This window comes from Marmota monax, unplaced genomic scaffold (genome assembly GCF_021218885.2).
Source record: "Marmota monax isolate L192 unplaced genomic scaffold, Marmota_monax_Labrador192_F-V1.1 WCK01_AAM20220418_F8-fsc00108, whole genome shotgun sequence".
In the NCBI taxonomy this organism is placed as follows: Eukaryota; Metazoa; Chordata; class Mammalia; order Rodentia; family Sciuridae; genus Marmota; species Marmota monax.
Window position 1 is genome coordinate 1322385 of NW_026694593.1, and position 115858 is coordinate 1438242.

The 115858-nt window shown below is 40.3% G+C and overlaps 3 protein-coding genes and 1 pseudogene across 20 annotated transcripts; 2 read left to right on the forward strand and 2 right to left on the reverse strand.

The window, feature by feature from the left end:
- Nucleotides 1–4557: 4557 nt before the first annotated feature.
- Syt11 (synaptotagmin 11) lies at nucleotides 4558–27809 on the reverse strand. Its single transcript, XM_046422027.2, has 4 exons — nucleotides 27521–27809; nucleotides 20270–21096; nucleotides 10156–10279; nucleotides 4558–8199 (listed from the first exon to the last, which is right to left on the reverse strand). Exons 1-4 carry the CDS (start codon nucleotides 27552–27554, stop codon nucleotides 7889–7891), a joined length of 1296 nt encoding a protein of 431 aa, XP_046277983.1. The 5' UTR covers nucleotides 27555–27809; the 3' UTR covers nucleotides 4558–7888.
- Gon4l (gon-4 like) lies at nucleotides 26732–111558 on the forward strand. Of its 10 annotated transcripts, none has more exons than XM_046422009.2 (33): nucleotides 30464–30543; nucleotides 32119–32161; nucleotides 32366–32896; nucleotides 41489–41680; nucleotides 49255–49448; nucleotides 50141–50215; nucleotides 50581–50631; nucleotides 53026–53076; nucleotides 53946–54041; nucleotides 55784–55903; nucleotides 56410–56580; nucleotides 58006–58198; nucleotides 68409–68510; nucleotides 74683–74723; nucleotides 85143–85246; nucleotides 87346–87544; nucleotides 88068–88154; nucleotides 89246–89417; nucleotides 91694–91838; nucleotides 95143–95293; nucleotides 99258–99374; nucleotides 99726–101432; nucleotides 101956–102211; nucleotides 103026–103210; nucleotides 104633–104830; nucleotides 106251–106394; nucleotides 106837–106980; nucleotides 107098–107217; nucleotides 107832–107945; nucleotides 108628–108838; nucleotides 109317–109947; nucleotides 110036–110138; nucleotides 110551–111558. In XM_046422009.2, the coding sequence occupies exons 3-33, from the start codon at nucleotides 32392–32394 to the stop codon at nucleotides 110698–110700; spliced, it is 6729 nt and encodes a 2242-aa protein (XP_046277965.1). In that variant the 5' UTR covers nucleotides 30464–30543; nucleotides 32119–32161; nucleotides 32366–32391; the 3' UTR covers nucleotides 110701–111558. The 10 variants fall into 10 exon arrangements, with proteins under 10 accessions (XP_046277969.1, XP_046277967.1, XP_046277965.1 ...); XM_046422014.2 differs by having other exon boundaries at nucleotides 109320–109947; XM_046422015.2 differs by having other exon boundaries at nucleotides 49258–49448.
- Nucleotides 74730–85132, forward strand: LOC131423296 (acidic leucine-rich nuclear phosphoprotein 32 family member E-like; annotated as a pseudogene).
- On the reverse strand, nucleotides 110946–115394 carry Msto1 (misato mitochondrial distribution and morphology regulator 1). Of its 9 annotated transcripts, none has more exons than XM_046422022.2 (15): nucleotides 115270–115394; nucleotides 115022–115157; nucleotides 114425–114550; nucleotides 114267–114336; nucleotides 114087–114162; nucleotides 113777–113831; nucleotides 113550–113679; nucleotides 113279–113396; nucleotides 113062–113196; nucleotides 112807–112959; nucleotides 112419–112550; nucleotides 112160–112344; nucleotides 111839–111943; nucleotides 111675–111751; nucleotides 110946–111348 (listed from the first exon to the last, which is right to left on the reverse strand). In XM_046422022.2, the coding sequence occupies exons 1-15, from the start codon at nucleotides 115351–115353 to the stop codon at nucleotides 111137–111139; spliced, it is 1794 nt and encodes a 597-aa protein (XP_046277978.1). In that variant the 5' UTR covers nucleotides 115354–115394; the 3' UTR covers nucleotides 110946–111136. The 9 variants fall into 9 exon arrangements, with proteins under 9 accessions (XP_046277978.1, XP_046277977.1, XP_046277976.1 ...); XM_046422021.2 differs by having other exon boundaries at nucleotides 110946–111351; XM_046422020.2 differs by having other exon boundaries at nucleotides 111642–111751.
- Nucleotides 115395–115858: the final 464 nt, after the last annotated feature.

The window sequence follows — 115858 nt, forward strand, 5'->3', positions numbered from 1 at the left end:
AAATAATAACAACAAACATGGGGGCTGGGGATATAGCTCAGTGCTTGCCTCATATACACAAGCCCTGGGTTCAATTCCCAGCACCACCAAAAAATAATAACAGCAGCAAACATTAGTGAAGATGTTGGAGGGGGGTACTGCTCATACATTGTTGGTGGGACTGCAAATTAGTGCAAAACCATTCTGCTTTTTTTTTTTTTTTTTTGTACCAGGGATTGGACCCGGGGTGCTTAACCATTGAGCCACATCCTCAGCCTTAAAAAAACAAAACAAACAAACAAAAAAAAAACTTTATTTGTTTATTTATTTTTATGTGGTTCTGAGGATCAAACCCAGTGCCTCACACATGCGAGGCAAGCGCTCTGCCACTGAGCCACAGCCCCAGTCCTCCCCAGCCCTTTTAATAATTTTTATTTAGGAACAGGGTCTCGTTAAGTTGCTCAGGCTGTTTTTGAATTCAAGACCCTCCTGCTCCAGCCTCCCTAGCTGCTGGGATTACAGGCATGAACCACCACACACAGCTAGTGCAAACACTCTGAAAAGCAGTATAGAGATTCCTCAACATACTAGGAAATGAACCACCATTTGACCTAGCTATTCTCCCCAGTATATATCCAAAAGGTTTAAAATTAACATACTACTGTGATGCAGGCACATCAATATTTATAGCAGCACAATTCACAATAGCCAAGCTATGGAAGAAACCTAAGAGTCCTTCAACAGAAGAATGAATAAAGAAAATGTGGTATATATACACACAATGGGGTGTTACTCAGCCATAAAGAAGAATGACATTAGGGCATTTGCCAATAAATGGGTGAAACCGGAGACTATCATGCTAAGTAAAATAAGCCAGTCTCAAAAAGTCAATGGTCAAATGTTTTCTCTGACATGCAGAAATTAATCTAAAATAAGGGTGGGGAGATAAAAATCAATAAAATACCAGGCTGGGATTGTGGCTCAGAGGTAGAGTGATCACCTAGCACGAGCGAGGCCCTGGGTTCGATCCTAAGCACCACATAAAAATAAATGAATAGAGGTATTGTGTCCAACTACAACTAAAAATAAATAAATAAAATAAAAAGGCAATAAACTAGATCAGTGGAGTTGACAAAGGAGATCAAAGGGGAGGGAAGGAGGGAGGAGGGATGGCCTAAGGAAAGGACAGTGGAATGAGTCTGACCTAAGTTTCCTATGTACATATATGGCTCTCACAGTGATCTCACCATCATGTATATCCAAAGATACTAATTTAAAATAAAACGATAAATAAATAGAAGAAAGGTCAGTAGAGTACAGGAGAGGGAATGGGGGGGGGGGGAAGAAGGGAAGGAAAGGGGAAGTGCCGGGGAAAGAATTAGAACAAATTATATTCCATACTTTTATGATTACTTCAAAATGAATTCCAATGTTGTGTATAATTAAAAAGAAACAATAAAAATAAAATACAAAACTTGATTTAAAAACAAGACTATGAGCCTGCTTGCAGGTAATACACGCCCACCACCACCAAAGACCCCAAATCAAAACTCAACTCTAAACCAGGCCCTGTGGAGCGTGCCTGTAATCCCAGCAATTTAGTGAAATCAATTTAGTGTCTCAAAAATAAAAAAAAAATTTAAAAAAAATTTTTAAAAAAGACTAAGGATGAAGATCAGTGGTAAAACATGCCTGGGTTTAATCCTCAATACCAAAACACTAGGCTGGGGCTATAGCTCAGGTGGTAGAGTGCCTGCCTCGAATGCACAGGGCCCTGGGTTCAATCTCCAGCACCATTAAAAAAAAGAAGAAGAAGAAAAGAAAGAAAGAAGAAATACAAAAAAAAAAAAAAAACCACCCCAAATTCAACCCTAAACTAGGTGCAATGCTGCACAATTGTAATCCCAGATACTTGGGGAGCCTGAGACAGAAGGATCACAAATTCAAGACCAGCCTAGGCAACTTAATGAGACCCTGTCTCAAAATAAAAAATAAAAAGGGCTGGAAATGTGACTCAGTGGTAGAGCGCCCCCTAGGTTCAATCCCTAATAATGCTAAAAAAAAAAAATTCAACTCTAGACCAAAACTTCTTTTTTGAAGAGAGGGGTAGTGTTTATGCTAGGCAATTGCTCTACCACTGAACTGCAGCCCCAGCCCTAGACCAACCTTCTTTTGAAACTCCAACTCATAAGTAAAGAGAAGAGGAAAAATCTTTTCATGTTTTCTTAAATTCCGCTTCCCAGACAAGGCCTTGTTCCCTGCCTTCCTGCCTTTATTGAGCCCCTGCTGCATGCCAGGCATTGTGATGACACTGGAAATTCAAGTGAATAGAAATAAGCACACAGTTCTTGGAGTTCTGTTCTATGGGCACCTCTAATTATAAAGTGCAAAAATCTGATGAGAGATTTGGATCTTACAATGGGAAAGGCAGAGGAATAAGGGACAAGCAGCAACTTCAACTGCTCTGTAAACACTAATCCAATATTAACTTGCAAAAATGTCCAACAAGAGGTCAATTTGATGTGAGTGAACATTGATTATAAAAATTTTCAGCTTCATACTATTGCAGTTGATCCTCTAAAACATTCTTGAGGTCATTGGCATCAAATCATGAGCACAATCTAATTTGCATTAGTTCCCATCAGGCTCTGAGTTTTTGATTAGCTTGATTTAGCCATTCTGCAATGTGCACATATTATGAGTCTTTGAAATCTCCACCAGTAGCAATGGTGGAAATATACAGAAATTGGAGTCTGACTGCCTCAGACTCCATTGTTTATGGACTATGTGAACTTGGAGCAATTTATTTAACCTCTTGGAATTCATTATTCTCATCTGTTAAATGGGAATAATAATAGTATATTTCCAACAGGATTATAAGATATAAATGAGTTTTATATGATTAAAATATATCCAAATTGGTAAATATTCAATCCATAGCTGAGGGCAGTGGCACATGCCTGTAATATCTCAGAGACTTGGGAAACTGAGGCAGGAGGATCACAAGTTCCAGGCTGGTCAGGGAAACTTAGTGAGACCTATCTTGAAGAAAAAATAAAAAATACTGGGGCTGTAGCTGTAGCTAAGTGGTAGAGCGGCTGCCTTGCAAGTGTGAGGCCCTGGGTTCGATCCTTAACACCACATAAAAGCAAATAAACAAATAAAGATATTGTGTCCATCTACAACTAAACAAATATTAAAAAAAAAAAGTACTGGGGATGTAGCTCAGTGATAGAAGACCCCTGGATTCAATTCCCAGTATTGAAAAAAAATTCAATCCTAGCTTTTTTTGCTATTATTATTAAAAAGAAAACAATGAGGGATATATATTGGGAAGATGTTGATTAAAGTATATAAAATCACAGGAAGAATAAGTTCAAGAGATCTAATGTACAACATGATTATAGTTAAATAACCATGTACTGTACACTTGAAAATTGCTGACAGTAGAATTTATGTGTTCTCATCACCAATAAATGATAACTAGTGCATAAGTAATGCAAGGTGTTATATATATGCTATTTGGTTTGATTTAGCCATTCCACAATGTGCACATATTATGAAACACTGTGCTGCACATCATAAATATGTATAATTTTAAGTGTTAATTATAAAATAAAATATGAACTAGGACTGAGCATGATGGCACACACTTAAAATCCCAGCAATTTGAGAGACTGAAACAAGAGGATCTCTAAGTTCGGGGACAGACTGGGCAATTTAGCAAGGCCTCAGCAACTTAGTGAGACTCTGTCTAAAAAATAAAAAGGGTGGAGGGGCTGGGGATATAGCTCAGTTGGTAGAGTGCTTGCCTTGCACGCACAAGGTCCTGGGTTCAGTCCCCAGCACCACACACACACACACACACAAAGTAGAGATGTAGTTCAATGGTTAAGTGCCCTTGGGTTCAGTCCTTAGTATAAAAATAAAAAATTAAAAAATTATAAAAAAAGAAGGGAAGAAAAAAAGGAAATATGAAATGTGGATGCAGTTGGGTTCAATCCCCAGCACAGGGCACAAGAGACAGAAAAGCACCCACCAGTGGTACATGCCTATAATCTCAGTTATCCTGGAAGCTGAAGCAGGAGATTCACCATATATTAAGTACTGTCCTAGAAATTGAACCCAGGGCACTCTACCACTGAATTATATCTCAGCCCTTTTATTTTTTATTTAAAAACATTTTTATAAAAACATGTTATACATGGACACAATATTTTTATTTTGTTTATTTATTTTTATGGGGTGCTGAGGATTGAACCCAGTGCCTCACATGTGCAAAGCAAGTGCTCTATCGCTAAGCCACAACCCCAGCCCCTCTTTTGTTTTTATTTTTTTGAGATAGGGTCTTGCTAAATTGTCCAGACTGACTTCAGACTTTCAATTCTCCTGACTCAGCCTCCTGAGTCATTGGAATTATAGGCATACACCACCACACCTGGCTCGAATCTGCACTTTTAAACAAATGCCCCAGATGATTCGGAATCAGGTGGTCTTGGGAAAACATGCCCTAGGACATCCTGGGGGGTCTGAGTGTTAACTTCATTCATGGTCAACCAGTTTCCAAGAGAATCATGCTGACATTACTGTGCCTATTTAATGTGAATCAGTCTTTATTTTGCACTGGTGTGGTGCATTAACAAATTCAACATACAAGATAGCATTACATATTGTAGGTTAGCGTTACAGCATTATGCAATTTCACACAATTCATGTTAGCTTTTCATTTGTTTTTTTGTTTTTTTTGTTTTTTTAATTTGACACATTTTATTTTTGTTTCATTTTTACAAGAGAAGACACAAGGTAAAGAAAGACGACCACTTTGGAGAGGGATCATGGTGAGGGCAATGTCACTGTCATGGCCATAGTAAAAGCCTTCCAAAAGGGACTTGCATTTTCCCTCTCCTGAGCAAGCCACCCCTGTCCCACAAACCAGCTCTGTTCTCATACCTAGAGCACGGTCCATCAACATGTACATCTTGGCTGTGCTCCTCTGAGAACTGAAATAAGGAATAACTCATACAGGGATTTCTGTTATTATGAAAAACTCTTGTCTCAAGGGAATCAAGATATACAGACAGAAGGACTGGCTCTTGGAAAATCAGAAGTGACCATTCCCTAACCTATTCCTGACCACGAGTGCTTTGTGCAAAAGGTAGGATGTGACTCTCTTGTCTTTCAACTGACTCCACCCTTCCCAGTTAGCTCTGGAAAGAACAAATTCGAAAACCAAAGTTAGCTAAGAAACTTTGGGACAGCAAAATGCAGGGCACGATGGATCAGGCCTGAGGTAGGAGGGGGGAACCCTGTACTGTCCACCTCTTCGCCTTTTTCTGGCAAAAGACACGGAGGCAGCTCCTAGCCTACCACTGGTTCCTCCCCTGGCACCTCACCATCCACTGCTCCGTAGACCCAAAGAATGAAAGGTATAAAGCTACAAGGAGGTGGGGGAGAGAGGAGTGGGGTGAGGTTGTCTTCCCAGACTGACGTCAGGAGGAGCTACAGAGGCACACACAGCAGGGCAAAGACCAGACTACCTCCACCTGTTGCTTTGCATTGTTTCTGGGAAGGAAACAAAAGCGGGTTGCTTAGCGATTTCTGATCTTTAGACATTAAGGCGATGAAGAGGAACCATTTAAAAGTTTTCCTAATGGGGCTTCAGAGTGCTCCTGCCAAATTTACATTAAACTATCTTGAAATGCATTTTTAGAAAACAAAAATTATTTTCTTCTACGTATGATACAGTATTTACACTCTATAGATTAAAGGACAGAGACTAGTAGTGCGTGACCCCAAATGATGATGAATGAGATAGTGAGTTGGATTATGGGGACCGGAGGGGGAATGTCAGGAATACAAACAGAGAGTGGGCTTTGTGCCTGCACAGAACTGCTCTGCATTGTCAAGAAATATGGGTTCAAAGAAAAACCAAACAAAAGAACTGGAGTGTGTGGGAGATACAGATGGGATTTAAATCCACTAGAGCTAAGGGAACAACAAAGGCAATGTTACCATACCACCCTGTCCATGCAGACTCAACGCTTGTATTCCCTTCTCAGAAGCAAGTTGGAAAGGAAGGATCTTGTGGATTGAAGTGGACAATCCAATCTCGGTTACTCTTTCAGGCCCTTAATCAAGCTGTTGTTTATTTGATTGCGTTCCTCTTCAGACTGAAAAAAAATCTGTACTGCCTGTCCAAGCTCACCTGTGGGTAATGAGGCCTCTGCCATATGAAAAGTCTCAACTGTGGAGACAAAGCTACACTAGGAGTGAGGAGTCCTGAATTCGAATTCCAGCACAACACTGAATCTCTCAACCTGTTCTGCCCAGTGTTTCCCTCATCCCTTTACCATGTCATGAGACTCAGAAGTTCCAAGAATGATGTACTTTGTTTTGAGGGAAAAGAGGTTCTGAAAACATTCAGGTTACTTTTCTTTTTATCTTGCGGTCCTAAGAATGGAACCCAGGGACTCTACCGCTGAGCTACATCCTACCCCTTTTTATTTTTTTCATATATATATATATATATATATATATATATATATATATATTTTTTTTTTTTTTTGTGGTGCTGGGGATTGAACCCAGGGCCTTATGCATGTGAGGCAAGCACTCTACCAACTGAGCCATATCCCCAGCCCTTTTATTTTTTATTTTGAGACAGGGTTTTGCTAAGTTGCCCAGGTTGGTCTCTAACTTGCAATCCTCCTGCCTCTGCCTCCAGAGTTGATGGGCACCACTATGCCCACCCCAAGTTACCATTACTACTCAGCCACACTGTTATTTTTTAAGAGCTATTATTGAAAATTTCAAGGAGAAATAATCATTTCTGAGGGCCTTTCATGAAGCAAAACTTACTTCATTGTAACATCTGAGTCACCTGAGAAGATTCTTATTCTCCATGGTCAGCCTTCCTGGAAAAACAAAGGCCGATGTAATCCTTCCAACCTCTGAGGACTTCCAACCCATCAGCTAAGGAATGGCTGTCACTACCGGATATAACTACCAAAGGGGATGGAGGTCCTCTCATTTCTCTCCTCCTTGTCCTCATACCTGCAAATAACATTTGGAATCATCTGGGTGAGTTCACTGGTATTCTCCTAGAGCTGAATTTGAAGCCTCCAAAGCTCATTTTAAAGAAATTGTCTAGTTTTGTAAATCCAACTTCTTCCTGGTAAGTCTGATGAGTTTTATGTGCTTTGCTGGGGCTACCAGTGAGTCATAGACTACCAACTACCCCTTCAGAGCAGGAAGATTAACAGCAAAAATACCCCCCTGCTCAATTACTCCTTCTCTTGCAAACCCTGCCTTTTCACTCAACCTTTGTTTCTTGGCTTACTATAGACCTCTGGACCTTGGTCTCAGCCAAAGAGCAGAGACGTGAGAGGTAACAGGGAGAAAAGATGGAGATAGTGAAAACATGAGGCTTTACAAGAGCAAAAATTTGTTTTCTGCCAAGGTGGGGAGAAGGACTAACTCTCCAGAGAAGCCCAGTAAAAAGAGGCCAATTTCAGGTAATCAGCAAATACGATTCGGCACAAAACACAATTTTCATGGATTAAAATCTGCAACTTGATATTGGCAATTAGGCTAATTTCTTCAGTTTGTATTAGACATGCAAGTATAAGGTTACAGTGTTATATATAGACTTGTAGGGGTCTTTCCCTCTCTTTCCCCGCCCCATTTAAAAAACAAAAGAATTTCTAGTGCCTTGCAAAGGAGAAAAAAAATCGTCTTTGCTAAGAACTGATCTGCGGCTGTGGTGATGTGGGATGTTCCTTGTCGGGTTTGTTTTGTAAGAAATTTTCTTCTACAACTAAAATGAGGTTTTGAGTCCGCTTCTCTGACATCTCTCCCCACCATGTCCCTCCCCAGCCTGGCCCCAGGGTTAGAGGCGAGAAGAACAGGATTAGTACTCGCTCAGACTGTGCCACTTGGCTACAGGCTTGCGGGGACTCTCGCAAACCTCTCTCCAGTGCTCGGCACCACTGCTTGTGACACTGTGTGCCCCCAGGATCAGCCTCCCCACCACCTCGTTCTTGGTGGTGCGATCGAAGTCGATGACGAGGAACTCGATGCTGATGTCAGGCAGGAGGTCGGTTGGGATGTCATAGATGAAAGACTCATTGAAGATGGGGTTCAAAGTGCACTTCTTTACATGGGTTTTCTTCTTGGCAATGCGCTTTCTGCCGTAGTAGACGTTCACCTTGACATAAGGATCTGGGGCCCCCAAGGAGACAAGAAAAAGAGAGACAAGCCTATGACACGGTCCTCTCTTATATAACGATCATTTCATGTTGGGACTCTGCTACTCAGAGCTTTGGTGACCACCCCAACAAAGTCTCCAGGGACTGCTTCCTAAATGTACACACACTACAGGTGAGTCTGTCCGCTTGATAGAGGGCCAAGAAAACCAACAGGAGCAGAACAGATCAACTTCCTTCATCAGGACTGAAGCAAGCATTTTCTTTCTCTTTTTGTTCACACTAGGGATTTTACCTAGGAGTGGTCTTTCACTGAGCTACATCGCTGGCAAAACTTTTATTTATTTTTATTTTTTATTTTTGGTACTGGGGATGGAACCCAGGAGCACTTTACCACTGACTACATCTCCAGTCTTTTTATTCTTTATTTTGAGAAGGATCTTCTTAAGTTGCTGAGGGCCTCACCAACTTACAGAGGTTGGCCTTAATTTACAATCTTTCTGCATCACCCCCCTTATTTTTATTTATTTATGTTTTATTTTGCTAAATTGCAGAGGCTGGCCTTGAACCTACAATTCTCCTATCTCAGCTTCCAAAGTCACTGGGATTATAAGCATATGCCACCAAGCCCAGTTAACAAAGAAGCAGTTTTTTAAAAATATATTTTTAGTTGTAAATGGACACAATACCTTTGTTTAATTATTTTTATGTGGCTCACATGTGCTAGGCAAGTGCTCCAACACTGAGCTACAAACCCAGCCCTTTTTTTCCCCCCTGAAGTTAAACATTTTGTTTTTAATTTTGTTGCAAAGCTGTTGCTTCAGTGTATAAAGATAACACCACATGAAGGCATTTATAAAGTTGTTCTTCTGATACTGTACAATAAACACTTTCCTCCACTCCCAGTTATTACCAATGGAAAAGTCATTAAGTATGTTGACCTAAATCAATGGGTCAATGGTTGTAAGGAACTTACAATATTATCAATATTATATAAGACTTACAACAACAAGTTTATCCTTAAATTGCATAATTTTTTTGGGGGGGTACCAGGGATTGAACTCAGGGGCACTTAACCACTTGAGCCACATCCCTAGCCCTTTTTCTTTCTTTCTTTCTTTTTTAATGTTTGATGATTGTCCTTTATTTTATTTATTTATTTATTTATTTATTTATTTATATGTGGTGCCGAGACTTGCCTCACGCATGCCAGGCAAGTGCGCTACCGCTGAGCCATAACCCCAGCCCTGTTGTTTTTGCTTTTGAGACAGGATCTCACTAAGTTGCTTAGGGTCTCACTACATTGTTGAGGCTGGCTTCAAACTTGCAATTCTCCTGCCTCAGCCTCCCGAGCCACTAGGATTACAGTTATGCACCACCATACCCAGTGAATTACATGATTTTTTTTTTAAGATTTTTTTTTTAGTTGTTGACAGACCTTTATTTTTATTTATTTTTATGCGGTGCTGAGAATCGAACCCAGTGCTTCACACATGCCAGGCAAGTACTGTACCACTGAGCCCCAGCCCCAGCCCTTACATGATTTTTATAAGTATAATTTAATGAATTTACCACAGATAATTTAATGAATTCTGAATACCACAGCCTAAAGTCCACTCTAATAATCATAAGGTATTGTAAAAAAGATATAAATTGTGTTTATGCAATCATTGGGAAGTTAAGGGGTATTTTCTTCCTGTATCAGGAAGTTTTCGAGAGCATGGGGACTAACAATGACTGTAGTCCTTTTGAGAAGTTATGACTTCTGGAGCAATGCTCAGCTCCTGGCCTGCAGACCTTTTAGGATGCCTAGTGAAATGTAAATACCTCCTTTGTTCACCCAAAGCACTTCCCCACCTATTGGACATAAAGACAGAGGCAAGGGCTCCTGAAATGTGGGGTATGTCTGGGCCACAGGCAAGGAGTGTGGGGTGGTTCAGATGGTCACACATAGGTTGAAGTAAATAGCTGCTACCTGAGAGACCGGTGATATCCATCTTCGGCAAGTGTCTGGCTTTGAGGACCACCACTGTCATTCTCTGTGCCACCGGCTGATATGACAGAGACACCTGGAGCTCCCCTCTACTAATGCACTTCTGTAAGAGAGAAAGAGCAAGTGAGAATCCAGAAGGAGGGAGCAGGGCATGGCACAGAAATTGTGCAGAGGAGTGGAAAGAGAAGCAGGGGTGAACAGGAAAGATGTTCATTCTCTGAGAGGAAGTTATGATCCTATTTAACACAGGGGAAAGGAAGCAGAATCTCTTCTGAAATTAAGTACGATCCTTGGCATGGAAGAGCAGCATAGCCTCACAGTTAGGAGCATGGACTCCGAGGCCAGAGTGGCCTGGTTTCTTTCTTTCTTTTTAAATTTTTTTCACATCAGGGAAGTTGAGGCAAGTGCTATTTCATATCAACAACCTTGGATAAGTTACTCAACGTCTTTGTACTTTAGTTTTCTAATAATAACAATACCTACCTCATAGGATTATTAGGATCAAATGGGTTCAAATTTGGAAATTACAACACTGCCCAGCACTTAGTATTCTCTCATTTGATTCTAGGGATAAAATTAAGTTTTGCCATGTGCAGTGGTGCTGTCACCCCAGCAACCCGGGAGGATGAGGTAGGAGGATTGCAAGTTCAAAGCTAGACTCAGCAACTTAGTGAGACCCTGTCTCAAAATAAAACACAAAAAAGGCCTCAGTGGTAGAGCACTTGCCTAGCATACACAAGGTCCTGGGTTCAATCCCCACACTGAAAAGGAAAAACAAAACTTTTTTTTAATTGGAGCTGGGTATGTATCTCAGTGGTAGGGTGCAAGCTTAGTGTGCACAAGGCCTAGGTTCAGTCCTCATCACAGAAGGAAGAAAGAGAAAACAAAAAGTTTTGAAGACCTTGGTGAGGAGGTAGGAGATGTGGGTTTGAGTCTTTGCCACTTACCACGAGGCCATGGGCAAGGCCTTGAACTTTCTGAAGCTTATTCCTCCATTTTTCAAGGTGAATATCCATACCTGTTCTACCTGCCTCAGTGCATGCACTTCAGTACCTTTTCCAAGATGCCCTTTTATCTGCCTCTTCATCTTTGTTGTTATGTCTTTTCATTTATTCTAGGCTGTATTCTGAATTCTGGGGAAAACTCTATGCTTTGAAGAACTTTTTTTAAATTTATTTACCTTTTATTTTTGCAGTACTGGGGGTTGAACCCAGGAGTTCCTGAAGGCTAGGCAAACATTTTCTTACTTATATTCCATCCCAGCCCTCCTTCCTCCGTCTCTATTTATCTATCAATCTATGCTAGGGATTGAACCCAAGCGTGCTTTACAACTGATCTACATCCCCAGTCCTTTTTATTCTTTATTTATTTTATTTTATTTTTTATTTATTTATTTTTTAAAATTTTAATATTTATTTCTTAGTTCTCGGCAGACACAACATCTCTGTTTTGTATGTGGTGCTGAGGATCGAACCCGGGCCGCACGCATGCCAGGCAATAGCGCTACCGCTTGAGCCACATCCCCAGCCCTTTATTCTTTATTTTTGAGACAGGGTCTTGCTAAGTTCCTCAGAGCCTCACTAAATTCCTGAGGCTGGTCTTGAACATGCAATCCTCTTGCATCAGCCTCCAGAGTGACTGGATTAAAGGCATGCACCATCATGACCAACTGGCCTTTAACATTTGAACCACATTTGGATATTTACTACATGCTACATACTAGGAATTCAAAGCTGACAGGACTCAGTTCTTGCTCCCCACGAGTTTAGCATGCAAGACATAGAGATGCAAATATACGTGTACTTGTCAGAATAATAAGAAGTCTGTTCTAAGTGCTCTGGGTACTCAAGAAGAATGAGGCTGACATGGCTTGCAGAAGCAGAGTTGACTTTTCTAGCTGATATCTGGGCTGAGTTGATAGAGAATAAAAAATAAAATATGAGGTAGCTTGGTGCAGTGGCACAAACCTGTGATTCCAGCGACTTAAGAGGCTGAGGCTGAAGGATCACAAGTTTGAGGCCAGCCTCAGCAATTTAGTGACACACTGGCTTAAAAAGTTTTCCAAAGGGCTGAGGGGTATAGTTCATACCCTGGATTCAACTCCCAGTACTAGGGAAAAAAATAAGTCTGAGGCAATGAACAGATGAGCAGAAAGATCGTGTACAGCCCAGCAACAGGGACCTAAAAGTGTATGCAATGTTCAGAGAATGGTGAGAGGTGAGGGTGTGTGAAGTTGGGGAGTTTGTCAGAAACCTGGGAGGGTGAGTGGGCTACGCTAGGGCGATGAACTGTAGGGACAAAATGGCAGTTTGCCACTCACAGGCAAGAGGAGGTCTGTAAGAATACAAGTAACAATGCTGTTATTTTATTAAAATGACCATGACTTTAGAGACAGTTGGAGAATGAAGTAAAGTAGGGAAAGGTCAAAGTCAGAGGCACCTGTAATGGACAAGGAAACAGAAATGAGGCTGAGACAAGAAAAAAAGTAAAAAGGAGGAATTTAGGACAGAAGTTAAATGTGGGACAATATTATCTCCCTGTTATCAAACTGCATTCTTTGTATTCTTTCAGACCCCAAAGAACTGTCACCTACTCCAGGATTGCTTTGATTGAGTAAAATAGACTGGCTGCGTTCGGCGCCACACACCTATAATCACAGTGACCCTGGAGGCTGAGGCAGGAGGATTGGAAGTTAAAGGCCTGTCTGGGCAAGTTGGCCAAACCCTGCCTCAAAATAAAAAAAGACTTGGGATATAGCTCAGAGGTAGAGTGCTCCTGGGCTCAATTTCTAGTACCAAAAAATAAAGAGAGAGAGAGAGAGAGAGAGAGAGAGAGAGAGAGAGAGAGAGAGAGAGAGAGAGAGAGAAATAGCAACTTCCCAAGGGAGAAGAGCAGATAGATCAAAATCACTTCTAAAATTTCACTTATTGGTCAGCATCCAGATGCTGTGTCCAGTTTGCCTCAAACAAGCTGGACCACAGTACTAGACCCTTCATTACATCAGGAACCTGGGGAGTAATTAATTAATTCTCCAAAATGATGTGATCTTCCTCCACTGAACTTATTTCTCACTACTGAGAAACTCAAAAAACTAGTTCGGGTGGATATGGTTGTGGTTGTGCACACTGCTACTCCCAGTGAGTTGGAAGGATGAGGCAGGAGGAGTGCAAGTTCAAACCCAGCCTCAGCAACTTAGTGAGTACCTGTCTCAAAAGAAAAAATAAAAAGGGTTGGGGATGTAGCTCAATGGCTAAGCACCCCTGGGATCTATCACCAGTACCAAAACAAAATAAAATAAAAACATAGTTGAGTAATTTTCTCTCAGATCCCTTTTCCCACCCCAAATGTAGGGGTATAAATAGTCTCATGTACCGGTCTTTTTATAAGTATTTTATACATCTGATTTAATGAATTACTTCACCCTTCCAGTCCCAACCGTTTGCCATATAGGCCTCTCCCTCTCCCTTCCTCCTTTCCCCGTTTGCATCAGAAGGAGAATGAGAGCCTTTTCTCCCCCTCTTCCCAGGGGGCCAACATTGGCTTGGGTTAGCTGAGGAATATAGGAAGTGTCTCTATCCCATCCCACTAGCTCATGGGTCCTTTCTTTAATGCTGTAGTTACACACTGGGCTTTCTCCAGAATTGCTTGCCTTCACTTTACAGCTTACTCCTTCCTCCTAGGTGACAATGGGTAGATTACTCAACCCCTCTCAGCCTCTATTTTATTGTTATTATTGTTGTGTGTGTGTGTGTGTGGGGTACTGGATGCTGAACCCAGGAATGCTTTACCACTGAGCTACATCCCCAGTACTTTTATTTATTTATTTAAACTTTGAGATAGTGTCTCACTAATTTGCTGAGACTGACCTAGAACTTGTGACTCTCCTGCCTCAACCTCCCAAGTTGCTGAAATTATCGGAGTGTGCCATTGTGTCTGGATACATTTTTTGGGGGGGGGGGTCAGGAATTGAACGCAGGGGCACTTAACCACTGACCTGCATTTCCATTTCCAGCCCTTTTTGATATTTTATTTAGAGATAGGGTCTCACTGAGTTGCTTAAGGCCTTGCTCAATTGCTGAGGCTGGCTTTGGACTCATGATCCTCCTGCCTCAGACTCCTGAGCCATTGGGATGACAGGCATGTGCAATTACACCTGGCTGTCTAGCTGAAATTTTATAGAGAGAGTTTTACTCTTTTTTCAGGGTAAACGTAAGTGGCTAATAGTGACGACTTTGAAATCAGACCGATTCTAAATCCAAATTCCACCAGCTAAACAACCTTGGGCAAGCTGTTTAATTTCTCTAAGCCTTAGTTTCTTATAGGAATAAAGTAAAATGGGTGACTTTACATGCCACCTAGCACCTAGTAAGACTTCAGTAAATTGTGACTATTACTATTATATCTATTATTAACCAAGTTTGATACCTGGGAGCTATGTGTGGTTTGTAGATATTAATATTTGGTTTTGACAAAGCAAATAAAGATAAGGAAGCCTGAATCAGTGGAGAAGGAGATTTAGAAAGGCCACTGAAAAACAACTGCACATCTTCTAGAAAGAGCCTTGCCTATAGATGCTGCACGTCTCTCTTGGTGTCTTTTCCACCTGCAAGCCCACTCCAGACTCTGAGGAGAATCAGAGGGCTCGGAAATGGACAGAAGAATCTCCTAGACCAGCAGGGGTGGGGATGCAGTCAGTGTCCAGGAACGCTCGTCCACTGAAGACTCACACTGCACCAGGGGTATGGGTGGGGGAGCAGGAACGCACCCTCTGGGTGTGTGTTCTTGCCTCTTTGCTGTGTAGTAGGCACCTGTCCCACTGCAGTCAAGTGGCCATGCCCAGAGAAACTGCTTCTGCCACCTGGCACACTCAGATCCAATCCCCAGGGGCCAGGGAAGTCCAAGAATTTGGAAGAAAGTTGGAGGCATTCAGTCAGAGCATAAAGGGGGTGCTGGTTCAATTCCAGGTTACAATGAGACATCCTAGAGCCAAACACTGCGAGATCTTTGCATCCTCTGAGGTTGGAGTCAGAAGAATAGAGATGGAGAAAGTGACTCGTTTCATCCCCTTCTCTGCCTTCTTCTGACAACCCATCTCTTTTCCTTGGGCCTCTGTCACCCCTAGTCCCTTTTTGATACCCCTTTCAGCAGCTCTGCTGCTCCACTCCCTGTTTCATCTATCTTTCTCTCCTTGCAGGAGGATCCTTTCAACAGTGTAACCACGAACCTGGGAAAGCCACTGACCAGCCGGACTCCTCCGCACAGCTCATGCACTTGGCAGTCCAAGACTGCGAATGGAAGAGGATGGCTTCATGCCAGGCTGCCGCTGGGAAGAGACTGGCAAAGGAAGGGACTGATTTGGGCTGGGAACAAAACAGTCTCAAATCCAGGGCACTGGACAGAGAGGACAGACAATGGCAATTGCTAAACTGCCAGGGGCTCTTGGCAACAGCCAAGTTTGTTTCCACTTTATTAATTCCTTTCATGAGGGCTAAGCCAGGGCTGGGATCCTGAGCAACATATCTCCTAGGAGAAGCTCCAGACAAGACATCTGGGCCTGTGCAGCCCCACAGCCGCACTCCCATGTGTCCCTACCAATGCTTATGGACAGGACTATTTCATCTGACCCATGCTGGTATTCCCTGGTCATGAATCCTTGTGATTCCTAGGGGTGCAGTTCCAAATGTCTACCCCAGACCCTTCTGACTATAGCCAAGAGTGAGTCTGCCTTTTCTGGTGAACATCAGCTAGACCTGCTCTGAACTATACACATGCAGGGAAGTCTTCTCCTGGTCTGTGTAGGGCATCCCCCCACAGCGTGGGACCGAATTCTCTTCCTCCAAAGATACCTGGGTAGATAATGGTAAGAATAACATTTTTATAGACAACCCCCTACCCCAAGCAAAAAATTAATTTCTTGTCCTCCTCATTATTACAACTTTTTTTTTTTCCTGTACTGGAGATTGAACATAGGGGCACTCTACCCCCAAGCTAACCCTCAGATTTATTAATTTATTTAGGTACCAGGGATTGAACTCAGTAGCACTCAACCACTGAGCCGCATCCCCAGCCCTGTTTTGTATTTTATTTAGAGACAGGGTCTCCCTGAGCTGCTTAGTGCCTTGCTGTTGCCGAGGCTGGCTTTGAGCTTCGCCATGCCTCCTGTCTCGGCCTCCAGAGCGGCGGGGATTACAGGTGTGCGCCACCATGCCTGGTCAGTGTCCATTTGAAGAAGCTCAGGACTGGTCATCATTTCTGACTGTCCATTTCACTGCCCGACTCTGAGCGAATAAATATTCTTTCAGGGCCTTAGTCTCCTTCTAGGCTGGATGATGAAAGCCAATGGGATCACTTTAGGAGCACAATTTTCTCCCTCATAAATATACAGAAAGATATAAGAAGCTTCAGAAATTAACCGGAACTCAGCCACATGGTGTGTAGTCCCAGCTACTCCTCTGAGATTCTGAGGAGGGAGAATTACTTGAGCAGGAGTTTGAAACTAGCTTGGGCAACATAATGAGACACCTCCCTCTACTTTGCTGTCTAAAAGGGAATTAATTCTTGATGTAAGGAGGTAACAGTATTAGCTATAATGCCCAATATATTTGAGCTAGCTTCTGGAACTAATTTTTAAAATTTTATTTATTTATTTTTTTTAATACCTGGTACTCCACTTAGAGCCTCATGCATGCTATACAAGCACTGTACCGTTGAGCTACATCCATAGCCTGAAACTATTTTTTTTTTAAGTGACAACTTTGTTTTCTTGCATTTTATCCCATAATAAACCCCCCATAAAGAGAAGGGAGGTGGTGCAGGCCAGGGATAAGGAGGGCACAGTGGGAAAGAAATGATTGACAAAGTAGATAATAGAGAGTTGTTAGAGTGCTCTGAATTTCTTCAGGTCATGTTGATGACCTGGGACAATGGTCATGGGAATAAGAGGGCTCTTAAAATCTCAAGACTTACAAAGGACCTTAGAGGCCATCCAGTCTAGCTATTGAGATTGAAAAGAGAGAAAGTAAAAGGAACAGTCAGTTTTCCTGGAACATAAAGAGAGTTGTCACATATGTGTATTAAGGGGAGGGAAAAGGGGGATGTGGTGGAATTTTAAGGTTTTGTTTCTTTTGTTTCTTCATGGTTGTGATTTAGGGCGGAGGTGGCTCTCAGGACTTCAGGCCCCAAGAAAGGTTTATTGAAGGTGCATGGGTTTGCTTGGGCAGACTCTGTGGCCAGAATATCACTCTGAAAGAGGCCGCTCTGCTAATTATAGGGAAACAGACTTACCCTCACCTAGTCTTTCTTTCATCTGAATGCATTCCTCTGGTCCCTGCTCCTGGTCCTCTGTCTTACCAATGAGGAAGGAGCCCACCCTCTGAGAGCAGAAACTGTCAGGCATGGTTAAAATCCTTTCTCCCCCTTGTCTTTCTGCTTGCCTGCCCCACCCCCACAAGACCCTCTTTGCCTCACTAGGCCCAGGGGCTGGGAAACAGCCTCTCTCCCAGCCCTCAATGGCTCTTTTCACAGGAAAGAGCCATTGACAGTGCTGCTTGGAATGGGAATTGGGTGGAAAGAGAAAAGGAGGGAGAGAGAACTACATTAAGGTCTGGCCTCCACTGCAGAATGGAAGGGCATTCAGGTGGTGGCTGCAGACTTGGGCATCACAAAGGGGCAGCTGAGTGGGGATGGGCATTCTGCCCAAGTAAAATGGCCCAAAGTGAAGGAGGCAATCAGAGGAAGAAGTTCCTGAGAAGTGATTTTAGGGGAAAAAACAATCAAAAGGATAAATAGAAGTTGTCTACTTTTCCAAAGAACAAAAGAAAGGACAGTCATTTTGATTATGAAGATTTTGCTACAGGAGATGATTTTGAAAAACAGTTTAAACAAGTAATCAGGGAACCTAAACTATAATTTTTTTTTTTTTTTTTTGGTACCGGGGATTGGACTCAGGGGCATTTGACCATTAAGCCACATTTATTGTTTTATTTAGAGACAGGGTCTCACTGAGTTGCTTAGCATCTCACCGTTGCTGAGGTTGGCTTTGAACTCACAATCCTCCTGCCTCAGCCTCCCGAGCTGCTAAGGCTAAGCTATAATCTTATAATCAATATTATTCTTATAAATAAAACTATTCTTATAAATAAAACATGAAGCTGTGGGTTCAACCCTCAGAATCATTCACACACGCAGAAAAGAAACTTCTTTGTTTTTTAAACCAACTTTCCTTTTCCCCCTAATCTATTCTTTTTCTACATGTAAAGTTAAAATTATATTCAAAGACTTTATATGAAGTATTTAGATACTCAGTATTCAAGCATGGCCCCAGAAATAGACATTAAACCTAGTTAACATTTTATTTTCCATGCAAACAGAGGAGCAATAGCCAAATTAATCCAAAATTCTTTCCAGAGATGAGCACATGCCTGTAATCCCAGTAACTCAGGAGGCTGAGGCAGGAGGATCATAAGTAAACAACTTAGGGAGACCCTGTCTCAAAAAAAAAAAAAATAAATAAATAAAATAACAAGGATTGGAGATCCTTTGCTGTGGAGATCCACAGCAAAGCTCCTCTACGTTCAATCCTCAATACCAAAATTCTTTCTAGATCAGTGCTGTCCAATGTTCTATATTTGGACTGGCCAATATGGTAGTTACTACACACATGTGCCTATCGAGCAATTGAAATATGGCAAGTGTGATAGAGAAACTGAATTTTTTTGCGTGTGAGTGTTGGGGATCGAACCCAGGGCCTTGTGCTTGCAAGGCAAGCACTCTACCAACTGAGCTATATCCCCAGCCTGAGAAACTAAAATTTTAATGGAATTTAAGTTAAAACTTAAATAAACATGTAGCTAATGGCTACCATATTGGATGGCTGAGGTTTTCTTTTTCTTCTTTTCTTTCTGTTGTGCTAGGGATTGAACCCAGGGCCTCACCCAGGCTAGGCAAGCACTTTACCAGTAAGCCACATCCCTAGCTCAAAACAGCTTGGTTCTGGATGTTTTAGCAGACATTTCATTTGCTTTTTCACAAGGGATTGCTTTCCATTTGGTTTTGGCCCATAGTGAGTTTATGTTCTCTGATCACATTCTGACAAGTTGCAAAATGAAACAGCCCAGAAGCATTCTGGTTGGCAAGGGCAACCAGCCTGTGATTTTAAACTGGCCGTGGGGACTTCCCATGGATACAATCAGGAACTGACAATATGTATGTTATGAGTAAGGACAAAATGAGGGCTTTAATCTAGCAGAGAAAAACGATGAAAATCTTTTTAAAAGTGTACTTCCTCTTGAACTTCAATTTCAAAACCTAAAGGGTGGGACTGCGGGTGTAGCTCAATGACAAAGTGTTTGCCTGGCATGCTCAAGGCCCTGGGTTAGATTCCCAGTACCATTAAAAAACAAAATCAAAGTAAAATAATAAAAAGAGAGAGGACAGAGAGACAGAAAAAACACTGATGGCTAAGTTTACTTAACTCATGCCCTATGAGAGGCATTTCCATATGCTCCTTATATGAAATATTTTTTTAAAATTTTAAAGAAATATTTTTACAATTTTATTTATTTTTGGATACTAGCAATTGTATCCATGGGTGCTTTACCACTAAGCTATATCCTCAGTCTTGTTTATTTTTTGAGACAGGGTCTTTATAAGTTGCTGAGGGTGGCCTTGAATTTGCACTCCTCCTGCCTCAACCTCCCAATTGCTAAAATCACAGTCATTTTTCCACTGCACCTGACCTCGTTGCTACTGTCTAAGCTAGAAAGTAGAGTGCCACTGTGCTTTACTTTTAAAAGTTGTTTCTTGGAAAAATTAAATCTTTTTTTTTTTTCCTCTTCACTTTTGAGTATCAGGAATTGAACCCAGGGCTTCATGCTTGCTAGGCAAATGCTTTACCACTGAACTACATCCCCAGCCCTTGGAGGAAGTAATCCGCCAAGACCTCTGTTTTATTTTGACCACTGCTTATCCTTGATAACCAAGAACTTGCATTAACCTCTCTATAGCCCTTTTTGCTATCCTTCCCAATCCCCCTTCCCTATCCCCTTGTTTCCCCCAACCCACCTTCCCTCCCCAACATGCTCCTCCTCCTCACCTGGATGTTCCTCTTGATGATGTCCCTGGTCAGTTGTACCTTGCCTGTACTGGGATCCACCCCAGCCAATGGCACCATCACCTCCCCAATGACGTCATCCCGAGAGAAGCGATCAAAGCTGAGGACGAGGAAATGTAGCACCAGGTCCTGCAATTGGCTGTAAGGAATTCCGTAGAAGGTGAAGGTCTCATCAAACACGGGGTCCAGGGTCTTCCGCAGCACTCTGGTCTTCACCCGATGCCGCTTGTCAGGAAGGATGGTCATTTTGATGTAGGGGTCAGAGCCCTGGGTCTGGTCATCCATCACTGGCAGCCCATGGGCCTCCTGGATTGTCACCACCAGGGCTTTTTTCGGGAAGTTATAGTCCACTGAGAAGGTGAGGGATCCTAGCATGACATCCTCCTCTGGAGATGATGGAGAGGTGGTTTTGCTCTCCCCAGGGGTCAGGCTTGTAATGGGGCTCCTCAGTTCTTCCCCATAGTCCATTTTGATGGGCAATTGGTCTATACAAGATCCAGAGGTGGGCCCCCTGGGATCCTTGTCTCGGCTCAGCAGGCCAGCCTCTGCTGCATCCACCAACAGGTTCCCGCGGCCACCTTCCCTCCCAGGGCCATCTTTGTCTCTCCGCACTTTGATGATTTTCTTCTTGTTGCTGAGGGTCTCTGGGTATATGCTGATGCCTTTGAGCATGTGAATAAACTTGTACGGTGGGGTCTTGTGCTTCTTCTCTGCCTGCTGATGGCAGCATGTCCAGACAAAGACAGTCACTGAAACACACACCACCAGTACAGAGGCCCCGATGAGGCCAGCCACCACTGGTGACACATCTGAAGGCAGAGACCAGAGATGCGTCAAGGCAGGTGGATTTCAACCCCTGTCCAGAGCCTCCCGCTCAGTGCCTCTGCTGGAGCCAAGCTAACCTGCAACCTATCCTTTGAAGGAGAAGATACTCATTTGGTCTTTGGAGCTTTTCCCTTCTCTTAGAGATGCCTTCACCCACCCTCTCCATCCAATTCATGCCTTTTCCTTTCTGCCAAACCTGGATGAGAAGTTTAGCTGTCTTTGAAGTGCCCCACCTGTCTCTCTGTTCTTTTCTTGATCTTCTCTCAGTAGTTACAGACTTGGTTTGATCATATTGATTTATGCTTCCCATAAAGCTGCTCTGTCTATGTTCTAAGGTCACCTTTCTCCCTGGGGACCTGTTCACCTCAACTCTTATACAAGGGCATAAGCTGCAACTTTGGTTTTAGGAGGACATTCCATAGCACCCAGTATAGGGTTTGAAAACAGTGATCCGGTGTAGACTGCCAGGTTGTGGGGGAAGTTGTGGAATTAAATTTAGATGGTCTTGGTGGGGTGACCAAGGGCAATATAAGACTATGGATAGTTAAAAGAACTCTGGATCTGCATACTTTCAAAATATATTTCAAAATTTCAGCTCCAAGATATTTAAAGTATTTTAAATAGGAAGAAATAGGGACTATGGAAAATGTCACATCTTAATGTCTCCTTCTCAGCAAGACTTTTCCTGACTACCCTACTGATTTATTTATCATGGTGCTAGTGATGTATCCCAGGGCCTCTTGCATGCTGGGCAAGCACTCTACCACTGAGAGGCACCCCCAGTGTTGATTACCCTATTTAAAAAGTGCAACCTTCTCCACCTTCAACACCCGCACTTCCCGTCCTGTTTAATGTTTTCATATGCCTCGTCATTATCTCTCACATATTTGTACATGCATGCAAGAAAAATACACACATCTGTAAGAAAAATAAATATATACACCACCCATAATTTTACTATTTATTGTTTTATCTTCTCTAGAATGTGAGCCTCAAGAGGGTAGGACTTTCTGTCTGCTCTGTTCATTGCTGTATCCCCAGTGCTTAAAATACAGTGGGTATGTATGTGTTTGATGAACAAATAACTAATGAGAAACAGATCTTTTTAATCTTCACTTTTCCTCATTTTGTCTCTTTCCACAACTACTGGACCCTGCTTTAGATAATCAGGTTTGGGCTCTTCCCCTTATCTCAAGTTCACTGAAGGAAATTGGTTTTTGGCTTTTATAGCTCTAGAAAGGGCTAGTAGCTTTCACCTTACTTTTTAAAAAATATTTTTAGTTGTAGACAGACATAGTACCTTTATTTTGTTTGTTTGTTTATTTATTAATTTAATGTGGTGCTGAGGATTGGACCCAGGGCCTCATGCATGCTAGGCTCTACCACTGAGCTACAGCCCCAGCCCTCACCTTACTTTTTAAGGAAAGACTCAGGAGACAGGGAGAGCTAAGGAAATAAATGTGATTTCAGCATATTCCATATTTTTCCTGGAACATCCTTCTCCCAGGCGTCTGCATGGCTTATTGCTTCACTTACTGCAGGGCTCTGCTCAAACCCTACCTTATCAGAGAAGCATTTCCTGTCTGCCTCAAGTGAGAAAATATACCTATTACCCTCCTTAATTTTCGTCATAGTGTTTATTACCCTGACTTATGTTTGTCTGGCTTCCCTCACCAGATAAGTTTAATAACAGTGACATTGCCTGTTTTGTTCACTGCTCAGGTTCTAGAACCATGTGGAATATACTAATTGCTCAATGAACAACTGAGTTAGTTAATTTAAACTAACCTCCACAGATTAGAAAACGAGGATGAGGTCAGTATGATTACATATCAGGGATAAATATAAATTTCTACTTGGACTTAAAAACCTACCTATTGGCAATAACCTCACTTGATAAAGTTGGACAAAAATGACTTAGTAGTTTCGGTGAGCAGAGGCTTGGATTAAATTTAGGTTAAATCAACTTGTACCATAAGCATGAAATCCAGATCTCACAAGGGGTAGATATAATTTCATCTGCACTGGTCACAGCACATATAGAACATTCTGTATAGCAATGATAATAATAAAACTGCTGTTTTTTTTTTTTTTTGGTGTGTGTGTGTGTGTGTGTGCACGCATTTATCATGTCCCTGCCAGGGATATGTCTGAATCAAAGAACTCATTGAATAGGATTATTAATATCTCTCCTTTTTAATTAAGAAATCTGGGAATTCAGAAATCTGTCTAAGGCTACATACTAAAAAATGGTACTAGATTTAAATTCTAGTCTGCCTGATACCATAGTCCATTCTCTACATCATGAATAATCACTATAGTAAAAAATTAGAAACTATATCAAATGAAAAATTGAAGCAACTAGAGCTGGGGTATCTAAGAATAATAATCATCTTTAATTAAAATTACGTTAGATATTTTGATGGAAGGATGCTGGATTTGATCCATTCAAGTACAGGGCCAGTACCAATGTGCACAGGTTATAGGAAGACACATTAAAAAAAATTTTTTTTTGTAGTAGTAGATGGACAGCATGCCTTTATTTTGTTTCATCTTTATGTGGTATTAAGGATCAAACCCAGTGCCTCACACATGCTAGGCAAGCACTCTGCCTCTGAGCTGCAGCCCCAGCCCCAAAGACAGATTTTTGACTCAATGAAAAGAGTCAAATTATTATTAGAACTGCCTCACAACCAGGTGTGGTGACGCATGTCTGTAATCTCAGTGACTTGGGAGCCAGAGGCAGGAGGATAACGAGCTCAAGGCTAGCCTCAACAACTTAGGGAGACCCTGTCTCAAAATTAAAAAAGGGATGGAGATGTAACTTGGTGGTAAAGTATCCCTGTGCCCAATCCCAAGTACCAAAAACCAAATCAAGACAAAAACAAAGAACTGCCTCACAGTAACCTGGATGGCTTGATGAGAGCTATTCTCCAATAGAAAAATTTCAAACAAAGAAGTTGGATAATGATAATTCGGGCATGTTTGAAAAGGAATTTCTTTAACAGGAATTGGAATAGATGGCTCAGAAATTCTACCTCAACATTCCATGGCTCTACAAAAGTTGGGAACCAATAAGAAAAGAAGGGGTTACATTTTAAAATAATATATCTGAGGAGTAAAACAATTATTATTTTTCTTTGAGGTGTCTTACACATATTAAGCAAATGCTCTACCACTGAGCTACACCTCCAACCCCCAAAACCATCATTACCAAAATAAATTAATGTAACTATGTCTATGTCCATGGACACAGTTCCGTCTCAAATATGAAATGAAATATGCAGGTTTTAGGGGTTTTTCAAAAACTAGAGGCATCCTTAGTGGTAAGCTCCTTGAGGGCAAGCAGGAATAACACTTTGTTTGTCTCTGAATCCCTCAGAGTGTCTTATACATCTAATGGGAGATTAGTAAATATTTGAACAACTGATTAGATTCTCATTGTCAATCAGATCAGCCACAATCTGGAGTGGCTTTTCACTCCTCAATCAGGGGCTTTCCTACAAATTGCTTTCTACTGCTTAGTGAAACTCAACACTAATTGCCTGTAAAAAGAGAAAAGCTGACAACTACAAAGAAAGGTATATTTTTGAGAATGATTTGAAAGGGAAGACTAAAGGCCCAGATTGGAAAACATCTGTGCAATTCTTCTGGCACTAGCATAGATTTACTCTGGGATTGTGAAGGAACTAACTGCTGCTTAAATACATCCACTTTTTCAAGAAAATGGAGACAAGATGACAAAGAGAGATGAAAGAGTCTCATAATTTAGGACAGAGAAGGAAAGAAGAGAAACAGGTGAACCCATCTACAGATTACCCAGGTGCTCTCCCTCATCCTGTTTCCTACCTTTGCCCTACTTTCTCTATTTCAGAATTTGTTAACTCCTGCCTCTGTCCTCAACACCCAAGGCAGTGAACGAGAAAAATCTGATATGTTGAAACTCAAAGCCTTCTGTCTTGCTTTACTCAAAAGCCTGGTGGGAAAGGAAGTTGGAATTAATGACTGAAGTGAGTGATTTAAAGTGGCTGTACATTGCAATGACCTGTGTTGCTTGCTCCTTTTGTCCTCCAAGGTCATGGATAATTTACTGTTGGCTTGGTGTGTTCACCTAATGCTCTGAGTATTTTAAATGAAGTACTCAATGAGTTGTGAAGAAGCCAGAAGTCAGAAGCAGCAGTTCTCTATGGAGGAGACTCTCTGTAAGTGTCTAGAGAATTGCAAGACACATCTGGGCCAAATCCAACTACTCTAGCTACTTCATCTTTGAGAAGGCCTGATTTTTTTGGCAGTGGGGGGTGGTTTACTGGGGATTGAACTCAAAGCTGCTTTGTCACTAAAATACATTCTCAGCTCTTATTATTTATTTTTTAAATTTTAGGACAGAGTTCTGCTAAGTTGCTTAGGACCCCACTAAATTGATGAGATTGTCCTCAAATTTGGATCTGCCTGCTTCAGCTTCCTAGGTTGCTGGGATTACAGGCTAATGCCACACAACCAGCTCACACCAGCTTATTTACACTTCTTTTCCTAAACATAGCCCTTCACTGTCTAGTTGGCCATAATATAGTAAAATGAGAATGAATTTGGGCATCAGACATTGATTCAATTCTAGCACTACCCTCACTAGTTCCTTTGACTTTAGCCAAGTTCCTTGAGCTTGTATGCTTATCTGTTATGTAATTATACCTACAACAGAAGGTACTTTTTAGGACGAAATAGAATGTTGTATGCAAATGGCTGAAATGTATTTTCCCCTTTTCTACTATTATTCCCTATAAAGGAAATAACTGTATTGTATTCTGCATCATCTACTTTTCAAGGACTCTGGAACTGCACTTAGAGAAAGGTATCTTTTGGAAAGAGGACATAAGGAGAAAAAGAGCAGGAAGAAATCATGGGTTGCTCATGTGATCACAAAAAGGGACTTCAGTTTTAGAAACTTAGGACTCAGGATAGAGATGCAGGAGGTGAAGGGGAAGAAAGAAATACCATCAAGATTCAGCCATGTGGAATAGATGGGAACAAGCAGTTAATGGGTGTGAAGATCTGTTCTTTGGCTATTTCCCCTAGTCTGATTGTTCTTCCTTATTTCCAGGGGCTGGAGCACATTAAGAGTCTGCTTATTTCCATATAGTTCTTACTGGGGAGTGAGAAAAGCCATTTTCTATCTGGCTCATGTGCCTACCCTAAATACTGAAATCTGATGCCTCAAACCTTCTGTCTGAGGGATAGAAACCCTAAGGGACAGCAAGGTTCTTAGTCTGGCAGCAACTCTAATTCGCTTCCCCCAATCTAAACTGTAGTAGAAGAGAGGAAGGAGCAGGGCAATTTAATTTATTTATTTGACCAGGAAGCACAGCATAAGAAGTTTGCTCTCCTAGTACGTTTTGGAGGAATTCCCAAAGAGGAAAAAACTTGCTTCTTAACCTTGTCTTTCTCTCACATTTTCTCTATTTTCCACTCACTTTTTTGCCCCAGGAGTGTAAAACTGATCTTGAAGCTCACAGGGCTGGGTCCGGGACCAGCCGCTCCGAGATGACGTAATGCTTTCTCTGGTACACAAAGCGGCCTCCCCAGGGCTGGGCCTCTCTCGCCCCTCCCCCTCCGGCCTGGAACGCACCCCCGCCAGCACCAGCGCGGGTGAGTCCCCTTTTTGAAAAGCTAGCCCGGGGAAACAGGGAACAAAGGCCCAGGAAGGAGAGCCTAGGCGCTGCCAGGAGGCCCAGAAATAGACATCACGTCATCCCCCAGCCCAGCAGCGCCTAGCGCCATTTGGTAGCATCAGTCGGACCCCACCATTACGATGCAGAATGGAGCTTGCAGGGTTCACGTTTCCTCCCAGAACCAGCATCCAGCTGACCGGTTTAAGGAGTGGCTTCCTTTTTGCTCCCACCCCCGCACCCCTCTTCCCCAGAGGCCGCAGCCTCCCCTGGCTGCCAGCCATACAGCCCACAGTCTCCAAGCTGCCATCTTGATGCCCCATCCCCCTTGCCACTTCCCTCCCCCGCAGTCCTTAGAAGTGGGAGGGGGAGGTAGGGGCACCGCCCTGCGTGGCCCAAGGGGGAGGGCTCGGCCTACCCCACCTCTCCTCCCCCAGAAGGAGGGTTCACGTCCTCCGCACCGTCGCCGTTTCTCACCTCCAGCAGTGCTGACAGTGCACCACACAAGGTTTTAGCACCCTGGACTTCCCCGCCCTCGGTGTCGCTCTGGCCTTGCCAGCCCCTGCAGCCCACAGCTCAAGTTCAGGCGCCGTCCACTCCCCGCTACCCGCCACCAGAGGCCCGATCCTAGCAGGGTTGGCACTTTGAAAGCTCTGTCTGGGCTTCACTCCCAGCCCATTGCCGGGCCCTTTGGCTTTGCCACGGTTCTGACCACCTCCAGCTTAGTTTTCCCGACTCTACTTACCAAAGCTAGGTCGGATATTGGTGATCTCAGCCATGTCGTAATCAGAGGCTGTTGCTATAAATGCTCTCGTAATGGTCAGACAACTCTGGGAACCCCTGGCCAGTACCGAGGTCGCCGCTGTGGAGCTGTAGGTCAGGGTAGGGGGAAGGTATCTGGCGGACGTCCCCTGCGACGGTCCGATCCCTGGTTGCCAGCTGCGCCCTCCTCTTAAGATGCTCCAAGGATGCTCTGAGCTAAGGATGCAGGTGCAGTCAGACTGGTCCTGATGAGAGATAGGCTCCGCCTTTTTCCGAAAGGCCCTCGGTAGGAGACTCCGCCTCTGTCCGAAAGGTTCCGGAATGCAGGTCCCTCCCCTTTCCGGAAGACCTCCGACGGGAACCCCTCCCACCACCGAGTTTTCCTGAGCATGAGGTCCCGCCCACTGGCCGGCTGTGGGTGATTGAGGCGAAAGTCCCCAAACCAGAGAAAGAAGGGTAGGAAGGTCCAGCTGTATGTAATTCCAGCTACTTGGGAGGCTGAGGCAGAAGGGTTTCAAGTTCAAGGCCAGTCTCGGGCATTTAGCAAGACTTTGTCTTGATATATATATATATATATATATATATATATAAATAATAAATAAATGAAAAAGGGCTGGGATGCCAACTTAGTGGTAAAAAGCCGCTAGGTTCAATTCCCAGTACCCTGGGCTCTGGAGGCGGGGCAGGGAGAAAGTGTAGGTAGATTATTCTATGAGAGTCCATCGATTCTTTAGATCTGTTCTCAGGGGTGTTTTATAGGAGCAGAATGTTGTGGGTTCAGGTTTTTGGAAAAATCCTATACTGCCTGGATTTCAGTATCTGATTGCCATTATTGTCTCACATTTCTGAGACCACTGAAGGTAATTGTAGAAAACTCTAGAAACTCTGATTAAAGACCAAACCTGGAGAGGAGGTGCAATAGTTCTGAAAATTTACAAAAATCATTGAACTCTTTATGGAAAACTGATGGATTTTTGTGGTTTATAAATTAAAAAAAAAAAAAAACCCACCATTTAAAAAAAATTATGAAATTGCCTAAGTGTTGAATTAGTGTTAAAGTGCCTAATTAGTGTTGAATATTCTTCTTCTATGAGTGGTAACTGCTTAGGGTTGAATAGGAAAGGAGGAGTAGGAGCAGTAACCCAAAAGATCTGTGTATTTTGTAGGTCAAAAGGACACAAGGCAGAAACGGTGGAAAATACCTGTAATTCCAGCTACCCAAAGGTCGAGGCAGGAGGATTATAAATTGGAGGCCAGTCAGGGCAACTTCAGATCCCCAGATTTCTTGTCTTCCCCTCACTAAAAAAAAAAAAAAGAACCGAAGTGAAACTTCCAAACTTTTGGACACTTCCTTGCTAATTTATGAGACAATGTGATTCTCGTCAAACTACTGGCGATTATAGCCATGATTACATTAATTTCACCCTTTATTTTGCTCACCTGTAAAATGAGGGAGCGAAATACTTTTTTTTTGAGGGGGAAGGGGTATACCAGGGATTGAACCTAATGGTACTTAACCACTAAGCTACATACCCATCCCTTTTTATTTTGAAACAGGGTCTCCTAAATTGTTGAGGCTCGCTTTGAGCTTCTAATTCTCCTGCCTCAGCTTCCCGACCTGCTGGAATTACAGGAGTGCGCCACTACGCCTGTCGCATTTTCCTAGTTTGGTCATTCTGTCCTTCCAGAAAAGTGGAAAGAACCAGGCGTGTGGAGGCTGAGGCATGAGAATTGCAAGTTCAAAGCCAGCCTCTGCAATTAAGTGAGGCCCCCAAGGAATTTACCGAAACCGAAAAGGGGTGGGGATATGGATAAAGCTCAATAGTAAAGCGCCTCTGGGGTTCAAGCCCCAGTTCACACACATACACACACACACACACACACACACAAAAGACCCTGGTCCTAGATGTCATTCATTCATTCAAAATACATGTATCGAATTATTGAATATTGACTATGCCCCCAGAAACTTTCCTTCATGAGTCACGCATTAGGAGATAAAGTTAGGATACCAGATGCCTGATTGCCCTTGATTTTCCTAGGGTGTACCTAGGCAAAATCACCTATTCAGCTAAGCCAGAACTTTGTCCTTTGCAAACTGGAAAATTAAATAATAATGTCCGTTGGCTCACAGTTTATTCTGAAGACCAAACTATCTAAGATGATGTAAGTGAAAGCATTTTAAAAATGAAGAGTATTATATAGATCTAAATAATTTGCTGTAATTTGAATCCAAATCGGCCTTTGTTTATTTTGTCCTGCTGGTCCCAGTCCCCCACCCCTTACTGGGGATGGAATCCAGGGACGCTCTACCACTGAGCTACTTTCCCAGCCTTTTTATTTCTTATTTTGATTCAGGGTCTCGCCAAATTGCCATGCTGGCCTCGAACTTGCGACCCTCCTGCCTCAACCTCCCGGTGCTGAGGTGTGTGTTATTGCGCCCCAATCAGCCTTAGTTTTATTTAGGAATCAGGGCCCCCTTCCCCCCAGGAATTGTATCCAAGGGCGCTTTACCACCCTCAGCCCTATTTTATATTTTATTTATTTTACTGAGTTGCTTAGAGCCTCCCTTTTGCAGAGGCTGGCTTTGAACTCGCGATTCTCCTGCTTCACGAGTCGCTGGGATTACAGACTGGCGTGGCGCCGGCAGGAACTAGTATTGTTTATAATCTAGATCCCTCTTTCTGAAGTTTTAGGTCTTGGTTTCTTCCTGTGTCCCGGAAGTTTCGTAGGGATGTAGGGATGTTTTGAATCTCAATCCCCAGTTTTGAGCAAGATAGTTTCATCGATAGAAAAAGCGAAGTCATGCCTTTAATTTTTTTTGCCAGTAACCGACGTACTAGCGCTGGCTTCATTTGACCCTGAAGAGGATGGCGCCTAGCATATTGTGCACGCTCCTTGACTTTCTTAGTCGCCGCCCACCGCGACTCGGGGGCGCGCACGTCAGTCCCTGCCGTTGCCTGACTTCCGCTGGTGCAGGAGCTGAGTTTCCGCGGGATTAGGCCGGTTTGTGAGGGTACTGGGTAGTGCGCGGTGGGGCGGGAAGAGGCAGGTGGCGTCCAGGGCTCCTGTGAGTAGGGTGTCCTGGATGAGGGGCGTCGGGTGGGTAGGTGGGCGCCGGGTGCGCGACGGGAGTTAGGGGCGAGACGTTGTCTGGTTGATAGTGGGACTTGGCCAGCGCTTGGCGCCGAGGCGAATAGCGCATTTCGGACCTCTTTTTGAAAAGCTTTCCCTGGAGGAGGCCGCGCCTCGGCTGCCTCTGGACTGGCATTCATTCATCCTGGGGTCGGACTCAGGCTCCCGAGGGAGTGGACTCTTGAGCTACTGCAGTGTGTGAGGTGCTTGGAGCCGACCCCTGCACGCTCCTGACTGAATAGTAGCAGCTTTTGCTTTTTCTAATTTCTTCCCTTTCTCTTCTGGCCCTCAGTAACTCATCTGTAAATGAAGGAGTCGTGTAAGTTACTCCCACGCCACTCCTTACTCCCTTACCACCCTCCCTCACAGGGACCAGGCATCTTCCCGTTATTGAAGTTTGTCAAGATAAGAACATTGGCTGATTTGGGCGTTTCCACCGATGTTCTAAAGAAACGGAATTAGGGAGGTTTAATACTAATCTTACAGGTCAAACTCTCAGAGGTAGTCCAGGCTTCCAGGCTTTCCCTATTAGGTGGGCATTCAGACTTCGGTTGAATATTGTCATTGATGGAGAACCCTCTGTTAACTCAAGGCAGCTTATTCTGTCTTGGACCTACTTATGAGAGTAAAGTATTCCTGGGTTGAACAATGCTGTTTCCACATAATGCTTAATCCAAGTGCTGCGCAGTCGTTCAAGCCCTCTTTCATTCATTCACTTACTCAGGGAATATATATTGAGTATTTCCAATATCCAAATACTACTGGATACTAGGGATGCCAGGTGAAGGAGTCATTTTTCTCAAGAAGCTCATAGTTTTGGAGGAAGAAGACATAAAAGTAAAGATATAATTACAAAGGTAGTAAATACTATAAAAGCAGTTTGCAAATAGGTGCTCTAAGGATATAAAGGAAGGTGTGCTGCATTTAGGCTAGTTATTGTCCTTACAATATGACAACTAGAATTGAAGCCAAGAGTCCAGGAGTAACAATGGAGAGAACAGTAGAAATCTCTTCCTCGTTCCAAAAGAAATTTTGTGTTAATATAACTAAACACACTTTGCTTTTGCTTTTGGATTGTTTCTGTTAAGGATATACTTGTTTATGAATACATCAGAAGCAAACATTTATTAATCTTTCTTACCAGCTAATGATGTGGGTGCACTTTTTATTTCATTTTATAGCTGGAGAGACTAAACTTTAGGTTAATTTATTGATGCAAGATTACAAAGCTGGAGTGAAATTAACTTGAGAAACAAATCCAGTTAGAGTATGTATTTGCTTTCAGCATCATACTGTTCTACCTTCTTGATGATGGTAACAATAATAACACATTTATTAATCACCACCATTTAATTTTTTAAAAAAAATATTATGCTACCATTTAATATTTGTAACAATTCAGGTGAGAATAATTTTTTTGAACTTTTTTTTTTTTTTTTTTAACAGTTGAGAAAAAAGAAGTTTACAGAGTTTTAATCATTTGGCCAAGGTAACATACTAATCAGTTGTAAAGTTGGAATTTGAACTCAGGCACTCTAATCATTGTTTCTCTTCTTCTACCTAATGGAATACTGTGCATTTTGTGTAAAGAATTGTATTTGTGATTGGATGTGAATAAAATGAAAAGGTAATTGATAAAATGTTATTATCATTAATTAATATGAAGTTGATAAGAACTTTTTTATCCTTTTAGGATGGAATAAAAGTGGGACTTTTAAAATGATGCCGTGTAAGAAGAGAAGAACTACAGCAACAGAATCTCCACAGCATAAGGGCAACCCAGAGGAAGACAACTTAGATGTAGAGTCAGCTGTTAAACCAGAATCTAACCAGACTAAAGACTTGGGGTCTGTGTCAATATCCTGGGGTCCAAATCATGGCAGAGCAGTTGGCCTTGAAGTTCAATCTTTGCAGGATGCAGGAAATCAGCTTGGTGTGGAGGATTCATCTTTAAGTTCTAGGACACTCATCCAGGACACAAATTTGCCAATTTTGGAAGCTGTTGATGTGGCTATCTCTCAGGAAATCACCCTACCTTCCTTGGTGTCTTCCCATCCCCTTAATATATCCATTGGTAAAGGAAAACTCCAGGCCAGTGCCTCAAAGAGAGGGAAAAAAACTGTCCTCAGGCCTGGGTCAGTTACCCAAGAAGACAGAAGTGATCATTCTATCATAAAGGAGCCTTTTACAGGAGAGCCTAGTGAAGAAGTCAAGGAAGAAGAAGGTAAGATGTGTAAGGTCTCTAGGTTATATTTTCCTCGTTAGTATAGGTGGAGTATCTCCAATCCGAAAATTCAAAATGTTCGGAAATTTGAAACTTTTAGAGCGCTGGCATGATGCTAACAAGTGGAAAATTCTAAGCTAACCTCATGTGAGGCATTGTGGTTAAAATGCAGGTGCACTAGAAATATTGTATAAAATTACCTTCAGGCTATACTAAAAAGGTGCATATGAAAACTAAATGAATTTTTTGTTTAGATTGGATCCTGTCATCAAGATAGATAGCACATTATGTGCATTATATTCTGAGATCCTCCAAAATAAAAAAATCCAAAAAGCTTCTGGACTCGTGCATTTTGGATAAGGGTTACTCAACCTCTGTATTACTCTGTCATTGCTTTCTCTGTAGTGCCTTTACAGACACTGTTTCTGAAAGGGCTTACTGATTTGCTATGGAATTGGGAGCCATGGAGCTTATTGTCAGCAGTGATCTATATGAATAGAGATTTCCTTTTCCCTTTTTATTCTTTTGATCTGTGTCCTTATCTCTTTACTTTCTCTCATGCTTTATTCTGCATGTCTGTAGAGGCAAACTGTGAATAATAGTCTTGTGATTAGATGGATGTCCACAAAGTGAGATTTGTGGGAGAAAGGCAACAGTGTAAGGGACTTAAAAGAGAGACTACTGTTAGAGATGTTGGGAGAAACTCAGTGGAGACAAGAAACTCTTAGGTCTTGAAGGCTGAGCTGCATTTGACAGAATGGTGACAGGGGCACCTAGGCCAAGAATAGTTCGTGCAAAGGTAGAAGAGGATGGGAACATAGTTGCTTGGAAAAAGTGGTAGGGGCTGACTTCAGAGTGGTGGATTGTGCTTAGGTTGTCAAGGGTGTTGTTTTTTGTACTAAGGTGTTTGAACTTTTCTAGAAAGTAGGAAATAACTGTTTAATGGATAAACAGAACACATGTATGCTTTAGAAAAGACATCAACTCTTCCTAATCATTTATTTTCAATATCTTTTATGCTTTTTTTTTTTTTTAATACCTTTATTTTATTTATTTTTGTGTGGTGCTGAGAATCGAACCCAGGGCCTCACATGTTCCAGGCAAGCTCTCTACCACTGAGCCACAACCCCAGCCCCTATGCTGATTTTTTTTTTTTTTTTTTTTTTGTGGTGCTGGGGATTGAACCAGGGCCTTGTACATGGGAGGCAAGCACTCTCCCATTTGAGCTATATTCTCAGCCCCTTATGCTGTGTTCTTTTTTGTTGCATTTTAAGTCGGCCCCCTTGGTCTTATTTTGTCCTTCTGGTGACTTTTTTCATAGTAAACATACTGTGTTAGTACTGATACTGTGTTTGTACAGCAAAATTTCGTGTTTCTGACTCTACTGTGTTTGAAAATTGATGAAGTAGATGAATTATCTGAAGCACATTTTCAAAGATGGAAGATCTTTGGGAAAAGTACCTTCCTATAGAATCAGCCCTTGTCAAGGCTGTGTCCCCCCGCCCCCCCCCCCAATTTTGATACTGGGAATTGAAGTGGCTCTATTGTTATAACCACATTCAGAGTAATTTGTATTACATATTGATTCTGGAGCACTATATTTCATTTGGAAGGAGAGGAGCAGCAGATTGAACACTACCTTGGTTTGAGGAAGATGACTGGAGAAGTTACAGTAAAAGTTCTAGGAGGACTGGGCGCAGTGGGGGCACATCTGTAATCGCAGCTGTTTAGAAGACTGAGGCAGGAGGATGGCAAATGCAAGGTTACCCTGAGCAATTCAATTCCCCCCCCCCCCCCCCATACTGGGGATTTAACCCAGGGACACTTTCTCCACTGAGCTACATCCCCAGCTCTTTTTTTTTTTAAATACTCATTTGTATATATGAAAATATCTTTATTTTTATTTTTATTTATTTATTTTTTAGTTTTCAGTGGACACAACATCTTTGTTTATATGTGGTGCTGGGGATCGAACCCGGGCCGCACGCATGCCAGGCGAGCACGCTACCGCTTGAGCCACATCCCCAGCCCCATCCCCAGCTCTTTTTAAATCTTGGTTTGAAACAGAATCTCACTAAGTTGTTTAGGGCCTTGCTAAGTTGCTGAGCTGCCTTTGAACTTGTTGTCATCCTGTTTCAGCCTGGTATTATAGGCATGTGCTACCTGGCTTTTTTTTTTTTTTTTGTACTGGGGCTTTAACCCAGGGGCATTGACCACTAAGCTCCATCCCCTAGGTCTTTAAATTTTTTACCTTGTGACATGGTCTCACTAAATTGCTGAGGTGGGCTTTGAACTTGTAACCGAATTTGCAATCCTCCTGTCTAACTTCCCGAGTTGCTCATTGCTCATGTGTGCCACTGTGCCTGGCTCACCCTCAGCAACTTATCAAGAAAGAAAGGGGAGGGGAAAAAAAAACAACAATGTCAAAGGCTGGAGGAGAGTTTAAAATTTAGTGGTAGGAATTGGGAGTGCACTCAGGGGTAGAACACCTGCCTAGAGTAAGGCCCTGGGTTTGATCCCCAGTGTTGCAAAAATAAATAAGTAGCAAAAGAGAGATAAGGACCTTCAAAAATAGATACAGAAGAGTTTTTTGGAAAGAGAATGTCATATTGGGGTTAAAGAGGTAGGGAGGAAAGCACTAATGATACTTTTTGCAGTAGGAGAATGGGAATTTGCTAGAGGAAGCAGGAATATTATTGAATTTTCTTCAAGGTAGGTCACTTGAAGACAGGAGGAGCTGGAGGATAATATAAGATTAAAATGCTAGAAAAGGAATTGATAAATAACTAGGGGTTGAAAGTTTGGTACCCAGGCATTTAACCACTGAGCCACATCCCCAGCCCTTTTTATTTATTTTTTTCAGACAGGTCTTGCTAAATTGCTTAGGGCCTCGCTAAGTTGCTGAGGATGGCTTTGAACTTGCAATCCCCTCCCAGCCTCCTAAGCTGCTGGGGTTACAGGCATGTAAAACTATGCCCAGGGCTGGGGATGTGGCTCAAGCAGCAGGGCGTTCGCCTGGCATGTGCAGGGTGCTGGTTTCGATCCTCAGCACCCTGAGGAAAAATAAAGATGTTGTGTCCACCAAAAACTAAAAAAATATATAAAACAAAAACAAAACAAAACTATGCCCAGCTAGAGATTTTTTTTAAATGGTTATTTTAGGGCTGGGGATGTGGCTCAAGCGGTAATGGCGCTCGCCTGGCATGCTTGGGGCGCTGGGTTCGATCCTCGCACCACATACAAATAGAAAAAGATGTTGTGTCCACTGAAAACTGAAAAATAAATATTAAAAATCTCTCTCTCTCTCTTTAAAAAAAATGGTTATTTTATAGATATCCAAATGTAGATAAATTAAAAAAATTTTGTTTAGGATTATCTGTAATATTGCTCCACTTCATTAAGTTGGGTAACCAAATTGATCCAGGGCCAGCCTAGGCAACATAGTGAGAACAACCCCCCCCCCCCATCTAAAAATAAAAAGAAAAAAAATATACGTGTTGCATTTTGGAAGTATTGAGAATTTTGAAAAAAAAAGTATCACCCATAATCTTACTACTCAGAATAATTTCTACTGAAGTTTTAGTGCATATTCTTATATTTGTTTTGCTTTTTTCTTTTTGATTGAACCCAGGGGCACTATACCACTAAGTTATACTCCTAGCCCTTTTTTATTTTTATTATTGTTTTTTATTTTGAGCCAGGTTCTTGCTAAATTGCTGAGGCTGGCCTTGAATTTGCTATCCTTCTGTTTTAGCCTCTTGAATGTCTGTAATTATAGATGGGCTTGGTTTGCTTTCTTCCAAGTAACATTTTAGTTTTCTGATATGAAAGCAGCTCATCATATTCATTGTAGAAAAAGTGAACAAAATGTAGAAAAGACATCTGCACAATTTTGAAGTATTGTCATTTTGTTACAAGTTGTACATAGTTAAAGCAAGTTTCTAGACTGCCGGTGTGAGGGTGAAAACCACCCCCCACACCTTTTTTTTTTTTTTTTTTTTTAAGACAGGAAAATGTTGCCTTGGCTGGCCTTGATTTCCTAGGCTCAAGTGGTCCCCCTGCTTCAGCTTCCACAGTTAGCTGGTACTATAGGCATTGAATGTCCATAGCTGACTAAATCTTGTTATTGTTTAAAAAAAATTTTTTGTGGCACTAATGGTTGAACTCAGGTCCTTATACATGCTGGGCAGGTACTGTATCATTGGGCTACATTCTCAGCCCCTAAATCTCTCTCTCTCTCTCTCTATTTTTTTTCATGGTGCTGGGGATTCAACTCAGGGACACTCTACTGCTGAGCTACCTCCCCTTTTTGTTTTTTATTTTGAGTTTTGCTAAGTTGCCCAGGTTGGTATTGAATGTGATCCTCCAGCTTCAGACTTAAACATTTTTCTTTCTCTCTCTTTTTTTTTTTTTTAATTTTAATTTGTTATATATGATGCAGAATGCATTACGATTCATATTATACATATAGAGCACAGTTTTTGATATCTCTGATTGTACACAAAGTAGAGTCACATCTTTCATGTCTTCATATATGTACTGAGGATAATGATGACCATTGCATTCACCATCTTTCCTTCCCTTATGCCTCTTCCCTACCTCTCCCTCCCCTTTTCCCTATCTAGAGTTCATTTAATCCTCCCATCCCCCACCCCTTAAACCTTTCTCTTTAATGGGCTTATTATAATAGAATTTTACTTATTCCCTTATGTATTTTTGTTTTTAATTTTTTTAATGCTGGGGATTGAACCCATGGCCTTGCACATGGTAAGCATGTGCTCTACTACTGACTGCACCCCCAGCCTTACTTGTTCTTTTTAAATTTATTTATGTACACTAATTTATTCCTTCCTTCCTTTTTTTTTTCTTCCTTTTTTTTTTTTTCCTTACTTTTTGTTTTTCTTTCCTTTTTCTCCTTGTGGTACTGGAAATTGAATCCAGACTTTGCTTATGCTAAGTAAGTGCTCACCACTAAGCTCTATTTCTAATCCCTACTCTATTTTCTTTTATTTCATTTTAATTTGTTCTAATTAGTTACATATGACAGTAGAATTCATTTTGACACATCATACATAGAGTATAACTTCTCATTCTTTTTAATTTTTTTTTTTTTTTTAGTTGTAGATGGACACGATACCTTTATTTTATTTATTTATTTTTAGGTGGTGCTGAGGATCGAGCTCAGTGCTTCGCACATGCTAGGCGAGCGCTCTACCTCTGAGCCACAACCCCAGCCCATAACTTCTTATTCTTCTTGTTGTACATGGTGTAGAGTTACACTGGTTGTATAATCATCTGTGCACAAAAGGTAATAATGTCCGATTCATTCTACTACCTTCCTACTCTCTTACCTCCTTACTTCCCTTTACTTCCTTCTGTCTAATTCAAAGTACCTCTATTCTTCCCTAGTCTTCCCTTATTGTGAATTAACATCTGCTTTTTTTAAAATTTGTTTTTAGTTGTAGATGGACACAATACCTTTATTTATTTTTATGTGGTGCTGAGGATGGAACCCAGTGCCTTACACGTACTAGGCAAATACCCTACCACTGAGCCATAACCTCAGCCCTGTACTTTATTTTCTACTTATCCCTTTTTTTTCTTTACCTCTTAAAAGTGATTAGTATAGTCAGATTTCACCTTGATTTGTACAGTTCTCAGCTAATGATTTTTGTGTTATCAATTTACAATTATCAGGCTGTTATTAAACAACTTATCAATGATCTGTTTATGATTTTTCCTTCTGTCTCTCTCATACTACTTGGCTTCTCTTTCTGAGATCTTTAAGTACCTAACATTTAAAAAGTCAAGAAAGAGTGGGGATGTTAGAGTTTTTAAGCAAATGAATTAAATTGAAAACCAATGTGATGGAGTCTAAGGGAAAGAGGTTGCAGAGAAAAGGAATACTAATATAGATACATGAAAAATGATCTTGTGGTGCAGCTGACAAAATATTTGTAGGGACTGTTTAGAGTAGTCCAAATATGTTGTTATTAGCTTTTTGTCAGTGGGACAACATACCTGAAAAAACAACTTTTTTTTTTTTCCTTAATCAGTGATTTAACTCAGGGGCATTCAACCACTAAACGACATCCCCAGCCTATTTTTCATTTTATTTAGAAACAAGGTCTCACTGAGTTGCTTAGCACCTTGCTGTTGTTGAGGCTGACTTTGAACTTATGATGCTCCTGTCTCAGCCTCCCAAGCCACTGGGATGTGGGAGTGGAAGAAGTTCTGTGTACCAAAGTAAACTTCTGTTTTTTTTTTTCTTTTTCTTATTTTTTTTTCAATAGTGCTAGGGATTGAACCCAGGTCTCCTGCATGCTATACCAGTGCTTAAAGATCTCTATTTTGAAGGGTAATGCTTGCATAATTTGAAGCTTTTGGTATGTTTGTTTAAAAAATTGTTTGCCTAGGTTTAGTTTTTAAAATGTAGACATCATTAATTCTAAAAATTATTAAAGATTATTGATTAAGCTATGCCATGGTATGGGTTGAGATTCCCAGTTTGGCTGAGAAGAACTTTTTATGGATTGATGTACAATCCTTGTTAAAGTGAAAGCCTTGGGGGCTGGGGCTGTACCTCAGTGGCAGAGCACTTGCCTAGCATTTGTGAGGCACTGGGTTTGATCTTTAGTACCACATAAAAACAAACAAGTAAATAAAGGCATTCTGTCCATCTACAACTACAAAAAAAAAAAAAGGGGGGGGGATTTCTTAGCCTTTTGATCCTGTGAAGTAATTATGGGCTCCAGAAGTTAAAAAAAAAAGACATAATGACATTGATAGAATTCAGGACTGATTCGTGCTTTTTTTTTTTTTTTTTGGTACTGGGGATTGAACCCAGGCACAATTAAGCACTGAGCCACATCCCCAGCTCTTTTTAAAATATTTTATTTAGAGGCAGTATCTCATGGAATTGCTTAGGGCTTTGCAAAGTTGCTGAGTGCTGAGGTTGGCTTTGAACTTGCAATCCTCCTGCCTCAGCCTCCTGAGCTTCTGGGTTATAGACATGCGCCACCATGCCTGGCTCTTGATTCGCTTTCTATATTGCATGAAGGTTTCTTTCCCTTTTTAATGCTACCCGTGCCTCCCTTCCATCCCCAAGAAGAGTTAAGGTGAGAAAGTTGTCTAATGAACTGTAGAACTATGTAATTTATGGTGATATTTACAATGTTCTGTAACATTGGTTAATAGTCAAGACATTTTATATGTATATCATTTATAGTTGATAAATTTGGTTGTTTGATTTGGATAGTTAGTGTCCCCCAAAAGCTCATTTGTGAGACAATGCAAGAACATTCAGAGGTAAAATGATTAGATTGTGAAAGTCATAACCTAGTCAGTGATCCACTGATTTGAATTAACTGCAGTGACTGTAGGCAGGTAAGCTGGAGGAGGCATGTTACTGGGGGCTTGCCTTCGAGTTTCCTATTTTGTCACTGGTGATCGGAGATATCTCTCTCCCCCTCCCTCCCTCTCCTTATTGCCATGTTCTGGGGGGCTTTCCTCTGACATACCCGTTTGCCATGATGTTCTACCTCACCTTGGGCACAGAGCTATGGAGTTGGCCTTCTGTGGACTGAGATCTCTAAAACCATGAACCCCAAATAAACTTCTTTATGTTGTTGTTCTTTTTTTTTTCGTACTGGGGCACTCCACCACTGAGCCACATCCCCAGCCCTATTTTGTACTTTATTGAGAGACAGGGTCTCACTGAGTTGCTTAGTGCCCTACTTTTGCTGAGGCTGGCTTTGAACTTTCAATCCTCCTGCCTCAGCCTCCTGAGCTGCTGGGATTACAGGTATGCACCACTGTACCCAGCCCTTTATGTTGTTTTTGTCAGAACTTTTGGTCATAGTGATGAAAAAGCTGACTAAATCAGTAGTGTTAATGGTTATCTATAAAAAATTTCCTTTGTTATCAGAACCCCTTTTCCAAATAAGAATCTGATTTTTCTTTTCTTTTATTTTTGGTACTGGGCATTGAACCCAAGGGTGCTTAACCCCTGAGCCTCATACCCAGACCTTTTTGTAGTTAAGTTAGAGACAGGGTCTCATTTATTTGCTTAGGGCCTTGCTAAGTTGCTGAGGCTGGCTTTGGACTTGAGCTGCTATGATTCCAGGTGTGTGCCACTACACCTAGCTCCTTTTTATATTTTTATTTAGAAACAGATTCTTGCTAAGTTGCTTAGGGCCTTGTTAAGTTGCTTAGGCTGGCTTTGAACTCAAAATCCCCCTGCCTCAACTTCCCTAGCTGTTGGGATTACAGGCATGTGCCAGCATGCAGACTTGAATCTGATTTTTCTATAGGAAATATTATAAAGCTCAAAGCATCTTAGAACTGGAAGGATCTTTGCAATTATCTAGTTCAACTCCCTGGTATTACAGATGGGTCATTTGTGTCTGAACCTCGATTTCAGTGTTTTTCTTAGGTTCTTGCCTCTCAGAGAGGGGGAATACTTGTATGTATAGTGAACTTCATTCATGAAGTTGTTTAACAAAAAAGACTTTATAACAAGATGCTGATTTTTTACAACAGAGTATGATTGAGAATGGGCAAAGTATGGAGCAATGTTTGTGATTCTTCTAGGGAAACCTCAGATGCATTCTGGAGGGGAGATTCCTTTACCGCCCTCAGGCAGCCAATCTGCAAAACCAGGAGTCCAGCCTAGGAAACCATCCCAGCCAGATGTTTGTGCCTCTCCTCAAGAAAAGCCACTCAGGACTCTGGCTTACCAAGCTAAGGAAGAGATAGAGGATGGTGGACTCTTTATCCCAATGGGTAGGCTTTCTTTTTCTTTTCAGCAAACTATTGAAGTATAATATGTAGAAAACTGCACATATTCTAAGATATCCTGAGTTTCTTTCTTGAGTTCAGAAGTCCATTTTATTCTCTTTCATTTTCACCCCCACCTAATGGGTAACTACTGTCCTGACTTCCAGTAGCATATATTGGTTCATCTGTTTTCTTTTGTATGAATAGAATCACATGTACATGCTTTTTGTGATTGCCTCTTTTTTCTTGTCTCGGGGGAGTGGGGATTGAACTCAGGGGCATTCAACCACTGAGCCACATCCTCAGCCCTATTTTGTATTTTATTTAGACACAGGGTCTCATTGAGTTGCTTAGTGCCTCCCTGTTGCTGAGGCTGGTTTGAACTCTCAATCTTCCTGCCTCAGCTTCCTGAGCCACTGGGATTATAGGCATGTACCGCATAGGATTGTGATTGCCTTTTTTCCACTCAACATTGGTGCAGAATGCTGTTTTAGATTGTTTATTTTCATTGTCATTTAATGTTCTGTTGTTTGAATATTCTTTGTTTTCTTTATCCATCCAACTCTTGATGGGCATTTTGATAGTTTCTGGTTGTATGATGCGCTCAAAGGTGTTGCTGTGAATATGCTACCAGGATTTTTTTTTTGTGTGTGTGAACCTGCTCACTTTTTTTTTTAATGGACCTTTATTTTATTTATTTATATGAGGTGCTGAGAATTGAACCCAGTGCCTCACACATAATAGGCAAGTACTCTACCACTGAGTCACAACCCCAGCCCTCACTTTTTTTATATTGGATGCTAGCTCATAGGCTTAGGCCACCTTTATATTCTTTCAAAATATTTAATTTTTATTGTGAAATATAATATGTACAGACAAATAGACATTTATTCATCTTAACAAATGGCTTTAAAGTGAGCATCTGTGCTGGTTTTTTTTTTTTTTTATATTAGAGTTCCATTATTACGTAGATTAGAAGTAGTGGAAGTACATATCATGTTGTTTCTGAACATAGGAGAGAAATGTTCTGTATTCTTCCATTTTGCATGATGGTAATTGTAGGCTTTTCATAGAAACATTTTTATCAGATTAAGGAAATTTTTTTCTTACTTTTTTTTTTCTTTTTTTTTTTTTTTAAACATATTTATTTATTTATTTATTGGCAGACACAACATCTTTGTTGGTATGTGGTGCTGAGGATTGAACCTCAGGCCGCATGCATGCCAGACGAGCGTGCTACCACTTGAGCCACATCCCCAGCCCCTTTTTTTCTTACTTTTATTTTTTCTTTAAAGAGAGAGAGAGAGAGAGAATTTTAATATTTATTTTTTTTTTTAGTTTTCGGCGGATACATCTTTTTTTTTTTTAAAGAGAGAGTGTGAGAGTGAGTGTTAAGAGCCACAGCTGAGTTGGAATGGCCCCTGGCATTTTGCCAGAAGTACTGGTTGAGAGGCGAGCCATTAAGATGATGCTGGAATGAAACAGGTTGTGTATTCAATTGTATATAGACCCCTGCTGTCCGCCTCGGTCGCCCGCTACTTTGGAGTTCTTGTGGGGATTCCTGGGGAGTTCCTGTTGGTTGGTGAAGTTCCGGTGGAGGGAGTTCCGGTTGGTGTGTGGTGTGCCTAGGAGGGCCTGGAGGGTGGCCTTCTTGGGAGTTCAGAAATAAAGTTTGTTCCTGCTTGAGTGGCTCGTGATTTGTGCCCAGCCAGACTGAGGCACTTAACCACTGAGCCACATCCCCAGCCCAATTTTGAATTTTATTTAGAGACAGGACTCACTGAGTTGCTTAGCATCTCACCAAATTGCTAAAGCTGGCTTTGAATTCGAGATCCTCCTGCCTCCGCCTCCTGAGCCGCTGGTACTCTCTAGGATTTGATTCTCTAACTCAGCTGCTTTGGTTGCCTTGGCTTCTTCAATTGCCCCAAATGATTTTTTAGCCAGGCAAAACTGATGCTTTCATCTTAGAAGTCCTTATTTCAAGGATCACAACTCTTTACATCCTGTCTTCAGTGGCTATTCTCCAGTGCCTTTAGACCGTCTTTGTATATATGTATGTGTTTATGTAGTTTTATAGTTGTTTTTCATGGAATGGTTGTTCTGAAAAAAGAAAAAAATTTTTTTTTTGTTATGACCCAAACCAAATGTCCTGGGACTGTTTTTAATGTTGGAATGTTAAGCAACATTTTAAGAAGTCAAAGCAATTTTGTTGATTTAGATATTAACAGAATCTACCCCATATTTTTACTGATCTCCTCCACTTTACCATCGTGCATTTTACTTTAAATTTATTGGTTACTTTATTAAGTCTACTTCTCAAGGGATATTTTGGTTCTAGCCATTTTCTCTAGTGAATTTGTTTTATGAAAGGAAAAATTTTCTTTTTTATCTTTTTCAGTTATTCTTTATTTATTTTAATTTTGATTAATTTTATTTTTTAATTTTTTAATAATTTGTTTTAATTAGTTACACAGAACACTGATCTTGACATATCATACATTTGAATCAGATGGGATATAATTTCTCATTTTTCTGAGTGTACAAGTTGCAGAATTACATTGGTCATGCAGTCACGTGTATACCCACAGCAATAATAAGGTCTATTTTATTCTGCTGTCCTTCCCTTTAGAGTCACTGGCATCCCAGTATTTAAAAAGTAAGATAACGGATTAGTTCCATAACAGAAAAAGATGTAACCATGTTATATTTTCTTAGATTATCTGTGCAATGTGTTAGAATTTGAATTCATTGGATTTGTCTTATAGACTCACATTCCCCAATATACTCAACATCAAAATCAGAAAACAGATGTAAATTTGACATGGGGATAGTTTAACCCATAGTGACAGTATTTTATTTTATTTTTTTGGTAGGGATTGAACCCAGGAATGCTTTATCATTCTGAGTCATCCCCAGTTTATTTTATTTTATTGTATTTTTTTTTTTTTTTAAACAGTCTCATTAATTATTTAGGGCCTCACTAGGTTTCTGAGGCTGGCCTTGAATTTACAGTCCTCATGTCTCAGCCTCTTGAGTCACTAAAATTACATGTGTGTGCCATCCCTCCTGGCCATAGTTCCAGTTTTGATTCCATGTTTATGGGATAGTTATTTTAGGACCTTGAGGCATAGCTAAGTGGTGGAGCACTTGCCAGCATGTGGAAGGTCCTGGGTTTGTTTGAAACATAGCAGTGAAAAAAAAAGGTGTGTGTGTGGGTTAAATAGTAATTTAAATGTAATTATGATAATCCTGATGGTTTTTCAATGGGAAAGTATTTTCTGCAGTGAATTTTATTATTCTTTTAAATTCTGTTATAAACTTTCTTTGTAATTAATTTAAATTGTATCTTGCGTTTTTGTTTTACTTTTATTTGGATTGTGCATTTTGGTGGAAATCAAAAGCAGTGCAACTCAAAAGTGTGGTCTGAGGACTTGTGTTAATCTGTATACTCTTACAGGTTTGATACAAAATAGCTAATGGCAGCTGGGCAGAGTTGTGTCTACCTCTGATCCTAGGAATTTGGGAGACTGAAGCAGGAGGATCCTGAGTTGAAGGCCAGCCTTAGCAACTTTGCCAGAGCCTCAGCAACTTTAGCGAGACCTTTCTCAAAATAAAAAAGAAAAAGGGCTGGGGCCGTAGCTCAGTGATTAAAGGTCTGTGGGTTTAATTCCCAGTGCTGAAACTGGATTTTCTGCTGTTATGATTATGGCATGCAGGACCCATTTGTGTTAACAGCTCTCCCAGCTCCAGAGCATGCCATGCCTGCTTGTGTTATAGTTCAGCAGTGGCTCTTCCTGAAATTCCTTTCTGCGTTCTTGGCTCATGAACTTGAAGAATGAAATTCAGGGACAATGGAGTGTGAGTGTGAAAAGAGAAGAAACAGAGCTCTTGCCAAGTGAGAGGGGTTCAGAGAGTGGGTTGAAAAGCCAAATATTACAGAGCTGGGGGCTTCCAGGAAACTGAGGCAGCATGAAGGGCTTCTTTCAAACCCTGAAGTGAATAATTCAGAAGGATTTTAGACATGTTCCCCTAGTAACATGAGTTTATTTCAAGGTATGATAAAAGGAAAAGGGGCCACTCTCTAGGGACAGTGTGGTTCTTCTCAGAGGGAAAGAGGGAGTGTGAGCCCTTCCTGCTCCCTAATTTTTATTGGGAATTCCAGGAAAGCTTCTGAAGTTCCGCCCAAGTCCACCTTCTGACTTTTGACTGACAATCTAGGAGCTTGCATGTACCACCTCTGAGAATGGATGGTGTCGTACTCATAGGGTAGGAGTTTTTAAGGAAATTGAGTCACCCTGTTTTTGCCTCCGTTTCCTGCTCCCTTAATTGGGGCTTCTTTTTTTTTTTAATATATATTTTTAGTTGTAAATGGATACAATACCTTTACCTTATTATTTATTTTTTTAATGTGGTGCTGAGGATCGAACCCAGTACCTTACACGTAACGTGCTAGGCAAGCGCTTTACCACTGAGCCAAACCCCAGCTCAGTTGGGGCTCCCTTTTAATAGCCTCATCAAGTTTTGTGAAGGTCTTGATATTTGGTTGTTAGGGTGATTTGGGAGTTGTGACATAGTTTCAGTGATAAGGTAGGGTTCTTAAGACTGGGGGAAGTTATAACGTACCAAGCCCCCAGTGTAAGGCTCTGTATGGCTTTCAGTGGTCTTTGCATGCTAATTCATTCGTGGCTGATGGCCTCCCAACAGTACCCATCCCCCCAAGAAAAAAAGCAACCTCAAAAAACTAAGGGCAACTAAGAATAAAATTTAGAAAAAATGTTAAATATTTTAACAATGGCTACATTTTTATTTTGTAAAAATGTAAGTCTGTACTGAATTCTTACAAAGCAAAACTGGTTCTTTGCAATAAATAGTTTGAAAACAGTGTTTTAAAGGACAGTTTGATTCTTTTTTTGGGGGGAGGGGGGTGTTACTGGTGATTGAATTCAAGGGCACTTGACCACTGAGCCACATCTTCCAGCATTATTTTGTATTTTATTTAGAGACAGGGTCTCACTAAATTGCTTTGAGCCTTGTTTTTGCTTTTGAGGCTACCTTTGAATTATGATCCTCCTGCCTCATTCTCCCAAGCACTGGAAATTACAGGCATGCGCTACCCCACCCAGCTCATTTTGATTCTTTATCAGTTATTTATACAAAGTTTTATGAATTTTAGCTGCTTCTAAAACGTTCCCTTTTTGGCCTTTATTCCTATGAATTTTGTATATCTAATTTTTATAAAGAAGATTTGATTCCTCTGAGTCATTTTTAGTTAACATCAAATTTTATTGTTTACAGCATCATTTCATAGTTTTAATTTATATATTTTTTCAAAAATTATTTTATTTTATTTTATTTTTTTTAATATTTATTTTTTAGTTATCAGCAGACACAACATCTTTGTTGGTATGTGGTGCTGAGGATCGAACCTGGGCCGCACGCATGCCAGACGAGCGCTCTACCGCTTGAGCCACATCCCCAGCCCCCTCAAAAATTATTTTAAAATATTCATTTTTTTAGTTGCAGTTGGACACAATACCTTTATTTTATTTATTTTTATATGGTGCTGAGGATCAAATCCAGGTCCCTGAATGTGCTAGGTGAGCACTTTACTGCTGAGCCACAACCTCAGCCCCTCAAATTTTTATTTTTTGGATCAGTTTTACTGTTAACCGTGTGACTTAACAACAGGATAGGATATGAGTGTAAAGCTGAATCAAAACTTCCTCCCTGGCCAGAAGTCCTTTTCTTACTCTGCAACTACCAGATCATTGTTACATTGCTGGTGAAATGAGGGAAAGGTGGATGGCAGAAACCAAGAACCAGCTAGGTTGGTCTATATGAGAAAAGATGTAAGAGAGAAGCGGGGACAGAGAGGAGATCTGAGTGGTGAAGAGAGAGAAGCTTTGGAATTTATGGAGAAAAGGAGTAATGAGGTGAGAACAGAGACTTTGGTGAAAGTAGTGTATACCAAGGTTTGTAGGAAGTTTTACTACGTGTTATGCCATGCAATTCGCCCTATGCTGCTTCCTTAAATGATCACTAGTAAAGAGTTTTATTACTTTGGGGGTACTTTTTGAAATTTCCCCCTTAAAATCAATATTAGGATAATTTCCACTCTTTATTTACTTGGTTTTTTTTCTTCCCCATTGCTTAAAAATATTATTAAAAAGTTATATTGGTTTGATTGGTGTTTTATGTTAATCTATATTATTTATTCCAAGGTGTACTAGAATTTTAGAGTTCTTCCTTTGGTTATATATGTGGACCTTTCCCTGAAGAATAAAGATACTCAACTCTCTCCTTCCTTTCTTCCATCCTTCTTTCCTTTCTTCTCTTTCACCCTCCTTTCCTCTCTCTCTCTTTTTTTCCTTCTCTTTCTCCTTCCTTCCTGTAGATTTTTTATTGGTTTGTTTCTTGTTTTCCTTTTTTTTTTTTTTTAATATATACATCTTTATTTTATTTTTATGTGGTGTTGAGGATCCAACCCAGTGCCCCGTGCATGCCAGGCGAGTGTGCTACAGCTTGAGCCACATCCCCAGCCCTTCTTGTTTTCCGTTTATAGTATAATAGTAATAATAAATTATATTTGTATGATATTTTATTGATTATAAAGTACTTTGATTATTAAATATTATTTGATCTGCATGATTTCCCTAAAGGGTACATATCCAGTATTAAAAAAAAAAAAAAGTTGAAATCCTATTACCAAAGTAACCCATTTAGGTTGAAGGATTAGGGCACAAACCCGGGAGCTTTGATATATTATCTGGATAGTATAGAGTAATAATTTCAGTTGTAGATTCTGTAACCAGCATGCTTGGATTCAACATATGACTTTGCCATTTACTATTCTTAGGAAAGTTTCTTAACCTCTCTGCTTCAGTTTCTTCATCTTTATGGTAGCAAAATAATAGTCTCTACCAGATAGGGCAAGTGAATTAATACCTCATAGGAGTAAATGAATTAAGATCTATAAAGTATGTACAAGAGTATTTGACAGCTGGGTGAGGTGGCGCATGCCTGTAATCCCAGTGGCTCTGGAGGTTGAGGTAGGAGGATCACGAGTTCAAAGCCAGCCTCAGCAAAAACAAGGCACTAAGCAACTCAGTGAGACCCTGTCTCTAAATAAAATACAAAATAGGGGGCTAGGGCTGTAGCTCAGTAGCAAAGTGCTTGCCTAACATGTGTGAGAATGTACTGGGTTCAATCCTTAGCACCACACAAAAATTAACAAATGAAATAAAGGCATTCTGTCCATGTACAATTGCAAAATAAAATAAAATACAAAATAGGGTTGGAGATGTGACTCAGTGGTCAAGTGTCCCTGAGTTCAATCCCCGGTATCCCACCCCCCAAAATGGTGGGTGGGCTGGGGATGTCTCTCAATGATTAAGCACTCTGGGTTTAATCCCTGGTACCAAAAAAAAAAAAAAGTGTCTGACATAAATATTCAGTGAATGTTAGTTATTATTGCTACTACAGTACCATTAGCTTGATTTTCTTTTACTATTGCCTTTTTGGGCTTAGTTCTAAGAGCAGCTATTTTGGAGATTATGGTGATAAAGTTGGTTTATTAACAGAAGAACAAGACAATGAAGAAAGTGAGAAAAGGAGAAAAAAGAAGAAGGGTACCAAGAGGAAACGAGAAGGAAAGGGTCAAGAACAAGGGACCTTGGCCTGTGACCTGAAATTGGATGACATGCTTGATCGTACCTTAGAGGATGGTGCCAAGCAGCACAACCTGACAGCAGTCAATGTGCGAAACATTCTTCATGTGAGTAAGACTGGGCCGCTCTGTCATTGCAGTGGAAACTTTTATGGAAAGCAAATAAACAGACTCAGCAAATTCTTGACTCTTGGTAGATTAATTACCAGTTTTGTGGGTTACCTGTGACAAAGCATTTTATATCTCAAGATAACTTTCTCTGCACTTAGCACAAATTTGAAATCTGAACACATGTTAAAGAAGAACTTAATTGTGAAGATAACTGTCTTTGCTTCCTTCCACTGGTTTGCTTAATGTGTTTAGCAGATTTGAAGATAAGAATGTTCATAGTGGATTTACTTATGTGGGGTGATACATCTGAAAAGAAACCCATTTAGCATTTGATCGTACTTAGCACACTTATCAACAGTATTTTAGATATGTTGCAAACTCAGCTATTCATAAAGATTTTGCTGTTTCCTGTAGCATATGGTTACTTTAGAATCAATTTTTATTGCTGTTCCTAGTAGCAGCTAATATGATTGATTTATTTGCTACTACATTGTTTCACACTCTGTGCTTCTATCTAAAACTTTTTCTGCCTTCTTTGTGGTAAGTCAACTTGCTTTATCCCAGTCTGAAGCTGGAGACTGGCTTTCATTAATCCTCCATGTAGGTTTAACAGAGTTACATACAGATGAGTATTTTCTAGATGACAACATCTTTATGTGAACATAAAGTGAAATTTCATCTTTCTCCAGGAAGTAATCACAAATGAACATGTGGTAGCTATGATGAAAGCAGCCATCAGTGAAACAGAAGACATGCCAATGTTTGTAAGTAGTTGATGATCAGTCTTTTAATGTCATGGAAGAATTACCTGTAAACTGGCCAAGTGTAGGAAGTCACTTGGGAGTTTATAAACCTTTTAATAGCTTGGGGCAAAGTTAGTATCTCAAAACCTGTTTATGGCCAGGGTGGTGGTGCACACCTATAATCCCAGTTTCTGGGGAGGTTGAGGCAGGAGGATTCCACATTTGAGGCCATCCTGGGAAACCTATCAAGACCCTATCTCAAAAATAAAAAGGGCTGGGGATATAGCTCAGTGATAGAGTGCTGCTGGGTTTAGTTTGTACTACTGAAAAACAAAAACACCCAAACACAAAAGCCCTGATTTTTGATCCTGTTTCTCTTTCCTTAGGAGCCTAAAATGACTCGCTCTAAACTGAAGGAAGTGGTGGAGAAAGGAGTGGTAAGTGTTCTGTGTTTTATTTTATTATTATTTTTTTTAATATTTATTTATTTTTCAGTTTTGGGCGGACACAACATCTTTGTTTGTATGTGGTGATGGGGATCGAACCCAGGCCGCACACATGCCAGGCGAGCGTGCTATCGCTTGAGCCACATCCCCAGCCCTATTTTGTTGTTATTTATTTAGCTTGGTAAATAGGATCTAATTCTAGGTTATTCATAGGGAAGAAATATGGAAAAATTATGGTCTGGGTTTGCTCCTTTAAAAGATTTATTTGTAGTCCAGGTGTGGTAGGGCACATTTATAATCCCAGCAACTCAGGAAATTAAGCATAGGGTTGAGGCCAGCCTCATCAACTTAGTGAGACACTCAACAACTCAGTGAAACCCTGTCTCAAAATAAAAAGTAAAAAGAGCTGGGGATTTAGCTTAATGGTAACATGCCCCTGAGTTCAATCCCTAGTACCAAAAAAAAGTATGCCCCAAATGGAATCTACTAAACCAAACGTGGTTTAACAGTCTACATTAGTTAGATATCTCCTCAGTGTTCTAGAGACCATGTTTTTCTTAATACAACCCAAGGCTATGTTGACTTTTTTTTGAGCAGGAGGGGCAGACATACCACACTTTTTGTCTAGTTAAATAATCCTTGTTGTATAAATTGAAATTTCATCATTCTTCAGAAAATAATCACCAGTGAACATATGGTTGCGATGATGAGACAGAAGTTCTGTGAAATCTACATGACATATAGAGTATAATTAACAATGATTTTGTGTTTGATTAGAAAAACAAAAACAGCCAATGAGATCCACATCAAACTTTGGATTATGTTTTTGACCGTGAATATAGTGTACAGATTTGAGGCCGTAAGATTAATTTATGTGGGAGAGCAAAGGTGAAGAGTCCAGGTCTTAATGCTTAATAGACTGACTCCAACACACTTTTAAATGCTGGCTGGCTTTCTGGATGGGTTTGGCAATAGGTTAAGAAAATGACGTGGGAAGGGAACTGGACCTGAATCATAGTCATACCGCTGACCCTGTACTGGTCCGAGTTATACAGAACTACGTAAGTTGTCAGAATATGGTAGGACTGAGGAAATGTGAAGACCTAAGGTTCTTTAGAGACAGAACCTAGTAGTTGATTGTCTTTGTTCATAAGATGATTTTGTTTGGGTCACAATTGAATGGCAAGAAATTATGTATTCTCAGTGGCATCTTATCTGCAGTATATAAGAGTTTTTAAAAAATTCAGTAACAGTCAGTAGTAAATGCCTATAATCCCAGTTACTCAGGAGGCTGAGGCAGGAGTAGTGAAAATGTGAGGCTAGTCTTGGCAACTTAGATCCTGTCTCAAAATTTAAAATATAAAAATAAGGGCTGGGGTTGTGGCACAGTGGTAGAGCACTTGCCTAGCATGTGTGAGGCACTAGGTTCCAGTTCTCAGCACCCATATAAATAAATAAATAAAGGTTCATTGACAATTTAAAAAAAAGAAGAAAAAGAAAATTAAATTAATAAATAAAGAGATTAAATAAATAAATAAATAAATAAATAGATGGATAGATAGAGCTGGATATGGTGGTGCCTGCCTGTAATCCTGGCAACTTGGGAAGCTGTTGCAGGAGGAAGACAAGTCCCCAAGGCTAGCCTCAGCAATTTATCCAGACCCTTCTCAAAATAAAAAATAAAAAGGACTAGGGATTTGGCTTAGTGATAGAAAATCCCTGGGTTTAATTCCCAGCACCACAAAATAAAAAACAACCAACCTAAAAGAACAAAAAAGCCTTTCCTCCAACTCTGTGTGAAGCATGTCAAACAAAAAGTTGAAAGAGTATTACAATTTAGATTCCAAGATTAACATTTTATCATATTTGCTTTATGTTTATAATTATTGTTTTTTCTTATACTGTTTGAAAATAAGAGTGGATAATATGATACTTCACACTTAAATCTTTCTGTAAGAGCTATTTATGGTTGGAGTTTTAGAGGCATACTGGTGGCAGATTTATGTAATTGATTAAAAGAAATACTGATGTCAAATGGCTGCTGTAACTATAATATCTTAAGTTTTTGTATAGTGTTGTAGTTAAATAGTTTTCCTATCGTTTGCCCCATATGAGCCTGAGCTGCAAGACATACATTTTTTTTTCTCCATTTATAGATAAAAGTGAATCTTACTAGGATTACAGCATAAATGCAAATGACAAATAGATTCTTCCCTCTTTTTCTCCGGTTAAACTTTCACAGACATTTGAGAAGATACCGAGAATAATCAGCACCTCTAGATCACTGTAGCTACTTGTTAGGTAGATGGCTCTTTGTAATGGTAAAGAGAAAGTAAAAAAGAAAGTTAATCCATTTCAATTAATTATTTATATTCTTTTTGGTAGGTAATTCCAACATGGAATATTTCACCAATTAAGAAGGCCAATGAAATTAAGGTAAACTTGGGAGAGGTCTTTGTCATTCTTGTTTTCCAGAAAGACTTCAGTTTTGAAGCCTCATTATTTCTCTTCTATTTGTTTTTAAACCTATTTTTTTTTTTTTCTTTAAATTTTGACTTTGATTTCTCCCTTTCCACTGCTGTAGGGTTTGCATCTCATGGAGTCATTTAACCCCTGCTTTGTGTTGTTTGCTGTAGCTGCACATTATATTCTTAGAATTTGTTTTTCCGGCACTGCTTTCTTCACCTTCTTTTTTTTTAATATTTATTTTGGACACAATACCTTTATTTTATTTATTTATTTTTATGTGGTGCTGAGGATCAAACCCAGGGCCTTGCATGTGCTAGGCGAGAGCTCCACCACCGAGCAACAACCCCAGCCTTCTTCCCCTTCTTTTCCAAATACTTATAATTTGTGTTTATTATTAGTTCATTTTTTGTGCTGTTGGGGATTGAATCCAGGACCTTGTGCATGTTAAGCACATACTCCACCCTTGAGTCCTACTCCATTTTTCTTTCTTTCTTTTTTTTTGATACCAGGGATTGAAGTCAGGGGCACTTGACCACTGAGCCACATCCCCAGTCCTATTTTGTATTTTATTTAGAGACAGGGTCTCACTGAGTTGCTGAAGCTAGCTTTGAACTCGCGATTGCCTGGATTACAGGCATGTGCCACTGTGCCCAGGCAGCTTGTCCTTCTTTCTTTCTAATATTTTTACTTATAGATAGACACAATACCTTTATTTTATTTATTTATTTTTATGTGCTATTGAGGATTGAACCCAGTGTCTCACATGTGCTAGGCAAGCACTATACCACTGAGCTACAATTCCAGCCCTCCATTTCTTTCTAATTGTACTAATGTAGCCTCCACAGTTTGTGGATATCCACCTTGAAGAAGATGATTCCTCTGATGAAGAGTACCAGCCAGATGAAGAAGAGGAAGATGAGACTGCTGAAGAGGTTAGTGAGAAAAAGTTTTGCTTAATATGACATGGTATGCTTTGCTTTCTTAGTACGGTTACCTCATCTATAAAGAGGATTGAAAAATTGTTATTATTTTTTTTTTTTTAATATTTATTTTTTAGTTATCGGCGGACACAACATCTTTGTTTGTATGTGGTACTGAGGATTGAACCCGGGCCACACGCATGCCAGGCCAGCGCGCTACCACTTGAGCCACATCCCCAGCCCATTGTTATTTTTTTCTAATGAGTTTTTTGCTGTGAGGTATTTTTCTGCTCTTCATACTCCCTCAATTTTTTAGCACATATTATGAAACATAACACATAACACATAAATGTATTTTTTTTTTTTAAAGAGAGAGTGAGAGAGGGAGCTAGAATTTTTTTAATATTTATTTTTTAGTTATTGGCGGACACACATCTTTGTTTGCATGTGGTGCTGAGGATCGAACCTGGGCCGCACGCATGCCAGGCGAGCATGCTACCGCTTGAGCCACATCCCCAGCCCCACACATAAATGTATATAGAATAAAATGTAAAGAAAGTTGAGAATTTTAACAATGTCAGGACTACCCCAGTATGTCCTTCACAACCCCTGTCACCTCCCTCCCCCTAAAAATAATCATTATTTGGAAATTACTTGCTTGTCTTTCTTTGTAGTTATATCACCTAAGTATGCATCTCTCTATAGTTCTATTTTTATTATTTATGAATTTTATGTAACTGGGACCCGTAGTGTATGTGTTCCTTTGTTTCTGGCTTTGTTATTTTTGTTCAATATTATGCTTTTGAAAATCATGTATGCTGTTGTTTGTAGCATACTTTGTTCATTTTTAAGGCTTGTTAATTTGTTCTTTGACTTGTTTGTAAAAGAATTTTAAACTGCTGCCTTATATTTAAAAAAAATTTTTTTTTTGGTAGGTGTAAATAGACAGCATGCCTTTATTTTTTTATTTTTATTTAAAATTTTTTTTTTTAGTTTTAAATGGACACAATATCTTTATTTTTTTATTTTTATTTTTATTTATTTTTTTGTGATTATAGATTGGCAGAATGCCTTTATTTTATTTTTATGTCGTGCTGAGAATCAAACCCAGTGCCTCACGCATGCTAGAAAGCGCTCTGCTGCTGAGCTACAGCCCCAGCCCACAATATCTTTATTTTTATTTGTTTATGTGGTGCTGGGGACTGAACCCAGGGCCTCACACTTGCGAGGCAGGTGCTCTTCCACTGAGCTACAATACCAACCCTTGGGGCTGGGGATGTGGCTCAAGCAGTAGCGTGCTCGCCTGGCATGCGTGTGGCCCGGGTTCGATCCTCAGCACCACATACAAACAAAGATGTTGTATCCGCCGAAAACTAAGAAATAAATATTAAAAAAAATTCTCTCTCTCTCTCCTCTCTCTTTAAAAAAAAAAAAAAATACCAACCCTTATTTGTTTATTTTTATGTAGTTCTAAGGATCGAACCCAGTGCATCACATATGCTAGGCAAGTGTTCTGCCACTGAACTACTGTCCCAGCCCCTGCCTTATACTTTTATAGAGTTTATAATACAAATGAGGATAGTGATCTGATCCATGGCCTCCTCACCACTTTAGGATATTAAGCTATTTAAATTTTATTTTCTCAAAAACAATTTTTATTTTCTCCTTCTTTTATTTATTCTGTTGAGATGTCAAACTCGGTAGATTGAGACAGAGGCATATGTATATAAAAGTGGACTGAATTTGTCTTGTAGAGCTTATTGGAAAGTGATGTTGAAAGCACTGCTTCATCTCCACGTGGGGCAAAGAAATGCAAACTGAGGCAGTCTTCTGAGATGACTGAAACTGATGAGGAGAGTGGCATATTATCAGAGGTAAATCAGCATCAAATAAAGAGACTTAGATGTAACTGTATAAGCAGATTAATTAACCAATTAAGTAGATGATTTATTTTTGGGGATTCTGTGCTGTTACCATTTTTCCACGTCCCTTAGCTCAAGGAACAGTCAAGACTAGAACTTAGTATTAGGGAAAGAGCTTTTCAGAGTTCTCTTAAGGGGCAAAAAAAATGCACTAGCAGAGTTTCTTTTCTCCTGTCTATTTGATATTGTCCTTAAAGCCATTTTATTAGATTTCCTATGTTTTGCTAACCTAAGTAGCATTGTGTTGACTTCACTGGAAATAGAATAAAACCTAGTTAGATCAATATGCTTGACAATGCATATTCTCATGTACCTCTGTCTAGATAAGAAGAAAAGGGTCAATAGGGTATGGAAGACCTGCTTCTTTCTCCTGTTTCTTAGTTCTTTCTCTTTTTCTCCTTTCCTTCATTTCTTTGTTCTTTCCTTCCTTCCTTAACGTGGTGCCTCTTTTTAATCAGGCTGAGAAAGTCACCACACCAGCCGTCAGGCACATCAGTGCTGAGGTAGTGCCTATGGGGCCCCCGCCCCCTCCCAAACCAAAACAGACCAGGGATAGTACTTTCATGGAGAAGTTGCATGCTGTAGATGAGGAGCTGGCTTCCAGTCCTGTCTGCATGGATTCTTTTCAGGTAAATGTCTTAACTCCAAATCACTGACAAAGTGAAATGTGGTAATTTAGTTGTTGCTCATGTCTAGAGGAGAAGAGAAAGAGATTAAATTCTTATATGTAAGAGTCATGAAATTGTTAATCTTTGATATTCTTTTTGTTTTGTTCTGTCTTGCCTGAGTTGCAGTTTCTTTTTCTTTTGTAAAATTTTTTTTTTTAGTTGTAGAAGGACACAATAACTTTATTTTATTTATTTGTATGGGGTGCCTGGGATTGAACCTAGTGTCTCAAGCATGTTAGGCAAGCTCTCTACCACTGAGCCACAACCTCAGCCCCTGAGTTGCAGTTTCTAAGGAGGGAATAAACTTTGTGACAGCATTACGAAATGTGCATCATAGAAACAACCTTCACCTAGATTCTTGAGAATCACAATTGTTTTATCACAATTGTTTTTTCTGTCTCTCTCTCTCTCTATATATATACATTTAAAAAATTGTTTTGGAGCTGTGTTGCCGCCATGATTTTTTAAAAATATATTATCAATGAACCTTTATTTAATTTATTTATTTGTATGTGGTGCTGACAATTGAACCCAGTGCCTCATACATGCCAGGCAAGTGCTCTACCACTGAGCCACAACCCCAGCCGCCCCCCCCCATGATGTTTTTTCACCCCTAAAAACTTTTCGTGTGTTTTCTAAAAATTAATTCTCTTATTATATTACCACAGTAGTTACTCAAGTCAGGATCCAATAATTTAAAAAAATTACAGGGCTGGGGTTGTGGCTTAGTGGTAGAGTACTGATACATGGTACAAGGATGAACTTTGAACATGTTATGCCAAGTGAAAGCAGCCAGAGACAGGCCACACATTGTATGAGTCCATTTTTGTGAAATGTCTAGTAGAAGAAAATCCATATAGATAGAAAGAAGATCAATGGTTAATAGGGGCTGGGAGGAAGAGCGAAAAAAAGGGTGACTGTTAATGGGTTTAGGACTTCTTTTTTTTCTCCACATTTTTTATTGGTTCATTATAGTTAGTACATACTGATGGGATTTTTGTTACACATGCACATAATATACAATATAACATTATAATTTGGTCAGTATCCCTCCCTAGCACTTTTGGTATGAAATTTCTTTTTGGGATGATGAAAACATTCTGGAATTAGTGGTGATGGTTGTATAATTCTGTGATATATTGAATCCACTCAATTATACCCTTTAAAAGGATGAATTTTATGGTGTATAAATACATATCTCAATAGATGTTCTTGAAATGTTTGTTAAAAACATCGTTTTTCTTAATATTTTCAGATAAACAGCAAAAAAAAACAAATTGTTTAGGGAAGAGTTCTTGTGGTTTTAGCCAGGATGAGGAATGGATGAAGTTCAAAGAATTTGAAAACGTATTTGCTTAGTGGCTTTTTTCTTTCTCCACTGGTTAGCCCATGGATGATAGTCTCATTGCATTCCGAACCCGTTCTAAGATGCCCCTGAAAGATGTTCCCCTGGGGCAACTAGAGGCAGAGCTCCGAGCTCCAGATATCACCCCAGATATGTATGATCCCAATACAGCTGATGATGAGGACTGGAAGATGTGGTTGGGGGGACTCATGAATGATGATGTGGGGAATGAAGGTAAGTGATGTTTGCATTTACTATCTATTTCTGTCCACTATCTATGTTGTAAAATTTTTGTTAATCAAAAGCTTAAAGAATGGGATTGTAGCCAGGCATGGTAACATACAACTATAATCACAGCAGTTTGGGAGGCTGAGGCAGGAGGATGACAAGTTTGAGGTTGCCCTCAGCAACTTAGTAAGGCCCTAAGCAATTTAGTGAGACCCTTTCTCAAAACAAAAAGGGGCTAGTAATATAGCTCAGTGGTGGAGCACTCCTAGATATCCCCAATACTGAAAAAAAAAAAAAAAAAAAAGAATGGGATTGTGTTGAAAGAAAAAAATAAGAAGACTTTCCCCCTTATTTTCACACTACAATCACACAGAGGACTTCTGGGACCTCAAAAGGTATGGAAGTGTGGGGATTTCTCTTTACCAGTAAGTGAGCAATTCTGTGCAGTGGATACCAGTTGGATGTCCTCTAATCACATTCAGTTCTAATGCTGTCAACCTAGAGATGGTTCAGATTGGCCTCTCTGTAGAGCATTCATTCCTCCAAGGAGGGTCTCATGGTCTACTGTCAAATAGGGTAGGTCAGAAAATTTCCTGTGGCCAGCTAAAGGCAGGGGAAGATTAGAGTTTCTGTGCCCTGGTAAGGAAGTTAATGAGCCAGGAATTGTGGTAAAAAACCCACAGGTGACACACACCTCTATTCCTAGCCTTCCTGGGAGGCTGAGGCAGGAGCATTGCAAATTTGAGGCTATCCTGGGTAATTTGGCAAAACCCTGTCTCAAAGAGGTCTGGGGATGTAGCTCAGTGGTAAACCTCCTCTGGGGTCAGTACCAAAACAGAACCAAATCCAAGTATATATACATATTGTCATATCATAGGTGTGTTTTGAGTTCGTTTAATTTTTATGTAAGTTATTTACTTTAAATCAGTAATTTCTCTCTTTCTCTGTTTTCTGTTTGTCTCTGTCTCTCTCTCTCTCTCTCTGTCTTGGTTAAGAATTTTTTGGGGGGCATCTTTTTAAGGTCATCTTTTTAAATTGATGCACTTCCCTTTCCTTTCTCTCTCCTTCTCCCTCTCTTGGATCCCTTTTTTCTAGTCTATTGGTTTCCTTTTTAGCAATCTTTTGAATATTATGGATCCTCTTCTGAAACATAAACACACACATAATTTTCTATATTATTTCATGAGGATTCATTGGCTCACTACAAGAACATTGTGTTAGTTAAGGGTCTTTATAATGCAAGTAAAAGAATTCTACCTCTATCTTGTTGAGATTAAATAAGACCAAGCTTTGGGAAAGACAGGAAAACCCACAGTGGAACTGTTAGGATTCTCCTTCCCTCTGTATTTCTTTCTTTCTTTTCTTTTTTTTTAAAATATTTATTGTTAGGTGTAGATGGACACAACACAATGCCTTTATTTTTTTATGTGATGCTGAGGATCGAACCCGGGTCCCGCCCATGCTAGCGAGCGCTCTACCGCTGAGCCACCATCCCAGCCCCCTCTGTATTTCTTTTTATCACATAGTTCAGTTTTCAATTTTTTTTTCCCCCCGCAATGACTACTTTATACTTTGTCAGCACTATAAACGCCAATTTGAAAAATCTGGGGAACAACTCAGAATGGCTTGGTTTGATCACATGCCCGGTCTGTTGGTGGTGTGTGGTACCCATAGGGAGACTGTTTTGGCATGGAGTCCTTGGTTGACAGAACCTCATAGAGCAATGTGGTTGGAGTATGCTGTTACCCAAAAGAAGAGTGTTACCAGAAGTGGGGAAGGAATATTGATGAAATAAAAGTTTGGATGGAAATAGACTGTAAATGGGTAGATAGGTGAGGCCAGGAATGTCAGGGCAAGTGACTTATTCAATTATCCTCTTAAGTGTTTGAACATACCTTCTTCTTCTTCTTTTTTTTTTTTTTTTTCATTTTTTACTTATAGATGGACACAATACCTTAATTTTATTTATTTATTTATTTATTTTATATGGTACTGAGGATCCAACCTAGTGCCTCATACATGCTAGGCAAGCACTGTATTACTGAGGTATAACCCCAGCACTTGAATGTACCTTCTGATACTATTAATCATATTGTACCAATGTGATCTTGCAATCTGTACACATGAAAAAATGAGAATTCATACCCCATTGAATCAAATGTATGATATGTCAAGATCATTGTATTGTCTCAAGCAACTAAAAAAAAATTTTTTTAAAAAATCATATTGCATATCATTTGGCAAAATTTAATAAATACTTTTCTTATATAGGCATTGTACTTGGATCCTTCAGGGATAAAGGCTCATATATTGAAAATGAAAGGACATCTGGAGCTGAGGTTGTAGCTCAACGGTAGAGTACTTGCCTAGCATGTGTGAAGCACTGGGTTCAATCCTTAGCACCATGTTAAAAAAATAAAATAAAGGTAAAGGTATTGGGACCATCTACAACTTAAAAAAAAAATTATTAAAAAAAAAAAAAGAAAGGACATCTGGTCTGTTGTTAGTTCATGATACATTTATTTTAATTTAATTTTTTTGTTTGTTTAAATACATTTAATTTAATTTTTTTATTTGTTTTGTTTAAAGAGATGAGGTTTTGCTATGTCACCCAGGCTGGCTTTAACCTCCTGGGCTCATGTGATCCTCCTGCCTCAGCCTCTCTGATAGTTGGAACTACCAGTGCGGGCCATTGTACCGGGCTTGTTATAAGGTTTTAGAAGAGGGGAAGATAATTCATGTTTAGGATGATCAACTATTGTCCAATTCCATGACTAAAACACTCAGGGTCACCCCAGATGAACTGGGCTGTAGGAAGTAATCATACAAGAGACAGATACCTTTTTCTTTGGGTCCTGTGACTGCTCCTCTGACCTTAGGGGTCCACAGAAAGACAGAGATTGAGAGCACATGCTGAACCCTTTTACTGAGGGGAAGCCATGAGGCAAGGGGTCAGGTTTCAGGGGGTTGAGCCTAGCTTGGTGATGTCTGCTGTCAGCAGATTGACTGACATCTAGGAAGGCACACCCAAAGGCAGAGCAAGAGAAAGGGACACAAAAAGGGAGTTTTCATGGAACATTCTATCCCAAACACAGCAAAGGGGTAGGATTACAAAAGAGTAGGTGAGTGTAGCTCAACCCCAGGGGTATGCCTACTCGTGAAACTGGCCTTGCTATCCAGCAGGGGAAAAGACCGAGTCAGGAGTCATGGCACTACCACACCAGACTACAGTGATCTTTCAGATCCCTGTGGTGCATGAGGACTGGAAGGTGTGGTAACTCAGTGTGGCTCCCCACAAACTATAGCTACATAAAAGAGGTAGGTAATTGAACTGGACCTTTGAAATATTTTTGAAAACCATGATAGGAAAGAAGGATAGAGAGGTGGCAGATAAATACGCATAGTGGATTCTGTTGGATATATCCTTCCCAGAGTTCTTTTTTTTTTCTAGTAAAAGTATACGAGTAATATAAGCTTGTTATAAAGAAATCAAATATTAAAAAAAGTGCTAACGCTCTTCCCCAGGATGACACTGTCTTTCCCCAGAGGGACCCCTGATAATAGTTTGAGATGCATCTGTAAGAGTTTTCAGATACGTAGTTGGTTAGTTTTAGTTTTCTACATTAATATGGGAAGAGGAAGAATAGAATTCTAGACCTAAATTTAAATTTAGGACTTTTCTCATTCAGTTAGAAAAGATAGATGACAAGAAACAGATTGTTTTGAATCTTAGCTGTTTTCTTTTTTTCTATTTTTCCTCTATTCCAGGGACACTAATAGGTTACAAAATGCATAAAATTGTATACAAAGGAAAATACGAAGTTTGAAATTGATCAAATAAACTGGAGAATCAGTTCTTCAATAATCAGTGACTTATTTTTTATCCCGCTAGCCTTTTTTTCTTTTTGTTTTTGTGGTACTGGGGATTGAACTCAGGACTTTGTACATGCTAGGCAAGTTCTCTACCACTTAGATACATCTTCAACACTCCTACTAGTCTTTCTTTCTTTTTTTTTTGTTATCAGGGATTGAGCTCAAGGGTACTTGACCACTGAGCCATGTCCCCAGCCCTATTTTGTATTTTATTTAGAGACAGAGTCTCACTGAGTTGCTTAGTGCCTCACTGTTGCTGAGGCTGGGTTTGAACTCATCATTCTTCTGTGTCAGCCTCCTGAGCTGCTGGGATTACAGGCCAGCGCTACTGCATCCAGCCCTTTAGTCTTTCTGATAGAAGTCTAAATGTTTTAGACTAAAAGGACCCAATCAGAACAATTTAGGGAAGGAAAAGTTTATTTAAAAGCTCATAGTTTCAGAGGTCTTAGTCCATAGAAGGCTGGCTCCATTCCTTGGGGCTTGAGGTAAGGCAGAACATCATGGTGGAAGAGTGTGGCAGAGGGAGGCAGCTCACATGGTGAACCAGGAGGGGAAGAGAGAGACTCCACTCCCAGAAATAAAATATATACCCCAGAGCCACACCCCCAATTCCCACCTCCTCTAGGCACACCCTACCAGCCTTTAATTACCACTCTGTTAATCCCTGTCAGGATTCACTGATTGGTTTAATACTCTTACAACTCAATCCTATCTCCTCTGAACCTTCTCGCATTGTTTCACATATGAGCCTCCGGGGGATACTTCACATCCAAACCATAATACTAAGCTTCTGAATTTTTTAGTATTTATTCCTTTCAAAGGAATTCTCCTTTGAGAATCTGATGAGAACTATGCAGTTTTTCCCTCCCTATACAGACTTAAAAATTTTTATGATATTTTGTTTTTGGTTCTACATATTTCTTAAAGTTCATTTTTTTAAAAAATATTTTTATTGTAGATGGACATAATACCTTTATTTACTTATTTTTATATGGTGCTGAGGATCGAACCCAGGGCCTCATGTGTGTGAGGCAAATGCTCTATCACTGAGCCACAACCCCAGCCCTTGAAGTTCATTTTTTGAATTTATTTTTTCTAACAGCCCTCTCTGAGGTTCTTTTACACCAAGCTTCCAAATCTATGTAAAAAGAAATGGACAGGACTGTGGTTGTAGCTCAGTGGTAGAGCACTTGTCTAGCATATGCGAAGCACTGGGTTTGATTCTCAGCACCATATATAAATAAATAAAATAAAAGTCCGTTGACATCTGGAAAAAAAAAAAGAACAATAAAAAAAGAGTAATGGAGAGAGGCCTGGCATGGTGGTGCACACCTGTAATTCCAGCTTCTTGGGAGGCTGAAGCAATAGGATCACAAATTCCAGGCCAGCTCAGTAACTTAGCAAGACCCTGTATCAAAATAAAAAAGGGCTGAGGATATAGTTTAGTGGTAAAGCATCCCTGGGTTCAGTTGTTAGAACAACAACAAAACACACACACACACACACAGCCAATGATTAGAGTGTTTGGCCCCTAAGTCTACCAGCTGAATTTACTCAGGGCTGGTAAACAGGAAATGATGCTTGATATGGTATCCTAGTACCAAACTTATGCCATAGGCCTATATACTTTTTATAGCATTTTTGGTTATTTTCACATATTCCTAGTACCATTTGATCTACATGTTATTAAAAGTCAGTCTTTTCTTTTTGGAACCATGGATTGAACTCAGTGGTACTTAACCACTGATCTACATTCCCAGCCCTTTTTATTTTTATTTTGAGACAGGTTCTCGAAAGTTGCTTAGGGCCTCATTGAGTTGCTGAGGCTGGTTTTGAACTTGAAATCCCCCTGCCTCAGATTCCCACATTGCTGGTATTACAGGCATGTGCCACCATACCTGGCAAAAGTCAGAATCTTACTTGCAGAAAATAATTAAGAAACATCACTAGAGGAGCATACCAACTTAAGGTTATCTGGGTAAATGTTGACATTATTAATCAATGAGCACATTCTACCACCACAGTATCAAGAGCTAAGCAGAACTCAGAAGAAATCCTATTAAATGATTTTTCAGCATGTTTGCCAAATAAGTTCTTGGAGAAAAATATTGACTGACCCATTTGCGTGGTGTGGGCAGAAGCCATCTGTTGCACTTCTTGCACCCAAACAGATGGGGTCCAAACCTGTACACACTACCCATATGTGATAGGCTTTCCCGAGAACTTTGATTATTCAACAGTGTTGGTAAAGATCTTGCTGTAAAGAGATCTACATCAAATGTATTGTGGAGATTAGGAAGATAGGATTTCATTTCCTAGGAACCAAAGAATTTGTAATGGCAAGATAAACCCAGAAATAGATGGGAAAAAACTTGATATTTAAATAGCTATGAATTAACAATGCAAATTAACATATTATTAATTGAGTACAATTTATTTGCTCATGTTTTTTGGAGGGTACTAAGGATTAAATTCAGAGGCACTCGGCCACTGAGCCGCATCCCCAGTATTTTATTTAAAGACAGGGTCTCACTGAGTTTCTTAGTGCCTTGCTTTTGCTGAGGCTAGCTTTGAACTGAGGATCCTTCTGCCTCAGCCTCAAGGCCACTGGGATTATAGGTGTACACCACCACGCCCAGCAAATTGAGTACAAATATTGAGTCAAGAATTATCAAAGTAGGGGCTGGGTTTGTGGGCTCAGCAGTATAGCACTTGCCTAGCACATGTGAGGCCCTGGGTTTGATCCTCAGCAAGCATAAAAATAAATAAATAAAGGTATTGTGTCCAACTACAACTAAAAAATAAATAAATATTTAAATAAAAGAATTATCAAAGTAGATTTGGGTAAATTAGCATAAATTTTCCATTGATAATGAATTAAAATGTATATACAAAGCTGGGTGCAATGGCTGGCACACACCTCTGATGCCATTTTTCTTGGGCTGCTGAGGCTTGCAGGAAGATTGCAAGTTCAAGGCCAGCCAGGGTAACATAGCAAGACCTTGTTTCTAGAAAAAGAATACAAGAAAAAAGTATATGTAAGCCAGGCATAGTGGTAGCATCTGTGGACTTTTGAATGGGGAAACTGAGGTGGAAGGATTCCCAAGAGTTGAAGGCTAGCATGGCCAACATATTAGAAACTATAGAAAAGAAAAAAAGTGTGGGGGCTGGGGTTGTGGCTCAGTGGTAGAGCACTCACCTTGCACATGTGAGACCCTGGGTTCGATCCTCAGCACTACATAAAAATAAAAAAGTGAAATAAAGATATTGTGTCCAACTACAACTAAAAAATATTTAAAGAAAAAAAGTGCTTATTTATTTTTAACGAAAGAGGCTCATTTCATATTACAAAATACTGTGAAAGGGTAGAAAGTGAAAAAGCATTTTATTTTTCAGTCTTTTTTAATTTCATGTGCTTTTTGATATTCTTTGTGTTCACTTAAGCATATATTTCTCTTAAGTGAGAAAGTTTTTCACACAAAGAATCTTAAGTGAGAAAGTTTTTCATACAAAGAATCTTATTATACCTATTGATCTGCAGATTGTTCTTTTTACTTAATGATATAATTTAGATTTTTTTCATCATAATACCTAGAAATTTTTTCTCCTGTTTAATGGATACATAGTTGTTATGAATTTAATTCTTTTCTTTTTGGTAGTTTATTTCTTTCTCTTAAATTAATTTTCTTAGTTTCACTAGCCACATTTCAAGTTGTCAGCAATCACATGTGGCTAGTGGCTATCGTATTGCACAGTACATATGTAGACCATTTCCATGATTGCAGAAAGTTTTCTTAGAAAATACTGATCTAAAGTTGTCTGGGAAAATATCACCTCAAATTCTGTAATCTAGGTCTGGGGATGTAGCTTGTGGTGGAGTACTTACCTAAGCATGTGCCAGCCCCTGGGTTCAATTTCCAGGAGTGAAAAAATATAATGTAATGACTCTACAGTTTTTATTAAGGAATTGAAAAGAAACTGGGCATAGTGGTGCCCAGCTGTAGTCCTGGCTGTTTGAGAGACTAAGGAAGGAGAATCACTTGAGCATAGGAATTAAGAGTTTGAAGAACATAGTGAGATGCCAGTTTAAAAAAAAAAAAAAAATTGAAAAGATGTCATAATGTTAACATTAAAGAAAATCATGGGGGCTGGGAATGTAGCTCAGCAATAGAGAGCTTGCCTAGTGTGCACAAAAAAGAAAAGAAAAAAAAGAAAAACATTAGGCACAGTAGCACAGTAATCCTAGTGACTTGGGAGGCTGAAGTAGGAGGATGACAAATTTGATGCCTCCCTGAGCAGCTTAGTGAGACCCTGTCTCAAAATTTAAAAATAAATAAATGAATGCAGACCTAGAGATGTGGCTAAGTGGTAGACTGCCTCTGACTTTAGTCCCCAGTACTGCAAAAAAAACCAATCAATGAATAAAAGAAAATTAGAAAAACACCTGTATTTCCAGTATTTCTACTACCCTAGCATAACATTTATTATTTTTGTACATTTTTATTTATTTATGATTCTTATCATTGCAGATATATAACTTTCATACTTATTGTTATTATGTATGCAGAAATTATGCTCTACTGTCATGCATGTATTAAGCATTTATAGAATGCTGTATGTTCACATTTTTTATTTTATCACACCAAGATATTATAATTATATAGCCACTCCCTAATTGTTGGGAGTGGCTATGTAATTTATGCCATTCCTTTTTATTATTATTATTATTATCAATAGTGTACAAATAGCTTTTACAAAAAGTTTTTTTTTTTTTTTTTTTTTTGATGGTACTATGGATTGAACACAAAGCCTCACACATGGCAGGCAAGTATTCTACCACTGAGCTGTATCTCCAGCCCTTTTTAGTAATTTATTTATATTTTAAAATTTTAATTTTGAGACAGAATCTCACTTAGTTGAGGAGGGTAGCCTCAAACCTAGGACCTCCTGCCTCAGCCTCCTGAGATTACAGGCATATGCCACTGCATCCAGCTAAAAAGTACTAATTTTGAAAAACAGAGTGTGATGTCAGGTGAGTTCTTTGGCAAATTCAAAGAATGAGATCCATAGACAAATGTACAAGTGAAGGGTAGAAAAGCAAGATTATTTAAAGCAGAAAAGGCTCCCAGAATACAGGAGTGATTCTGAGGGAAGGTACAGTCTCAGGGGCCTGTCTTCTGTCTAGGGGGTTTTATGGGCTTGATCTGTCTCTGTAGGTGATTGGTGGGATGACATGTAAATATAGGATTCAGAAAGGGACCAATCAATTCTATTTTGACTTCAGCTAATCTGAAGAGAGCAGTTTCTTTTCTTTCTTTCTTTCTTTCTTCTTTTTTTTTATATCAGTTGTTGATGGACCCATTTTTATGTATTTATTTATGCATGGTGCTGGGAATCAAACCCAGTGCCTCACAGTAAGAGGCAAGTGCTCTACTGCTGAGCTCTAACTCCAGCCCCTGGAGAGAGTAGTGTCTGAGCCTTTATTAGCATAACAGTGGGGGTGAGTGTTCTCTAGGTAAGTCATTGCTAGGGGTAGTTAAGGAAATATCCTGTGGTTAGGACTAGGTGGGGTCTGAAGCTTGATTTTCTAATCATGTCTTCCTCCTTCTCTGAGACCCTTTCCCTAACTGCCTGTGGGTGGTCTATCTTTCTGTGTCTCATTTTCATGGGATGTACTACTCAAAGAGAGATTAGCAGCTTTCTGTCTTCTGCTGCATATTGATAGCCTTAAGTTTATTTTGAAAGGAGGGGCAGAACCTGGTTTATTGGAGAAAGTAGGTGAGATGACAGCTGTGGGAAATGATCTGTGCAGAGGCACTGAGGAGAAAACCAGTTCTTTAAAAAGTTAAAAAATGTACATTATTTATTGGAACAGATTCTTAAGGTGTTGAAAATACTAAGATTTTAGATAGTAGAATGAGTTGGACATTACTTTCCTGTTTTCATGTATGAATACATGACCAGTGTGACTCCAAATCATGTACAACCGCAAGAACGGGAAGTTAGGGCTGGGGATGTGGCTCAAGCGGTAGCGCGCTCGCCTGGCATGCGTGCAGCCCGGGTTCGATCCTCAGCACCACCTACAAAGAAAGATGTTGTGCCCGCCAATAACTAAAAAATAAATATTAAAAAATTCTCTCTTTACTCTCTGTCTCTCACTCTCTCTTTAAAAAAAAAAAAAAGAATGGGAAGTTATACTCCATGTATGTATAATGTTAAAATATATTCTACTGTCATGTGAAACTAAAGAGAATAAAAAATTTAAAAAGCGAAAATACTAAGATTTTATTGGTAATGAGTTCAGAACTTGGGAATAAATGTATAAAACATTTTTCCCCCCTAGATGAAGCCGATGATGATGACGATCCAGAATATAATTTTCTAGAAGATCTTGATGAACCAGATACAGAGGATTTCCGTACTGACCGGGCAGTGAGAATTACCAGTGAGTATGTTTATCAAATCCTAGTTTTGTCTGTTCTGCATCTACCTTTGTTTATTTTGTAGATTTTTGTTGGTGAAATTTGCAGCATGTTTAAGTTAAGACATTTAAGTTTCCTCTACTGCTTATTTCTGTAATTCTTTAAATTTAGGTATATGTTCAGAATGCAGTACTTTATTTTTATATCCCATAGTGATGTGTTGAGTTCTTATTATTTGGCAAAGATTGTAGTTGGGATACCAAGAAAAATTCGAGCAGTCCCTGCCCTGTGAGAGACTAGTCAAGGGAAAGAATTTCAGTATAACATGATAGGTGCCAAACAGGTTTAGTGTAAAGTACACTTGGTCACCTAAAGAGATTGTCATCTCCTAGAGTATGGTATGGAATAGGGTAGGAGGCTTAGGAAAGGATTCATAAGATGAGATGTTTTAGCCAAGCTTTCAAGAAGGTATGAGAGATTTTTGATGATTGGGAACAAAGAGGGATAATGCAAACACAAGAGCATCTGCAAACCACAAAATTATAAAGCATCAAAAAAATGTGTTTAGAAAATATCTAATTAGGTGGAGTTGTGTGAGAGGTGGTACTAAACATAAGTAGTGTTCAGATTATGGGGAAGTTTTAAGTAGAAAATCAATAGAAACTGAGTTGGATTTTAGAAAGATTAAACTGGTATTTGATTTAATACTAGTTTAATGTATTTGATGGGTAAAATTAATATATTAAACTAGTCTGAGGACATAGGCCCAGATAAATTCCATGGCAGATCACTTTTGCCACAACCTGCTGCAAGACTGTAGTATATAAAATAATCTTGATAACTTTGAGTAATTTATTTAAAAAATGGTATCATTGGCTAGTGTTCCAGTCATGGAAAATTTATATTTCAGAAATCATTTATTTTTACTTGGAAGGCTGAGGTGGAAGATCACTTGAGTTTAGGAGTTGGAGTCAAGTCTGGGCAACATAGTGAGACCCTGTATCCAAAAAAAAAAAAAAAAAACCCATTGTTTTTTACAAAGGGTCTACATGACCCTGTGCTGGAGTAATATGTACAATGTGGAGAAAGCAAGGTCTTACCTTTTGACCAAGTTGTACAGAGATTTTTTTTAGGCCTCCAAAAATATTTACTGTGTGTCTAAATAATGCAGTATATTTCCTACAGTACTTTAGACTTTCTATTTTATTGCTTTTGAGATTAGAATACCATCTCCTTTATGAAGATCTTCTATTTATTTTGATAAATTATCCAAATTATCTATTGTAACAATTAAATTTAGAGGAGTAGGACTTAGTGGCACACAACTGTATTCCCAGCAACTCTGGAGCCTGAGGCAAAAGGATTGCAAGTTTGAGCCTGGCCAATTGAGTGAGACCATGTCTCAAAATAAAAAGGGCTGGGGAGAGTTGTGGTTGTGGCTCAGTGGTGGAGCACTTGCCTAGCACATGTGAGGCCCTGGGTTTGATCCTCACCACCACATAAAAATAATAAAATACCTTTGGTATTGTGTCCATCTACAACTAAAAAAAAAGGCTGGGTATGTAACTCAGTGGTAGAATGCTTGCCTAAACATGTGGGGAGTCTCTGGATTCAATCTCTTGTACTGCAAGGGGAAAAAGAGTTAGAGGAAGCATTGGAAAGAAAGCACCAGAAGTTAAAGAGGATGCATGGAATGAAAAGGCTGGAGGGTTTAGGCTTTGAGAAAACATCGAAGGAGGGACTAGGAAACCACAAGAAAATGTAGTGTCATAGAAGACAAGGAAAGAATCTTTTTAAAAGGAGTTTGTCTGTAGTGTCATTTACAGGTAAGGAAATTTTCTGCTTCAAGCAGAAAATCAGGCTATCTTATTTCTGTTCATCCGTCAGCTGGAACATACTTGTTTTCCCTTATTGTTTATCTACTGTTATTTCTGGTTACATATAATTTCTTAGTGACACTCTCTTCAATTAGAATTGATCATCTTGCTTTGCATTCTCATACCATTTTTTAATGTTTTTTTTTTTTATATACTCATTGCTCTGATAATTTCTTATTTAGCATCTCTCTTTTTCCCCTGGACTGGGAGCTTCTCCATGGCTTTGTGTTATTTACTGCTGTAAAGTCAACGTTTAGCACAGTGCTGGCAATATTTGCCAATTAAGTAAAGAACTTTTTTGAGATGCCTGAATGAAGAGCCATCTTTCTAGTGAGAGATCTGTGAAAACTAGGGTAAAATATAAATTTTCTTCATACTCCTTGTCATAAAACAAATGTGACATTGTGATATTATTCAATTATAATCCCTTCAACAGGATTTATCCTTATATGGGTGACTAAAATAAAAAAAATAATAAAAAAGCATAAAATCATAGTTTAAAAGTTCTGTGGGGTCATATTTTTTCCCACTTGAGAATTTGTTTATAATTTCTGTGATATGACATTTTTATCTCTGTTTGTATATCTTCAGTGAGAGGGAGTGCATCAGTTCTGCAAATACAGTGTGTTCTAGTCTGAACAACTGCTCAATTAACATTTCCATATTCTTCTTGTTTGTTTTTTGTGTTTTTTTTTTTTTTAAGAGAGAGAGAGAATTTTAATATTTATTTTTTAGTTTTCGGCGGACACAACATCTTTGTTTGTATGTGGTGCTGAGGATCAAACCTGGGCTGCACGCATGCGAGGCAAGCACGCTACCGATTGAGCCACATCCCCAGCCCTTGTGCATATAAAAGATGTTTCTTTAGCTACTTAGGAGGCTGAGGCAGGAGGATTGCAAGCCTTGACAACTTTACTACAAGGTTTGGTCTCAAAAGTTAACAAAAAAAAAAAAAAAAAAAGGCTGGTGGTATGGCTGTAGCTCAGTAGTAGAGCATGTGTAGCATGTGCAAAACCCTGAGTTTAGTCTCTAGTATCACACATACACACACAAAGATGTTTCTTTTCCTAAGTGTTGTTTTTTTTTTCCTATGTAAAACATGCCAAGTTTCATTAGTTCTCCAAAGGGCACCATCCATGTTACTTCCTCTGGATTCTAACCTTTATTTTTCTTTAAACTTCTCCATTACATTTTATTAAGAATTTATTTATTTATTTATGGTACTAGGGATTGAATCCAGGGTTACATAGCCACTGAGCCATATCCCCAGCCCTTTTTATATTTTATTTAGAGACAGGGTCTTGCTGCATTGCTTAGAGCCTCGCTAAGTTGATGAGACTGGCTTTGAACTTGCATTCCTCCTGCCTCAGCCTCCCAAACTGCTCGGATTACAGGCATGCATGACCATGTCTGGCTAAATTTTTTTTTAAACATGTAGAAGAATTGTATAGTGAACATGTTTTAATATAAATGTTTTAGCATAGCTATAAAGGATGAATAAGTGGGAAACATTTTTTTTTTTTTTTTGAGAGAGAGAGAGAATTTTTTAATATTTATTTTTAAGTTTTCGGTGGACACAACATCTTTTTTTGTATGTGGTGCTGAGGATCGAACCCGGGCCGCACACATGCCAGGCGAGCGCGCTACCGCTTGAGCCACATCCCCAACCCCGGGAAACCTTTTTTAAAAAATATTTTTAGTTGTAGATTAACACAATATCTTTCTTTTAATTTTTATTTACTTATTTTTAAAAATTAACTTATTTTAATTATGTATTTATATATTTATTTTTTATGTAATGCTGAGGGTCGAATCCAGTGCCTCACCCATACAAGGCAAGCGCTGAGCTACAACTCCAGCCTTGGGGGAAACTTTGAATATGCATTTGTTTTATCATGCAGCTCTCCATTTATCTCTATTCATCTATGAATTCATCTTTTAAAAAATGCATTTAAGAGTGAGTTATATTTTGATTTCAAGCACTTCTCCAGTCGAATGTGGTGGTGCACCCCTGTAGTCCCAGCGACTCAGGCTGAGGCTTGAGGTTTGCAAGTTCGAGGCCAGCCTCAGCAACTTAATGAGGCCCTAAGCAACTCAAGTGAGACCCTGTCTCAATATAAAAAAAGCAAAAATAAAAAGGACTGGGATGTGGTTTGATGGTAAAGCACCTCTGGGTTCAATCCCCAGTACCAAATAAGAAAAATAAAATAAAAAAAAAAAACTTCTCTTTGCATATCATGAACTAGAGCTCAATATTTGTTTGTGACTTCTCATTTATGTAAATTTATATACAACGTATCACACATTTCTTAAGTATACCATTTAATGAATTTTGACATACCTTTATTTGTGTAACTCATATTCCTATCAGGACATAGAATCATCACTGTAGAAAGTTCCCTCATGCCCCTTCCAAGTCAGTCATTCTCCCCCTCCCCCGCCTCCCCCTCTTTCTGTTTTTTTTTTTAATCACAAATAAGAATTGCCTATTTCAGAACTTCATATAAATGAAATCAGATTATATGTGCTCTAGGTGTGAGGCTTCTTTTACTTAGTATATTTTTAAGAATCCTTCATAACATATGTCATTAGTTTGTCCCCTTTTACTGAATTTCATGTATATATACAACAGTTTACAGAATTTTACAGAATTTCATGTATATATACAACAGTTTATCTACTTTTGTGTTACTGGGCATGTGGATTCTTTTCAGTTTTTGGCTATCATTAATATATTCTGCTCAACTTTCTTGTGTTGGTTTCTGTGCTTATATGTTTAATTTCTCCTGAGTCAACTCTTTAGATGAGGAATCAGTAAATCCTAGATAGTTATATAACTTAGTTTTATAAGAAATTTCCAGATCATTTTCCAAAGCAGTTTTCCATTTTATATTATTATTAGAGTTCTAATTGTTCCACATCCTCACCAAGGTGTTTTTTTTTTTCAATTTTTTTTAACTTTTAAAATGAATTTTAGCTTTTGTTACTTACTATTAAACATTTTTTTAAAAAAATAAACATTTGGACTTTAACCTTTTCTTTTTTTCCAATCCTAGGAATCAAACCCAGGACCTCATACATGCTAGGGAAGTGCTATACCACAGAACTATATCCCTAGCAGTTTTACACTTTTTTATGCTCTCTGAAGAAGGACTTTTATAGTTCAGAGTCCTCTAGATGTGGTCTAAGGCTCTGCTGTAGTTAGTGATATGCCTATCTTCTTGCATATGAGCATCATTTTGGTGTAACTGTATCATACTGACCTTGAAGTAAACTGAAACTTTTAGGTCTTTTTCAGACTAATTGTTTTTAAACCATGTCAACTTTTTATGTACTTAAGAAACTGACTTTAAAATCCTAAATGTAGGACTGTAAATTTATCCCCACCCATTCTATTTAGGTGATTTGAGAATACTGATTTTTAAATCTGTGATTAGTTGGATTGGCATTTCCTTCTAGCTTCCTGTTATCTACAGATTTAATAAGAGTTTTTTCTGAATCTTCTAAATCATTGATGTAGTTGCTGAATGGTTTAGATTCAGAGATGCATCAATTTTGTGACACACTTTTGGAGACTTATGTCTGTCTCTCTCTCTCTTTTTTTTTTTTTTTTTTTGCATTATTGGGGATTGAACCCAGGAACACTCTGCCACTGAGCTGTATTCCCAGTCATATTTATTTACCTTTCTATCTATGTATTTAATTTTTTTGTAGTTGTATATGGACAGCATACATTTTTTTGTTTATTTTTATGTGGTGCTAAGGATCGAAACCATTGCCTCACACTTGCTAGACAAGTACTCTGCTACTGAGCTATAGCCCCAGCCCTTATTTATTTTTGATTTTGAGACAGAGTCTCACCAGGTTGTCCAGACTGTCCTTAAACTTGTGATCTTCGTGCCTCAATTTCCCCAGTATCCTGGATTATAGGTATTCTGGGATTACAGGTATGTATACCGGGCCCTGTAAGACTTGCTTCTTGAATCCAGTCAGTGCTGTATAATTAAACAGGCCAACCAACTATGATTGTATCTAATTGTAAAATCATTCAGGTCAGATTTTCTGATGTCTTCTCACTAAAATTTAAGCTTCATGAAAGGAGAACTTTCTCTTTCATTCTCTTCTGTATCCCAGATACCTTGAACGGGTAGTATAGTTGTTGTTCCATAAGTGTTTTTGATTTGAATAAATGAAGGATAGAGATGAGGATTTTGTTAGATGCTTTGTGGGAAACAGCATCCATTGTCTCCATAGATATTCCCTTACTGCAAAATGAAAATAATTTCTGCCAACAACCTACTTTTTGGCTTTTTCACAGAAAAGGAAGTGAATGAACTGATGGAAGAACTGTTTGAAACTGTGAGTAATGATCCTTGAGTGAGAACATGGGATGGCAAAAGTAGATTCTTGGGAATGTAGAGTAGGGGGTTGGTTGGCACTGCCCTGTCTTGGAGGCTCAGCCATTGAAGGGGAAGGAATGTCTAGTGTGTGTGTGCATGCATGCATGTGTATATAAGGAGGCGTGGGCCACTGGAGTCCCAACTCCTTGGCTCCATATGCTAATTCTTTTCTTTGTCCCCCACACCTATCTGGGGGTAGTGTGTATTTATATTTATGTTTTTTTTTTTTTCATTGATTTCCAAATGTTTTAAAATTTTAGGGTTGGGGGATAGTGGGAGTGGCAAGAATGGGGGAAGGAGGAGAGTAGCAAGGATTAAAGAACAAAGTGTGGAGGAGGTGGTGGAGTTAGTTCTTGATAATTACCTGTGTGTCAGTGGGGAAATTGAGGGCCTGAATGACACTTTTAAAGAACTAGATTTTTTGAGTATAGCCAACATGAAATTAAGTTCTCTGGCCCAACTTATCAGCTTATCTAAACTTTGAAAGTTGGAACTTATTGACAATTTAATTTCTGGAGGCTTGGAAGTCCTGGCAGAACCATGTCCAAATCTTATCTACCTCAGTCTGAGTGAAAATAAAATCGAACATCTCAATATAGTAGAAGCTCTGCAAAACATTAAAAATTTGAAGAGTTTTGACTTGTTTAACCTTGAGATCACAAACCTAGAAAATTATAGAGAAAGTATTTTTGAACTGCTGCAATAAGTTACATGCTCAGATAGAGTTGGTCAGGAGGGTGACAAGGACCAGACTCAGAAGAGGAAGATGAATAGGATGGAGATGAAGAAGATGAAGCTGGTTCATCTGAAGAATATGAGAAAGAAGAGGAAGATAAGGAGGAGGATGAAGATGTAGCAGAGCCAGAATTGGGAGAGAGAGAAGAGGAAGTGAACTTATTATATTTAATGAAGGAATTCAGGATGGAGATGATGATGATTATTTTGAAGAAGGAGAAGAAGAAGAAGAGGAAGAAGGTCTTTTGGGGAAGAAGAAGAAATGAGATATTAAAGATAATAGATAGGGAACTGGAGTTGTAGCTCAGTAGTAGAGCGCTTGCCTAACATATGAGGCACTGGGTTTGATCCTCAGCACCACATAAAACTAACTAAATAAAATAAAGGTATGTGTCCATCTACAACTAAAAACAACAATAAAAAAAAAAAGAAAAAAAGATGGCTGGGGATGAGGCTCAAGCGATAGCATGCTTGCCTGGCATGCGCGGGGCGCTGGGTTCGATCCTCAGCACCACATAAAAATAAAATAAAGATGTTGTGTCCACTGAAAACTAAAAAATAAATATTAAAAAATTCTCTCTTTAAAAAAAAAAAAGGAAAAGAAAAGATGATGGACAGGAAAAGGTAACTAAATCATTCTAAAACCAAATTCCCTAATGTTTCTGGGTGTGCAACATAGTGGTTACATCTTTATTTTTTCATGTACAACAGCTATTCCTATAGAAGATAATGTGTAATTTGTTATAGAAAAAGTGTGATTTTACTATTTTTGCTTATCATTCCAAGATTCACTAGTCTGTATGTAGAGAAAAATTTTTCATCAATCCTTTTCTCATTAAGAAATTCTTCGGGGCTGGGATTGTGGCTCAGTGGTAGAGCACTTGCCTAGCACGTGCGAGGCTCTGGGTTCGTTCCTCAGCACCACATAAAAATAAATAAATAAAGTAAAGGTATTGTGTCCAACTACAACTAAAAAATAAATATTAAAAAAAAAATTCTTGGGTTGGGGCTATAGAGCACTTTCCTAACATGTGAGGCACTGGGTTTGATTCTCAGCACTGCATATAAATAAGTAAAATAAAGGTGCATTGACAACTAAAAAAAAAGTATTTAAAAGATTATACAAGAACTCTAGGACCACATTAAGAGACCAAATTTAAGAATGATTGGAATTGAAGATGGTTGTAAGATGCAGGCCAATGGAATGGATAACCTCTTTAGGGAAATAATAGGAAATTTTAAAACCTTAAGAATGAGATGGACATCCAGATACAGGAGGCATTAACCCCCATATAGATAAGTTTAAAAAAAAGAACCTCTCCATGACATATAACATATAGAAATAAGGACAGATTTTTAAAAGCCTTAAGAGAAAAACATCAGGTATCATTTAGACATAAGCCAATCAGGATTACTTCAGATTTCAGCTCAAAATCTAAAACCTTGAAGAGCTTGGAATGACGTTACAAGTCCTGAGGGGGTTATGGTGGGGGGAATGGAATAACTGTCAACCAAGCAAAAGCTATCCTTCAAAATTGTAAAAGATCCAGCCATGGTGGTGCATACTTATAATCCCTTCCGCTAGGGTGGCTAAGACAAGAGGACCATGAGTTCAAGATTAGCCTAAGCAACTTAGTGAGACCCAGTCTCAAAGGAAAAATACAAGGGATTGGGGATTTGGCTCTGTTGTTAAGCACCCCTGAATACAATCCCCGGTACCAAAATAATAAATCAAAAATAAATAAAAGCCTTCCAAAATAGGCAGAAACTACTAGGCAAGTACTACAGAACTTAAGAAAAACTTAAGGATTGGAAGACTCAGTGATAGAATGCTTGCCTAGCACATGTGAGGTGCTGGGTTCGATCTTTAGTACCACATAAAAAAAATTGATAAATAAAATAAAAAAAGGTATTGTGTCCATCTATAACTAAAAAAATGTTAAAAAAAATAGTCAATGCAGAAGAAATAAAAATAAACCTAGAACTCACAAAAGAAGAAATTGCATTTCAAGAGTAACTAAGCAAATGAGAAACAGGACCAAATTAAACATTATCAATAAATCAAAAAGTCAGGAATTAATAAACTTCTCTCTATAATACTATTGAATGTAAATGGTCTCACTCTCCAATTAAATGACATGGGCTGTCAGAATGGATTAAAAAATAAGATCCCAGCCAGGCACAGTAGTGTATACCTGTAATCCCAGTAACTTGGGAGGCTGAGGCAGAAGGATCATGAGTTCAAAGCCAGCCTCAGCAACTTATTGAGGCCCTAAGCAACCCAGCGAGACCTTGTCTCCAAATATAATATAAAAAAGGGCTAGGGAATGTGGCTCAGTGGTTAAGTGCTCCTGGGTTCAATCCTCAGTACCAAAAACAAAACAAAAGACCCAACTATATATTGTTTGCAAGAGATTCACCTTACAGGCAAAAACAGCCACAGGCTGAAAGTGAAAGGATGGAAATTGATTTTCCATGTGAATGGAGCCCCAGCATAAGCAGGAATAGCTATTCATATCTGATAAGGCAGACTTCAAACCAAAATTAATCAGAAGAGACAAAGAGGGTCACTTTATACTGGCAAAGGGAATAATAAAATATGATATAACAATAACAATAAAGGGGCAACTAACTGCAAAAAAGAGACACTACTCAAATTGAAGTGTCAGACCCCAGTATAATAATACTGGATGATTTCAATACTGGGTGATACCTTTCTCACCATTAGATAGGTCTTCCAGATATAAACTCAGTAAAGACTCTGGACCTGAAAAATGGTATTAATCAAATGGACTTAACAGATACCTATAGAATGTTTTATCAGCAACAACTGAGTACTCTTTCTTCTTAGCAGCTCATGGAACCTTCTCCAAAATAGACCACAATATTCTGGATCACAAAGCAACTCTTAGCAAATCCAAAAAAATTGATATAATTTCTTGTATGTTATCAGATCATAATAGAATGAAATTGGAAATCAATATGACAAAACATGACAAACTATGTAAATACATGGAGATTGAACAGTACATTTTTGAATGATGAATGGGTAGTAGAAGAAATTGGGGGGGGGATTAAAAAATTCTTAGACTCAAATGAAAACAGCGATACAATATACAAGAATGTCTGGGACACTATGAAGACAATTCCAAGAGGAAACTTCATAACTGAGTGCCTACATGAGAAAGTCAGAATGATCCTAAGTGCAACATACCTAGTGTTGCTTATCAAGGTCCTTGGGGGGGAGAAAAATTCAAAACCAGTAGAAAAAAGGAAATATTAAGATCAGAGCTGAAATCAATGAAAATTGAGAATAAAAAACCAAAGTATCATGAAACAATTGGTTCTTTGAAAAAATAAGCATGATTGATAAGCCCCTTAGCTTTACTGACCAAAATAAGAGAGAAGATCTGCTGGGTTTAGTGGTGCATGCCAGTAATCCCAGCGATCAGGAGGGTGAGGCAGGAGAATCATAAGGAAGGCCAACCTCAGCAACTTAGTGAGGCCCTACGCAACTTAGTGAGATCTTGTACAAAGAAAATAAGAAGGCCTGGGAACGTGTTCAGTGTTAAAGCACTCCTGGGTTTAATCCTTAGTACTATAGAGAGAGGAAGCGGGGAGGGAAAAGAGGAGGAGGAGGAGGAGGAGCCAAATTAATAAAATTAGAGATGAAAAAGAAGAAATCACAGACATCACAGATCATTAGGGACTATGTTGAATACAAATGTAGACATATACCATCTGCCAGAATTCAATCTAGAAGATAGAAAACATAGGGAGACTGGTGACTTAACGAGATAGGAGCAGTAATAACAAGACTTCCAACAAAGAAAAGCCCAGGACCAGATGGATTCTTGGTTGAATCTTACCAGACTTTGAAAAGACCTAATGCCAATACTCCTCAAATTATTCCATGAAATAGAAAGGAATGTAACACCTCCAAATTCATTATATGAAGCTAGTATCACACTGATACCAAAACTAAACCAAGGATACATCAAAGAAAGAAAACTATAGAATAATATCCATTACAAACTTAGATGTAAAATTTTTTTAATATTAGCAAATTGTGTTCAACAACATATCAAAAAGATTGTGTATCATGACCAAGTAGGCTTTATCCTAGACATGCAAGGATGGTTTAACATATGCAAATCAGTAAATGTAATTCACCACAGCAATAGAGAAAAATCACTTAGTAAAAATGGTCATCTCCATAGATGGAGAGAAGGCCTTTGACAAAATTCAACACCCGTTCATGATTCAACAACAACAACAACAAAACACTGAAGAAACTAGGAATATAAGGAACTAACCTCAACATCACAAAGCCATATATGAAAAACCCAAAGTCAATCTCATAGTAAAGGGAGAAAAACTGAAAGCATTTCCTTTAAAATCTGGCACAAGACCAAATGTCCACTCTCACCACTCCTATTTAGTATAGTGTTTGAAATTCTAACCATAGCAATTATGCAAGAGAAGGAAATAAAAGGGACAAAAATAATAAATAATAAAGGAAGAAGTCAAATTATCAGTGTTTGCACATGATATGGTACTATATTTAGAAGATCCAAAAAACACCAAAAGACTACTAAAGCTAATAAACAAATTCTGCAAAGTAGCAGATTACAAAATCAACATACAAAAATCAATAACTTTCCTATATAACAATGAATCTGCTGAAAAAGAAATCAAGAAAACCGTTCGATTTATAGTAGCCTCAAATTCAAGACAACAACAGCGACAGAAAAGCTTCGAATAAATCTAACCAATGAGGTGAAAGATCTCTACAATGAAAACTATTGAACATTGAAGAAAGGAAGACCTCGGAAGATGGAAAGACCTCCCATGTTCATGGATAGGCAGAATAAATTGTTAAAAATGGCCATACTGTCAAAAGTATATATTTTCAATGCTGTCCCCATCAAAATACCCATGGTGTTCTTCATAGAACTAGGAAAAACAGTCCTAAAATTTATTTGGAAAAATAAAAGGCCCAGGATCCAGGATAGCCAAAGCAACTAGAGCCAAAAAAGCAATGATGGGGGTATCACGATACCTGACTTACCATAATATGAAAAGACAGTAGTCTTGTAAAGAAGTAGATTGTTTTCTTAGAGGTGATCCAGGGATCTTTAGTTTGAAGGCATTGGCTTTTTTTATGGTTAAGTGTATTTGAGTGGTACCCCCCACCCTTCTACACAAATTTAGTTAGAAAATAGATGTAGAATAATAAAGGTTCTATTCAGCAATAGAGTTTGTGGATTTGGGAGGAGGTTCTAGTCAGTAATATAGTTCATGGATTTTTTTTTTTTTTTGGATGTGCTGGAGATTGAATAGTTCATGGATTTTGCAATGATTGATAAGATTTTTTTTTAAAGAAAAATTGCTTATATTAAGTGCAGAGACAGGCAGGTGTGCCCTTTCTTCAGGTTGCAAATCATAACATGCCGATGGTTGTTTATTTCGTTTGTTTTGGGTCTGCATTTTTCTCCTCTTAACAATTTTTTTATGATCACCTTCCCTTCTTTTTTTTTTTTAATATTTTTTTTAGTTGTAGATGGACACAATACCTTTATTTTATTTCTTTTTATGTGGTGCTGAGGAATGAACCCTGCACCTCACATGTGCAAGTGCTCTTCCACTGAGGCACAACCCCAGCCCAGTCACCTTAAAACCTTCTTGATTCATTCTCCTTTCTCTGTACCAAAAGAATGTTAGGCACTTATGGATACCCAGACAACCTTTAGTCTTATGCCTCTACCACTTTTTCAGACCTGTTTGGGTTTTAAATAAAGTGGAAGAAATTGACAATTTTCTGAGATAATGAATATTGCTATAGGTACAATTTTATGTAGCAAGCTCTCCTTACTGTAAATCTTTTATTTTTTTTTTTTATTTTTAAGTTGTAGATGGACACAATATCTTTATTTATTTATTTATCTTTATGTGGTGCTGAGGATTGAACCCAGGGCTTCATACATGCTCTACCAGTGGGCCACAACCCCACCCTGTAAATCTTTCTTTCTTTTTTTAATATTTATTTTTCAGCTTTCAGTGGACACAATATCTTTATTTTATGTGGTGCTGAGGATTGAACCCAGTGCCCCGCGCATGCCAGGCGAGCGCGTTACCACTTTAGCCACATCCACAGCCCTGTAAATCTTTCTTGACTGACAACATGTAAGACTGAATTAGTAGGAAGAAGAAAAGCAGGGGAGGCTTTGGAAGCAGCAGCAGTGTTTCTCAATAGTCAGAATGATTGCCTGTTGATAATTAATGATATGTTCAAATCATAAATCATATATATATATATATATTATTTATTTATTTATTTATTTATTTTGTACAAGGGATTGAAATCAGGGGCACTTAACCACTGAGACATATTCTTAGCCTTTTTTTAAATTTTAGACAAGGTCTTGCTAAGTTACTTAGCACCTCACCAAGTTGTTGAGGCTGGCTTTGAACACAGGATCTTCCTGCCTCAGCCTTACAAGCTGCTGGCATTACAGCCATGCATTACCACATCTGGCTTCAAATCATATTTTTAAGTTGGCTTCACCAATGATATGGATACGAACCCTGCACAATACTTATAATTTCTGAATAGAACCATTAGTTATTATTATTATTGTTTTAAAGCATTACCAGATACAGCATTTAATTGGAATATAATAGATGTTGGAAAACTATTTGGGGCTAAATATTAAAATTCAGATATATTTTAAGCAAATGTCCATTAAAAATAGAAAAAAATATTTGGCCTAAGGGTAAGTGTATGCTTCCTTACATGGCTACTATAAAATATAATGAATAGGGGCTAGGGCTGTAGCTAAGTGGTAAAATGCTTGCCTAGCATGCGTGAGGTACTAGGTTCGATCCCCAGCACCACATAAAAAATAAAATAAAGGTATTGTGTCCATTTACAACTAAAAAAACATTTAAAAAAATAAAATATAATGAGTAGATAAGTACTTTTCCCTTCTTGTCATGCCAGCTCCATGTTTAAGATAAGTGCTTACTCTTGACTATCTAAAGTTTTTTCTCTTTAAATATTTGTAAGTTTCTTTAAAATATGTTTTTTAGTTGTAGATGGACATGATTTATTATATTTAATTAATTTATTAAATATTTTTTTAGTTGTAGGTGGACACAATACCTTTTTATTTTATATATGTGGTGCTGAACATCGAACCCAGGGCCTCACACATGCGAGATGAGTGCTCTACCACTGAGCCCCAGCCCCTTATTTATTTATTTATATGTGGTGCTAAGAATTGAACCCAGTGCCTCACACATGCCAGACAAGTGCACTATCACTGAGTCACAACCCCAGCCCAAGTATTTATAAGTTTTTAAAAAGTTAGTGCCAGGCAGGGTGGCACATGCCTGTAGTTCCAGTGACTCAGGAAGCTGAAGCAGGAAGATCGCGAGCAACTTAGTGAGGCCCTGAGCAACTTAGTGAGACCCTGTATCAAACAACAACAAACTGTGAGTGTAGTTCAGTGGCAAAGAATCCTTGGCTTCCATACCCAGTACCAAAAAAAAAAAAAAAGGCAAATTATTTGAAGTTATAATTCTGTACTGGAACATATTTAAAATACTTAGTAGGTACTGCTGCTGCTTATTTTTTAGTTTAAAATGTAGGGTTTGGTATTTTAAAATAAAATTTTTTAGATTATTTGTGGAGAAACTAAAACAATTGTACAATTGACTGAAGGAAGACATTTGGAATAAATTTTATGGAAGGATTGGAAACTACAAAAAGCTAACATTTTGCTCCTAATTTTAACAATTGAAATGCCCTGTTTTTTTTTTTTTTTTTGTTGTTGTTTGTTTGTTTTTTAATTTTTTGGGGGGTGTAGGTGGACACAATACCTTTATTTTATTTATTTTTATGTGGTGCTGAGGATCGAACCCAGTGCCCTGCATGTGCTAGGCGAGCGCTCTACAACTGAGCCACAACCCCAGCCCCCAAATGCCCTGTTTTAATCTCAAAGATTCTCATTACATGCTGTGCCATATTACAAAATACCTATTTATTTATTTATTTATTTATTTATTTTTGTACCGGGATTGAACTCAGGGCACTCAGCCACTGAGCCACATCCCAGCCCTGTTTTGTATTTTATTTAGAGACAGGGTCTCACTGAGTTGCCTAGTACCTTACCATCGCTGAGGGTGACATTGAACTCGAAATCCTCCTGTCTCAGCCTCCTGAGCTGCTGGGATTACAAGCATGTGCCACAGCACTGGCTAAAATACTTATTTTAAAATGAAATGTATATATTGATTTTTTTAACAAACATCCTATTGTCCAATCAAAATTAAGAGTTTTTTGATTTTAAAACAAATCTTCCACATATACAGCCTATTTAGTTTTGTGGGTGGTGTTTTCTTTTTCTTCCATATTTTTTTATTGGTGCATTATAGTTGTACATAATGATGGGGATTTGTCATTATGTCTTTGCACATGTACACAATTTAACAATAGAGTTTGGCCAGTATCACTCCCCAGTATCACTGCTCCTTCCCTGTGGTCGGTATTTTCATGTAAATGACTAGTGGTCCCATTTTAATGCTCTTCATATTGCAGTATGGATGTGGTATGTTAAGCTCCTTAAGAATCTCTCTTTTAGGGCTGGGGTTGTGGCTCATTTGTAGAGTGCTTACCTAGCCACGTGAGGCACTGGGTTTGATCCCAGAACCTCATTAAAAACACACACACACACTCACAAAACAAAAAACAAAACCCCACAAAACTAAAATAAAGGTATTGTGTCCATCTACAACTAAAATTTTTTAAAAAAGAATCTCCCTTTTAAAAATTCAAAGTTAATACTTTTGTGCAACTGTGTTTTTGAATAAACCCATGACTGTTAAAAACAATAAAACAGTATTCCTGATCATTCTTTTATTGTTTCTGACTCTGCTTTGTTTTTTTCTGTGACTGCTATAATTTAAAGTCTTTGAAACTGAATTGCTTCAAATAAATTGAAAATTTGTTATAATGGGGAAAAAAGAAAAAGAAAGGAAAGTAGATTCTCTAGCAAGCTTTGACCTTTGGTCTATGGAATTCTTTCTCCAAAAGGTGGTCTGCCTGAGTAATTCCCCTGTTAGTCCATCCAGAAATAAATACTGTGGTGAGAACATTTTACTAACTAGGAAATTCTTGATTTTTCATGTGTAGTTTATTCCTAGTGAGATTTTCCTTACAAATTTTTGATGTCCTCCCCAGCTATCATTTTGTGTTCCCTTAAAGATTATAGTTTAAATACTTGAGCACAAATACATAACCTTTTCATAAATTTGTCTCATGAAAGATATTTCTGTGTAAAAGTTTGATGATTCTGAGTTACATATTTGCTAGTCTTTCTTATGCCCTTGAGGTTTGTAGGACCCCTGTGTGTCAGGGTTGAGACAGACTATTCTCCTGAGGCAGCTGACAACACATCTGTTTTCTTGAGAAAGCTGATTTTACCCACCTCTGTGACTGTATCCCAATGTCTTTTCCTCCACCTTTGGTCATTCTTATCTTGGTTGATCTTTCTTATTAATTTTCACTTAATCATGTAACTGCTGGAGTGACTTAAATAGGCCCATTTCCCAGGAAAACTTAATTTTTCTTTGCCCATAGTTTCAAGATGAGATGGGATTCTCCAACATGGAAGATGATGGCCCAGAGGAGGAAGAACGAGTGGCTGAGTCTCGTCCTAACTTCAATACCCCTCAAGCCCTACGGTAGGCTAGCCAAGGACCTTGAGGCTTAAGAGTGGAGAAAAAGTCTATTTCTGAAAAAGTTTTTAGAAAATTATAATTAACAGTTTCCCCATCTTCAACTACCACATGTTACTTTTATAAGCATGCAGAGTCCTGTGGGAAATTAGGTGTGAAGTAAAAAGTCTCCTTGTTATGGGGCAGTGCAGCTACAGTGCAAGCTGTATCTGTTTGGGAAGGGAGAGAAAACAGTAGCTGGCATTCAGAGCAACCTTTCCAGGTGAATGGTACTGGAGAGGTGTGAAGGACTCTGTGTGGCCAGCCACAGAAATTATCCTAAATTATAATATTCAGTGTGTCCCTTTTGTTTTCTTTATTTGCCATTAATATCTAGTAGATGTTATTAAAAATTATTAGTCACCTACGCATTGATTGAGCAAACCATGAAGCACCTGCAATAATGTCGTAGGAGCCTGAAACACATGTATTGACCTTTTCACAGGAAGTTGGTGTTTCTTTTTTCTTTTCAGAACAGAGGTGCTTTTAAACTTTGAAGCAGGGTATCTTTAAGTTGCTTGAGGGTCTTGCTAAGTTGCCAAGCCTGGTCTTGCACTTGCCAGTCGTCCTCCCTCAGCCTCCTGGGTCTCTGGGATTGTAGGCATGTGCTATTGCGCCCAGTGAAGTTGGCATTCTTAAACCCAGAAAATAATTTTGTAATAGTTTTGAATCTATACTTTAATCTATTGTTATCCATTGTGAGTAGCAGCATACAATTATTAGGTGGATGGCTAAAGGCTAGGATATAGTGTGTACCATGGGTGGAGCACAGCAAAAGCTAGCAGACCTCTCATTTGTCCAGTGTTGGTTTGTTTTTTGGTACCAGGGATTGAACTCAGGGGCACTTGACCACTTAGGCACATCCCCAGCCCTATTTTGTATTTTATTTAGAGACGGGATCTCACTGAGTTGCTTAGTGCCTTCCCATTGCTGAGGCTGGCTTTGAACTCAGGATCCTCCTTTGTCAGCCTCCCAAGCCCTGGGATTATAGGCATGCACTACTGTGCCAGCTGTCCTGTGGTTTTTTTTTTTTTTTAATTTATTATTTTTTAAAAAAATTTTGGTTGTTGTAAATGGACAGATCACCTTTATTTTATTTGTATGTGATGCTAAGGATGGAACCCAGAGCCTTACACGTGATAGGCAAGCGCTCTGCCACTGAGCTATAGACCCAGCCCTTTAATTTATTTTTTAGTTGTAATGGACACAATATCTTTATTTATTTTTATGTGGTGCTGAGGATTGAACCCACTGCCTCACATGTGTGAAGCAGGTTCTCTACCTCTGAGTTATAGCCCCAGCCCCTGTCCTGTGGTTTCACTTAACAATATTACCTTAGTAAAAAGCCTGGGATTCTTCTGAAAGCTACGCCTTCATAAACATTTCAGTTTAGTGGAAGAGACAAGATATAGTAATCAGTATATAAAATCATATGTTTTAATAATATTCTTTCTACTTTATTCAAGAAGGGCTTTGACTTTTTAAGAAGGGAAGGCTAGGAAGCCTTATGGAGAGGTACATGGGAGAAGTTAGACCTAAGATGGGAGTAGTAGGTAAATTAGAGAACAAATGCTGTTCATTTGGAAGATTCTGTATCACTGTTAGAACAAGTCACAGAGTAATATGGATGTGTCAGTATAATGCAAGAATAATGAGTGACCACAGCCTCTTTGCTGTTTTGTTGTTCCTATTTTTCTTTCCTTGCTTGTTTAATTTCCTCTCTATTTGTATACTACTTAGAGGAGTAATTGTAGAAAAATATGATGGGGACACAATTCATAATCATTTTATTTATTTAGAAAGTTTTATACAAGTGGGTGCTGGAGATCAAACCCAGAGCTTCAACCATGCTAGGCAAGCTGTCTGTCACCGAGCTGTATTCCCAGCCCCAGAATCATCTTACTGAATCTGTGTAACAGTATTGGGAGTTTGATGTCTAAAATGGGATTTGAGGATTAGCAGTAAGTAGACATTTTCCAGGTTATTTTAGCATACTATTAGGAGGAACTGAATGTGTTGATGACCTAGAGAAATATTTAAATAAATCATCTCCCTTTTGGGGATAGTTTTGAGGAACCACTGGCCAACCTGCTAAATGAACAACATCGGACAGTGAAGGAGCTACTTGAACAACTGAAGATGAAGAAATCTTCAGCCAAACAGCAACAGGAGGTGGAGAGGCTTAAGCCTCAGAGTGAGAAAGTTCATCAGACTCTGATTCTAGACTCTGCACAAAGGAAGAGACTCCAACAGCAGATGCAGCAGGTAACACTCTTCTTGGTCATGTGATTTTTGGATTATCTCATGGTCTGACACTGAAGCCCCAAATGAGCAACATTGTAAAAGTCAGAGATGGCCGTCTTACTACCCATTGAAACTGGGGAGCATCTCATCTTCACATCACTTAGGATTTTGGAGAGATCCTCATGTTCATTCCTAGATGGCTCAGGCAAGAATGAACATAAGGATCCTGATAGTATTCAGAACTGGAGATTACAAAGAATCTTTAACCCATTCTGAAATTTAATAGCCTTCAATATCAGACATTGTTTTTTCTTCTTCTTTCTGATCTCAGTCCCTCTGGTTTGAGGTTAAATTTTCTCTGGTTCTATCATTTTGCTCAAGGGAATATGTCTGAGAAATTCATGCCAAGATCCTGCATTGTTCTTCATATTTTCTCCAGAAAGCAAAATATGTGTGATAAATTTGCAACATCTTGGTAAGGTCTCCTTGTGTACCTGAAATGGTAACATAACATGTCAATGTTTTATTTTCTTTCCCTCCCCAGCATGTTCAGCTTTTGACCCAAATCCACCTTCTCGCTATCTCCAACCCCAACCTCAGTTTGGAGGCCAGTACCACCAGGATATTTCTTGTAAGGTTCCAGATATTTCTAACTCTAAAGACTTGAGTGTAAAATTAGCTTGGCAAGTCATTTCTCATGTTATTCACTGATTATAATCTACATTTGTTCTTCTTTTCTGCTTGTCTTTGGTTGCTATTCCTACTCTGTCCTGCAGCTTCCTATTTGCTTACAGAACATAAGCCATTGATTCCAGGGAAATGATAGATGTGTATTCAATTTCCTTATCTTTGGATTTATCCTGACTTCTTATTTATTTAGGTACTGATATATTATAGATGTTGAAATAATCGTTCATTTGTTAGACTCAATATCAGTGCTTTATGTATAGAATTAATTTTGCGTGATACTTTAAAGTATTTTGGAGAAATTTTCTGTAATTTTGGATAGATAATGATGATATTCTCTGCTCCTTGGATAAACCTCTTTGGGATTTGAGTAGTGTATTTGCTAGTGCTCCAAGGTCCCTTGGTGGTCCAGCAGGGTGTATTCACCTCTGTGTTCAGAAGATCATGAGGAGAATTTTTTTTTTTTTTTAGGTGTTAGAGAAACCAAAAGATTTAAAAAAATAAATAAAAATAATGACCTTTAATTTTAAGAGTCTTAATTCTACCTTGGTAATTAGACCATATATTGACAAGTCTGCTGAACATCTAATCTGAGAATAAAACATGAACAAATCAAGTATTTGTTACACAATCCCTTAATATCTGAGAACTCAGCAAAAGAGAAGTCTTTTGGCACATGCCTGTCATCCCAGTGGCTTGGGAGGCTTAGGCTGGAGGATTGTGAGTTCAAAGCTGGCCTCAGCAATTTAGCAAGGTCCTAATCAACTAAGACTCTGACTCTAAATTAAAAACAAAAAATGGGTGGGATGGCCTGGGGATGTGGCTCAGTGGTTAAATGCCCTTGGTTTCAATCCCAGGTACCAAAAGAAAAAAGAGAGAATTCTTCATGGAATAATATTAATTATGAAAGAGTTTATAATTTCTACCTGTTTTTATTCTGAAGTAGGAGGGACAGTTTATCATTCAAAGGCCAAGGGCTGCTGGTATTAATTGTCAGGAATTTCTTATGTTCTTCTTTATGTTCTGTTTTTCCAGAAAGAGCTGGGAACCTTTGCTCAAAGCTCCATTGCCCTGCATCATCAGTTCAACCCCAAGTTTCAGACCTTGTTTCAACCCTGTAACTTAATGGGAGCTATGCAGCTCATTGAAGACTTCAACACACATGTCAGCATTGACTGGAGCCCTCGTAAAACTGTCAAGAAGACTGGTAGGGGACAAATATGTCAACTTCAAGTTTTTATTTGCAACAAAAGATGGGAGCCTTAAATAATTTCCTAGGGATAATTTCCTAGGAGGGAGGACACAGAATACATATAATTTCTTTCTTTTCTCTTTTATCCTTCCTTTGCACTCTATCTGTATTGTAGAGTTACATAAGATTTGTGCTTTGATAAGGCATGGAGTCAGTGGACAGAATACGAGTAGAGATGTGGGACTCTGCTAATAAGTGGACTTGAATTATATGTAGGTATTAGTTATCCTGTCTAGAAAATTGGGGTCTGGTAAAGATGTAAGTCAAGTGGTGAAATTTGTCCATGTTAAGATTTTTATTTTCTTCCTCATAAGACCATATTATTTTATTTCCCATAATGATTATAGAGAGAAGGTAATATCCTCATTTTGAATGAAATGCTGATAGGGCAGTTAGATTCCCAAGTTAGAGATGTTATACATTTGCCATGTTCAATATTTTGAAGAAATTTTCAGGTTTAGTTTCTATCTTGTGTAGGTTTAAAATTTTTTAAGAAAATATTTTCTTTGTTCCCTAACACCAAATATTTGCTTCTTATTTGTTTTCTGATTTAGCAAATTATTTGTGTGTTGTTGTGGATTTGGGGTTGTGTATGGATTTGATTTTAAATCCCTATCTTGCTGGGTGTGGTGGCACATACCTGTAATCCCAGTGACTTGGAAGGCTGAAGCAGGAGAACTCCAAGTTCAAGGCCTGGTTAAGGAATTTAGTGAGGCACTGTCTCAAAAAAAAATGAAAATAAAATAAATATATCCATGAGTTTTATAGTAACTGAATATAGTTCAATTTAAATATGGCACTGATGCCAACCTGCTTTCATAGCTGTATTTTGGTAATGAAAACTTGACTAAATACCAAACATAGTAATAATTTTTACACCTAGTGTTCTGTGTTTTTATTGGTGATTTAAAAATAACAGTTTTGGAAGAAGTATTGAAAAGGGATAATCAACCTCTCCTTCTGTAGTTAGATTAGACCCCTTGGCTGTAGCTGTAGCTGTTTGCTACAAGTGGTACCCTCACCATAGTGACTGGTCTCAGCCGACAGGACAGATTCTTGGGTGTTGGCGAGTTGGACCTGTGTTCCAGTTCTCTAGCATCACAGCAAACCCAGGCCACCTGCCAATGACCTTTAGGTTTTTGTCTCATGAATTCAAAGAGTGAAACCCATGGACAGTTGAGGGTGGGAGTGAAAGAGTAGGATTTATTCCAGCAAGAAAAGAAACAGAGGTCTTGCCAGGCGAGAGGGGACCTGATAGCAGGTTTCCATCCAGGTGTGCTAGTCTAGGGATTAATATAGCTAGCAGGTAGGGTCATTGATTACTGTCTAGTGCTAAATAGGTATTTTTATTTGATAAAAATAAAAGTTATAAAGATAAACAGTTATTAGAAGAGTGCTAGTTAAGGCTGTTGATTTGGCCCATGACCTCCTGATTAGTTGTGCCCTCCTAGCCCTTGAGTCTATAGCCTTCACTCAGGTCTGGCCCATTCTAATTTTCCCACCACTCTAGAACAAAGCAGACAGCTGGAATGTTTGGAATATTTATACAGGTTAATTTTAGGGAGTGACTTTTACATTTAGAAAAGGCTTTATGGGGCTCATTGCCCTGACTGCTTGTTTTACGGTCTAAGTGTAAATATAGTAGTTTCTGTCTCTGGAAAGTCAGAGGTACCTTAAATTAAGAGGCTAAGATAGGAAGACAGAAACGAATGAGACGGAATTGTCTCATTCCTTTTATGGTTTTTTTGTTCCCAACTTCAGGAGGAATCTGGGAGAACTTAATGAAAGTTAAGTAAGAATCAAATAAAAATAAAAATTTGGAATACCAGATTTGTGAGGGAGATAAAAGAAGTTGGAATCTTATCCTGGAAGAAAGAAAGCATTGTTGAAGGTCTCTTATCTTTCAAGGATTTAAAGGGGGAAGGAGGTAAAATTTTTTTGAGTATCCACTATGTGCCAGGTATTACTAGATGCTTTGTGTTTATGTTACTTAGTGTGTTAAGTATCCCACATAGGAAAGAAAGAATCAACTTTTTATTGACTTTGGGACTTCCCTTAGGTGTATATTAGGTCGAGAAAAACTGGACACATTTTGGTGAGGGAAGGAGGGTGGGAGGGGACCAAGTCAGATAAGGGCAGCTCTACCTAAATACAAACATGCATTCATAAGCTTTTTTGAAGTCCTCTTTAGTCCTAGAATTCTATTTATCACAGATGTTTTTTTCTTATAGCCTGTGAATTGCCCTGTCTGCCCAAGCAAGTGGCCTGGGTCCTGGCCACAAGTAAGGTTTTCATGTATCCAGAGCTACTTCCAGTATGTTCCTTGAAGGCAAAGAATCCTCAGGATAAGATCATCTTCACCAAGGCTGAGGACAAGTAAGTGTTTACTGTGGGGCTTCAGAAGAACCAACTATTTTAAGAAGGCAGTTCCTCTTCAGGTGGTTAGGGGAAATAAAACATGTATAATAAGTCAGGGACACAAAAACAAAAAGAAAAGCAGTGTAGTGGATTGAGTTCTGTAGTGTGTACTTGTTCAAGCAGTGCTAAATACTGCTGATTTGAAATGTTTAAGAATCATTGTTTTATCTTTTACTTACCATAAGACCATCCTTGAAATACTATGCAAGGAAGCTGGGGATGTAGCTCAGGTGGTAGAGTGCTTGCCCTGTGTGCACAAAGCCCTGGGTTCCATCCCCAGCACCAAAAGAAAAAAAAAAATTCAGACTTTTCATTTGACACAAATTGGTGTGAATATACTATGTATATAACCAGAGATATGAAAAATGGTGCTGTATATATGTAATAAGAATTGTAATACGTTCCACTGTCATATATAAATAAAAAAATACTATGCAAGGAAAAGCTTTGATGAGGAAGTTTTTATTCTCATACCACCCCAAACAATGGTTTTACTCTTTGTATTTCTTGTATAACTACTGTCCATTTAAATTGCCCCATTATAATCCTTTCATTGACCACTTTTTCCCTCTTTTTTTTTTTTTAGTATTTTTTAGTTGTTGATGGACCTTTATTTTATTTATTTTTATGTGGTGCTGAGGATGGAACCCAGTGCCTCACACATACTAGGCAAGCTGTCTTCCCTGAGCCACAACCTAGCTTTCCCTCCACCTTTTTTATTGTATGTGAGGCTTACTCTAGGATCTTTGTGCATACAGCTTTTAGAAGTCTTTTCTCTCAGGGCTGGGGTTGTAGCTCAGTGGTAGAGTGCTCTCCTTGCATGTGGAGGGCACTGGGTTCCATCCTCAGCAACACATATAAATGAAGGTCTTGTGTCCATCTACAACTAAAAAAATATTTTAAAAAAGTCTTAATTATGATGGAATATGATGATCATTACTATACAAAGTATATGTATGAAGACACGAACTAGTGTGAATATACTATGTATACAACCAGAAATATGAAAAATTGTGCTCTATATATATAATAAGAATTGTAATGCATTCTGCTGTCATATATAAATTAAAAAAAAAAAAATTTTAAATCTTTTCTCTCAGACTGGGGTTGTGGCTCAATAGGAGAACGCTTGCCTAGCACATGGGAGGCCCTGGGTTTGATCCTCCGCACCACATAAAAATAATAAAATAATTGGGCTGAGATTGAGGCTCAGTGGCAGAGCGCTTGCCTTGCACATGTGGGGCACTGGGTTCAATCCTCAGCACTATATAAAAATAAATAAAGATATTAAAAAATTAAAAAAATAATAAAATAAAAAAGGTATTGTGTCCATCTTCAACTAAAAAAAAAAAAAAATCTTTTCTCTCTTTCCCTCAGTGCTGGAGATTGAACCAAGGGTTGCTATACACTGAGTTACACAATGCTATATAGTTGTTTATTTTAAGACAGGGTCTTGCCAGGTTCCCCAGAATGGCCACACACTTGCAATTCTCCTGCCTCAGCCTCTCAAGTCACTGGGATTACAGGCATATAACACTATATCTGGCATTAAATTATTTTAAGTTCTTTCCTGTCGGTAAATTTTCAATAGTGGAATTATTAAATAAAGTCTGTTATCATGGTTCTTGATATATAAACCAAACTGTCACCCCCATGTAATTATAATCTTGTATGTGATGTTAGGGATCATGTTGTTGATTTAATTGTCAGTGGCACCCATTATTAATTTTATGTTTGTTTTGTTAGAATAATTCTCTTTCCTTTGTATTCCCTTTGAATTTTCTTTGTATGGTTAATATAAAGCTCATCTAAGTCAGTGCTTGCCTAGCATGTGTGAAGCCTTAGGCTCGGTCTTACTACTGAATTTTTTTTAAAAAAGCGTAAAACTCATCATGATCTTATATTTATTAATGATTTTTTTCTGTTTTAAAAATGTTTCCCAGAGCTGGGAGTGGTGGCACATGCCTGTAATCCCAGTGGCTTGGAGGCTGAGGCAGGAGGATCATGAGTTCAAAGTCGTCTTAGCAAAGGCCAGGCGATAAGCAATTCAGTGAGACTCAGTCTCTAAATAAAATACAGAATAGAGCTGCAGATGTGGCTCAGTGGTCAAGTGCCCCTGAGTGCCATCCCTGGTAACTTCCTAAAAAAGTTGCCCAGGCTGGACCTAAACTGCTGGGCTCATGTGCTCCTCCTTTCTCAACCTTCTGAGGAGCTGGGACAGGAGGCCCACACCACTGTGCCTGGCTTATTAATGCTTTATGCATTATTTCTCCTTTTCATACTTACTTGTGAAAACTCCTGTTTGATTCTTTTGCAAAAGCTCTCCACCCCTACTCCCATCCCGCTCTTTTTTTGTGTTGCTAGAAATTGATCCCAGCACTTAACACATACCATGCAGTCATTCTACCGTTGAGTTTATTGGTTTTTTTTTTGGGGGGGGGGTACCAGGGATTGAACTCAGGGGCATTTGGCCACTGAGCTACATCCATAGCTCTATTTTGTATTTTTATTTATAGACAGGGTCTCACTGAGTAGCTTAGCACCTCGTTGTTGCTGAGGCTGGCTTTGAACTCTCAATCTTCCCTGCATCAGCCTTCTGAGCTGCTGGGATCACAGGTGTGTACCCCCGAGCTCAGCTCAACCATTGAGTTTCATCCCAGCCCTTTTGTTTGGTCTTACTCTCAGTTTTTAATTATTATTTTTTTTCGGGAGGAAGAGGTACTAGGGATTGAAACCAAGGGATCTTTACCACTGAGCTACTTTCCCAGCCCTATTTATTTTTTATTTTGAGACAAGGTCTCACTAAGTTGCTGAGACTGGCCTTGAATTTGTTTCTCCTGAGTTCCTTGGGTTAGAGGCATGTGCCACTGTTCCCGGCTTACTCATAGTTCTTAGAGCTTTCTAAATAGCTGAACTTTTATATAGAGTAGCCATCAACATGTATAAGAATTAGATGTAAAGAAGAGGACTGAAAATTGGGTACAATGGCACATGGCTATAATTCCGGGACTTGAGAGGTTAAAGCAGGAGGTTAAAGCCAGCCTCAGCACCTTATTGAGACCTTGTCTCAAAAAATAAAAAGGGCTAGGAATGTAGTTCAGTGGTGCACTTGTAATGCATCCTTGTGTTCAATCCCCAGTACTGGAAAGCAGAAGGAAGAAAACGTAAAAAAGTGGATTGTAAAATGTATGGAGTCGTCTGGGGAGGGTTTTTAGAAGAAAGGACTGCAAGGTGAGATTTAGCCTCATTGTACCTTTCTCAGTTTGTTAGCTTTAGGATTGAAGCATTTTGAAGGGACTGAGTCTCCAAAGCCTCTAATCAGCAAGTACCTAATAACCTGCAAGACTGCCCACCAGCTGACGGTGAGAATCAAGAACCTCAACATGAACAAAGCTCCCGACAACATCATTAAAGTGAGTGCTTCCAGAAAGCTCCATCCACTACCTCACCTCTGTGTGTCTATCCTTCTCTCTTTTTAAAAGAGGGACCTTCTTATATGTAGGACTAATTCTTCCCACGTATACACTAGATTAATTCCCTTTTTGCCCTTTTGGGGGCATTAATCCATTATTTTCCTGTGGAATACCTTCAATATTCTTATGGATATTTCCCTTAAGTATGAAGATATTCAAGTCTTAAAAGATTTCACAAATCCTTGACTCCTTCTGGCCAGTCACTGTTTCTTTCTTTCTTTCTTTTTTTAAGAGAGAGAGAGAATTTTAATATTTATTTTTTAGTTTTCGGCGGACACAACATCTTTATTTATATGTGGTGCTGAGGATCGAACCCAGGCCGCACGCAAGCCAGGCGAGCGCCCTACCACTTGAGCCACATTCCCAGCCTAGTCTGTTTCTTTTACTTTAACTTTATAAATATAGAAAATATTCCACTTATATTCTTCCCCTTAACTCTGCATTTTTATTTAGATATTTATACCAAACTTCTGTATATATCAAAGGTCAAATATTTAAATGATTTAAGAGTGTTCTATGAAGCTTGTTATGGAGAAAAAAAAAGATTTTTTTTTTCTGCTAACCAGCATTTTTTTTGGGGGGGGAATGGTGTTTATCTCCACATATAATCTAGGTAGCAAGTTAATAATTGTAACTTTTTTTTTTTTTTAAGTCTCTGAGACATTTTTATTTCCAATCAAAATTTCTAGATCGGGGTTGGTGGGGCTGTAGTTCTGTGGCCGAGTGCTTGTGTAACATATGTGAAGCACTGGGTTCAATCTTTAGTACCACCTAAAAATAAACAAACAAAATAAAGGTGTTCTGTCCATTTACAACTACAAAAAAAAAAAAAATTAAAATAAATAAATAAATTTTCAGATCAGAGAAATAGTCTCCTTTAGGCCAATCCAGGACACAGTTATATTGAAGGTCAAAAACTCTTCTATGTGTATCATTATATTGCTTCAAATACATAAACAATGTTTAGGACAATCGACTATTTAATAGTAATCAAAATTTTTTCTCAACTTCTATGATTTCTCTCTTTTTAAAAAAATTTATTTGTTCTTTTTAGTAGAGTGTAGAGTATATTTTGACATAATATACATGCATAGAGTATAACTTCCTATTCTTGTGGTTGTACATGATGTGGAGTTACACTGGTCATGTATTCATATATGAACATAGGAAAGTTATGTCTGATTCATTGTACTATCTTTCCTATGCCCATCTCCTCTCCCTTCCCTTCATTCCCCTTGTCTAATCCAATGAACTTCTATTCTTCCCTCCACTCCCAGTTTAATTCTTTCTTTTGGGTTATTTTTAGTTATACATGAAGGTAGAGTATATTTTGAAATATTATACATCCATGGAGTATAACTTCCTATTTTTGTGGTTATGCATGATTTGGAGCTACACTGGTCGTGAATTCATATATGATCATAGGAGATTTATGTCTGAATCCATCTACTGTCTTTCCCATTCCTATCCCCCATTCCCACAGTCTAATCCGGTGAACCTCCCCTGCCCCCCGCCCCCACATTTGTGAGTCAGCATCCGCATATCAGAGAGAACATTTGGCCTTTGGTTTTTTGGGATTGGCCTACTTCACTTAGCTTGATAGCCTCCAGTTCTATCCATTTATGAGCAAATTGCATTTGCTCATAAATGGATAGAACTGGAGCCTATCTTCTTTATTGCTAATAGTCCATTGTGTATATGTACCGCATTTTCTTTATCCATTCTTCTATTGAAGGGCACCTAGGTTGGTTCCATAGCTTAGCTATTTTGAATTGAGCTACTGTGAACACTGATGTCGCTGATCACAATAGTGTGCTGATTTTAAGTTCTTTGTGTTTATGCCGAGAAGTGGGATAACTGGGTCAGATGGTGGTTCTGTTCCAAGTTTTCTGAGGAAACTTCATACTGTTTTCCAGGGTGGTTGCACCAGTTTGCAATCCCACCAGCAATGTATAAGTATACCTTTTCCTCCACATCCTTGCCAATATTTATTGTTACTTGTATTATAGATAATAGCCATTCTGACTGGAGTGAGATGAAATCTCGGTGTAGTTTAAATTTGCATTTCTCTAATTGCTAGTGATGTTGAACATTTTTTCCATACATTTGTTGATCATTCATATTTATTCTTCTGTGAAGTGTCTGTTTGGTTCCTTTGCCCTTTTGTTGACTGGGTTATTTGGGTTTTTTTGGTGTTAAGTTGCATTCTTTTTCTTTTCTTTTTTTTTTTTTTTGTCCTTGTTTGTGACATTACAGTCCATAAACCTGGGCCTTATCCTCGATGCTTTCTGCTTGATCACTCACAGGTTGTCTGTCACAATCCTCAGTGATCTTACTCTGTTTTCTGATTTGTTGCATACTGCCTTATTTAGGGCTTTATTATATGTAGATTAATGAAGTAGTTTTCTTATTGGTGTTTCTAATTCTTCTCCATTGATTCTGTCCTTCCTGTGGATGCCATAGACAGCTCTACTTCCAGGGTAATGATCAGCTTGCTTGGCCTGGCACATAGGCCTACTATCCTACCGCCCTCCCTGTGACATTGTCTCCTGAAATTTCTCCTCCACATTGCTTTATTTCTAGCCAGACCAATCTCTTTCGGTTCTTTAAACACATTCATGGTTTTGCCCATTTTGTAGACTTTTTTCTTCTCATGCTTCATGTAGCAAATTCTATTCCATTGAGATTCATTTTTAGGGCTGGGATTGTGTCTCAGTGGTAGAGCACTCGCCTAGCATGCGCAAGGCCCTGGGTTCGATCCTCAGCACCACGTAAAAATAAATAAACAAAATAAAGGTATTGTGTACAATTAAATAATATAATAATTAAAATAATAATAATAAAAAAGATCCATTTTTAGTTATACCTGTTGCAGAAAAAACTTTTTTTGTTCAATTTTGAATTGTGTAATTTTTTTATGAGCATCTTTGTATTTTCTTTATTATTTAGATTTTTTTTTTTAACTTTTGGTACCAGAGATTGAACCCAAGGGTGTTTAACCACTGAGCAACATCCCCAGCCCTGTTTTTTAAAAATATTTTTATTAGTTGTTGATGGACCTTTATTTATTTATATGCAGTGCTGACAGTCGAACCCAGTGCCTCACACATGCTAGGCAAGCACTCTACCACTGAGCCGCAACCCCAGCAACCCCAGCCCTATTTTTATATTTATTTAGAGACAAGATCTCACTGAGTTACTTAGGAACTCCCAAAATTGCTGAGGCTGGCTTTGAACTCACAGTCCTCCTGCCTCAGTCACCCAAGCCACTGGGATTACCTCACCCTGCTAGAATGTTTTTTTTTTTTTTTTTTGGTCTTCTTGCTTGACTGTCCCCACCAGCCTGCAAGTGAGCTCCTTGAGTATGAATTGCTTCTCTTTTTGTATGCTCAGGTTGTGGCACAGGGTTTGGCACATAGAAGGCACTCACTATATGTGGAATACATGGTGCTTCTTGTCAGAGGTTTAAATTCAGTTTTCCTTTCCATTTACTCTTAAAACAGGGCTGCCACAGTCTTTTTTCTTCTTTCCCTTCCCTTCTATTGCCCTTCACACAATCATTTACATAAAAGGAAGCTTTCATGTGTCCAAGATGACAGTTAAGATTGTGTTATTGCAGCTGCTAAGCAGGAGCAAATCTCATGTAAGATATTCTGACCATGTGTTTCCTTGACCTTAACTTTTTCCCCCCTTCCTGGTATCTGGAATGGAGATTGTCAGGTGGGAAAGATCAAGTAATTATATAATCATTATTAGTTATAGATGAGTTTAATTTGAAATGCAGAAACATTCAGCATATGCTACTGGTGTGTGTGCGTGTGTACTTGATACCCACCCCATGCCCCAGCCTGACAGAGGGTGATATTTCTGGAAGGAATATAACTCATGCTTTATTTATACTCAGTTTTATAAGAAGACCAAACAGCTGCCAGTACTGGTAAAGTGCTGTGAGGAGATCCAGCCCCATCAGTGGAAGCCACCTGTAGAGAGGGAAGAACACCGGCTCCCATTCTGGTTAAAGGTACAGTTCTCCTTCTCAAAGTCTGTAGAGGGCTACTTTAAGGTTCTAATACTTGAGTCATAAAACTAGGACTTAAGAAATCTTCCTCGTTCACCCTTCCTTCCTTTCCTCCCTTCCTCCAGCTGATTTTATAGCCTTTTTCAAATAACAGATTTTCTAAAGGAAACTCAGAGAAGAGGTATGTAGAATGTATGATTAGAATGAGGTCATCCTAGAAATTTGATATGCAGAAAAACCCTTCTTCTTCAAGTTATTTTGAAACTGTTTGAAAGGTTCCTAAAATGAAGAAAGCCCTGTTTTTCTCACCAAATTCTGACATGTGCTTGATCAGAGTATTCTTGTTTCCAATAGGCCAGTCTGCCATCTATCCAGGATGAACTGCGGCACATGGCTGATCGTGCTAGAGAGCTAGGAACTGTGACTGGAACCACTGAGATCAAAGCAGAACAAGACCTTGAAAAAGCCAGATCAGGGTTGGGAAGTGAAACTCAGTACCCACTGCTGTTGCCCAAGGGTGTAGTACTGAAACTGAAGCCAGTTGCTGACCGTCTTTCCAGGAAGGCTTGGAGACAGAAGCGATCATCGGTCTTAAAGCCCCTCTTGATCCGACCCAGCCCCTCTCTCCAGCCTAGTTTCAACCCTGGGAAAACACCAGCCAGGTCAACTCAATGCGAAGCCCCTCCAAGCAAAATGGTTGTTCGCTTCCCTCACCTTATCCAGCCAGCCACTGTCTTACAGCCAGTTTCAGGTGTCCCTACACTGGGGGTCACTGGGGACGACAGTTTTGAGTCTCCTGTAGCAATGTCTACGGTTCCCCCTAAGGCTAGGACTGGCTTCCCTCTGTCTGAGCCACAGACCTTGCTCTCCTCTGCCCCTGTGCCCAAAGTAATGCTGCCTGCACTTGCCCCTTCTAAGTTTCGAAAGCCATGTGTGAGACGGAAACCCTCAAGAAGAAAGGGGACCAAGGCCTCTCCCTGTCTGAAAACTGCCCACCTCATCCACCCTGCACCTGTTATCTTTACTGTTCCTGCCACCACTGTGAAGGTGGTGAGCCTTACCAGTGGCTGTAATGTAATCCAGCCTGTCAATGCAGCTGTGGCCCCAAGCCCCCAGACCATTCCTATCACCACCCTCCTGGTCAACCCTACTTCCTTTTCCTGTCCATTGAACCAGCCTCTTGTGGCCTCCTCCATCTCACCCTTAATTGTTTCTGGCAATTCTGTGAATCTTCCTGTACCATCCACCCCTGAAGATAAGGCCCAAAGGAATGTGGACATTGCTTGTCCTTTGACTGAAAGGAAAAATGTCTTTCAAACCCTAGAACCCAAATTAGAACCCCAGGAACTAGCTCCTTTGTGTACTGCTGTCTTCCCCAAGGAGGAGCACAGCCCAGGGCCAATGCCAGCAGATGGAGAAAGCCAGGAGGCACTGTTGGAGAACAGTGCCTATCGCTGGACTCTTGTGAAAACAGAGGAGGGGAGGCAGGCTCTGGAGCCAGTGCCTCAAGGCTTCCAGGAATCTCTAAAGTCTCCGTGTGAGGATTTAAAGACAATCATCAAGATGGAACCTGAAGACCCTGGGGAGGAGATCTCCAGTAGGTCCACTGAGCAGGACATTTGTAATGAAATCAAAGAAGAGCAGCTTTTGGAATTGGACACTGGTTCCCTAAGGGAAGAGTTGAGTGATGCTAGAGAGGTGAAGAAACAGGCGGGCCAGCAGGAAGAGGAGGAGAGGAGACAGTCAGCTCAACCCCCTGCCACTTGGCAAGCGCCTACTGCCCAGGGAAACACCGGGGGAGACATGAACAAAGGGTCTCCAAAGAATGTGCCCTCCTCCATGGACCCTGACATGGTGCTAAGCAGTCCCCCAGGGAAGCCTGAAGACTCATCCAGTGTTGATGGCCACTCAGTGGGGACCCCAGCTGGGCCAGAAACGGGGGGAGAGAAGGATGGGCCAGAGGAAGAGGAAGAAGAAGACTTTGATGACCTCACCCAAGATGAGGAAGACGAGATGTCATCGGCTTCTGAGGAATCTGTGCTTTCTGTCCCTGAACTACAAGTAAGAGCCAGGGAATACTTTTAAAAGATTTGGGGACTCAGTAGTATGTTTAATTTATTGACATGCCATCTGCTTGCTTATTCTTATCTACAGATAGTTCCAAATCGGTTTGTATTTGGCTTTTGAATGTAGGACATAGTTTTGGGATTGAGGTTGAGGGAAAGGGTAGAATTTCACTCATGATGTTTGAGCTAAACTCATTAAAACATTAAATATAATCACTTGAGCACACTTAAATCCCTAGCATTTAAAGCCCTGGGTTTGACCTCCAACAATACAGAAGAGAAGGGAGAAAATAAATTAAAAACAAGTGTGGATGGTGGCAAAGGAAAACTTATCTTAAGGGAATAGAGAACCCTTTCAAAAGGCACATTCTTTTTCTCTCCTCTTCTCTCAGGCCCATTTCCTAACCCAGGGAGTAGTGGGCCCATTGATTAACCTCAGACTCTCCTGAGACAGCTCTATGCTTCAGCATTTGGGAGCTACCAGGAGCCCTTATAAATACTCTTTTGGGGGATGGCAGGAAACAATGGAGAAGCTGACTTGGCTGGCGTCTGAAAGGCGCATGAGTCAGGAGTGTGAGTCTGAGGAAGAGAACTCCCAGGAGGAGAACTCTGAGCAGGAAGAAGAGGAGGAAGAAGAAGCTGAAGGAATGGAAAATCTACAGAAAGAGGATGAGATGACTGATGAAGCAGTTGGAGATGCTGCTGAGAAGCCCCCTTCCACCTTGGCCTCCCCAAAGACTGCTCCAGAAGTGGAGACCAGCAGAACCCCACCAGGTGAGAGTGGCAGGCCTGTGCCTAGAGTCAGGTCTCACTGGGCCTCATTGTGAGGGTGTGCAGAGTGGGTTGCTTACAAATCAGCTGGATGATTCTAGAGGAAATCGGAATCTTTCCTGTAGCCTCCCTTCCCCCAAACAGATGTTTAATGTGGTACCTTTGCAGAAAAGAGATGATTAGAAAATTTTGATTCTCATCAGCCGCAGGGTTTGTAATAGTTTGTTCTAAGTTTTCATACTGTTTCTTCCCTCGTTTATCATGGATGAGGCAAAGAGCTGTGTTTGTATCAGAAAACACTGCTTGTTTCCTCATCAAGTCTCTTGGGAGCCCAGCATAAAGCCACACTTACTTTTAGACTTCCTTTCTCAAGATGTGGCTTGCCAGGTGTGGTGGCACATAATTGTAATCCCAGCTGCTGAGGAGGCTGAGGCAGGGGGATCAAAGCTTGAGGACATCCTGGGCAACTTAATGAGATCCCATCTCAAAATAAAAAGGTCTGGAATGTAGCTCAGTGGTAGAGCACCCTTCATTCCCCACTACCACAAAAGCAAAAAAACCAAAAATACAAAAAAAAAAAAAAAACCAAAACCCTGAAATTCCTCTCCTTATTGTCCTAGTTAACCCACTTCTGCTGGAGCCTCTGCATGGAGCCGACTTGATAGAGGCCAACTTGCCTCTCCTACCACTTCCCTGCCACTCTTTTCCCAAGTTGCTCTGTGACATTGACTAGGATTGGAGAGGGGGCACATGTGGTAGATGGGAGGAGCAGAGGTTGCAGGGACCAAGAAACAATCCTTTTCATATGTACTCCAAGGAGAAAGCATCAAAGCTGCTGGAAAGGCCCGGAGCAATCATCGAGCTCGCAACAAGCGAGGAAGTCGGGCTCGGGCCAGCAAGGACACCTCCAAGCTGCTGTTGCTCTACGATGAGGACATTCTTGAGCGGGATCCACTGAGGGAGCAGAAGGACTTGGCCTTTGCCCAGGCTTATCTGACTAGGGTAGGCAAATGCTGCTTCTGTTACTGTTAATCCCTATGAATGTGGTTTCTTCTCCTTTAAGGGAGATGCTTTATTTATTTATTTATTTTTTGTGTTTTTTGGTACTGGGGATTTTACCTGGGGTGCTTAACCACTAAGCCACATCCCACCTCTTCTTGTTTTTGTTTTTAAATTTAGAGACAATCTTATAAGTTGCTTAGGGCTTCTCTAAGTTACTGAGGCTGCTTTGAACTTGTGATCTTCCTCCCTCAGCTGCCTGAGCTTCTGGGATTACAAGGTGTGTGCCACCTTGCCTGGCAAGGGAGATGTTTTAAAAATGAAGTTTGAGGGGCTGGGGTTGTGGCTCAGTGCAAGAGTACTTGCCTAGCATGTGTGAGGCACTGGGTTTGATCCCTGGCACCACATTAAAAAAAAAAAATAATAATAATAATAAAATCAGGTTATTGTATCCATCTACAACTAAAAAAAAAAAACATTAAAAAAAATGAAAAATGAAGTCTGGGGTTGAGGGTATAACTCAGTGGTAGAGCACTCACCTAGCATACACAAAGCCCTGGGTTCTATCCCCAGTATTGCAAAGAAGAAAAAAGGTGTTTTTTTTGTTTTTGTTTTTAAAAACTGTATAGCTGGCACTGTCTGTCTTTGCCTTAGCTTGCGTGGAACTACCAAAAGAGGTCTTGTGAGAGAGCCAAAGGCACAGAGCTTAGTGTGAGTTGATGATTAACACCAAAAATAATCCCCTTTTGTGCAGATTTTGAGGGGGGGAGTGATACCTTATCATCAGTAGAACATTGTGTCTTTACTATCTATGGAGTAATAAAAACCTTCACTGAGCCCTTTGGCCTGAGGAAAAAAGACAGCTGGTACACTGGCCAGAGAGCAGATTTCAGGGAAGTACCTTGGTCTTCAGATGGGAGCCCACCTGTGTTTAGTTGTGCCTTAGTAGCTCTCTTTCAGTAACTAGCTGGTTCCTTTATCCTTCCAGCAAAGGAAGGTAGTAGCAGCATAGTTGAGGCTTTTTCCTATCTCCCAGTGGTCAACCAACATTTCAAATGTATGTATTATGTGCCCTCAGATGACACTATGCTGAAATACGAAACACTCCTTTTCTATATCATTATGGGACCAAAATCAGGAAGAAGAACTTAGAGCCTAGAGAAAAGCATTATCGGTTTTGAAGTCAGGGTTCTGGCCTCTGGAAATGAAGGTTCTCCTGTTGCCCACTATCAGAAAAAGAACTCTACCCTGCTCATTTCTCTGTGTCTTCTATTAACCATCAGATCTGAAAACGTGTTCAGGGCCTTGCTTCTGAAGGATACTTCTTGGAGCTCTTTTATTATGACCTCTCTTTCTCCCTTGTATCCTTACTTCTTCTTGGGGCCCAAGGAAAGGGTGCTCATGATTGGAAGTCTCCCTGTGTAGGTACGAGAAGCCCTACAGCATATCCCTGGCAAGTATGAAGACTTTCTTCAAGTCATCTATGAATTTGAGTCGAGCACCCAGAGGCAGACTGCTGTGGATCTCTACAAAAGCTTGCAAATTCTGCTCCAAGACTGGCCTCAACTGTTGAAGGACTTTGCTGCTTTCCTGTTGCCTGAGCAAGCTTTGGCCTGTGGATTAGTAAGTTGATGGGCAGAAACAGTACACAGGACTCATAAGTCAGAGTGACTGGGGTCGGATGAAGTCAAGTAAGACTGTCCCAGTCTCTTGACTGCTTCCAGACAGGCCTATCCCTTGCCCCTTGCCCATTTCCTCTTGCCCCTTGCCCCTCTCTTCGGGAGATGCTCTCTCCAACCCCATTCTTACATTTTCTTTACTTGGGAAATGAGAGCATTTTACTTTGAGTTGCCAGTGGAGACCTTAGGTAAGTCATGTGCTCTCTGCTCCTCACAGTTGTATAACAGGCATTCTTTTAATAAATGTTTATGGAATGTCAGGCAAAGTTTCAGGTGCTATGAATATAGCGTTTTTAAAAAAAAATCCCTGCCCTCATGGAGCTTACATTTTCATGGGGAAACTCAGGTGATAATATGTACAATATATAAATTTTGCTACATCTATGTTATGAAAATAAAATGAATATAGACGGGCGCTGTGGCACATGCCTGTAATCCCAGTGGCTCGGGAGGCTGAAGCAGGAGGATCACAAGTTCAAAGCCAGCCTCAGCAAAAGCGAGTCTCTAAGCAACTTAGAGAGACCCTGTCTCTGAATAAAATACAAAATGGTGCTGAGGGTGTGGCTCAGTGGTTGAATACCCCTGAGTTCAATCCCCAGTACCAACAACAACAAAAAAAAGCAGTGAAGGGCTGGGGATGTGGCTCAAGCGGTAGCACGCTCGCCTGGCATGCGTGCGGCCTGGGTTCGATCCTCAGTACCACATACAAACAAAGATGTTGTGTCCGCCGAAAACTAAATAATAAATATTAAAAAAAAAAAAAGCAGTGAATAGAATTTAGAATATAATGGTTTATAGAAAACTAAAGAAAAGGGGACAAGTGAGTTGTAAGTAAAGGGAATGGGCTATGTTGGCAAGGCCCCTGCAGTAAGATGATATTTGCAATGTTGACAAATAAGCATGAGGGATATTCTCGTAGCCCTGGGCTTTTTTTCATAAGGGTGACAATAGGAATAAAGGGAATATGAGGGCATTCTGATAGTCTTATGGCAGCTAAATGACATTGGAGTGATCATATAATGTTCATCTTCTCTTCTGGCATTATTGTGAGGATCAGATGAACACATATGCTAAAATTCTTTGTAAATTGTGAAGTACCATGTGAGAGTGTGTGTTTGATTTCACAACCCATAAAATAATAAACAACTTGAGACATGCACATCTCTTGAATCTTTCATTCACATCTTAGTTTTCTTAAGTTGGTAGATGCCAGGGGCCCAAGGTAGTTGGGTGTTAGAATTTATTAGAGTCCTGTCATCCCCTAAGCCTGCAGGTCATTGCTCTTAGTTCTCATCCATAGGGCCCTCAAGTCCTGTTCTAGATGTGTGGGTGACTCCTCTCTTGCCCTCCTTCCACTTTGGTAGTTTGAGGAGCAGCAGGCTTTTGAGAAGAGTCGCAAGTTCCTTCGGCAGCTGGAGATTTGCTTTGCAGAGAACCCTTCCCATCACCAGAAGATCATCAAGGTCCTCCAGGGCTGTGCAGACTGTCTTCCTCAGGAGATCACTGAGGTATTCCTTCCTGTCCTGTTTCCTTACTATCGTCATTTGGACCTCAGGCCCTTCCCTTTTCTTTCTCCTTAACCTGTACCATATCCTTTTGCCCCTGGAGTACCAGGGATTCCTGGAGATGAAGAAGGTAGGGGTTTCTTAGGTTTACTTAAAGCATAAAGCATAAGGACAGAGAGGCTGGCCACTCAAATCCAGAGCCTGACTGACCCTCAGGGGTTCAGGCGTGCTTTCAGTGCTCCGGAAGGGATGTTCAAGGAAGGAATGTGTGACTAACACTCCTCTCCTGTGGGTGAGCAAGCAGAGAGAAGTTTGACAATTCTTACTTATCAAAGAGAGGCCTCCATGTGTCTAGGAAAGCAGAATGTAGGAGTGGAGAGAGTGGTTTGAAGGGTGGTCTGGGGAGGCTCTGGAGACCCATCTTTGCCTCTACAATTTTCCTCAGCTCAAGACACAGATGTGGCAGCTCCTCAAGGGCCACGACCACTTACAGGATGAGTTCTCTGTCTTCTTTGACCATCTGCGCCCAGCAGCTAGCCGGATGGGTGACTTTGAAGAGATCAACTGGACTGAGGAGAAAGAGTATGAGGTACAGGCCCTGAGGCTGCCCTAGGGGTGTGAAGGGGAATGAGGGGGTTACTTGGCGCCACCTTCAGGAGGGAAATCAGCCTAGAGTCTGCACTCAGTGGCGCCAAATTCTCCTTAGTTTGATGGCTTTGAAGAGGTGGCATTGCCTGACGTGGAAGAGGAAGAAGAACCTCCCAAGATACCCTCAGCCTCCAAGAACAAGAGAAGAAAAGAAGTTGGGGTTCAAAATCATGATAAGGTACACCAGGCTCTAAGAAATAGTTTTTTAAATCCATGATTTTTTTTTGTTTTGTTTTAATTATTGTATGTCTTTTACTTTTTCTTGGGGAGAAACTGATTCTTAGTAGCTAAGTGATGTTGGATGACTTATTTAACCTGTATTTCAGTTTCTTCATCGTGAATTGGGATAATAATGATACTTATGTCTTGGATTTATTAAGTAGAGAGTATATAGTTCCGGGAGCCTTCAATATGTACAAAGTGCTCTCTCAAGGGACTTGGAAGGGGCAGGGAACTCAAGGCACAGGGAGTCAGAAACAAAGATGAGATCATATCTCACAGTGGAGCTCTCCAGGGACTGCCTCAAAATCTGTTTGACTTATATGTGTCTCGAAACATCTGGACAATTGGGATATGTGTCTTTGGGTCACTTAGAGGTTGTTTCAGGGATTCATAATAGGCTTCAATCCAGGTTGGGCATTGATTTTCTCAGGCAATGTAATGAGATGGTGTGTTATGAAAGAGAAAGGGGAGGAGGTAGTGGGAAGGGACCTCTTCAGATGGCTCACAGCCCAGCTTCCTCTTATAGTACTGAAAATACATGATTGCTAATCAAGCCCAGGTATCTCCTAGGAGACTGAGTGGACAGATGGGGCCAAGGACTGTTCCTGTTCCTGCCATGAAGGAGGCCCTGATTCCAAGCTTAAGAAGAGCAAGAGGAGAAATTGTAGCCACTGTAGCACTAAGGTGAGGAAGGTACCAGGGTGTTAGGACTCAGGGTATCGAGAGACATCAGGGCAACTCTGGGACATGCTTTCTGAGGTATTGCTTGCTACCACAAACTTGAACCTTCTTGATTTCTTAAAACATATAACATCTACAAATAACAAGCAGTATACACATAAGTGTACATACGTAAAATAAATAGAATCTTTTAGAAATACATGATGGATCTTGTTTGTTTTTTTTTTTTTTTTTGTAGAGGGACACACAATGTCTTTGTTTATTACTTTATTTTTTTATGTGGTGCTAAGGATTGAACCGGTGCCTCATACAAGTACTCTACCGCTGAGCTAGAGCCCCAGCTCCTGGATTTTGCATTCTAAAGAGAATTCTGTAAGGCAAGCTTTTGGAATTGGAAAAGAAAAAAGTCACAGTTCGAATATTTCCTTCTTATTTTTTAATGAAATAAACCAGGAATGTAGATTCTTAAGGTCATTCTGGTTCTTTAGAGTTGGTTGGCAGCAAAAAGGCAACCCAAGAGAGGGAGTGACGGGTGGAACCCCACACTGTACTCCGAGCCATTTAAATGTCTCTGGAGCCTGTACATATTTGTTGACTTGCTAAGCAGCGGGACAGGGCTTCTTTTTGGTGGGTCCTCGAGACATAGGAGGTTTGGATACGCTTGACCAGAAAGCCATCCCTGCAGGTCTGTGACAGCAAATCCTACAAGAGCAAGGAGCTCCACGAGTTGGTGGGCAGCAGCCCCCACCGAGAGGCCAGTCCTATGCCTGGTGCTAAGGAAGCAGGGCAGGGCATGGATGTGGTGGAAGAGGAAGTCCCCGAGGAGCAGGAGAGCACTGAAGCAACCCAGAGCAGGACTGGCAGGACCACCAGGAAGGGAGAGGCGTCCATTCCAGGTGAGTGATCTCACTGCTGGCCCTTCTCCCCTTAGTTCTGTTTCATTCTCATAATTCAAGCAGGAACCTCTGAGCCTGGATGAGGAGCAGAATTTCCAGGAGTGGACATAGCCTCTCTCTCCCTGGTAGACCGACGGAACTCTACTGCTACTCTGCCTGCATTTTCTCTTCTAAGGCTTTCTTTCTCTTGGAGAATCAAGAGTGCTGTTGAGTCCACATGCTACAGCATTCTCTTTCTGTGTTTAATTCTGATGCCCTTGCCCTTATATACAAATCCTTTCTACTTATATTCTAATGGCTGGATCCTTATCAGCTTGGTATCCTTATGTCAGTGACTTTACCCCTCACCTGCAACCCACTCTTTCCAGTGGAAACCTTATCACAGTAGCTCACCACAATGTCTCTCTGGTAGTTTTCAGGCCCTGGGTGCATCCTGATCCTGTCCGTAGCCTCAGATATTTTTAATTTTCCTCCAAAGCAGGATTATTAGCGGGAAGCAGTTTTTCATCCCCTCAAGAAGAAGTGACCCTTACACAACAGCTTCTGGACGGCCCACCATCTTGCTCACCAGAGTCTCCTCAGCTTCCCCTACAAACTGGAGCTGTACTGCACCCTGGGAGGAAGAACCAGGCTGGGCCTGACATTCTTTCCTGCCCCAGTGCACATTCTGGACTTCAGAATGAAGGGAAAGGCCAAAAGGTGGTGGGTGACTCAGAGGATTCCATGCTGGTTTGGGATGCACCAGAAACTGAAAAATTGCCTACTGCTGCTGAGACCCATGCTTCCTTCCTGAGTCCTGTTTCCTCAAGGACCAGAGATGTAGGGAGAAGACATGTGTCTGGGAAACCAGATACTCAAGAGAGCTGGAAGCCCTCAAGTAGAGCTGAGGTGAAGACAGCAAACCGGATGTCTCCCGTCCCTGAATCTTCATCAGGAATTGACACCTCAAAGGCTTCTCCTGAAGCCCCAGGAGGGGTTTTGGCTAAAGACAGTGGAATACAGGGCAGGGGTCCAGAGTGGGAGCAGCAGCCAAAAGCCACAGAAGCTACAGTTTGTGCCAACAACAGCAAGGTCAGCTCCACTGGGGAGAAGGTTGTCCTATGGACAAGGTAGGTGAGGATATAGGAAGTATTTGAGAAGAGTATAGAACACATCTATGAGGCTCTACAGGATTAATCCTGTTTGTGTGGGTTACAGGGAAGCTGATCGTGTGATTCTCACCATGTGCCAGGAACAAGGAGCACAGCCACAGACCTTTAGCATCATCTCTCAGCAGCTGGGAAATAAGACCCCTGCTGAGGTAAGTGTGAGAGAGAGTGTGTGTGTGTGTGAAGGTGGGGATGTTCTGTTTGAGCCTCAAGCCCAGAGGAACCAAGAAGGTATGGCAAGGAGGGGAAGGGGTACCAACTGGAGAGACAAGGGCTTTGTTAAGGGTGACCTCAGGGCCTGACTTCTTGGGTGGTGGTGATTCTAGAAAAGAAAGGGCATTGGATTCAGAGGTAGAATCTGGTTTCCATTACTAGTTGTTTTGGGGAGTATAACTTTGGGGAAATATTTAGTCCCTGGAGTTTCCTTATGTAGAAGGAGGACATAGTTCTCACAACCTTACTGTGTAAACAAATACAAAAGTTTTAAAAATTGGTACCTGGAGCTTGATAATATCACAATGTTACCAACTGGGAACAGTGAACGCAGCCCTTCTCCTGTGCCAGGTTGCCCACCGTTTCCGAGAACTCATGCAGCTCTTCCACACGGCCTGTGAGGCCAGCTCTGAGGATGAGGACGATGCGACCAGCACCAGCAACACGGACCAACTATCTGATCATGGGGACTTGTTCTCTGAGGAGGATGCAGATGAGTGAGACTCTGGGGACACGTGGATTTATCACATAGGACCAGCCCAGCAGGCCCCTGCACTCCAGGAGAGGCTGCTTATACTTTGCTTGTGCTGTCCGGAACTAGAGAGCAGAGCTGAGGACACGGACACACCAAGGCTGGAGCAGGGCCTTGGAGCTCCACATCCTGGGCCTCATTCAGGATCTTTCATGAAGAACTTATAAATCCACTCTGTAAATAGCATCAAGGGACAGTGGGGCTTACTCGACAGTTTTCTTTTTCTGATGGTACATATTTATTGTTCTGTGATCTACTCACAGTGTTTCCAAGTGTAATAAATGCCTGTGTCGTGTTGCCAGTCCCAAGACACTAAGCTCCTCTGCCTGAGGACACTGGGCTCTTAAATTCAGCAGCTTTTATTGCCAACTAGCTCTGACCCTCCCCCCACCCTGCCCGGGAACTCTAGTCCATGAGGCCACCGCCATCCTGGTAGCACTGGGCCAGACTGTGGAGCTCCTGCAGCAACTCCTCCATCTCATCCTGTTCCACCCCAGCATCCAAGAAGCTGGCCCAGCGTCGCAGGTCCAGTTTGGTGAGCTCTGTGGCCAAGCCTCCCAGGGTCTGGTGCAAGGACGAAGAGGAGCACAGAGCCCCAAACACTGGGATGCTGTGCACTGCTGTGGAGGGAGAGAGGAGTGAGACCAAATGGATCATATTCTTTCCTGGGACTCTCATGTCTATAGGGAAGTCTGGGCACTTGAAAGACTTGACTGTAAAGCACACTCGGTGAATTTTGTTTGCTGTCCCCCTTAGTATATCAGTACTCCCGAGGAAGAACACTTCTCAGGAGCCCTAGGGCAATAAAGAAATGTTTTAACTGTGAACATTTTAAGCACTCTTAATCCAGGAAGGGAGAGTAAAACTGCTCCCACACTTGATATCTTAGGTTTCTTCACCTCCTACGTACCTGTGCCCCTGGGGGGACCATCCAGAACCATACCCTGCTGGCTGAGGCTTGAGAAGAGGTAGGGGTAAGGAGGAGCCACCCTGCAGGGAGTCAGCAGCAGATGGGAAGAACTGGGGACAGAGAATGGCAGTTCGGTGAGCAAGAAGTCAGGGGAGGGTGGAGGTCCTTGAGGAGGGCAGAGCAAGCATCATACTGACCTTGTGACTCTAGGCTGCTGCTGATGTAAATATTGAGCCAAGACTTCTTCTCCAGTGGTACACGCATGGAGAGGAGAAGGCAGAGGTGTCCCTGGGGTGAGCTGACTATCAGAACAAAGCCAAAACCACCTTTAGTCTGTGGCTGCTTAATAAGAACTAAGAATTCTTGGATACAATCAGCTGGATCAGGTTGTTCATTCTTTTTTTTTTTTAAAGTAAGGGGGGTGGGAGGAAGCAATGTCATTAGAATGCCTGGATATTAGGGAGAAGAGGACATAAACAAAAACCTGACGAGGGCTCCTAAGGACCAACAGTGCTCACCTGGTATGGCACGCTCTGTCTATACCTCTCAGTACCACTGACTGAGCAAAGCAGCGTGTTCCCGAGGGGTTCCCACATGCAGACAGTGGGGTCCATGGGGTGGCTCCTCCGAGCTGCACCAAGGCATCAGGGAGGGACTGGCCTGGAACCAAGGGGAAGGGGATGACTGCTCCTGCTGTCACCACCTAAAGAGCAGGAGGAGATAAGATTACAGATCTTTTTCTCAGTGCTGACCCAAGCCCCACACAGAGCTTCATACCTTTTTCCCAGAGAAGGTCAGCATATTAGCCAGGTGGACCATGGAAACTGGAGATGAACGGAGTCGATAAGGAACAGTGACTGTGTCCAGTGCTGTGGCCAGAATGGCACTACAGTGGAAGGGCAGAGTGGCCTACAAAGAGGATACAAGAGGAGCACTTAAGCCTTTGGGACCTGGAAAAGGATGTGTGGAGGTAGGGCATTAATGACAGAGAGGTCCAGAGAGTGAAGCAAGGGTGTGCTTGGCCCAAGAGTGGACAAGCACAAGACAGATCTAAGAGGCCACATCACAGCTGAGTTCAAGCTAAGTTTAAGAAGAGACCTCCTAACAGAGGCTTCTTTGGGGAACATGAGGGTCAGCTGTAGTCAGAACAAGCATTGAGCCTTACATCATAATGCAGGTGAGGGAAGTTGACAGGTGGCTGGGGTCGCAGGCCCAGGCTCCCACCCAAGGATAAGGGGCAGACGAAAGAGCTGTAAGCAGTCAGGTGCACCAGTCCGAATGCTGTGTTCAACAGGCGATAGATGTTTTTCTGAGGCTCCTGGTGAAATGAGGGGTGTGCATCAGGCAACTTTCTCAATGGCGACTTTTCTCTTGTTGCTCCTCCCCACTGTGACTTCTTTTTCTCCCATGTTCTACTCACCCCAAGACTGCAGGAACCAGGGATCAGGCCCCAGGTTATTATTCCCCGCCCTGAATACTCGTCTTGTAGCAACTCAGCAGCCTTGGCACCTACCCCAGAGAAACCATCATGCAGGTCACACAGGATCTGGAAGCCCTGGAGAGAAGCAAAGGATCAAAGGCAGTAGAGAACAGGATGAGAAGAATTTCTCCTTGCTGTCCACCTTGCCCACAGCTACCTGCAAGTAGTCACATTCCTCTACGTAGAAGTGCAGTCTGTCCTCCAGCTCTTCCAGATACCTGGGTTCCTTCAGGACACTCTCCCCTTGGCCAAAAGCCTCCAGCCGACCTGTTTCCCTGCCATAAACGAATAGGAGGCAAGACTTCCAATCCTCTCCCCACTCCAACTCCCAGATCTCTTGTTTTGGGGAAAGATGGCCTCAAAGAATCTTATCCCCAGCATTGGTGGTGGGTAAGCCTCTTGCCTCACAGCCTCTGAGGTCCCCATACCCATCATGGTTGTACTTCTGAATCATACAGATGCTCCGGGGATGGAGATGGACTCTGAGGAAGTCTGACCAGACTCTGACACTGCTCTCTAGTGGTTTTGGAATTGCAGCAGTGGTGACTGGTGGCGGACCTGAAGAAAAAGCCGGAGAGATGTACCTTTGCCATGTTCCTTCTCTGCTTAGGTCCCCATCTGTACTGCGAAAATCTAATATCTGCAGAATTCTCACCTTTGCCATTAGGGATGGATTTGACCCTCCAGAAACCATCACTACTCCGCACTCCCTGGCACAGGTGAGAAAAATCTATATTTAGTTTCAGATAGTTTAGAAGCAAAGGCTGATTTATATTCCCTGAGCATGTTGGCCATCCCTGCAGCCTCCTCCTGTTTAGGTTGAAACAATCCTTAGGAAAAGATGTGCTTTTTCTCAAAATACCATTCTAAGGCATTTAAGGTGATTAAAATCCTCTTTTCTCTACCCCAGTGGAGGCACTCTGGTTGTAGCATGGGGTGAAAAGGTTCAGGATAGAGGCCCTCACCTCTGCACTCAGAAGGTCCTGGAGATGAGGGTTTTGGGGATAGACTTCCTCTTTGTGTGTGGTAAGCTTCCCATGCCTTGAAAAGATTTCAAGATTAATCAAAGAAACTCATTGTGATGAGAGCTCTAGCTTTCTGTGCACATGCCTGATTCCACCCCTCTCCATACATTAGGTACATACCAAGCTACTGCTGCGTCTAGCTGTTTGTCCCAGTAGAGTCCACCTTCCTCTTTTAGGGAGTTCAGACTGCCTGTACAGAGAGAATAAGCAATGCTTGGTCAAATCCTAGGGCATCCTCTCTCTTCCCAGGGAAGGGGTAATCTTGATCTCCTGACAACCTGCTGTCAACATCCCTCCTGCACTGGCTTTCCAGGCTTTCTTAGGTGCACATTTGCACGGGTGGGTGGGGAGCTGGTTTAGGAGAATTCCTCTTTCTGATCCCGGCTTAATCAGTAGATGTGGTACTTGGAGAAAAAAAAAAAAAAAAAAAATTCCAATAGTCATACAGGAGTGTGGCATTTCTTAACACCTGTCTCCAGGCAAGCAGTCTATTCTACAGATGGCTCTTTGAGCAAAGTTTTGCCTTCCTGCGTACCTCTGGTGTTAGAATACTCATTTCTAGTCCTTCAACCTACAATGGTTAGAGGTCATTTTGGGGGTGGGTTGGGGTGGGAGGTGGATCCTTGGGATTGAACCCAGAGGCGCTTTAACACTGAGCTACATCCCTAGTTCTTTTTTGACAGAGGGTCTCACTAAGTTGTTGAGGTTGGTCTCACACTTGCGATCCTCCTGCTTCAGCCTCTCTAGTAGATGGAATTACAGGCGTGAACCACCACGCCTAACTATAGAGTTTTAATTTAAGAGAGGGGATGCTAGAGACTCCGGACGCGAAATGGAAACACTTGAGCACTGGCCGACCCCTGACACCGTCTCACCCTTCAGATCCATGAGGATGAGTCGCGGCGTGTACGTTTCCTGGCCATGCAGCGTCTGGCCCGTCCGGTACAGGACGTCAGGGCACAGTTCTCCCAGGGACTCCTTGGCGCTGGTTCCTCGGCCCAGCGCAGCATCCTGGGGGAGGCAGAAGGGAGGACTGCACTTAGAGGAGGCGAGCGGCGCAGGCCGCACGTCAGGACTGTGGATCCCCAAGGATTTCGCCGGGACAGCCACTAGGAGACCTCACCTGCTGGTTCCACCAGTGCGCTCCCACGAAACCCGCAAAATGTCCCAACTGCAGCGTAAGCACCTCTCCGGCCCCGCCCGCCATGCCTCCCCACTCCACTCGGTCCCACCGCCCCTGCCAGTCCGCTCGCTGCTCCTAGCCGATTGGCTCCACAGGCCTGTGGGCGTGGCCTCGTCCTCTGCATCCTATTGGTCCACAAACACGTCCCTTGCCATTGGGTAAATGACTTCGAGACCCTGCCCATCATTCCCGCCCCTCTTCGTTGACGTGGTCCAGTCCCGCTTTCCCGTAGTTGCCCCGCGGCCCCGCGACCGCAGGCTGGGCCGGAAGTCGTGCGCCGCGTCGCCATGCTGCGGACTTTTTTTTTTTTGGATCTTGGGGATTCGACCCGGGATGTTCCACCATGAGCTACATCCCATCTCCGGACCTTTTTATTTTTAAATTTGAGAGAGGGTCTCGCTAAACTGCTGAAGCTGGTCTCGAACTTCTGATGCTCCTGCCTGAGTCGCCGTGATTACAGGCCTGCGCGTCATCGAGCGTTCTTCGACGGTTTTCTTCGCGCCTCATCTGGCGCCACCAATGACTAGGG

Coding starts and splice junctions, on each gene's coding strand:
- Syt11 (XM_046422027.2), bottom strand. CDS start 27,554: ATGGCTGAGATCACCAATATCCGACCTAGCTTTG. Junction 21,097..27,520: donor CAATATCCGACCTAGCTTTG/GTAAGTAGAGTC, acceptor CTCTGCCTTCAG/ATGTGTCACCAGTGGTGGCT. Junction 8,200..10,155: donor TATCACCGGTCTCTCAGGTA/GCAGCTATTTAC, acceptor TGGGGGCCCCAG/ATCCTTATGTCAAGGTGAAC.
- Gon4l (XM_046422013.2), top strand. CDS start 32,392: ATGATGCCGTGTAAGAAGAGAAGAACTACAGCAACAGAATCTCCACAG. Junction 54,042..55,783: donor AAGATGAGACTGCTGAAGAG/GTTAGTGAGAAA, acceptor TTTGTCTTGTAG/AGCTTATTGGAAAGTGATGT. Junction 108,839..109,316: donor GGGAGAGGCGTCCATTCCAG/GTGAGTGATCTC, acceptor TTTCCTCCAAAG/CAGGATTATTAGCGGGAAGC.
- Msto1 (XM_046422019.2), bottom strand. CDS start 115,353: ATGGCGGGCGGGGCCGGAGAGGTGCTTACGCTGCAGTTGGGACATTTT. Junction 114,163..114,266: donor CTAGACGCAGCAGTAGCTTG/GTATGTACCTAA, acceptor AATCTTTTCAAG/GCATGGGAAGCTTACCACAC. Junction 111,944..112,159: donor GACAGAGCGTGCCATACCAG/GTGAGCACTGTT, acceptor TTGTTCTGATAG/TCAGCTCACCCCAGGGACAC.